At 36.0% G+C, this 114258-nt stretch overlaps 1 protein-coding gene across 1 annotated transcript; it reads right to left on the reverse strand.

The window, feature by feature from the left end:
- Positions 1–4759: 4759 nt before the first annotated feature.
- On the reverse strand, positions 4760–111537 carry LOC149798260 (uncharacterized). The gene is made up of 17 exons (XM_089960858.1): positions 111483–111537; positions 110581–110703; positions 107672–107819; positions 91971–92045; positions 88034–88165; positions 87366–87556; positions 84464–84576; positions 78618–78681; positions 68060–68347; positions 64935–65252; positions 60722–61021; positions 56793–57110; positions 52521–52838; positions 19358–19603; positions 11950–12140; positions 10624–10734; positions 4760–4942 (listed from the first exon to the last, which is right to left on the reverse strand). The coding sequence occupies exons 1-17, from the start codon at positions 111535–111537 to the stop codon at positions 4760–4762; spliced, it is 3174 nt and encodes a 1057-aa protein (XP_089816984.1).
- Positions 111538–114258: the final 2721 nt, after the last annotated feature.

Consider the following 114258-nt stretch of genomic DNA (forward strand, 5'->3'; position numbering starts at 1 on the left):
AAGCGCCTTTGTGATGTATCCCTGTATAGTTGCCAATTGAGAGAGTTAGTCCTGTTGTCATGGTTCGATCTTTGACCATGTAATAATCATTGTTATGAGAGCCCAATTAAGTGACCAAAGACTAAGACATCCACTGCCATAATGAGCAAAACTCTGCTGGCAAATGAATACTCTAGAAGATGTATTTCTTCAAAGAGGCGAAGAACTTACCATTGCATGAATTCAAATCTCTTTCCTATGGTATACATTCTTCTAACTTAAGTCCAGTCCCTGTCAGCCGAACTAGGAAAGGAGATGAGGAGGTCCAAGATGTTCTTGTTGACAAGGGATTGGGAATGAAAGGAGAATAACACATAACATCATATTTTGCTCCAAAATATAATTAGTCTGTTCCTTGTAACTTATTGTAGGTGAATCACAGAACTTCTGAAAGCCATTGGAGTGGGGTGTGAAACCATGCCTCTTGCATGGAACCACCATGGGATCCCAACGTCATCATGGTAAATCTTCTCCAATCAGCCACAAAAGATTGGAGTCATTCTTCCTACGGGGATCTGAAACAAGGGTAGGGTGTGGGTCCTGTATGTATGTCATCAAGATAGAGATAGTCTCAGAAAGAAACCGTGATGGAAACTATGGACCTCTCTCTGACTCTTCCACTTAGTTCAAGAGCTGTAGGATTGCTTCCCAGTATCATGCACGCTAAGGACATTCCTGTGACCTTGTTGGATGCCTTGTAAATCTCTGGTTGGTGGTTTGTAGTGAATTCCATCAACATGATCATTAAAGAGGAGAATATATGACAGAGGTTGCAAGCATATGTTGGGCCAAGATAGGTCTGTAAGATATGGGTAAAGAGCATTTAATCTCTTCCACCTTTTGTAAGTTCATAGTTGCTATTAGGACTATAGTATGTTGTACCTCTATGTTATGAAGTGGATACTCCAATGAATATGAACCTGCTTATTCAGTTAAGAACTGTGGTGGAAGGATATAAGCTGTGGTCCACAAATTAAGGATCATCAAATTATTGGCTAAAATGTTGATTATATGGTCATGACATTGCGAATCAACTCATGGGTATTCAAATGCAAAACAGGAGGCATCTGACATAATACCCTTGTAGATGCTTCAAACTCATAACTGACAATGTACTCTGTCGCAAAATGTCACTATCTGTGGAAGCGATTGAAAGCAGACTCTTTGATAGATAATTCTCACTGATATCAAAACTGTAGATTTGGCAGGTGATGAAGAAAAACAAGGGCAGAACTTATTTAAGCAAGATCTAATAATGATGAGGGAGTCTAAATGCCCATTTTTTTGTCTACAGACTGAGGTAGTAAAGACATATCCTGCACTACCTGCAAAGTAGCTGGAGAAGAATGTCAATGATGGTGGCCCACTACACTTGCAGCAGTTAAGAGTCAGATCCCATAACTCTGAAAGTGTCCCAGGTAAAGTCTCTTGGGTGGCAGAGGCTTGAGGGCAATTGAAGAGACATCTCTTGAAATGGAGGCTAAAAGATGGACATCACATGATGGAAGGGTTTTGAGGTACTATTGCGGATAGGAATGATTCATGTGGGTGTCCATATAAGCTATACATTTTCCACAAGAAGTGCCTAGCAGCACTATGTGATCAGACTGATCCATCAGAGTGCCTGTGTAGACTGGGTGTTACCTACAGAAGTGCCTAGCAGTACTATGTGAGTTAGACTAATCAATAATAACTGGTTTCATGAAGGTTCATTAACATAATGGCACTAAACTGGGCATAATACCTGGGAAGAGCTTCGCAGCACAGTGTTAGTCATGGAACTGGAGAATTACATTTTCTGGTGGCCGAAACTGTATGATCAATTGTGCTCATGGCCCACTGTGATCAGTTATATGGCCAGGTCAGGTCATGAAGGAACAAGGCCATAGGACACTAGATGCATTGGTATAAAAAACTTACCTGAGTGTATGTAACCAGTCGTAGCAGAAATTATATGCACATTAAGAGACATGAGACAAAGGATGGAAGTTTTGCAGTCCACCTTATCATAAACATGCCCAACTCCCTTGCCATGCAAATATTCCTGCTGCTGGTGAAAGGCTTTTACAAAGGCCATGCTCTCCAGATTTACTGATATGAAGATGTCGTTCTTGGGGACAGCATGCACCACTGGCATCCCAAAAGGATGGTAGCTGGTAGACTCGTCAGTCTTCCATAATTACATTGGTACAGACTGTAATCTTAACTGGTTGGATGTTAAGATGTATATCTGACATTAGCCAAGTCAGGTTGCTCCCAATTCCGCAGATGGTGCCTCAATGGATGTTGATGGTGAGAGGATGGTTCATTTGGCAAACTTTAAGTCTCCATTCATGCAGAGGAAACCGCTGCAATGGGTGCATAAGAAGGCTTCCTAGAACCATGAGGTCCACTGCTGCGTTGAGCAAGCCTAGTAGACAAAGAGATCCCTGTGCAGATAGAATTTCCTCAAGACTATGGTGCTACCATGGGTTGTATTTCAATGTCCAATCCTGAGGGAGACAAAATACGTTGCCTGTATAGGGGGTTTCACGGTTAGTATCTCCCTTTGAAAACACCAGAGGGTATCTCGGTGCAATTCACTTCCGGATAGTTCAATCAATTAAGATGGTAGATGTAGATCAAGAAAATGTGACAGACCGCTCACATTCTGAAAGCAGGATCGATATCTCACTATCTTAAAAAGAAATTCTATCAATATTTGATCAATTGTTTTTACATCTTTTATTTTTTCTCTCACTAACTTGCGCTGCTCCCAGCTTTCAAATAAATGTTTTCTGCCCATTTCAGAACTTCATCATCTTTCCATTACTACCTTATGCTCTAGTTTGTAATATCTGATTGTGCGAAAGTGTATCGCTGTGTAAAAAGTTCCTGCAATTTACCTAGCTTGAAGAATAATGAAAATATGTTTATTTTTTTACAGCTTCAATCAGAGCAGTTAATGGGGGTTTAAAACGAGAAATAAATTCCAACTTCTTAAGGGTTTTTTTTATTATTGATTTAGACTGTTGCTTTTCTATTAATATTCATTATATTTTTCATGAAATAACTTGAGTTTTTTCAAAATGCACAAATGTCAACCACACTTGAACAGACAGGTGCATGTATGAGTCTCCTTGATGATTATTTTAATTTTATTTCCTTGAACGGCTGGAAATTTTAGAGTATACAATTTGGAGAAATATCAATGTTAGACACACTATGCATGTATAGGACATTTGTGGCTCTCATCTATCTGCCTGTCTGTCCGTATGTATGTCTGTCTCATTTCATCTGGTGCATGGGTATGTATATCCTCGAATGAATGTGTGTTTGCATACATATATTACATAAAATATTTCTGGTTAAAAATGAGTATAAAATGATGCTAAGATAGAAAGAGTGACTGATAGATAAAGACAACAAATATGAATATTTTGTGAGTATCCACTGACTTGGAGAGCATGTTCTTACAAGCAGTCTCTTTTTTAAATCATACTGTTTGCCATTTTACATCCGGTCACGTGGATCAATATCGATTTAAAAGGCGAACCAAAGTAATAGGAAGGAATCTGTGAAACAACTGGATCATTAAAACTTACATATTTGATGCAAGAAAAGTTCAACAGAATTAAACTAATTTTAAGAAGGCTGTTCTAGATGAATTTGCTGGTGGCAACGAGAAATGTTGTCTAAAGAGCCCAGAAAATTTGAGAATTATTACGTGTCAGCATAAGCAAAGAAAAATCATGCTGAAAGTTATTGCATGTACTGTCCGATACTTGATGTTTGAAAAGTAAAAAAAAAAGAAATAAAAAAACCGTCATTGGGCATGTTATTTAATCTGAATATTGTACGATATTTACACCCAAATATATATAAATATTCCGTCAGCATTAATTACACTCCTTTATCGTTATGATAGCTCATGTAATTATTGCTTTGTTAAGTTCCTCTGAATACATTAAAATACTGTGTTCCATTTTTAAAAAAAAATCTTTTCTGGTTTAAAATATTCAGTATTACAAATCAACTGACATATTGAATTCATGTTATAATTTTCTTATCAAACTTGTGTTATCACTTTCTTAACTTGTGTTATAAATGAACTATTAGCCTTGCAAAAGTAACTGAGAAAGAAGGATATATAAATATATACAAAATTGTTTTTGTTAAAGTTATATAGCCAAAAATGTGCAATAAATGCTTAAAATCGGAGAGCAAAGTGAAATATTCCTACAAATGTATCTGAAATTATGGATAATAAATCTATATTATCAGGTATGGACAGTGTATTTAATTTAATTATTTGATATCATTTAAGTATTGAAAGAAAATATTATTTAATTATCTGATATAATGTAAGTATGGACACTAAACCTAATTATCTGATTTAATGTCTATAATTATTTTCCTAGTATGAACAAAAGATGTTTGACATATATATATAATTGATTCATTGGCTTAACCATAATGATCTGTTGTAGTACAGCTAAGATTCCTTCCTTTGTTGACTTTATGTTTCGCTATCCAAGTGTAGAACGTTGAACTATCCGGAACTGGACATTTTTGTGGGCATGCACACTGGAGCTAAGGGAGGTAATTTTAGGCGCTACGATCAGTAACTCCGTTTCAACCATGAAACCCCCTATACTGAACTCCATACCTAAGTGAACAAATCATTGAGATGGTACTAGGAGTCCAGATTGGTACCAAGGATTATCGTGTCTTGTTAGATCTAACTCAGTGCAGGATGTTGTCCAGGTAACTTGATGTTGCCACCATAGAAATGGTCTGGACATACACCATTACTTGATTTGTCAGACAAGTGAATACCCAGAGGCTGATGCTGAACCCTAAAGGGAATCCCCTGAATTGGTATACAATGTTGAAAGCAAATCTCAGGAACAACCTGGAAGCCCTGTGAATAGGGACATGAAGGTAAATACACAGTGATGGCAAAGTCTCACTCATAGATAGCATTCAAAAATGCACTGCGATGAGGTGTTTCCAGTGGGAATCAAGGGACATGGATGAATGGACTGAGAGTCTTTAGGCTGATGACCAGACATAGGGTGGCATGTGCCATTGGGAACAAGAAAAACGTGGAATGAATGATAAGACCCACTTGGTGCTATATCCACTTGGTATGCAAAAAGCTGTGACTTTTGATGGTTGGTGCTTCTAGAAAATGGCTTTCAGAGGTTCATGTCCTATGATTGGAACCTTTTGCTGATTTCCTGTACAATCCCTGTATCGACACTATAGTTTTGGGAGGGAGGGAAAGATGTCTCTTTCATGGCTTTTTGGTAGACTTCAGCAAGTCATTAAACAGAAGGTTGGAGGATAAAGGCTGTGTTCTTAGCATGGTCGTTAAGTGCAGAAGGCACTGAGTTGTGTTCCAAGAAATGTACTTGCAGCTGCAGTTATAGCATTGGCCAAAGTGTGTTGAGTGACTCTGTTCAGTACTCGGACCATTCTTGAGACTGAATCCCATGCATGCCCTGAGGTATTCGGTGTTGGAGAAGATAAGCTATGTTCCATCGGTTGGAAGATAGCTACAGATAATGAAAGTCCAACAATGAAATCATGGCAACAATATTGCTCACTAACTGATGAGTGTCATCAAAAGCCATCCAGTCTATACTTATGGAGTGTGGCTGTGTCATCCCCAAAGCAGCAATATCACTGCCACCTGCTAGGGTTTCCAAATGAAAAACTGGTGGGGAGCAAAGGTATAACTGCCAATGAACTAATAATGAAGGGGGATCAAAATATCTGTAACTATACCAGACTGTGGAAGTAACTGAAGTTGGACTCCTGCGTTCCATCATAAGATCAACAGATGCTGGAGCTCTGGTCCTGGTTGTTGGCGGAGTGGGAGGAGTAGGACAAAACTCCAGGGGTGGAAAACATCCTCAGCGGAGGCTCAGGAGGCTAAATCTTCCTGTGCCATCAGATAGTGTAGAACAGATGACAGTACTGAAGAACAAGTAATATCAGCTTGGTTGTGTGAGGTGTGGCGAAGGTCCCTTGTAATGCTTAAGACTTTGCTGGTGAAGAGTGACAATGTCTGTTACTTACTAAACTTGTAGAAGACCCTGAATTAGAAACGATGATTTCAAGACAGTTGCTGAGTAAAGATTCGCTTCTCATGGCAGAATGATGGAAAATATTGTGAAGCAACATCTGCTTTGGCATGAGGAACTACTCATGGGTTTAGTTCTTTACTTTCCAAGGAACATACTGTATCCATTTATAATAATATGTACTGAAACTTTATGCAATCCAATAAAATTATATAATATCTTAGAAACATGATCATTTTAAAGTATGTAAAAAATGTAACATCATTCAGAGTTTGTGCCTCTTTTAATGTAATTAATTATTGTGAAAGCAATTAGTCATGTCTGACTCATATTTAGTCAGTTATATGATGCCATGTTGTCTTACATCTGCAGGTTCTCCCTGCCATGTGATTTGAAAACATCAACATCCCTGCTTTTTTTTACCACAGTCTTAGTGACATTATGACAGTAACAAAAGTGTGAAACTAAATTGTGACAGAACTGTTTAGATAAAAGATTTGTTTCAAAAAGGCTAAAAAGCACTGAAAAACCAAACAACTATACATAAGTGGAATTAAACTTGATATCACAAAGGACATCTGCATTTTCTTTGGTTAAGATCTTTTCATTTAGGTCAGGTGTTGCTAATGAATAACTTGACTGATTAACTTAATTACTATGGATTAAACCCATTTGCTCATATTAAGACTTGTGCAACATCACTCAATTTTTAATCTTTTAGTTTTATCCATTTAATTTGTTAAAAATTGACAACTCCACAAAATTAAGAAAAGTACGAACTGAAAAACCTATCTAGAGAGACCATCCCTTCTGCTGGCAGAAAGCAATCTCTGAAGACAAGTGGTCTCTCATAGCAGGTCTGTGCAAGGTGACCAGTTTTCAAGGTCAAAATTCAACAGGACTGAAGAAGGAAAAATAACTACAAGTGCAGTACACGCATTTTCTTCTTTATTCATAGTTCATGTTAAAATATTTAATTTATCCCATCTCACATTAATTTTATATTACAATACAAATTTACATCCATCATAAAATATTCACTATTTTGTTTCAAGATTAGGGGTACATGTATTATCATATGATTTGCAAAATTAGCTAGGGTAATATTTAAATATCCTGTCCACAAGTTAAATTCATATGTCCATTAATTTCAGACTTATTTCAAATGTTGCATAGTCAGCTATGATAACATTCATCCTGTGAATACATTAGCAGTTTTACTCAGGCTTTGGATAAATATAAATTATATAAGTACCAATAAAGGAAATAAAATGCAGAATCAAACCATCCAGAAACAAAATAAATTTATGGAGAGTCAAATATAAAGGCTTAATTCACTGACTGCATAAAGAGATTAACCCAATAAAGGGTTTAACAAGATGCACTACTGTGAACAGATGATGGCTTGGTGAGTAGAATTTTATAATTCTAAAATCAAAAAAGAGCAAGAAACACAAACTGTTTACAATGGCAATCAAATCTGGAAAATGATAATTGTTGATTAAAGACAAAGACTTCATTCATTGGCTCCAATGACAAACAATATACTTGCCGATACAGTGAAACCATTTAAGAAGGTTTTTAATTATGACATTATTGGCACTGTGCAGATATTGCGAAAGATAAAGAAACAATACAAACCATTGATATTGACTATGTATTTGCTTACTCTGAAGAGGAAATGGTTAAACATAAAGGGGATCCACAGGACTTCTGCACTACAAATGCAGTTAGTGACATGCCTGGTTTACAGTCTACAGCATGTGATGATACCTACATGACCTGTAGGTTTTAAAAAACAGCAAGCAACCTCAAACAGTGACTTACATAGTATGGTCAATTAGTGAGAAACCCTTTTCGCTAGTAAAATGTTTCTTCAACAATACCTATGCAATCATAATACCTTGAGACCTCGGAGAGCAAATCCAGCCCTTCAGATTAAAACATTTTAAGGAAAATGCCAAAAGCTATCTGCCCACCTAGGTGGCAGTTAGATCTAATGGCCCCTTTATACTGGGATTGGCTCCAAATCCCAGGACCTGATAGTTACTTCTTGAGTGGACGGCATACTCTTTATATGGATGTAACTGTCAGGAGGCTAGGAGGGTGTATGTGCATCATGATTGGTAAAGTATTACTGAAGAAACATATTTTACCACAAAACATTGGGTTCTTCTTCAAACATTACCCAATCATAATAACTTAGAAGAACAGGTAAGAGGTAGATGGAGATACATCCCCTTACCCTGGAAATGCCATCTCCAGTCTCCCAAGTTATGACAGTTTCTCCATTTTCACTCCAGCAAATCAAGTGGAAGTTGTGAAGCACTTTCCTTATGAAGCCATTGAATGACCCAGATAGGTAACCTTTTGTACCACAAGTAGAGTTCCCACCAGATCAAGCATGGCTTTTTAGGACAAAAGATCCCCGAGATAAAAACTACACACATGCCAAACCTGATAGAGGTACAAGCATAATTTTTGCTAATACAAGTGGCAAAAAAGCATAATCTAAGCATGAAAAGTGCAATCTTTATATTACCAGTACTAATATTAGTACCACTTCTTCATTGAGGCTACAACATTGTAGCTAATATAGTACATTACATAATTATAGTACACTGTATGAAAAATATACATTTAGTTTGACTACTAACCTGGATCTGCAGGTCAAAATACTTGGCAAAAATGGCCAAAATCCATGTGAATTAGAACCAGATTGAAAATGCAAAATATGCAGACAAATTGTAATTATTCAACACTCACTTTAACTTGTCTACATGTCTAACCTTTGCCAAATAATCATGAACTCCACAGATTCTGAAATGAGCTCAATCCATGTTCTGTACTGCATCATTCTCATTCTTACCAATTTGTAAAGCAGTGCTGATTTGTCCTTTTTCTGATTGGACATGTTTTGAAGTTTTAAAAAGACTCATCTGCTCTATGCAGTTTCATCCACAAGTCAGACCATGAAAACCCATTTACTTAATATCTGGTATCATTTTCTTTAAAGGTACAGACTGATCTGCTAATTAATTTGTTTATCAATGTAATGAACCTATGAGGCTAAGTTTCAAATTAAAGAAACCTGTTTTCTTGGAAATGGGTCTTGTACAATTGCTATAAGCTGATTATTAGGAAAGTACACATAGAGCTACAATGGACAAATTAGCTCCTATGGTATTCTTATGCAGCGGTCTTTCTTTTCAGAAGACTCTAAACTTTTATAATGAGTGGAGTTAAAAAGATAATAATATAAATGACAAACAACTTTTTATGCTTTATTGTTATTTTATTTTTTAATGTACTGGAAAAGCATAATTTATCTACAGGGAAGTGTAAGATGTAGTTCAGGAAAAGAAAGCATAATAATTATGCCAGATGTGTAATGGTTGGCATGTATGACACTAGAGAAGCATACTCAGATCTCCATCCCATGACATCGATAAAAACAGAACAGTTTCACTCACATGCAATATTTTTGGCAATAGTCGTAACTTCGTGAGCTAAGATGCGATGCAAATTCATTGGTGTGTGGTTATTTCTCATATGTGGAACAGATAGCCCACTTTATCCTGGACGAAAATGTTGATATATCACCCTTTCCCTCTTTTGAAGGGCAAGAAGAGGCGTGACCTCCATCTATGCAATGGCTTGGTCTTCCTTAAGTACCACTTCAGAACTCGCACTGGGTCCTGTAGATGACTTTGTGATGAAGTGTCCAGAGTAGACATGGATTATTAGCCAAGTCTGATTACCTATGAATTGTATGAATGGTATTCTTGGTAATGAAAGCAGAGGCCATCATGAGTATTACTTACCCATCTTATCGGAAATGCATGTAGATGGGTCAACCATAGTATATGGATGGCAGATTTTGCCTGCCATTCGCTAATACAGTGAGGAGGAATGACTTATATGAGGGGTGAACCGATGAAGCTCTTGAACGCAGTTTCAAATGATGCCTTGTTCAGCCAGGTTAGTACCCATGATAAATTATTACACTTGGGTAAGGATCCAGTGTCATTTGTGTGAAATCCAAACTGAAGATTGGATAGGTCTATGGTTTGTCTGATATCCACTCTTCCATGATAATGCAGTGTGTCAATGATCATGGAATAGGTTTTAATTGTGATTGGTACTGTTTCTCATCAAAGAGCCATTGGAAGTTAGCTAGGTGATATCATGTTTTGTTCCAAAATATAACTTGCCTGCTGTTTTTTGTAGGCAAATCACAAGACTTCTGGAACCTCTGTGAGTGAGTAGGTGAAGCTATGCCTCTTGCAAACCCACTGACTGCATAGTCTCCCCCAGTGGATGAAAATTAGAACCTGAGAAACCAAGAACGTAAAACAGTTGCCAGGATGTGTGATAAGGGTGTGTGTGAAAGTGTCATTCGATGCAGGGAGGGTCTTGTAGAAATGTTGTCAAAAATGATCACCCTCCCTTTACTCTTTTCCATTATAGTTTTGGAGAAACCTGTTTTTCAATGGTTGTAAATTCAGCAGACCTGCCTCCCTGTAACCTTTTGTTGGTTGCCTTGCAAATCCCTCTGCTTTAGCTGAGACTGTGAGGGATGGAAAGGATGTATCCTTGGTGGCTTATTGCGATTTCTGTCAACCTGATCATTAAAAAGGAGATTAGATGATTAAAGCTGCGAACATAAATTGGTCAGTCTTTAAGAAAGGTGGCAGTACAGACCATTGCATCTCATTCCATCTATTCTAAGTTCATAGCTGCTGTTATGGCCATGGCCTGTATATTTACAAAGTGGGCCATTCTATAAACATGCTCCCCTGTAGGGCTGGTGGGATACTGCATGGGAGAAGGTAACCTGTGTTCTGCCTATTGAAAGATCACCACAGATATTAGATGGAAAGTTGATTCCTGAGTCACAATGTAACAAATCAAATGATGGGTATCAAAATGGAAAAATCTGCTAGAAAAAAACATCTGTAGACACTCGGGACTTCTAATTCATGTTGTAAGCAGTACAAAATGTCAGTAACTTGGCAGACTGTGTAATCAATTGAAAGTATATTCTTCATGGTCAATAATGAATTGATGACAGAACTGTAGACTAGGCAGGTGATGTGGAAGAACGAGGACAAAACTCTGCTGGGAGTGGGAGGAAAACTTCTTTAGTGCAAGCCTGCAAGGCTGAGTTTCACTTATCATAGTATGATCTAATAATGATAAGTGCACTGTTTTCGTAGTTTTGGAATAAGGTAGTGAAGATGATGTATCTGGTGCTACCTGCGATGTAGTTGGAGAAGAATGTCAAGGATGGTGGCTCACTACACTTGCAGCATGTTATGAGTTAGATCCCATTACTTCCAAGGTGTTGCTAAGTAGAGGTTACCTTTGGGAGGCAAATGCTTGAGGATGAGTGAAGAGACACCTCCTGGAAACTGGAGCACCAAGATGAACATCATACACTGGAAGTTTCCAGAAGTACTAGGCAGGTTAGCTTGATCCATGAAAGTGTCTGTATAAACTGGACATCATCCACAGTAAGTGCCTAGTGGCATTATGTAGGTTAGACTGCTGTATCACTAGGTTCATGAGCTGGTTTCCTGGGGATTGAGGCACTAACCTGGGTGTCGTAAGTAGGAAATGCCTTGAGGCACTGTGTGAGTCATGGATCTGGATACATTTTTCTGGTGGCTGATGCTGTATGTGCTACTGCTGTCGTGGCCCATTAAAGTCAAGTCTGGTCATGTTGTCCTGTTCTTGAGGTTGGGACAGGATATGTAATATTGATTCATGTAGCCAGCCTGTAATTCTGATGTGCAAGATTGTAACTGAGCTCATTCTAGTAAATATGGTTTTGAACCCTTGTGTGCAAGGTGATGATGTTTTCATCCCTCAAGGTGTGCTTCTGTGCCTTCTCCTTAATACCCAAAGAACTGCTGCCCATTGACGTCTGGCCATAATATGCAAGACTTACATGTATTCCAAGAATGACACCACATAAAACTACACATATTGAGTGGTTGTCAGACTGGGCTTGCCCAGGGTCTAAGTCTGTAAGACTAAAATAAAACTGACAATATATACATGTAATGCAGTGCATATCCTGCTTTATGGTCCATGCAGAGGTACACATTATGGTAAAAAACCTGTAAAAGGGTAAATGTGGCCCGTACAAGTAGATAATTAGAGCATCACTATTAATACTTACCAAGTGGATGCTGAATAATCAAATCTAGTAACAAGATACCTGTAGGAAGGCCAATATTTTGACTGCATATGCAGATAAAATCATTGAAGTGTTGCTTATATTAAGGACATGATTGTATGATGAGGATGCTATGGGTAAACCAAGTATAGAAAATTTACCTGTAAGCATCTGACCAAGGAGAAAGCTTTACAATAATATAAATCTGATATAAATTTTTAAAGTACACACAAAACCTGCACATAAAAACGCACTGTCTCATTAACGACACTTATGAAATATCCAATGTGTGACAATGTTACCTGTAGGAAAGGCAAAATGATGTTCTATACAGGTGTGTATGATCTGGATTTTTAACACAGCTTTGAAATTATTTCAGTCATATCACTACGATGTTTGCAGTGTGGCAGTTTATAGTGGTGTCTAGCAATGAGGTATCATGCCACAGACATGTAGTACAATGTCCCACCCAGTCACATTATCCTAACACCAGGCCGACCAGTCCCAACACTGACCTCTTAATGCTGAGCGCCTAGTGAGGCAGCTGTTGTATCATTTTCATCAGTCTTTGGTATAACTTGGCCAGGGTTTGAACCTGCAACCTCATGCATTTGAGGCAGATGCTCTAACCACTAGACCACAGGAGCTGTGTGTTCTATACAGGTAAAAATCAGTAAAGCGTCATGTACAGCAATGAAGTAGACACTAACACAAGATAATATAGAAAACTCACCTTATGTATCAGAATACAGTGGAAATTATACAGCAATATTAAACAAGTTTTCTATATAGCACACCAGTCATGCACTTAATATTACTGTTATAACAATATGAGGGGATGCCAAAAACACCTAAGTGTGCAAAGACCATAAAGTGATAACACTGAAAAGTTAGAAACTTTGTCGTTGAGAATAGAAAAAAGAAACAAGTTGGAAATTTTCAAATGGAGTAAACTTTCCTTCAAAGATGACACTCCTCCAGCTTGTTTTAAGGTAGAAAACATCCAAACTGTGAGGCCTCTCTGTCTGTAGAGAGCATTCTACCTGGCACAAGCAGAAGTAGTAACTGATGATTTGGTGCCAATCCTGTTATCAAAGTGAGATCTCTCTAACTGCCTCCTAGGTGGGCATAGAACTGTTACCTTTTTTAATAAAATGTTTATAATCTGGAAGAGCTGGCTTTACGAGGAAGTAGTAGTAGTTTTCCTATGGTATTATGATTGGGTAAAATATCTGAAGAAGAACTATGATAAAAGTGTTGCAAAATGTGCGGATAACACAAGATTTGGCACAAAGAAATTACATCATGTCTAGAATAATCTCAATGAATCTGTACTAACTTATATTTGGCTCTGTGATGTCACGATATCAAATGCCCACTTCCTAAATAGCACATTATTCAAGGTGTCAAAAATATCAGTATTTTACTTCAATTTTCTAAACATCTGCTAAATATTTCTCATTTAAAGTGTCCATCTAGACTAACCGAGAACACTTAGTAAACAGCTGAATAGATTTGATGTCTGTGACCAACTGATTTAATGCTCTTTCTACATTCTTTAAAATCAAGGACTTTTGTTGTAACAATAGCAAAAATACCTTATTTTAAAAGAACTATCATCAGCTTACACTTGTCTCAAAAGTGGTTAAAATGGTTAGTTATAATTACATGAATTTGTACATTTTAAGGTAAAACTGCTAAGGTATCACACAGAGAACTGTGGTAAATAATTGGTATATGACCCTATTTGTATGCTGCTAAGCCCACTCCACATTTGTACCAAATAGTTACTTAGGATGCCTTTATCTGATAATAAGCCCACTTCTAACATTTTTACATTTATTTGGCCGGTGCGTCTTGTCAGGCAAAAAATAATGTATCTATTTAAGTTCTAATTGATTCACACGTGACTCATACATTAACATAAAGGGGTGGATGATTAAGAGATCTTGCCAGATCAATTCAACATTGGTTGTTCAAACTGTCTTCTTGGTAGCAACAAACTGCCTGCATGCATGGAGACGCCTATCAACATCTCAGATTAAACTGTAACTATTTCACATGAAGACAAAACTTTTTTTCTGCTGTCAGAATAATTTACAAAAGGATGTGACTGCAAAATGAAATGCAGACAGAGAATGAATAAAAAGAGGATATTTGCTAGCTCCGAGTAAACACAGGGATCGTCCTGGGCTTCGCTAATGTTGCAAATTGCGATTTTTTTTCCTTATTGGCGACAAAAATATCCCATCTGGCGATTTTTTTGGCGGCATACTTTTTGGTTATTTAATTTGTACATACAATCATGGATTTGGACTGAATAAATTTAAAGCCAGAATGAAAGGAAGCCACAAACTTGACTAAGCAATGCATTGGAATCAATCTGTTACACAAACGATCCTTTGTTCTTATTGACAACCCTATCTTTACAGTGCATTGTTACATCATAATCTGCTTATGCTGACATCTGGGCTGAGTACTGTATGCTGCGATACAGTCAATCATGCTACCGCACTATACCTACAACTGACCGACTTCTGAAGACGCGAATTGAACAGATACAATTAATTGTATGGCTAATCCTTCTGTTTTTTTTTTTACATATACCAATACAGTAGTTTTGCTGAACCTTCATAGAAAACTGATAACCTTTGAAGTACCGACTACTGTGTATAAATACAAAGCAAATGGAAAAAAATCTCAATCACAATTACATCTGTCGCCAGTGCAGCATTTTACTCATTGATCTTTTCCTTTTGCCATCAGTCCCGTGTTACGGCTTCAGAGACTTCAACTCCGCAACAAGAAATAGCAAAAAAACACAACAGTTTTGCATAAGTACTAATAATTATTTATTTCTCAAAATACAGGAGTGAAAGAATCCCTAAATTGGGTGTGAATTTACGCTTATATATACGGTCCAATATTGCCAGGTGTTGACTCGTGTAAGTTTCATTCGTGGGAATGGAGATCCTATTTTTCTTGTCGAGAAAATTTATACAGCATTCAGTGATCATTCTTGGGATTTAGGAAGCAATTCGCTACAAGCTTTGTGAAGCTAGCAATAAAAGGGGGGTGGGGTGGGGCTGCTGAGAGACTACTGGTGTCACCTGTCAGCACTGAGGACTGTGAATGTGGATTCAGTAAGATGAACCTCATAAAAACTGACATCAGAAATAAGCTCTGCATCTCATCTCTCGAGAATTTAATGAGAATCAGCATGTACAGATGTGAAAAATTAGACTTTGAAACTGCATTCAACAAGTGGGCAGCCCTAAAATCGCGACGGATCTTCATGTAACACTTTGTAACATTTTGTTAATGCTTGTTGTAATTAAAGTATTAACTAACACTGGACAACAAATTTTTACAAAAGTCATGTTACTGAAATAAAATTAGTCAATTCTTATCAATTTTTATGTGCTGAACACGAATATGAGAGTCAAATTGCAAAATTGGCTCTAGTTTTTTTGTAATCTGCAAGAAATTAATGTTTACATAACGAAATGCATTCCAATAGTAAAAGGTCAACTGTAATAGCCTACCTATAAAAAATCAAGTCATTGACTACATCTTAGATTTCTTCGCCTGTCTCTTGTACAGCTGTTCGGGAGCATCTCTGAGGAGTGTCCAGCAGTAGTCAGCCAGCATTGTAGTGGACCATTTTCCCTGGTATCTTTGTTCCATTGTTGCGATATCTTGATGAAAACGTTCGCCGTGTTCATCACTAACAATACCACAGTTGCTAGGAAAGAAATCCAAATGGGAATGAAGGAAGTGAATCTTTAGAGACATATTGCAGCCAAGTTTCTTATACTTCATCAACATGTCTTCTACTAGTTCCTTATAGTTTTCTGCCCTAACATTTCCGAGGAAGTTTGTAGAAACTAGGCGAAAAGCATTCCATGCTTGTTTCGCGTCACCTTCCAGCAAGTTGTTGAACCGGTCATCTTTGAAAAGCTCTCGAATCTGAGGACCCACAAAAACTCCCTCTTTAATCTTTGCTTCGCTGAGTCGAGGGAATTTTTCATGCAGGTATCGGAATGCTGGCAAAGTCCGGTCAATGGCTTTCACGAAGTTCTTCATCAAACCTAGTTTGATGTGAAGGGGTGGTAGCAAGATTTTCTGAGCCTCAACCAGAGCTGGGTGTTGGATATTCTTCTCTCCAATGGCTACATTCTGCCTGTGAGTCCATTCCTTCCTCATGTAGTGCATTTCCCTTGCTCGGCTATCCCACTCGCATAAGAAACACATGTATTTTGTATATCCTTGCTGCAGTCCCATTAAAAGGGCAACTACCTTCAAATCACCACAGAGGTGCCAGCTGTACTTGTTATACTCAATGGAATTCAGTAGCTGCCTTAAGTTATCGTATGTCTCTTTCATGTGGACAGCATACGCTACTGGAATAGATGGAAGAATGTTTCCATTGTGCAAAAGCACAGCCTTGAGACTCAGTTTCGAAGAGTCCACAAATAGTCTCCATTCATGTGGGTCATGAGTGATTTTTAAAGCATTCATGAGGCCCTCAATATCGGAACAGAATATCAGATTACTTTCCTTTCTGAAGAAAGGCTCCAATTGCTGGTGGCGCTTTCGATATGCAGTAATTGTGACATCTTCTTCTAGAAGATTCCATTGTTGGAGTCTTGATCCTAGCAATTCTGCCTTGTTCTTTGATAAGTCCAAATCACGAATCAGGTCATTTAGTTCTTCCTGTGTTATTCTGTGTGGGGTTGATGATGCACCACAGTGAAAATCTGGATCACTGCATGCTGATGGACCAGGAGAAGAACAGGTCGACTCACCTTTGTCTTCGTCAGATGAATCAAGAGAATATTCTGCTGGAGGTTCTGGAATAGGAAGTCCCTCACCATGTGGAACTGGTCTCAATGCAGACGGAATGTTTGGGTAGACTATTCTCGACTTCTTTCGCTTCGTTATTCCGCCGGAAAGAGGAGGAACCAAGCAGAAGTAACAGTCATTTAGGTGGTTGCTTGGCTCTCTCCACACCATTGGGACTGCAAACGGCATTGATGACCTTTTGCAATTCAACCACTGTGAAAGCTGTGTTGTACATGTAGCACAGCATATATGCGGAGCCCAAGGCTTGTCTTGGTCACCAACCTTGCATCCGAAGTAAAGATGATATGCCTTCTTCACTTGAGAATTGATACTTTTCTTCTGGTTGGCAAATGTCACTTCCCCACAAATATAGCAAAAATTGTCCGCGGTATTAACACACTTTCGAGGCATTACTGTTCTTTATTGTACGTAAATGGATAAAATAATAAGTTTTATGTAACAGTAGCTTGAACTGTCTCGCACAACGTCTAAAATATTTTAAATGCTGAACCTATCTGATTGGGCTTTATATAGTACACTGCTTACGTCAGCTTCAGCAGCCGCCTGGCATTAGTATAATAGGCCTACACATGTATAGTACACTGCTGACGTCAACTTACTTCAGCAGCCGCATGGCATTAGTATTGCATTGCATCAGAAAATGATGCAATCAACTGTGGATGATGTGAGCATGATGGTATTATGCAATGTTACATCATTATTCCGGATGTTGCTGCAGTCCTACTGGAGAAATTTACACAGTGAAACATAGAAAATGAGGTATATGAATATCTTCAAAACGAGAGCCAATACAAATTTTTCACGGTTATATTCGTGTTCGGCACACCAAAATACTACAGATTAGGGCCTTTTCAAGTCAGTAATGATTTCACTGTTGACCAGTGTAATCCATCTTTTGTAATTTTCATTGCTTGTTACATAAATAGACTAAATTAACACTTGGAAAAATGTACACTACTTTTTTTTGGCGACACTTTTTGAAAATTGGCGACAAAATATTGAGGTTGGAGATTTTTTTGGCGACAGCTTTTTAAAAGCCAGGACCATCCCTGAAACAGCTGATATATTTCATCAAGTAGGTCAATTTGCTAAGTTATTCACCAGTGAGATTAAATATTCCTATTATTCACTCAGAGCTGTTCCATTTAAACATATATGGTACCCAAGAAGGGCAGTTTTTCAAAACTATATGCCAGGGTACTTTGATTTCAGCATTCCTATTAAAATGATAAGAAAATTCTAAGTTGCATCTATGGGTAAAGGTGCCTTCCCTGGGTCCAAAGTATGCTTTACTGGAACAGCCCTCAGAGTGGCAAATTTTTATTTGTTTTATGCACAAAAATATTGGCTAGCAATATGTGTAACAGACTGAACTATCAGATTTCTTACTGTAACCCCATAATGTCAGTGATTTACCATTTATGTTCATATGTTTTGTGCATATTTCCACAGAAAATATAAGCAGGAACATAATTCTCTTTCCCAATTCAAGGTGTGTGTGTGTGTGTGTGTGATTTGGATTTTTAATGTAGCTTTAAAAAAATTTCAGTCATATCGTTACCATGTCTGCAGTGTGGCAGTTTATAGTGAAGTCTAGCACTGGGGCATCATGCCTCAGACATGTAGCATGATGTCCCACTCAGTCACATTATCCTGACACCAGACCGACCAGCCCTAACACTAACCTCTTAATTCTGAGCGCCAAGCGAGGCTGTGGTTAGTACCATTTTGTAAGTCTTTGGTATGAAATGTCCGGGGATCGAACCCATGACCTTCCGCATCCGAGGCGGACGTTCTAACCACTAGGCCACCAGAGCGGTCCAATTCAAGATAAAATAGCACCCAAAAATTTGATGAAAAAGTTATATACACGTTATGATCTGAATTAGGTTTGTCTGCATGTGAGACAGCCATAATTACCACTAGACTTTCTCAGGCATCTAAAACTAGCTCAAATTTCTTGGTCATAATGTTATACATGAGGCAGTGTAAAAAATATCTGGCATTTAACTCCAGAGGATGATCAAAATTATTTTTCTTGGAAAATCCATTATTTCATGGCAGCATAAAATAAAGCATTTGTATACCCTATCAAATGAGTTTTCCTTCATTGCAAGAATTCAGGTGAACCTAATTTAAAGGTTTGAAAACAGTATAGATCATATATGCAATTTATAAAAATAATGTTTTTGCTCACCTTGCATTTCCTCAAGAGATGTATCTGTTTCAATGATTCGTTCAGTAACGAATGAGAGGCCAATGGCTTTCCTCAAAGACTGACCACTGACCTGCATCCACCTAGGTTCAAAACAATCAAAATAAGAAGGAAGAGCACATCTGTAGAGACTGTATGCTTTCATCCTTGTATCAGGCTTGTACATTTCCTCCTCTAGCCAGCCAAGCTGCTTAACTGTCCTTTGCCATTCACAACCAAATGGATAATCTAAAAAAAATGAGCAATTATAAATATTAACTAAAAATATTAACTGTCCATTACAAACTATGGTTGCCTATCTGGGCACTGAAAAATGGAGCTGACAAAAGATAGCAATGTTCACAGCACATATTAAGAGTTAACTTAAGAGTTTGATATGTGTCAATCCCCATGACGATCAATATCCTGACTGATGATAGAAGCGAGCTATGTTACAGATTGAGGGTCATGATAGCATTTGGGTAGTGATATACTCTGTAGGAAATGTTGTAACTGCACAAAATAAATGTTCAAGACAAACCTAAACAGCAAAGGCTTTCAGTGAAGTTTAAGAAGTAGTTACTTTTGCTTGGTGGTCACGTAATTGTATAAAGTTTTAACTGTATCTGAAGAAAAATCAATGCACAGGGAAAATAAAATAAGTTTTGTTGTAATGCAAATTGAATATAACAATGTCATTTCATGGCTTCCTATATTTGATTCTTCAATCCATTCTCAGCTGTGCATTTTCCATGGGCATATAAATCTGACATGGATACCCTGGAAATGCAGTTTAAAGACTGGAAACACTGGAACAAGTCATGCAATAAAGGTAAGGCCCATGGAAAATGGGCAAAAAGTATAAACATTGTTTATTTTTTATAAATGTTATGCAGAACTTGTTCCGAGGCTAGATAAAATGGAAGCAGTGATGCCATACACACATTAATCCAATTACTAATGGATGCCAAACTGCTTAACTAGCTGAACCCTTATCCTTTGCCATTCACAACCAAGTGCATTTATTTATCTAAAAGAAATTGAGAATTATCAATATTAAAATATAAAATAACCAAGATATGGTATGAGACGGTTTGGTGTTTTATGGCACAGCAACATAAGTAGATTAGTTAGTTCTTAAGAAATTGTGCTTTCTACATTACAAATTATGGTGACGACATTTTGATTTGGTCCAGCCCAAACATACATCCATACATCTGTATATCTGTCTCAAGAAGATTTTTGCCAACAGTGGTCAAGAACCATACAAATGAATTTTTGTTCTCATTTCTGTAAGCAGATGCGCTGATTAGATTTTCAGGTCATTACAGCAATCTTTTTTTTTTTTTTTTACACATTTAGTTTAAAACTGTTTGGAATTGGACATTTTTAAACAAGAAAAACCTCATAGTTACCAGTATTAAAGATAAATGATTGAGGTTAAACAAGTAAAATTAAATAGTTATATTTCCATTTATATGTAGATGATCTGATTACATTTTCTGAAAATTCCAATATTTTGTGTTTTTATTTAGTTGTTGTTGCAAAATCTTTTTTGACTGTTTTAGTGTAAACATTGTCAGAATAATTAAACAAAAATTACTTGATGTTGACAAAGAAAAGTAAATTTCTGACTTTGCATTTGTATCTCAATAAGCTTGGACAATATACAGATAAATCTATAAAATAGAAGTAACACACTCATCACTGATGTTGAGGCAAAAGAGTTCTGTTGAAAAGAAAATCAATTCAATTTTCTGTTTTCAACAACATTTAAACAGCCCAAAGCATGCAAATTTTTTCAGTTGATGCATTTTTTTTTCTTTTTTTCTTTTCTAGTAACATTACCTTTGTAAACCAGTGCACGTAAAAATAATAAAATAAACATTAAGATCAAATGCTATATTAATGCTCAATGAAATAAAAGAAAGGCAAGAGCTACTGTTTTGAGATGTATGAATGTCTTGATTGAAAATATATACAACTAATTATAAAAAGAGACATTATATAGACTTGCACTAAAACATTAAAATCTGTTTAGTAAATATGGGAAACAAACGAGTTATGTAGGAAAAGGGAAGAGCAAAATTCTTCTGCAGACAGCTACAAACTCAAAATAGAAGCCTTAAGAAAATGTAATTATGCTATCAATACATTCTGTTTTGATTTGCTGCAATTTTCTGCTGCTATATGAGTAACTGTCCCACTGTTTGATAATCAGATTACCTGAAGTCAGGGTAATAGACAAAGTAGCCATCTGGTCAAAATTACTTAAACTGAATTTTGATCTGATGCACTGTTTACATTATAAAATTTTACCTGATGTATATGGAAACAGCTTTATAATTTGCTATAATAATGGTTTGCTCAGTATTACATTAATGCAGCAATATTTCTTAATCACAATATTTGAAGCTTTTAAGAATGATTGAACAAATATGCAATTTCAATGGAAATAGGAACATAAAAAAGTAGGAATAGCTTATTAATCTCACAATGGAATCATAATAAACCAGTGGGAGTTGTATATTAGTGTCTCTATAGAATCATTGTTTCCAAATGAAATTTTATGTAATATAAAACTGGAACTAAATACTGTAAAAGAAAAAATATTCTTGAATAATACAGATGTCCCTTTTATAAAATAAATTTTAGTTTCTTGTTTTAGCTGATGTACATTCTTCTTATCAAGAGACTACAGAGTCTGCATGAAAGAATTTCTGTTATTAGTCATATATTTATTCCAGTTTCCTGAGGATATGACTATATGATTATGGAGATAATGAAGATGTTGATAATGATGATGATCGTTGTTTACAGTAAGGACTGTTTAATATTTTTTGCTTAATTTTTTAAAAGACAGTTGGGTCCAGGGTGACAGTCATCTGAATCATTTGCCTTAACTGATGATTGCCATATCACTTATGTCCACGTGAGTTCAAGTCACGGGCTCCACCAATGTGGGTATGTGAGAAAGCTTGCCAGTAGCTTCTCACTGGATGGCAGTTCTTACAAAGGTTTTCCTGGGTTCTTCCTATACCAGTTATTCTGAATGCCATGTACAGCTTATCATGCACTGAAAAATGGCATTAAACCCAAAGCATAAACAAAATCAAAAGACAGCTGCTATATCCATAAGGAGTGGAAATGTTGACATTGTCAAATGTAAACATGAAGAACAAAAATGTTATATGTAATGAACAGAAACTACGAAAAAGAACTTAGCTGGTGATTAAGATTTTCAGTATCTTGATTTATCTCTTAGCTAAAATCAATGTATTCTATATCACATTGGACTGAACACCACTCTGAATATCAGCGCTTCATGACCCCAACATATCATACATAAAAGTGTAATTTTTCTGCCATAACACTTTATGGAATTTCATTAAATGGAAGACCTAATGTCTCACTTGTTTATAATTTTGGGGCTCATGAAGAAAGTGAAAGTTATCGTACATAATTTTTACATATTTTTTACAGGAATATGTTTTAAATAGCTTTTCTAGAAAAAGATCCACTAAACCATATGTTTTGGAATATCAGGGTGCATCTCAAAATAACCCTCTCTCTGACTCTCACTCTCCAGAAACATAATTTTGAAAAAACTTAAACCTGTCTAGGTCTTGCCATAAACTTACACAAAATTTTCAGGGAATCTTAGGAAAAAAACATGTAATTCTTGTTACTGAAACACCCGTAATTACAAATGAATCTTTTATGTAAAAACTTGAGAATCTTGGGCCTACATTGTTTTGTGAAATGGTACCCAGGGGGCAGCACTGTTCTTACTGTGCTCTAGTAAAAGCTTGGAAGTCCAGTGCCACATCCCCGAAGGGGTGGAGAAGAAGCTCCACTGACAAGGCCATGGAAAAGGACAATGCATACCTAAAAGTTTTGGTAATGTAACCAACAAATGGTGGACAGCTATTGGCAACACAGACTCCCCCTTCAGCAGGTTGAATAAGGTTGCTAATGAAGGTCAACATGCAAGGCTATGGTCACTAATGATGTAGCCTTTTGTTCTGAGGATTCCCACTTGAGCTTCTTCAGCATCCAAAGTTAGAGTTTTAGTGGGCCAGTAAGAAGTATAAATATTGTAACTAAAAGCAGTATCTATGATTGAAACATAGAAGGAGAGACAGAGCAACCCACTAAAATGATGGGCAAAATCTTGGTCCTTTGCTAAACCTTTGAGAAAGCTCCTTGACTGAAACTGAATAAGGAAGGGGCAAGAGATCTGGGTCAGTCTCAAGTTTGCCACTGAAAGTTTATCTAAATGGGAAAGAATTTCAGAATCACCTGAACCAGAAGGTTTGTGACACAGATCATTAGGTAAAAGATGGTAAACATCATTCACTGCCTTATCAAATGCCCAGGATTTGCTCCTCCTCTGCCTACTTAAAAAATGGTTGAAAAAGGTAGGGGACCCAAGGGGAGAGGGTACCACATCAGCTTGTTTTGTGACAAACTTGTTGGCTACTAAAAGGACATAAAGGACACCTTCCTCCAACACTCCTTGCTGGCAACCAGAATAATGTGAGCTGGTGTCTCTCTGCTTATGGGGAAACTTGGGTGGGAGGAGAAACTTTATATGGCAACTCTTCCTGCAGAGTTAATAGACTGTTTAAAGCAGTAATTTCTGCTGGTGGCTTAAGGTGATTCCCTGTTCAAATGGAGCATTTGGGGAAAAACGTCTATCCCCATCCATCCTATTAGGCCCAACCCTGAAAGATGAGGTGGGCACAACCTCACTACCATCCATCCCAGGTCCAGAAACCCATGGCTGCCTGAAGGGAAAGGGTCAGCTGCTTTCTTACAGAAAGGCCCCATATACCCATAGGTCTCCCATTTTAGTAAAAAAAAGGAGTTCCACCAGCAAAAGTTAGTCCCCTCCCAGATGTGAACTTTGCAGATTAGAAGAACTACTGGCTACCACTGAGTTTAATTTCCACATTCTTTATAACACTGACATACAGCACTTTTTTGTCCATCAGAGTGTGACTGAATTTTGTCAGCATTGTCAATCCAAGGAAAGGTCTTATTCCAAACATTAAGACAGGCATTACACACTTCCTTACACTTGGTTATTGTCCCATCTGAACTATCAGTTCAATCAACTTAAGCTCTCTTCTGCATCTCATCACATTCTTTGTCAGTTTGCCGTTTAACCCCAAAATACTTATCCAAATTTGCAAATGGCATTTTCTCTAAGTCTCAACATGTCTTAATTTTGAGGTCACATGCACTCCTTGTTCAGCTATCTCCGAAATGAATACAATAAGGAAAGATAAAGTTGTTTATTTTATGTACTCTTATAAATAACAACATGTAGATCACTGAATCTTTCTGCCTCTAAATTCAATCACTGTAAATATCAGCACATTTTCCCACACAGCAGCCAGTCAAAGTCTTTGAACTTGCCACCCAGCTATTGCATTGTTCTTTTGATGTACAGTGTGACCCTGCTAGAGCATCCATTATAACACAAATCTGGATATAACATGGTCGTGGTGTGGCTCCTGAATTTTTATACATGTAATTTTCTCACACACAAAATAAATTTCTTTCTTAAAAGTACCAAAAAAATGTAAAAAGTTTATTATTGTTTTGAGGAAGAGATCGCACATGAATAACACAAGATGATCGTGAAGTGGTTCCTGAAATTGTATGTGTATTTTTCTCATACACAAAAAAGTACCCAAAAAGGTGTAAAAAGTTTATTCTGGGATTGCATAGGGTTTCGCCAATGTTGCAGACTGCAATTTTATTTTCCTTATTTGCAGCAAAATATACCATCTGGCAAATTTTTTTATGGGCGACAATGTTGGCTGTTTTAACTTGTATATACAACCATTGGTTTGGAGTGGAAAAATTCAGAGGCCCCATGAAAGGAAGCTGCAAACATGATATAAAATGCACTGAAATTTATCTACAATTACATAAACAATTTCTTTGTCCATACTGACAAACCGTCTTAACAGTGCATTGTTATATCATAATTTGCTTATGTTGACATCGAGCATGAGTACTGTATGTTGTGAGATATCTGCTTTTTTTCTTGTTGACATTTCTGGTAGTGGAGATCAACTGGATTAGGCATAATCTTGTAATCTATCTTTCATCGGATTTTCAGCCACTTGCTAGTAATTAATATATTTACATAGAATGACATTTGTATGTGGATGATAAGTAAAATTTCTCTTCTTTTCACTCAGAATTAAATCCTCCAGAACACACATTTTCTGTACTAATCCTTGATGCACAGTGGAAGGCAGCATCACTCTGCTACCACAAATGTATAAAAAAAATCTTACTTATTGGTCTATTCAATAGACAGGGAAAAACAGTAACTACAATCAACCAAACAAAGGCCGATTCCTTTATTAAACATTTACCCAGATAAAATAGTTTGCTGAAATTTCAAAGAAAACATTACCTTTGAAGCATTGACTGTTATGAAAATGTACTAAACAAATGGAAAAAATACCAGTCTTGATCATGCAATACAATTATTTGATGTTGCTGCCACAATAAAAAATGAGCATTTGTTTGGTTCTCCAAAGCTGACCTTTAGTGGTGACTTCAATAATGCACGCACCCTTTATCAAAGAAAGCCAACTACAATCTTCAATAAAAACAAAGAACTGTTCTTCAAAGGAAGTCAGTACCAAACTTAAATAAAAGTAATGGAATCTGAAGGAACTTTTTCATTTTTGAACATGACTGGAACATGTTTACTGTGCCATGAAAGTTTCTGTTATCCAGGGAAAAAGTTTAAGCTTCCAAACACTACCAATGAAGGCTTAAAACTCAAACTAACTTTTACCTACTTGGCATGCACTGAAAAGTAAATGTGTTTCATCATTCGTTATGTGACTGTGTGAAGTTTATCTACTGAATTCAGACCTATATGACCTGTGACAAAATTACTAAATATTTTTAATGTGTGTGCGCATTTTTTCAATGGAATTACTTGTACTGTGGATTCAATGTATGTGATGAGATTCACAGGCAAGTACACGGTGTTGATACTCTTTTCATGCTATACATTAGACATATATATATCAACAGTATACATGTATATGTACCAATCCATAGTTCTCTAAATAAAGTAAAATATAATATATGCCTTCTCTGTTTTCACTACAGGTGTATTTCCCATTTAATATGCAGAATTTAAGATGGTAACTGTGCCACTGAAGCACATATTTTACCGCCTGCATTTATTACCTCCCTCCACAAATTTGTTGGGGTACATGCATCATTTTCTTCAGCTAACTGACCTGGTTGCTTATAACATGGTTTGGTCTATAACACTGTTGGGTTTTATGGCTCCCAACCACCATGTTATAGTGGGGTCACAGTGTACTCTTATAATGGCAACACATCAGAGGGTCTGTCAACCACTGAATTCTGTCATTGTAAATATCAGAACAGCTAACTGATCAACACATTTTCCCATTCAGCAGGTGGATAAAGTCTGACATGTCTTTGAATTTTGCCACCCACCTATTACATGCGTACAGAGGACTCCTGCCTAAGTGATTTTCTGTGTCCCAGATCTAAATACCCATGATTAAGCATTTCCAAGACCTCTGATCCCATAGGGATTTAGAGGAACAACAGAGAAGGGGGATGCCTATCTGATCCAATCCTATAATCTAGTGACTAAACTGATTCCCAGTCCCTTGCTGGACTGAAATAGTAGTCTGGATAGAGTGGGGACTTGGCCTGATCTCCATACTGTATAGGCTCCAAAGACCCATGACCAGTGCCCAGGGAAGTGAGGACTCTATAGACAATTCAGATCTGTAAGGAATTCTATCCCCAAATCTAACAGACAAAGTATTCTCTTTCTCAGGGGACTAAATCCTGCCACCATCAAAGGATCCCTGCATGCTACTCCACCCTTACCAGGGGCTGGGTGGGTGGGAAGCAACTCACAATCAGCCCATAGTGAGCACTGGGTAAATAGAGGGTGATACTCTCCACTCATCAAGCTGGGGGCACAATTCACTCTCTATCCAAGTAGTAAAGAGAGGGTGGTGCTCCTCCCTCTCAGGAGGGTGAAACTCACTATTTGCCCTCACAGAATGGTGCAGCTCCTCCCACTATCTTGTGACACAATCTTGTAACAATGAAACTTGCATATTTTCAAAAAGATGAATTATTCTTATGTTCTAGAATACATTTAACCAATAAATGTTTATCCTCCAAATGTTAAAACAGAAGAAAAAGTGTAAATTTCTCATGCAAAGAAAATCTTACCTAGAACAAGTTTGAGTATACAAACAGAGATGTCTAACAAACAAATAGTTCAAATTGTACTTCCTGTAGATACAAAACAACTGCAGCAAACAAGCCACTCATATCTGTGAGTGAAAAAGGCAATTATCGACAATAACCACTATTCTTTAACAAATTAACTAGGTGGCTGTAACTTATGCAGATTGGAATCTGGTCCCCTGCCATTTCTGTACCAATTGTTTTATCCCATCAACATGTTTTGTCACTCATGACATATAAGTGTAAAAAAGGTGGCATTCAAAATTGTACCCCAAGAAAAATTTAAGTACTTCACAGATCACTTAATGGCAACTTTTAAATGAAGTTTCTCTGTTGCATTGTATCTGTTTGGATCCAATTCTGATCTACAGTTACTGTAATATTTATAGTGTGTTAGGCAGTAAATAAACAAACTGCAGTTAGTTCCGATTTGTGGTTACTGTTTTACTCTGGACTTGAACAAACAATAAGCACCAATCAAAACTGAATGCAACATATTTCAATGCAACTAGACACAATGTAAATTAATAGCAAAACATCATGAAAATGTGGGCATTACATGATCAGCAAAGTACTATGTTTATACATGTTGCACAAATTTGGAATGTCTTTTCCATGTTGATACATGTTATCAGTGGCTGTGCTTACCAACAGGACAAAGTAATTGGCATTGGGGTCAGGGGTGGGGGGAAGATTTGAAACCATGTGAGTTAGTCACCTTTTGTTTGCTAATTTGTACAAGACAAGTAGGTGTTGTCAACAATGTTTCTTTGTAACTGATATAAATAAGTGCATGTGCCTGCTATGGCTGTCTCAGATGAATTCTCACTTTAAAGAATAAAAGGCAAACAACTAATAATTATCCACAACTGTTGAAGATTAAAGTAACTTGAATAGGGTAAGTACCATTTTGCATAAATTCTTAACCAGTCTTTTATCGATATATGAGTACTGAATATGGAAAAAATACTAATAATTGATTACATCATTTCACCCCTATCCATTGTCTGGTGTCTTATCACAATACTTCTGAAACCTCTGGAAAAGTTTACACACATGAATCCTAAATATTTTATCATTATTAACTGAGCAATACATAAAACTGTATATGGCTATGTCTACATTCTACTGTCAGATGCTAGTGTTTGTTGAAAAGAGGCTGGGAAAAGCATTTCAAACTTTAATTGCTCATAAATGTTACTTATTATATATGTTCATGTGCCACTGTGATAAGAAAGATAGTTTTGACATAAAACGTGTTTGTTAATTATTAATTTCCTCTGTCATTTCAAAAAACATTACATTGCAGACAGATATAAATAGGACATTACTCATCTACATAAAAAGATTAGAACAGCTTTTTTAAATCATTGCAAGTACACAAAATGTGATAATCAACAACTTGCCCTGTCATAATACTTTCAGTGAATTAAATAGAAAGATGTTCACTGTGGAGTCATTTTAAATTGTGTTTGAATACGGAAAACTTAAATACTTTTATATATTTAACATTTGATAAATTTATGAATTTATAGACAAATCGTCCATGTCTGTTTGCATTCACTGTGACATAAAATTTTGGAATCTAATTTTACCGACACCCCAAACAGTTGCACATGACATTTAGTTTGTACTCGGCACACTTTGCTATCTTGTTGTGAAAAACCATCATGGAACCAATCAGAGGCTGTTTACAGTTGATAAGGATGCTTGTTAAGGGTGTCTGAAAGGATACTATGTGGTAGTTATTTGAACCGGTAAGTTAATTATATGTGACAAAATAAGAGAATTCTTTCAATGTGTAGCAACTATGGTTAACATAAGTATACTGCAGGGGTCGCGCTACCAGGCAAAGTGAGTGACTAAGGTTGCCTGAAAAATATAAAATTTTGCCTTCTTCTGTAATGGAAGCAATAACAACTTTGCCCTGTTATCTTTTAAACACACAATGACAGTAGTTTATAGCTTTTGAGATGCTCCCTTAATGTGGCCAGGAATTTCTGATATTGTGGTGTTGTAGCTGAAGGCAAAATGTATTATCTGTGGTGTTGATACCAATTATGTCGACAAACAAACTCTTGCAGGTTCACATGTCTGTTTAAATAGCTAAATCACCATTAACTCTTTCCCAAACAAGATATCACTGCTTGATTCCTATGTTAGGACTAGTGTACTATTTGATCATGAAAAGGTACCAACTTTTGTTTCAAAATTTAAACATTAGTATGTAAAGAGTAACTTCTTTAAGAATATAATTGGTGAAGAGCACTTTCTTATTTAATTTTTATTAAAATGAGGATTTTAACTGCTTTTTTTGCATTATTTTCTTTACAAAAACAGTTTGAAACCATAAGTGAATCTGTAATGGCTGACACACATCTATGAAATACCGCATAATTAGATTGTCTATTTTCATAATAATTAGGCAAAATGATTAAGGAAGATATATTATTCAATGTAAACAAAGTCTAAATATTATGTGACAGCAGATTTAGTCTAAATATTTAATCATGTAGATGAGACACATACAGAAAAGTGTTATGTTTTCAAATTCGAAAAACTGCTGTGATGGTCAAGGTTGTTTTCTGACATTATTCAGTTTTGTGTAAATACAAAAAAGACAGAGAAACATACTGTTTATCCAATGAATATCGTTACTACCAATATGTAGGCAAATAATCAAATCATAAATCTGCAGTCCTATCAGTCCTATCAATGGATTGTTGTAATGAAAAGTGAGTGGTAATATTAAAATCCCTCTTTCTAGAAATAGATGCACTAACATGGCAGAATATGTGTTCTTGGTTGTGACAATTTGGTTGGAAAGAAGGTTCTATTTCAGTCATATATCGATTTAAATCCTTCACTGTGTTGTCTATGAATAGTACAGTAATGTTTTATTGGCCACAGTGACATTATTATGAACAGTATGGTATGAAGTCACTTTTGCATTTGCTTCAATGTACATGTTACAAGGGTTGTTTCAAAGTAGTTTATAAATCTTTTTGACTGCAAGTGTATAAAAAAACTTTCAGAAAATAAAAAAAAAGTATTAAGAAACTTTATAACAACAACAGTATCAGATAAACATTGAAGACCAAAAAGTTTCCTTTGACATCAAGTGGTTAATTCAGAAGTCAACAGTAAGCAGGTTGGTATGCCACTGAGCATACATAAAAGCCAAGAGGTGCATATAGAATCAATATTATATATTGAAAATGAGAATAATGCAACAAAATATAAATCTAGGATTAGATCAATATTTTAAAGTACATGTACTAATACATTACAGACCCAATATACTAATAATACATTGTACATAATATTTATATTTTTAGAATACATTCAAATTACTATTGGTGGCCAAATTTGTCATGAAAGTTGGCAAATTAAGAGGCAATGAAGAAGATCAATACAAAATATTGTTAACAGATGTGGTGTAGCTACATCCAGCACCAAAACCTGTCAATCACTGGCTCCCAAACATTTCAAGAATTTTTAATAGAGAAATAAAATTTGATTTGTCTGTCCTTTTTACAAGAGTTACATTTTCTACCTTAATAAAGTTGTAATACCGATTTAATGGAATATGAAACAATGATGTATCTTTTGTTGTTTTGTGTTAATTGCAAATGGTCACAAACATCTTAAAATATAGTAAGAACATGTTTCACATGAGAATATTTGTAAATTCCTAATGTAATGTTTGAAGTTGTTTTTAGATGTATTACAAGTACATGATAAATGGACACATTTTGTATACATCTTAACCATAAAGATGCTGCTGCTGCCTTTATTCATTATGTAGTTGCAACAGATTTATGCTACTTATTATCCAAATAATAAAAGAAATCATCAGCTAAATATCTAATATGTCCAGCCTGTTACATGACAGAAGATGGGATACTAGACCATTGATTCATAACAAATTTGATGTGAAAATGAAGTATTTATTCTTAGCCATATACTGTTTCAAAAGTAAATAGATTTGAAATTTTGACAGCAAAAGAATCCAAGATGCCATATACTAAATTCTTATTAATATAGATGAATAGACATAAGCACAGTCAGTACAAAACCTAGGTGACACTCTTGCTAGTATGGTCACATTATACCAACATGTAAAAGATATCTGGAGCTGAGATGCACTGGCTCCATTCACAGTTTTCTTTCTGTTGATGCCACTAAAACGCTTGTGTTCCCAAGTTCATATTTGCAAGACTGGACTACTCAAATTCACTCCTATCTGTTTCATCTCAGTATATGCTACAGAAACTTCAGAAAATTATGGCTGCTCAGATCATCCTTACAGTACAAAAAACACAACACATATTCCCCCATTCTATAACCTTCACTGGCTACCTGTTCGATCCAGAATCATGCGCAAAATCTGTTCACTATCCTACATTTCGATGCCTGGCTTCAGTCCAATATACCTAAGTGACCTCACCCAGACGTACATTCCATGTATAAACTGACACATCTTTTCTGACATTAATAGTCCAACACATCAATTGTACTAGTCTTTATATACTTCGTTTATCCTGGGTACACAGTATTTTATCATATCATTAGCTACCATAGAAATTAAACAGAACTGATGATAAGTAAAAGTGATTCTTATAAAACATATGAATTACTTAATTGTTATTTTCATATGACATCCTCAATTAAAATGTGATAATAGAGTAATAATATCATTTTTTTTGTTTCTTTTGTCACCCCACTGCCCTCATTAACATATTCGTATTAACACGTACTTACAAACAGTAGCATGTGGCTCAAGACACTCATGGTGCAATACTTACAAAACATAATAATTTCTTGTTCTTTTCTTTTCTAAGAGTCGCATATATTCCACCAAGACAACTATTCAGAATTTCATAATACAGTAAAAAACATGATGAGTTATATAAGGTGAGAGGCAGTAATAGTACCCGATTAATACTGTATCTGTTGAACCTCCTAATTATACTGCAAAAGTGCTGGGTTATTTTAATTTTAATTTTAAAAAAATTGGGTGAAAAATATAACGTCATTGTTTGTACCAAGACAAGGAAATCCCAGTCCCAGGTATTACATTATTATAATACTGTAACCTCTTGACTGGGACTGCCTTGTCTTGGTGCAAACCCCAGCACAGATTCCATTAGCCTTTACAATGAGAGACATATTTCTTGGGTTCACTGGGTCACATACCATATATCAAATTTTGCTAAAATTCATAAACAGGAACTTTCAAAGTCTGGTCAATTACTGAGAAAGTAAAATATGTTGAATAATACTTACCCAATCATAATACCTTAGGAAAGCTACTACTACCTCACAAAGCAAATCAAACCCTCACAGATTAAAATTGTAGCTACAAAGCTAAATGTCAGCTGCACACCTACATGGTAGTTAAAGTCATCTACCCCTTTATATCAGGATTAGTACCAAATCCCATGAAAATGTTAAGTTACTACTATACGGATGTATCTGTGGAGAGGATATGAGGGTGTCTGTATATTAAGATTGGGTAAGTATTATTGAAAAAAACATATTTTACTTGAAAAAATTGGTTTCTTCTTCAAATACACTACCCAATCATAATACCTTAGGAGATTAGGTAAGAGGCAGAGGGAGATATACATTCCCTTACCCCAGAGAGACCATCTCCAGTCTCCCAAGGTATGTGAGGCAGCTTCTAGATAACCCAACTAACTACATATGTTGAAAACTGGTTTCCAAAGGGAAATATTTTCCCTCCCACAAATCTAGCAGAAATTGTGAAGCACCATCCTTATGAAGCTGTTGAATGACCTGGAAAGGTAACCTTTTATATCATGGGTAAAGGTTCCACCAAACTGAGTTAAGCCTTTTAGTTTGAAAGATCTCCGAAATAAAAACTGGAGAATTGTTATCAGATCTCCATCTAACAGCACATTGTTATCGGATCTAACAGCACAGTGTTATCAGATCTTTATCTAACAGCACAGAAAAAAAACAGAGAAGGGTTTCACTCATATGCAATGTTTGGGGCAACTGTCCTAACTTCTTGAGCTGAAATTCACTGGTGTCGGAATATACAGAACAGATAATGCACTTTTATCCAGGATGATGGTGTCTGTGTTGATATACTGTATTTCCCTCTACTGACGACAAGAGGTGTGACCTCCCTCAATGAAACAGTTGTTTTCCTTAAGTACCACTTCAGAGCTCAAACTGACTTCTGTAGATGACCATGAGATTAAGTGTTCAGAGTAGACAGAAATTATTAACAAAGTCTAATTGCTAGTAAACGATAGCCTGTTCTTGACAATTAAAGCATGGAGTGTCATGAGTTACATCCATCTTGCTGAAACTGCTTGTAGATGGGTTCACAAATAGAACAGGTATTTGATGATTTTGCCTGCCACTGGCATTGTGATGAAGAGGTACTTACATGAGTGTTGAACCAATCAAGCTCTTAAGAGCAGTTCAAATTGTGTCTTGTTAAAGCGAGTTAGCACCCATGATACATTCCACCTGAGCAGAGATCCAGTGTCATTGGACAGGTGAAATCCAAAATTAATAGGAGAGTGTATAGGTTTTTGGTTTGTTCAATATCCTCTCTTCCATAATAATGCAGTCTGCCAGTGATCGTGCAACAGTAGGTTTCAACTGTGATTGCTGCTGTTTCTCACTGAAGAGCCATAGGAAGTTAGTAATTGAGGTAAGGGTGCATGCAGTGGCATTAAGTGTTCTGGTGTGCACCACTAAGAACATATTCCATTGCCTTCATACATCACTGAGGTAGATGGACCAGTTCACTTGAGGGATTCTCCACCACTTGTTGTGAGAACTGTTTGTTCTTAAGGGTGTATTTCAATAAGATCCAGATGTGCAGGTTCAGCAACCCTGGGCTAGGATGAAACACCTGCAGATATGTTTGCTTAAAGCACTGAGGGAATATTTCAATTCCTGGCGATTATGTTGTAAGAATGATGTTGATCCAAGATTTCCCATTTGAGTGGAGTAATCAGGATGAGGAGTGAATACATTTGTCTGTTCTAATCTATAGAAAGATTATCCAGGCATTTTTTAATCTGGGACTGGCGAGAAAATGATTGGAATTCTGGCATTCCACCTTGTTATCAATAGGTCCATCAAAGGTTGATCCCATCAGGCACCCACTGAGTGAAAACTGAAGGATAAAGAGACAAGTTCAGTTTGTATTAGTTTGTTCTTGTGGGACATTGTGTCTGCCAATACATTAGTAAGCCAATGATATGTTGAACTTGGCAAAGGATTTGTTATTCAAGACACAACTTTAGAATTACCCAAGAAGAATACACAGGTCTGGGGACTTAGTTATAACTTACTTTTTAAGATAAGTCATCATAGTGGAATTGTCGGACAGAATGAGAACTCCATTCCCATGTAGGTTCTCTAGTCATGGTTTTATGATGGGTATCAAAGTGGAAAACTGTTTTGTGTTGCTTGTAGAACTGCTGACAATTCAAGGGAAGGCACCTGCAAGAAAATAATCTGTAGACACTTGGGACATGCAAATAATAATGCCCAAAATGTCAGCAACTTAGCAGAGTGTGGAAGCAATTGAAAGTAAATTCTTACCTAGTCAATAATCAACTGATGTTGGAACTGTAGACCTTGCAGGTGATGTAGATGAATGAGGAGGGCAAAACACCAATGGGAGGAAACCTTCTTCAGTGCAAGTCTGCATGGCTGAGTTTTACTCATCTTAGATCTAATAATAACAAGGAACCTGAGAACCTGTTTTCATAGTTATGGATTAAGGTAGTGAAGCCAATGTATTTTGGATTAAGATAGTGAAGCCAGTGCGTTCTGTGCTACCTGCGATGCAGTTGGAGAAGAATGTCAAGATGGTAGCTTACTACAGTTGCAGCATGTTATGAGTTAGATCCCATTACTTTCAAGGTGTTGCTAAGTAGAGGCTTCTTTTATTAGTAAAGACGAGGATGAGTGAAGAGACATCTCTTGGAAACTGAGACACCAAGTTGGACATTGTACAATGGAAGTTTCTAGAGGTACTGTGGGAGTTAAATTTGTTCATGAGAGTGCCTATATCAAATGGACATCATCCATAGGAAATGTAAATGGCACGATGCAGATTAGAATGCTGTATAACTGGGTTCTTTAGTACACAGCACTAAGCTGAGCAATATAAATAGGAAGTGCCTAGTGGCATTGTGCGAGTTATGAAACTGGAAAGTTTGCTTTTCTGGTGACTGATGCTGTATGAATGATTATGGTCATATCCATTTGCTATCTGAGTTATATGGCTGAGTCTGCTCATGTTAGGAACATGGACATTTTGGGTGGCATGATGTTTTCAGCTCATGAGGCTGGGACTGGGTATGGGATATTAACCCATGTACACCACTCCCTCGATAACTCGCGCATCGGGGTCCAGAAACATCAACCGCACTATAAGTGAGGCGCGAGTTATCGAGGGACCTATAAAATAAGCCCAAAACCAATAAAGTGATTGACGACATAACGGAGAAATAAGGGGGGTGGAGGCAGATTTTACTGTTGAATACTCGCTTTCTAATCGTTTTGAGATTAACTGTTAATAAATATCTCTTCATAACGGTGTACTTTATTATTTCCTCATAGGACAACATTAATTTCAGGATAAATTACAGTATACTGAGGCGATCATCGAAAACATTATTCCACGCGGTTTCCGTTCGCTTAACATGTGTACCACTTCACACATTGTGTACTACGTCACTAATTTTTATGTTTAATTGGATACATTCTAGTTTTATTGTTTGACCCAAATTAGACGTTTTTTATATACAAAAGATCGACTCTTTTCGAGAAACAGTGTCGACTGAACGATAGATAGATAAATAGATTTGAGTGTGATAGAAGTAAAATGGAAAACAATAAAAACAAGGGTTAATCAGTACTAACATATTTAATTGGTCTACAAATTTAAAACAACGTAAATTAGAACAAGTTAATACTTGCCGTTTGTGCCACGCTTGACAAATATCAATTATCTTCTATGAAAAAATCAGTTATTTTTGTGCGTGTGTGTTACTCTTGGTTTCTCTGCCGCCAAGCAAAATCCTTCAGATTTCTCAACTGCATGAGCTTTACGTAGTCAACATTTTGGGTCTCCAGCCACCTTACGGCAATATCAAAATATTTGATTGCTTCCTGTGCAGAGGGGTGGGGGGTGCAACATCTGCGTCTGCATCACTTTCAACACTTGCGTTACTCCAGTTAGAATCGTATTCTGCTGCAAATTTGTTCGCTATAGAAATAATTTTAGTTTCATCTGACATGTAATATTCGGCTGTGGGGCAATCATTGTCATCACAAATCCACTCCTCCATATCATCAAGAGAAACGACCATCTCAGGACCATGAGTCTGTACTAATTTCTCCCAAACAGCCTCGGCATTAATGACATCAGTTTCACTGAAACATTCGAAGTCACTATCATCGTCATTGTCTCTGTTACTGTTTTGCTTTACGTCAAAGGCAGCTCCAAGACCCTTAATCCAGCACCCGAGGTCTCTTGTAATCGATTTTTTTTTAATGCAACAAACACTTCCCAAGTTGTTGATCAAAACAAAGCCGGCATGTACATGTAATTAGGTTCTCACAGAAGTACTCACGGGTTTCGATGTGACGGTCGATTGACTCTTTTCATGTTTTCAATGAACAGAATATGTTGTGATTATAATGTTTACAATGAAACGGAATTAAAGGATTAGAATGTGACTTTCACACAGGAAGACGTTTAATTGGTGTTTATTTCATTCTCTGTTGCCACCTGTTAGCATTTACCAGAAGTTTTCATTGATCGCTATTTCACCAGACTGTTTATATACAGTATACTGACAACTATTTATCATAAAAACTTACATAATATATGATATCTTTAAACAGTGGTCTCGCTAGGATTTTAAAACTGGATCTTTCTGCCTCTGAATTCAGTCACTAAGTATCAGTACATTTTCTCACTCGGCCGCTAGTCAAAGCCTTTGAACTAGCCGCCTAGCTGTTACATCATGTTCTTTTTTTTTTTTAATGTACTCTTATAAAATGGCAACAGTACATCAAAGAGTCTTTCAGTCACTGAATTCTGTCATTGTAAATATCAGCACTGTAAACTGATCAACACATTTTCCCACAAAGCAGGTGGCTGAAACAGGACCGGCAAATCTTTGAAGTTACCCGCGCACCTATTACATGCGTGCGGAGGACTCCCGCCTCAGTGATTTTCTGCATCCCAGATCAAAAATTGGCGTCCAAATAGGCGTAATTAAGCGTTTTCGAGATCTCTGAAATTAATTCTTCTTTAGAACTTGCAAATTTCAAAATATGGATTATATTTTTACGGGCATTAATCACCATTTTCGATGATAAAACGAGTAATGTATCAAGGTTTAATTTATCAATTCTTATCGTAATTTTTTCATGTGCAGCATATTTTAAAGATATTTCAAATACATTTTCTCTGGAAAAAATCGGGAGCCAAGACGGACACCGAGTTATAAGCTGGATCGCGAGTTATCCGGGCGCGAGTTATCGAGGGAGCGGTGTAGTCAGTGTGTAATTCTGATATGAGTGATTGTAACTGAGGTAGCTGATGCTCTCAATCCCACTTCTCAGTAAATGTTATGGTTTTGAACCCTTGGTTGCAAGCTGATGATGTTTTCATTCATGAATCTTTAATACCATAAGAACTGCTGCCCACTGACTTCTGGCCATAATATGCAAAACTGACATGTATTAAAGGAATGACAACAAGAGAAAACTGCACATGGTTAGTGGGTGTCAGACTGGTCTCATTCATGGTCTAAATCTTAAGACTAAACAGAGCATATAGAGCAGCGCACATCCTGGTTTATGAACATAGCAGTCTGTGTAGTTGCACACTATGATAAGTACATATAAAAGGGCCAGCATGGCCTGTACAGGTACAAAATTTGAGCACCACGATTAATACTTACGAAGTGCATGATAAAAAATCAATTATACTAACAAGTTACCTGTAGCAGGGCTAAATTTTGACTGCATATATAGGTAAAATCACTGAAGCATCGCTTATGATGTGGTTACAATGAGCCAACCATGTACAGAATACTCACCTGTATGTATCAGACAGCAGTTGCAACTATACAGTAATATAAATGAGTTTCTAAAGTATACACAAAATCAGCACATAATATATGATACTGAAACATCATTATTGATATGTACAAAACTGATCCTACACTATCCATTGTGAGACAAAGTTACCTGTAGGAATGGCCCAATGACATTCTATAAAAATACAAATCAGTAAAGCGTCACATGTAACTATGAAGTGGACACTAAGAGAACATAGAAAACTTACATATATCTGGATGCAGTGAAAATTATATAATAATTTTAATTTAGAGTCCTGTATCATGTACTAGATCTGCATGCGCTTAAAACGGTTATAGCACTGTGATAGGATGCCATTGCAACCTATGCAGGTATGTACCAAAGGTGCCTATGTGTGCGAAGATGGCAATAACACTGGAAAGTTAGAAACTTTGTCAATGTCAACAGAAAGAACAAACAAGTTGGAACGTTTAGATGGAACATAACTTTCCTTCAAAGATGAAACTCCTCCAGCTTGTGTTAAGGTAAAAAAACATCCAAACTGCTTGCATGGATTTTAGGATGTGCTTCAGTACAGAAAGATCTCTCGGCACAAGCATGGGATTTGGCACCATCTTGGTACCAAGTGGAGTTCACTCTACTGCCACCAAAGTGGGCATATAACTTTTATCTAATTTAATTAAAAAAATTAATATGGATAATATGATGTAGTAGTAATTCTATTAAGATATTATGATTGGGTAACACATTTGAAGAAATATGATAAAATGCTGAAAAATATGATATTATGCCATTTTTCACAAAGAAAGGCTATGATGTCTAGAATAATCAGATCTATCCTATGTGTGTTAACCTTTGTTTGGCTCTATGACATGATATCAAATGGCTACATTTCCTAAATGGCACATTATTCAAGTTGTCAAATATGTAATTTTTGCATTTTACTTAATTCTGTAAATTTTGCTAAACATATCTGATTTAAAATATATATTAATAAAATTAACTGAGAAGAATAGATGACCTACAGACTTGATGCTCCTTCTACTCAAAAGTGTGTCAATTTGTTTTATTTCAAGAACTTTTACAACTGCAGCAGACATACCTTAATGTGACAGCCCTAGTATCAACTGAATATTTTTAAAAAGTGCTTAAAAGGGTCAGTTATAATTGTATAAATCTGTACATTTTATATAGTTAAAACTGCTAAGGTATCACACAGAGAACTGTGGTAAATAACAGGTATATGACCCTATTTGTTTGACAATAAGCCCGCTTCAAATTTGTACCAAATAGTTGCTTAGGATGCCTTTATCTGATAACAAGCCAATCCCTAACATTTTTTACATTTATTAGGTCAGTGGGTCTTGTCATGTGAAAAATACTGTATCTAGTTCAATTCTAATTTATTCACATATGGCTTACACATTAACATAAAGCAGTGTATCATTAAGAGATCTTGACATATCAATTCAACATTGGTTGTTCAAATTGTCCTCTTTGTAGCATCAAACTACCTGTATGCACATGCACTGAGACAGTTATCAAAATCTCAGATTAAATTGTAACTATTTAGCATAAATTAACATACAGTAATTCTGCTGTCAAAGTAGGTAATTTACCAAAGATATTACTGGAAAATGTAAAAAGGAAATGATGTGATGTGATGTGATTTTTATTTTTAACATAGCTTTAACAATTTTTCAGTCATATTGCTACGATGTCTGCAATGTGGCAGTTTATAGTGATGTCTAGCACTGGGGCATCATGTAACATGATGTCCCACCCAGTCACATTATCCTGACAAAGGATTTTTGGCTATCCAAGATGGCTACCAAAGTGGATATACTTGAAATTGAACTACACCTACCATATCTGAACTTCAGTTGATACCAACTCAAACACATTATGCAAGTTTCATTCAAAAGTTTATGGATATGTGCTAGTCATAAATAAGGATCTGATATACTTTTGCTATCACTGCTATGAACAAGCTGAAAATATCAGAATCATGGAAACATATTTAAATACCAGCCTTGTAGGTTCCTTACTCAACACACTCAGCTCAGCCTTTTCTGCATCATTTTCTGGCTTTAGTATGTCTGATATACCTGAAGATCAGAGCCACACAGATAATCCCATGCAGGAAAGTCATGTTCAGAATAAAAATGAAAACAATGGTGCAGATGATGATCTGGAATTATCCATTATGGCTGACACTCCAGAATTCTTGAGGGTCAAACATAATAAATACAGTATCACTGTGAATATAGATCCACAAAAGTTTGAGTTTGTAAAACAGATATTGGATTCAGAACCTTGCATGACTTCATGTAGTTCAAGTGTACAAAATGGTATTATCTACAGAACACAAGAAAAAAACACTGTGACAGCTACGCTGTATAAAACAACATGTGTCTTACATATACAGGGGCTGAACAGTCTCACATGGTTAGATCATATTATCTGTAAATGTAGACAGGATGAGAACACCCATGCTAAAGGCATTTATATGCTGACATCTACACCAGTAACTAGATGTAGTACCAAACATGAAACAGTTCCTAAAGTCTTTGACCTAAATGACTCAGGCAATAAAATTAACACCCCTACAGAGTGTCAGGCAATTACACGCTCCATAAATCATGACCACAGCAGTGATGGCTTAAGCCTTAATGATTTCTTCATGTGTGTACATCAAAAAACAATTAGGAAATTGGAGACCCAAATCGAAGAATTAAAACTACAGTTACATGCTATTAAATCAGCACAGGGAAAGGTTAATGAGCAAGTAACCTCATGTGAAACAGCAATTCAGACAGACTCCCAAATATCAACAGTATCAGATGCTCAGACACAGACAATCCCGGTACCAGCCAAAAGAAAATGTAAAATGACCATGCAAATAAAAACTGATGCCCAAAGTAATCCTGCATTGCAGACAACAGTATCCCCCTCTCAGTCATGTGACACACCTGCAACAGCAATAAGTGTACATCCATGGCCCGCAGTTCAAACAAGTCTGTTACCTTCACCAACAACTGCATTTCCCAGTGCTCAGACAAATGTGTCAGAATCAACACAAGTAGTTCACACAACTGAAACACCAATTTCAGCACCCCTTCCTCCAAGATATGTGTCTGAAATACAATCCAGAGTCCAACACACGACATCACAAGCCAGGAAAGATAGGACTCTAATAATTGGCTCCTCAATTTTGAAAAGTATAATACCAAGGAGACTTTTTAAAACAGATGTACAGACTTTAAGAGGTGCAAAAATCAACAACATCACTGACAGAATAATGAACAGTGACCTAACCAAATACACGCAAATTATTATTTTAGTAGGTGGAAATGATGCCTGTGAGGGAAGGTCACTAAATCAACTCAAAACAGATTTTGAAAGTTTATTGTATGCTGCTAGATATTGCAGCCCAAATACATGTAAATTAATGATATCGGGACTACCTCCTCGTGTGGACACCAAGGCCAAAGAAATAAATGATCTGATAATTGACTTATGTGAAGATTTCAACCTACAGTACAATCCACAATACAAATCTTTCTTCATTCAGAATCAGGATGTCAACCTTAGTCTCTACCACAGAGACAAAATTCATCTAAGCAGAAAAGGAACCTCTCAGCTACTGAGAAATATTAACATGTATGCCCCTATTTTCAAGCACTTTAATGAAGAGTGTTGTCTCAACTGTGGAGAAACTGGGCACATGACACAGGTATGCCATCATGGCAAACAGATCGAGTGTTTTAGGTGCCATAAATATGGACACAAACAAAGACTTTGTCCATCAATGTATACATATTAGGAAGCTGGCAAAGAGGAGAATGCCAACGCTTCATTTACAAAAAAACTAAATGTACCCAGTGGGACTCTTGACTCTAACTATTCAATGGACACTATTGTAGATGCAAATGTAAATGGATTTTCAGGGTTTGTATGTAACTTTGAAGATGCTAATATATATGAACATTTAAATATAGAAATAGGATGTCAGAATGATAAAAGTAGTATGGAGACAATCTCAGTGAGTACCCCATTGCATGATGACATACATGTAATTGATATGAAACTAAATACAAAAGGTTTTAACATAGGTCACTTAAATGTACAAGGTATAGTGGGAAAGATAGACCAGATTAAGTTAATGTTGTCTTCCATGGAAAATAATATACATGTTTTAGGACTCACTGAAACCAAATTAAATGCTAACCACAATGATGATCTATTTCACTGTCAAGGCTACAATAAACCATTTCGTAGGGACAGAGAGACAGCGGGGGGGGGGGGGGGGTCTTGTTGTATACATTAGGGAAGATGTAAATGTAAAAAGGCGACTTGACTTGGAGTCACATGAAATTGAGAGTATCTGGGTGGAAATTTTTCAAAATAATGCAAAATCTTTCCTAGCTGGTTTCATTTATAGACCACCTTCCTCCAAAGCATTTTGGAATGATAACTTTTTGAAACAAATAGAAAATGTTCTAGCACAGGAGAAAGAAACATATATACTCGGAGATATAAATAAGGACCTTCTCAATACTCAAATAAGGAACAACTGGATGGAATTTATTGAATCATTAGGCCTAGACCAGCTGGTAAATGAGCCTACAAGGGTAACAGAAAAATCAAGCACTCTTATTGATCACATTTATACTAACCTACCAGACAATGTGGCTTGTGTTAATGTACCGAATGTTGGTCTTAGTGACCACTATCCTACTTTTTTGACAAGAAAGGTTAAATGCAAGAAAAATAAGAAAAATACACATAAAACGATCACTTACAGATCGTTCAAAACTTTTAATGAAGAACAATTTCTCAATGACCTATATAAAGTTCCATGGAGTATGATCCAAAATTTGGATGACATAGATGAAGCCATGAGGGTGTGGACTGACTTATTTATGGATGTAGTATCTAAGCATGCACCACTGAAAGTACATCGAGTAAAGACTGATATTCAACCTAATTGGCTTACTACTGAAATCCTAGATGCTATGAAAACATGAGACAAATTCAAGGCTATGGAAAACCATGCACAATATAAAGTATGGAGAAATAAAATAACAAGTATGATCAAAAAAGCTAAAAAAACTTATTATCAATCATTGCTTGAAAACAAAAAGAGCAACACAAACTCCATTTGGAAAGTCTTCAATGAACTCACTGGAGGAACGCACAAAAAACAGACAAAAAAAATTCACTCACTTCTGGTAAATGACACCATAATCACTGATGAAACTGACATTGCAAATGTTATCAATGATTTTTTCATCAACATTACCACAAAGTTAAAAGAGCCAGTGATAGAAAACAACTTTAATGAACTGAAAAAGTTCTGCAGCAGTAAAATCTCAAAGGAGGTATGTTTCTCTATCCCACCAGTGTCAAAAAACTTTGTTAAAAAATGTCTCAGTGAACTTGATACCAAGAAAGCTACAGGACTTGATCAGATTGGTCCACGACTCATTAAATCTTCTGCCTTTGCTATTGTAGATAGCATAACATTCATAATTAATTTAAGTATTGCAACCTCATCTGTCCCCAAAATATGGAAAACTGCAAAAGTAACTCCTATTCACAAATCTGGTTCTAAGGATGATGCTGATAACTACCGACCAATTTCAATACTATCAAACTTGTCAAAATTGATTGAAAAACATGTCCATGACTCATTCATGTCATATTTAACCAAACACTTGCTGTTACACCCTAATCAATCAGGCTTTAGACAGAACCATTCCTGTGAGACTGCCTTGATCTCCCTAACTGATAAATGGCTTCAAGCACTTGACCAAGGTAGAATAATAGGAACTGTATTTGTAGATTTCAGGAAAGCTTTTGACATGGTGGATCATGAAATCCTTTTGAAGAAACTGAAAATCTACCAGTGTGATGAAAGAACAATTAGATGGTTTACTTCGTACTTAAATGAGAGAACACAACATGTTTACATAAATAATGTTCTGTCTGAACCTGAAACAATTAGATATGGAGTACCACAAGGCTCAATTCTAGGTCCACTACTATTCATTTTATTTATTAATGACCTACCACTTTTACTAAGAGACTCAATAACATCTACAGATCTCTATGCAGATGACACAACATTGTCAGACATCCAAAACACAAAGCATGAGCTCGAAATTTCTTTACAGAATGCACTAAACAAACTGGAAAACTGGTGCACATGTAATGGCATGGTGGTAAATACTGGTAAAACTAAAATATTACTTATCTCAACACGGCAAAGAAGGACAAATCTTGATAGTGATGAACTATGTCTGACATGGAAGGATACAAATCTGCAAATAGTCTGTCATGATAGGCTACTTGGTGTTCTGGTAGATAATAACCTATCATGGACTGAACATATCAAACATACCAGTAAAAAATTCAATTCAAGTTTATGGCTTCTCAGTAGGATAAGACATTTTCTCCCTGAAAGGCACAGGAAACTATTTTATAACAGTTACATACAACCCTATTTGGACTACTGTAGTACAGTATGGGGTAATTCAAATGATAAAAACATAGCAAAGCTGGCACATCTTCAAAAAAGAGCATTTGGGCTAATATCAATCCAGAAAGAAAGCAAGGAAAGTTTAGCTGGTAGGTTAAAAATATTACCTATTAAAGACCGAATCTGTTTGAGAAAAGCCAAATTAATGTACAGGATATCTCAGAATAGTGCTCCTGAATAGTTACAATCACTATTCCAGTATAGGCTACCTGGTAATACTCCCCACCTGCGATCCATGTCAACCAAACAGTATAAAATTCCCAAACCAAATAAGGAGTTATTTAAAAAAAGTTTCCAATACTCTGGAACACTGCTCTGGAATAGTATTCCAGCTGAGATTAGAAATGCCCACTCTATTTCCTTCTTCCAAACCCAATATATCCAGTGGCTTCAGAGATGCAGCTTAAATAAATGAATTCCTTTGTATGAGGGCCTCAAGGTAGATTAGTTTTTAGCTAATTGTGTTACCCTCTTTAAATAAGGTCATTATTATTATTATTATTATAAGTTTTGCAAATAGTTACTGAGGACATCTTTATCTGATAATAAACATACTGCCTACTTTCTGACATTAATTAGGCAGTCCCTTTGGTCTAGTCATGGGGAAAACACTGTATCAAGTTTGCACTGATTCACACATCGCTCACACATTATCACAAAGCTGTGCATCAATAAGAACTGTCAATGGGTCAGTCTAGCACTGGTTGTTCTAATTGTCCTCTCTGTAGCAATAAATTGAGTGCTTGCATTGAAACATATACCGAAAGCTCAGGTTAAACTGAAAAACTACTTAGCAAACAATAAAGACAAAGTAATTCTGCTATCAAAAAAAATACTTTAATATTGCCAAAACTGAATGAAAATTAAGGCAGGAAAGAACCAAGAAATAAAGGAGTAAATGAAAGATGTATATGCAGAATGAATAAAGCATTAATATGCACCTTATTAAATGATGTTTTCATCATTGCAAGAATTTTGGACAACCTAATTTAAAGTCCGAAAGCTGTAAATATGCCATGTCCAATTAAAAGAATTATTATTTTTTACTGTGCATTTCTTTGCTAGATATTTATGTACTATTAATTCTTTCTGCAATGAATTATAAATGACTGCTTGTCTGTAGAATATGTATAAATGCTGGCATAATTGATGGATTCCAAAGGCTCACTATCTTCGGAAGAAGGTCAGTGGAATTTCTCTAGCCTAACTATTGTCTTGTATCCACTTAAGCTCATGCAAAACAGGATGGCCATCATTGTTGAGATTGTATGCTATCTCCTTTATATCAAACCTGACCATCTCAAACCTAAACCCAATTAAACTGCTTCTATATCTGAACACTTGTTGATTGCCATTTGCAAGCATCAAGGTAGTCTAAAATAATGAATTATCAATGTTAACTAAAACATATTTTAATTGCCAAGAAATGGTTGATTATGGCACAGCATCACAAAGTTAGAGCTGAAGCTATTCTGTCAAGTGCCTTGCCCATGGTCACACAATAGTAGCCAACCAGCACACCAAGAAATGGAGTTGTTAAAATATAGCTACGCTTACTGCACATAATAAGCCAACAAAAGAGGTGTCAATGCATATCTCAATCAATACTCTCTCTGCTATGGGGACAGTGCTATCACTTAAAAGGTGCAATAGAGAAAGAGTGTAGAATATAGTAGGTGCCATGAGGCGCTATGGCATATCAATACTGGCTGTTCATATGCTACTTACAGTCCAATGCTGTTGTTCCCATGCTTTTTAAAGATAAATTTCCAGGTAATTTCAAGGGTTTTTCCAGATTGAAAATAATTTTTTCAAGGTTCACATATGACCATTAACGAATGGAATTAAAGAACATTTTAGCTTTAAAACATGCATTTTTTAAATCAAATTATGTTTTCATTTCAAGACTCCCCCAAAACATCCAAGTCAGAAAAGACGATAATGCACCAAATCATAAAATGTATAAAATGAAACAAGTCTGACTATATTACTATAAATTGGAATGTAAAGTCATTTCAAAGTATAGAATATAACTTCTAACTTTGATGACTTCCATTATGTTGCTATGAGGAAACAACATAATGAACATAAGCTGGCTTTATTTCCTTTCAAACCTTTAATTCTAAAGAAATCAGAATAATCAGTTGTAAATCAAGAGAGCAATCTATATGCATGTTATAAAGTAAACATGTCCTACCACAGTAAGAAAAAAATAAAATTAGAATCATATTTTGTAAAGAAAAAAGTTTAACCCTGAATTATTTATGTGCAAACAAAACCCAAAACAAGATTTTTCAAAAAAACTAACTCCTCAAGATGATTTGGTTAAAAATCCATCATTAAAAAACATATTTACAAAAGGGTTGGTTTAAATTTTGACCAAAAAAAACAACTTCATAATTATCTTTTCAATTTCCTGTAAAATCAACATATGTCTGCTTGTAATTTGATAAACTATTACTCAAACCTGTATTGATACTCATGGGAGCTCGTATTGTTTTTTAATATACAATATAAGGGATGACATCTCACATTTCACCTGCATTCTACACAAGATTTGAAACCAATGCTTCAACCTACATGTCACAGTGTAATAGTTTAGCACCAATGATCAGCTCAGAGATTCATCATTTTAGACTAAATATGTGAATTAAAACAAATGTAGTCCGTTTTCTAATCTGGGTTCCTTCGAATAATCCCACCCATTTTCGACATTTGGACATTTAGGTTGTGGTGTAGAATCATAAGAATTGCCTATAAAAAAATAGGAATTTGCTGCCACTGTGTGGAAGCAACATATGGTAATTACTTACAAACAGGCCTAGCAAACTTATACTATGTTACATTGAGTCATTCCTGCAAGAAATCGATAGGAAAATGATTTACTTTCCCAGAAAGTATTATAATTGTTGTCTTTAATCCACTGACAGACCAGATGAAACTACAGCATAGATGTAACCTAACCCGGTACTTGCAATTTGCATTATTAGTCACATGATTATAAAAATCTCAAACTACAACATCAAAAGTCCATTTATCACATGATATCAACAACATTGTACAAAAATAAAATTATACTAAACGAAAGTCAGATACCTTTTGTAAAAAAAAACTGAACATATAATTTTCAACATATTTCAAGAAAAGCAGCCAGAAATCTGTTGCTGTTACAGCAATCTGGACAGTCAGATTCATCAAGCTGAGAGCAATTATCAACAAGGTAGTCACGTGAATTTTGTGTTTTTATTTTTTTATTTTTTTCCCAACAAATAGTATATGACTTTCATGTAATATCTTCATAATTTTTTCAACAACATTTGCAAAGGGTTATTATTGATATTATGTGACTACATGTGGGTTGGGAGATTTGTGCACTTGTGCAACCAGCAATGAAACTCATGAATATAAAGTTAAATTTCAATAAAACCAGTTTTATCTTGTCTTTCTGCAGCTTAAACACAAAACAAATTGTAATATTCACAATTTCTGAGAAAATAAATAATTTTCATATCAATTTCATGCAGGTATGACTCAATATAACAGCACTTAAGTTTGCTAGGCCATCTTGTAAGCAGCTACACTTTACTGCCACCATGTTGGCTGCTTGTGATGCTAGACTGGTTTTCATACCTTCCATGTAAGTAAAGATATGGATATCAAGCTGTCTGTGAAACAACCAGTCTACTAGATGAATCCAATCCAATGAATGTTTGGATTGACTCAACAAATATGTTTATGGCAAGCACCCAAATGATCCATATTGCAACCTCTGAATATTCTAGTCAGAACTCTATAAATTTAACTCATGGTCAGCTCAGTTACAACTCAATTACATAATTGCTTCTGGTGTCATGTGGTGGCAGAAAATTCCTGGTTTTTCCCCTACTTTCATCAAATTTTTCAAAATTCAAGGCCTTTCCATGGTTGAGAAAAACATTATAAATTCTCCCAACTTTTTCCAGTTTCCTGGTAGCATGGGAACCCTGGTCAGTAGACACCCTTGTACCTCCAGTTTCGTGTAGGTCTTACAAAAGAAAATTATTTGGTAGATTTTGACAGAAAAAATAGTTGGTAGACTTAGCATTGTCACATATCACCACATGCATAAACATATGTACAAATACTCATATAATCACAACCATACTGACATTAAATAAAAACATACACCAAGTTTGTGTCCTTACAATCCATTGGACTGCAAAATATAGGCTTATGTAGATGCAGTCTTAGCTGCTGTCATTTGTTCAGTAGAGGGTTTGAAAATTATATAAGTGTAATTTGCATTAATCTTTGCACTCATTAGCGACTGGACATTCCTGCTGCTCAAACTTCCCACCTGGATTCTCTGAGAGAACCATAGTCAGAGCTGAGTTGTCCTTACTGACCATAATGTTAGCATTGTTGGAAAAGTTATCTGATGCAGTCTGACCATGTTTAATTGTGCCTTACTTATATACAGTAGTAATAAACACCTCTGTCCAGTATGGATGTTAACACAATCTCCTTATTAACACCAATCAACTGTGCAAACATGAGCATGTGTTTTTTGTTGTCTTTCAGTCAATCTATTTCATGGCTAAAATCATCATCCAGAAAGACATGGGTCAATTAACAGTTGCCACAGTAATAAATGATAATAAGGAGATCAAATCTTAATGTTCAATTCAGCATATTCAATATGTTCTGGTTTGCTATTTGGAAAGATGTGGTACACTCCAGAATGACTCATGTGAATATTTGCCGTATATGCAATGAATCAAATGCTCCTCCCTTGCAGCTGTGTTTCACAATATCAAACTGTCAACCAGTTTTAAATTTTGCTTGACTGTACATGCTTTGCTGATAGCTCCTAGTTTTGTAAATCACAGGAAACGTACTTTAACAGCCTGTCTTCAAAAAGTGAATCACACTTGAACACTATTCGGACTACTGAAATAATCACACTTTGAGTTTTATATATAGAGTAAAATAAAAGTTAAAAAAAAGAACTGCTGCTGTTCACAAACTTGCATATAACCTTTAATACAGAAGGCTTAAACATTCTCATTCAAGGCAAGGAATGATATGTAATAACTGTAGTTTTATCTACGACCTGAAGCAAATTGGGTTGTTCCACTTTGCAAACTTTACCCACCCAAATGATCCAAATGGGCTGAGTCTTTGCTATCGTCAGCCAATTAAGTAATATTTGAAGTGAAGGGTTGTTTATACATGAACATGTTGCCTTTTAATTGCCCCTATCAAAATTAGTTGATTAAATGCACCAAGAAGTTTTACAAGAGTGGTAAACAGATATGTTTACTGTTTATACATAGATGTTATGGGCATATTCTGAGGTGGTCTTTGAAGTTTGTTTTACATTTTTTCAGAAGATTAATGAAAATCATGTTTTTCTAAACATGGTTGTGTTACGGGTTTGAGAGTAAAAAATTATGTTATAGTATATATAGCATAGGTCAGAAATGTCAGGATTAACAAAATCAAATCTATGCCTAGAAAGCCCAGCATTTCTTCCATTGTTCCGGGTTGCCAGAGTAAATCAGGCTTCTTCTCCATACATTTTGCTGTACAGCCATTAGTTCGTGCCATGATTCCATCAATCAATGCCAGGGGGATAATATTTAAAGAAAAAAAATCAATCTCTTTCTTCCCCTCATCCAAAACAAAAGTTGCACCAAAGCTATCAGTAAACTGTGTGACTTTTGGACCATACAGCTCTCTTGTCCACATTTCACCGTCTTCATCACCAGATTCTGTAACAATACGGTGTCCCTGTATATAGTAAGAACAATCATTTAACACTATTTTGATTGGTTAAGTATAATTTTACCTCCTGTTACAGACCAATAAGAATGAATGCAATAGGAACATACAAAGCAGATCTACACATCACTAAGCTTTAGGATGCATAACCAGCAAACAGATATGCAGTCCTCATCAATGTTCATCTAAACACACAGGAGATGATGTACTGTTACTGGATAATGATTTCCTATGGAGTCAACCATAAAGAAAAATATCCCTTTTATTGTCTGTATTGGAATGTGGCAATGTCAGCACAACTCTGATTCCACCAAGAATTTTAAATTATTTCCAGCCTGAGGCTAGATTCAGATTACTGACTGCCTGACAGAACTGCTTAAGGTTGGTACTGTCTGGGTCTAATTCTAATATTGTTTTAATGCCAATAAGATTCTTGATACGAAGTACAAACACATATATATTACAATTACACTCTTGTGACTTAAGTCTAACTTGCACACACTCTTGTTTTTATCATGATCCTCAATATCACCACTCTTTAATAATGACAATCAAATAATTTACAAGTATTATAAACTGACACAAAGACCACCATATTCATTCCCAGGAATTACTAATTACAATGGCAGTTAGTGACACGTACTTTTGAGTTTGGTTGATCTTCCTATTTGGAAAGGATTCAATCAAGTTCAGTGGTGTTTATGAACACATTTTGCCTAAAATCCTAGACTGTTGGTTGCCTTCTCCAGATGGTTGCTCATGACAGATTATGTTTGACTATAAAGTTACCAAACAGTGTCTCAATAATTGAACAAATATTTGTCTCCAGGGTGGCAACAAGCCCTGCCCTTTAGATTCTTGATCAACTTGCAATATACCCAAATTAATATAAAGACCAAAAAAACATTAGTCTATATTCTACGTTTCATAAAATTCTTTTCAGAAGTAAGGCCTCTATGATGATAGCAAGCACAATCAACCAGAAATCCAGTCATTATTCGCAAAGTGTGAGTGATGAATGCAAGTTCAAACTCAAGGACAAAATTATTTCTGATAGTTGGAATACCTCTATATCAATGATATCTGTCATAATATTGTATAAATGAAAACTTAAAAGATACAGAAAGACTGATTCTAACTTTCTTCTAAATAAATACAAAAATATGTCCACATTTCAGGACTTGAAGTTTAAGCTCAAGGTTCTTGCTTCCGATGGTTTAAGAATATAGTGCCAGATCAATAATTACTATGCGTAAATATCACACATGTATATTCAAGTTTCTCCAAGATCTCAAAATAAATAAAGTATGTGATCAAAATCTGTCCAGCTATAGCATTCATGACAGCATCAAGCAAAAGTTGACAGAAACATGACATAAAGCCATCAGGCCCCAAGAAAGCTAACAAATGGTCTAAGAGTTAGGTGAGCTAAACACTAAGGATGTTTCTAACTCTCCATTTCTTCTCTTGATACTTCTGTCCTGTTGATTCTTTCTGCTATGTTTAACAAGTGACTTTCAGACTCCAGGATCTTCATGAATGCTGACACAGCTGATGGCTTTACAAGTACTACACTGAGAAGCATGTCAGCAGTGTTTCTCTCAAGTTGTGATCTCTCCTGTATCTGCTCCACTTCAAGGCAACTGAGGTGTCTGTCAACCTGAAGACTCTTGGAGATGGAATATATGTCACTTTGTGTAAGTTTCTCTTGAAGCAGGTCATACTGCTTTAATACCTGTATTCTTTGCATCCTTGAAATGTATGGATGACCTGAAAAATATTGAGTCATTTATGATTTCTTTTGTACCGATCATAATGATAAACAATACATTTACAAAATAATTCTATGAAAGTCTATGAGCGTATCAAGATTTGTACGACAATACCAATTTAACATATGAAGAAACACTTACACCTCTGCATGATGCTTGCAATATAGCTCAGTGGGTTTGGGACTATATGAAACTCTTAAGTCTTCCAGTTAAGTTGACCAAAATGCTTAAATGTGCCAAAGACTATGCTTGGCTTACACAAACTGACTCATTCTTTTAACTTGGCAAAAACTTACTGAACTGCTGCCATAAGAAAACTTGTTTTAGTTTAAATTTCAGTACCTCTACTTCAATACACATCATTAAAATGGAACCATTTGTAAAATAGGAAATAAAGAGTCTTGAAAGGCTACCACACTTGTCTGAACTGATAAAGCACTCTTTGCATAAATTTAAGCAAGGAAAAATAGTGATTTATTGACTTTCAGGTACATTCCCAAATACAGTATCTGGAATCTGGCTTCGCCTCCACTGATCTTGCTTCACAGATATTAGTTTGTTCCACAATTCCTTCAATTGATGCCTGGGGGACATAATTTTAAGAAAACAATTAATCTCTTTCTTCCCCTCATCCAAACTGAAAGTTGGGCCAAAAGTTTCAGTAAACTCTGACTTTTGGACTTTGTTCCTCTCTTATCCATACCTCACTGTCTTCATCATTGGCTTCTGTCTCATTTTCTAACCAACTGGACAAAGAAGATTATTCAGTGTCATTGCCAACAGGTGTTAAATCAATCTCCAATTTCGTCCTCAGAAAAACCTAAAATTCTTATTCTGAATCACTAGTGTAAGCAAAAGCCATTATTTCCATTCTCAACTACAAATGCACATATTATATGCTGCAAAATTCCACAAAATCTCTAAATTTAGTAAGAACAATCATTTGTTAACACAAATTTGACTGGTTATTTGTCATTTTACCTAAAGTTATTGACCAATAAGAAAGAATGTAACTTGAACACAGAGAGCAGATCTATCCATCACTAACATTTAGTATGCATAATTATCAAGCAGATGACTGCTATGGCATGTAGTTGTGCTTGCTTACAAGTGGATTTGTCAGTCACTGATGCATACATGTAATGCAAAAGACAGGTCAGGTCAGGACAGATCAGACTTATTTTAAACACTTGGTCAGGACGTTTGACCTCCAAATGGAGTATTTTCAACAACCAGATTTTTAGCACGTAAATGAACAAAAATTACAGCTACTAAACAAATTTACATTTTAAACATTAAAATATGCACATATTCTAATTAAGTCAGTCCTTTCACAATAACTTATTCCCAATCATACTGTTCTCATATTTACCACAAGTGGCTTTAGCATTTCTTAGATCATTGCTGGATTATATTCATTTTGGTGGCAGTCCTCATCACTGTTCATGAGATATGTACTGTTACTGAAACCTGTTTCCTCTGGAGTCAGCCGAATTTTCCTCAGAAACATAAATGTCCCTTTTATTGTCTGTATTGGAATGTGGCAATGTCAGCACAACTCTGATTCCACCAAGAAATTTAAATCATTTCCAGCCTGAGGCTAGATTCAGATTACTGACTGCCTGCCAGAACTGCTCAAGGTTGGTACTGTCTGGGTCTAATTCTAATATTGTATTAATGCCAATAAGATTCTTGATATGAATCACAAACACATATATTATACAATTACACCCATGTGACTTAGCATAATTAGCAGACACCTTTGTTATCATTATCATCACTATCACCACTTTTCAATAATGACAATCAAATCTGAAAAATGACTGACTAGTATTATAAACACTAACACAAGGACAATGACCCCAGTCACCCAAGGCATAATGAATTACAATGGCAGTTAGTGACATGTACTTTAGACTAGTTAACATTCATGCTTAGAAAGGATTAAATCCAGTTCAGATGTATTTATATTAGATTTTGCGATGTGGTTGCTTATAGTATTGTCAAACACATATATTGTGCCTAAAAAACATCATCTCTGGCTGCATTCCCCAGATGGTCACTCAAGAGATATTATGTTCAAATATGAAGTTGGCAAATAGTGTCTTGACACATCCAACTTTACGAATGTTTTATGCAGATTCTGCAAACATTTTTTTCAGCAATAGCAAACTTTTGTTGTCCCAGTTAATATGCTTTATAAGATTGGAATTCTGCATTCTTGCCAGCATAACAAGACCTTAAAATCATCTTTACAGGAAGAACAGAATGCTTATTTATGTTCCTTTGAACATGATTGCAACCAATAAAATTCCTGTTTCCAAGCATCATTGGATCTGAGATATTCTAGTTGCTAGGAATTTAGTGTTTTGACGTTGATACGCTTAGACATCTAGACACACCTTAAACATGGGATTCAAACTGACCCACTGTCGGGCCACTTTAAGCAAAAATAACATTTCTAATCCTGTCCATATTGCTTTTCATTAAACATAGCATAGACTCTCATTCATCTGGACAAACCTTAAGCACTGAAGTGGAACAGACCTTATGGAGAGATTCAAAGTAATGTTTATTATTTTATGCTCAATGGGCTCTTTAGCAACAGAACCATAATGAATTACCGTCTTTAATTCTTTCTGAACAACTTCAGCTGAGATATACTATCATCCACCTCAAGAAATTTCAAACAATGAAGCCAGCCAACCATGCCAACAGGATAAAAGGTGACATTAGCAACTGCATTATCTTGCCCCATTTAAGAATGTTCAGTCATATGATCACAAGCAGTATTGTCGTACATATACCATACTGTAATCAGAATATGAATATATAGAAAAAATAACTTTTCACTAATAATTCTGCATATGTTGGAGATTTCAGGGAATGATGGGAGACATCTCTAAACTTGTGAGAAAAACCCTCCCATGCAGGAGGTTCACATGTATGCTGAGGCATGGCAAGTGTATCCAGTGGATATACACATCAGTGGTAAGCAAAGAGTTAAGTACATTCTCATACATAGGAAATTATCTCTGTGCTTTAAATGACATAAATTCACCTGTAATGATTACACTTGTATAAAGGGTAAATATGATATGGGTATGTGAATACAGATAACACAGGAGTTATGTGATAAAATATTTTGAAAACTTTGTTTGGAAATACATCCACTTGGGGGTGGGAATGACCTATTAAGGCAACCAGATGCATGAAAATATCATTCATATGCATAGTGGCAATTATAACCATCCAAGATGTTCATAACATCAGAGAATATCTTAAGTATCATCAAAATCAGTTTCAAAAATAGTCTCTAGGGTCGTAACAAGCCCTGCCAATTTGTTGCTACATCAACCAGTATTATAACCAGATGTTGCTATGCAATCAAATTATTAAAACACTTACCAAATGTACAGATCCAAAGTTTCATCAAAATCTCTTCACAAATACAGCAAATATTATGACAGCAATCTTAATAAATCATAGCTCTAGTACCCATTCTATAAGGCAATGGTACACTGAATGTGAGTTTAAACTCATGCAAGGCCCATAATTATTTCTGCTTCAATGCATCGAATCACTGAGATCTGTCATGTTATTAAATAATTGAAAGTTTCAAAGATACAGAAAGACTGATGATTCTAACTTTATTCTAATACAAAAGGTCCACATTTCAGGACTCAAAGTTTGAGCTCAAGTTTCTAACTTCAGATGTTTTAAGAATATAGCCAGGTCATGTAATTACTATGTGTAAATATCACACATGTATATTCAAGTTTCTCCAAGATCTCAAATAAATAAAGTATGTGATCAAAATCTGTCCACCTATAGCATTCATGACAGCATCAAGCAAAAGTTGACAGAAACATGACATAAAGCCATCAGGCCCCAAAATAGCTAACAAATGGTCTAAGAGTTAGGTGAACTAAACACAAAGGATGTTTCTTACTCTCCATTTGTTCTCTTGATATTTCTGTCCTGTTGATTCTTTCTGCTATGTTTAACAAGTGACTTTTAGACTCCAGGATCTTCATGAATGCTGACACAGCTGATGGCTTTACAAGTACTACACTGAGAAGCATGTCAGCAGCTTTTTTCTCTGGTTGTGATCTGTCCTGTATCTGCTCCACTTCAAGGCAGCTGAGGTGTCTGTCAACCTTAAGATTGTCTGAAATTGAATCTATGTCCCTCCATATAAGTTTCTCTTGAAGCAGGCCAGACTGCTTTAATACCTGTATTCTTTGCATCCTTGTAATGTATGGATGACCTGAAAAATATTGAGTCATTTATAGTTTCTTTTGTACCAAACATAATGATAGACAATACAGTTACAAAATAATTCTATGAAAGTCTTCAGAGCATATCAAGATTTGTATGACAATACCAATATGACATATGATGAAACACTTATACTTCTGCATGATGCTTGCAATAGAGCTCAGTGGGTGTGGGACTATATGTAACTTTTAAGTCTTCCAATTATGTTGATCAAAATGCTTAAATGTGCCAAAGACTTTCCTTGGCTTACACCAAGTGACTCACCCTTTTAACTTGGCAAAAACTTACTGAACATCTGTCATAAGAAAACTCCTTTTTTAGTTTAAATTTCAGTACCTCGACAAACAATACACATTATTAAAATGGAAATATTTGTCAAATAGTAAAGAAAGTCTTGAAAGGCTACCACGCTTGTCTGAGCTGAGAAACCACTTTCTGTGTAAATTTAAGCAAGAAAAAATAGTGATTTATTGACTTTCAGGTACATTCCCAAATACAGTATCTGGAATCTGGCTTCGCCTAAATTGATCTTGCTGCATAGATATCAGTTTGTTCCACAATTCCTTCAATTGATGCCTGGGGGACATAATTTTAAGAAAAAAATAATCTCTTTCTTCCCCTCATCCAAACTGAAAGTTGGGCCAAAACGTTCAGTAAACTCTGACTTTTGGACTTTGTTCCTCTCTTATCCACATCTCACTGTCTTCATCATTGGCTTCTGTCTCATTTTCTAACCAACTGGACAAAGATAATTCAGTGTCATTGCCAACATGTGTTAAGTCAATATCCAATTTCTTCCTCCAGAACACCTAAAATTCTTATTCTGAACCACTACTGTAAGCAAAAGCCATAATTTCCATTCTCAACTACAAATGCACATATTATCATATGCTGCAAAATTCCACACAAAATCTCTAAATTTGGTAAGAACAATTATTTGTTAACACAACAATGATTGTTTATTTGTCCTTTTACTGAAAGTTATTGACCAATAAGAACGATTGTAACTTGAAGACGGAAAGCAGATCTATTGATCACTAAGAATTAGTATGCATAACTGTCAAGTAGATGCCTGCTATGGCATGTAGTTGTGCTTGCTTACAAGCGGATTTATCAGTCACTGATGCAGACATGTGATTCAAAAGACAGGTCAGGTCAGGACAGATCATACCTATTTTAAAAACTTGGTCAGGACTTTAGACCTCCAAATGGAGTATTTTTAAGGAACCAGATTTTATCACATAAACGAATGAAAATTACAACTACAAAACAAATTTACATTTTAAACATTAAAATATGCACATCCCCTAATCAAGTCAGTCCTTTCACAGTAAATTATTGTCATTCATACTGTTCTTATATTTATCACAAGTGTGTTTAGCATTTCTTAGATCATTGCTGGATTATATTCATTTTGGTGGCAGTCCTCATCATTGTTCATGAGATATGTACTGTTAATGGAACCTGTTTCCTCTGGAGTCAGCCGAATTTTCCTCAGAAACATAAATGTCCCTTTCATTGTATTGGAATGTGGCAACGCCAGCACAACTCTGAAAAATGACTGACTAGTATTATAAACACTAAAACAAGGACAATGACAACAGTCACCTCAGGCATAATGGATTAAAATGGCAGTTAGTGACATGTACTTTAGACTGGTTAATATTCATGTTTAGAAAGGATTAAATCCAGTTCAGAGGCTTTTATATCAGATTTTTTGATGTGGCTGTTCATGGTACTGTCAAACACATATTTTGCCTAAACATCATGATCACTGGCTGCATTCCCCAGATGGCAAATAGTGTCTTGACACATCTAACTGTATGCATTTTTTTATGCAGATTCTGCAAACTTGTTTTCCAGCAATAGCAAACTTTTGTTGTCCCAGTTAATATCCTTTATAAGATTGGAATTCTGCATTCTTGCCAGCATAACAAGACCTTAAAATAATGTTTACAGGAAGAACAGAAGGCTTATTTATATTCCTTTGAACATGATTGCAACCAATAAAATTCCTGTTTCCAAGCATCATTGGGTCTGAGATATTCTAGTTCCTAGGAATTTAGTGTTTTGACGTTGATACGCTTAGACATCTAGACACACCTTAAACATGGGATTCAAACTGACCCACTGTCGGGCCACTTCAAGGAACAATAACATTTCTAATCCTGTCCATATTGCTTTTCATTAAACATAGCATAGACTCTCAATCATCTGGACAAACCTTAAGCACTGAAGTGGAACAGACCTTATGGAGAGATTCAAAGTAATGTTTATTATTTTATGCTCAATGGGCTCTTTAGCAACAGAACCATAATGAATTACCGTCTTTAATTCTTTTTGAACAACTTCAGCTGAGATATACTATCATCCACCTCAAGAAATTTCAAACAATGAAGCCAGCCAACCATGCCAACAGGATAAAAGGCGACATTGGCAACTGCATTATCTTGCCCCATTTAAGAATGTTCAGTCATATGATCACAAGCAGTATTGTCGTACATGTACTATACTGTAATCAGAATATGAATATATAGAAAAAATAACTTTTCACTAATAATTCTGCATATGTTGGAGATTTCAGAGAATGATGGGAGACATCTCTAAACTTGTGAGAAAAACCCTCCCATGCAGGAGGTTCACATGTATGCTGAGGCATGGCAAGTGTATCCAGTGGATATACACATCAGTGGTAAGCAAAGAGTTAAGTGCATTCTCATACATAGGAAATTATCTCTGTGCTTTAAATGACATAACTTCACCTGTAATGATTACACTTGTATAAAGGATAAATATGATATGTTTATGTGAATACAGATAAGACAGTAGTTATGTAATAAAATATTTTGAAAACTTTGTTTGGAAATACATCCACTTGGGGGTGGGAATGACCTATTAAGGCAACCAGATGCACGAAAATCTCATTCATATGCATAGTGGCAATTATAACCATCCAAGATGTTCATAACATCAGAGAATATCTTAAGTATCATCAAAATCAGTTTCAAAAATAGTCTCTAGGGTCGTAACAAGCCCTGCCAATTCGATGCTTCATCACCCAGTATTATAACCAGATGTTGCTATGCAATCAAATTATTAAAACACTTACCAAATGTACAGATCCAAAGTTTCATCAAAATCTCTTCACAAATAAGGCAATGGTACACTGAATGTGAGTTTAAACTCATGCAAGGCCCATAATTATTTCTGCTTCAGTGCATGTAATCATTCAGATCTGTCATGTTATTAAATAATTGAAAGTTTCAAAGATACAGAAAGACTGATGATTCTAACTTTATTCTAACACAAAAAGTCCACATTTCAGGGCTCAAAGTTTGAGCTCAAGTTTCTAGCTTAAGATGTTTCAAGAATATAGTGCCAGGTCATGTAATTACTATGTGTAAATATCACACATGTATATTCAAGTTCCTCCAAGATCTCAAAATAAATAAAGAATGCAATCAAAATCTGTCCAGCTATAGCATTCATGACAGCATCAAGCAAAAGTTGACAGAAACATGACATAAAGCCATCAGGCCCCAAAATAGCTACCAAATGGTCTAAGAGTTAGGTGAGCTAAACACTAAGGATGTTTCTTACTCTCCATATCTTCTCTTGATATTTCTGTCCTGTGGATTCTTTCTGCTATGTTGAACAAGTGACTTTTAGACTCCAGGATCTTCATGAATGCTGACAGAGCTGATGGCTTTACAAGTACTACACTGAGAAGCATGTCAGCAGCTTTTTTCACAGGTTGTGATCTGTCCTGTATCTGCTCCACTTCAAGCCAACTGAGGTGTCTGTCAACCTTAAGATTATCTGAGATGGAATCGATGTCACTCCATGTAAGTTTCTCTTGAAGCAGGCCAGACTGCTTTAATACCTGTATTCTTTGCATTCCTGAAAAATATTGAGTCATTTATAGTTTCTTTTATACCAAACATAATGATAGACAATACAGTTACAAAATAATTCTATGAAAGTCTTCAGAGCATATCAAGATTTGTATGACAATACCGATTTGACATGAAGAAACACTTATACTTTTGCATGATGCTTGCAATATAGCTCAGTGGGTGTGGGACTGTATGAAACTTTTAAGTCTTCCAGTTATGTTGTCCAAAAGGCTTAAATGTGCCAAAGAGTATGCTTGGCTTACATCAACTAACTCACCCTTTTAACTTAGCAAAAACTTACTGAACAGCTGCCATAAGAAAACTCTCTTTTAGTTTAAATTTTAAGTACCTCAACAAACAATACACATCATTAAAATAAAAACATTTGTAAAATAGTAAAGAAAAAGTCTTGAAAGGCTACCACGCTTGTCTGAACTGATAAAGAACTCTTTGTGTAAATTTAAGCAACAAAAAATGGTGATTTATTGACTTTCAGGTACATTCCCAAATACAGTATCTGGAATCTGGCTAGGTCTCCACTGATCTTGCTGCATAGATATCAGTTTGTTCCACAATTCCTTCAATTGATGCCTAGGGGACATAATTTTAAGAAAAAAATAATCTCTTTCTTCCCCTCATCCAAACTGAAAGTTGGGCCAAAATGTTCAGTAAACTCTGACTTTTGGACTTTGTTCCTCTCTTATCCATACCTCACTGTCTTCATCATTGGCTTCTGTCTCATTTTCTGACCAAATGGACAAAAAAGATAATTCAGTGCCATTGCCTACATGTGTTAAATCAATCTCCAATTTTATCCTCAGAAACTCCTAAAATTCTTATTCTGAATCACTAGTGTAAGCAAAAGCCATTATTTCCATTCTCAACTACAAATGCACATATTATTATATGCTGCAAAATTTCACAAAATCTCTAAATTTAGTAAGAACAATTATTTGTTAACACAACTCTGGTTATTTGTCATTTTACCTAAGGTTATTGACCAATAAGAACGAATGTAACTTGTATGCATAACCATCCAGCAGATGTCTGCTATGGCATGTAGTTGTGCTTGCTTATAAGTGGATTTATCAGTCAATGAAGCATACACATGATGGAAAAGACAGGTCAGGTCAGGACAGATCAGTCTAATTTTTAATATGCAGTCAGGAGTTTTGATCTCCAAATGGAGTATTTTCAACAACCATATTTTTAGCATGTAAATGAACAAAAATTACAACTACTAAACAAATTTACATTTTAAACATTAAAATATGCACATCCCCTAAATCAAGTCAGTCCTTTCACAGTAACTTATTGCCATTCATACTGTTCTTATATTTAACACAAGTGTGTTTAGCATTTCTTAGATCATTGCTGGATTATATTCATTTTGGTGGCAGTCCTCATCATTGTTCATGAGATATGCACTGTTAATGGAATCTGTTTCCTCTGGAGTCAGCTAATTTTCCTCAGAAACATAAATGTCCCTTTTATTGTCTGTATTGGAATGTGGCAACGCCAGCACAACTCTGATTCCACCAAGAATTTTAAACCATTTCCAGCCTGAGGCTAAATTCAGATTACTGACTGCCTGCCAGAACTGCTCAAGGTTGGTACTGTCTGGGTCTAATTCTAATATCGTTTTAATGCCAATAAGATTCTTGATATGAAGCACAAACACATATATTATACAATTACACCCATGTGACTTAAGCATAATTAGCATACACCTTTGTTATCATTATCATCACTATCACCACTCTTCAATAATAACAATCAAATCCAAAAATGACTGACTAGTATTATAAACACTAAAACAAGTACAATGACAACAGTCACCTCAGGCATAATGGATTAAAATGGCAATTAGTGACATGTACTTTAGACTGGTTAACATTCATGTTTACAAAGGATTAAATCCAGCTCAGAGGCTTTTATATCAGATTATGTCATGTGGTTGTTGATAGTATTGTCAAACACATATTTTGCCTAAACATCATGATCACTGGCTGCATTCCCCAGATGGTCACTCATGAGAGATTATGTTCGAATACGAAGTTGGCAAATAGTGTCTTGACACATCTAACTGTATGCATTTTTTTATGCAGATTCTGCAAACTTGTTTTTCAGCAATAGCAAAATTTGTTGTCCCAGTTATTATGCTTTATAAGACTGGAATTCTGCATTCTTGCCAGCATAACAAGACCTTACAATCATCTTTACAGGAAGAACAGAATGCTTATTTATGTTCCTTTGAACATGATTGCAACCAATAAAATTCCTGTTTCCAAGCATCATTGGATTTGAGATATTTTGGTTGCTAGGAATTTAGTGTTTTGACATTGATACGCTTAGACATCTAGACACATCTTAAACACGGAATTCAAACTGACCCACTGTTGGGCCACTTCAAGGAACAATAACATTTCTAATCCTGTCCAAATTCCTTTTGATTAAACATAGCATAGGCTCTCATTCATCTGGACACATTGTAAGCACTGAAGTGGAACAGACCTTATGGAGAGATTCAAAGTAATGTTTAATATTTGATGCTGACTGGGCTCTTTAGTAACACACCATAATGAATTACCGTCTTTAATTCTTTCTAAACAACTTCAGCTGAGATATACTATCATCCACCTCCAGAAATTTCAAACAATGAATGTAGCCAACCATGCCAACAGGATAAAAGGCGACATTGGCAACTGCATTATCTTGCCCCATTTAAGACTGTTCAGTCATATGGTCACAAGCAGTATTGTCGTACATATACCATACTGTAATCAGAATATGAATATAAAGAAAAAATAACTTTTCGCTAATAATTCTGCAGATGTGGGAGATTTCAGGGAATGATAGGAGACACCTCTAAACTTGTAAGAAAAACCCTCCCATGCAGGAGGTTCAGATGTATGCAGAGGCAAGGCAAGTGTATCCAGTGGATATACACATCAGTTGTAAGCAAAGAGTTAAGTACATTCTCATACATAGGAAATTATCTCTGTGCTTTAAATGACATAAATTCACCTGTAATGATTACACTTGTATAAAGGATAAATATGATATGGGTATGTGAATATAGATAACACAGGAGTTATGTGATAAAATATTTTTAAAACTTTGTTTGGAAATACATCCACTTGGGGGTGGGACTGACCTATTAAGGCAACCAGATGCATGAAAATCTCATTCATATGCATAGTGGCAATTATAACCATCCAAGATGTTCATAACATCAGAGAATATCTTCAGTATCATCAAAATCAGTTTCAAAAACGGTCTCTAGGGTCGTAACAAGCCCTGCCAATTCGATGCTACTCACCCTGTATTATACCCAGATGCTGCTGGTAATCAAATTATTAAAACACATACGAAATGTATATATCCAAAGTTTCATCAAAATCTCTTCAGAAATACAGCAAATATCATGACAGCAATCTTAATAAACCATATCTCTAGTACCCATTCTATAAGGCAATGGTACACTGAATGTGAGTTTAAACTTATGCAAGGCCCCAAATTATTTCTGCTTAAATGCATCTAATCACTGAGATCTGTCATATTATTAAATAATTGAAAGCTTCAAAGATACAGAAAGACTGATAATTCTAACTTTATTCTAATATAAATGGTCCACATTTCAGGGCTCAAAGTTTGAGCTCAAGTTTCTAGCTTCAGATGTTTTAAGAATATAGTGCCAGATCAATAATTACTATGTGTAAATATCACACATGTATATTCAAGTTTCTCCAAGATCTCAAAATAAATAAAGTATGTGATCAAAATCTGTCCAGCTATAGCATTCATGACAGCATCAAGCAAAAGTTGACAGAAACATGACATAAAGCCATCAGGCCCAAAATAGCTACCAAATGGTCTAAGAGTTAGGTGAGCTAAACACTAAGGATGTTTCTTACTCTCCATTTCTTCTTTTGATATTTCTGTCCTGTTGATTCTTTCTGCTATGTTTAACAAGTGACTTTCAGACTCCAGGATCTTCATGAATGCTGACACAGCTGATGGCTTTACAAGTACTACATTGAGAAGCATGTCAACAGGATTTTTCTGAGGTAGAAATATGCCCCATATCTGCATCACTTCAAGGCAACTGAGGTGTCTGTCAACCTGAAGACTGTTGGAGATGGAATCTATGTCCCTCCATGTAAATGTCTCTTGAAGCAGGCCATACTGCTTTAATACCTGTATTCTTTGCATCCTTGTAATGTATGGATGACCTGAAAATATTGAGTCATTTATAGTTTCTTTTGTATCAAACATAATGATACACAATACATTTACAAAATAATTCTATGAAAGTCTTAAGAGCATATCAAGATTTGTATGACAATACCAATTTAACATGAAGAAACACTTACACCTTTGCATGATCCTTGCAATATAGCTCAGTGGGTTTGGGACTATATGAATCTTTTAAGTATTCCAGTTATGTTGACCAAAAGGCTTAAATGTGAAAAAGACTATGCATGGCTTACACCAACTGACTCACCCTTTTAACTTGGCAAAAACTTACTAAATAGCTGCCATAAGAAAACTTTTTTAGTTTAAATTTCAGTACCTCTACTAGCAATACACATCATTAAAATGGAAACATTTGTAAAATAGTAAAGAGAGTCTTGAAAGGCTACCACGCTTGTCTGAACTGATAAAGAACTCTTTGTGTAAAGTTAAGCAAGGAAAAATAGTGCTTTATTGACTATCAGGTACATTCCCAAATACAGTATCTGGAATCTGGCTTTGCCTCCACAGAGCTTGCTGCATATATATTAGTTTGTGCTACAATTCCTTCAACTGATGCCTGGGGGGCATAATTTTAAGAAAAAAAGAATCTTTTTCTTCCCCTCATCCAAAATGAAAGTTGGGCCAAAACATTCAGTAAACTCTGACTTTTGGACTTTGTTCCTCTCTTATCCACACCTTACTGTCTTCATCATTGGCTTCTGTCTCATTTTCTGACCAAATGGACAAAAAAGATAATTCAGTGCCATTGCCAACATGTGTTAAATCAATCTCCAATTTCATCCTCCAAAACACCTAACATTCTTATTCTGAATCACTAGTGTAAGCAAAAGCCATTATTTCCATTCTCAACTACAAATACACATATTATTATATGCTGCAAAATTCCGCAAAATCTCTAAATTTAGTAAGAACAATCATTTGTTAACACAAATTTGACTGGTTATTTGTCATTTTACCTAAAGTTATTCACTAATAAGAAAGAATGTAACTTGAACACAGACAGATCTATCCATCACCAAGATTTAGTATGCATAAACGTCAAGCAGATGTCTGCTATGGCATGTAGTTGTGCTTGCTTACAAGTGGATTTATCAGTCACTGATGCATACATGTGATGCAAAAGACAGGTCAGGACAGATCAGACTTATTTTAAAAATTTGGTCAGGAATTGTGACCTCCAAATGGAGTATTTTCAAGAACCAGATTCTTAGCATGCAAATGAACAAAAATTACAGCTACTAAACAAATTTACATTTTAAACATTAAAATATGCACATCCCCTAAATCAAGTCAGTCCTTTCACAGTAACTTATTGCCATTCATACTGTTCTTATATTTATCACAAGTGGGTTTAGCATTTCTTAGAACATTGCTGGATTATATTCATTTTGGTGGCAGTCCTCATCATTGTTCATGAGATATGTACTGTTAATGGAACCTGTTTCCTCTGGAGTTAGCCTAATTTTCCTCAGAAACATAAATGTCCCTTTTATTGTCTGTACTGGAATGTGGCAACGCCAGCACAACTCTGATTCCACCAAGAATTTTAAATCATTTCCAGCCTGAGGCTAGATTCAGATTACTGACTGCCTGACAGAACTACTCAAGGTTGATACTGTCTGGATCTAATTCTAATATTGTTTTAATGCCAATAAGATTCTTGATATGAATCACAAACACATATATTATAAAATTACACCCTTGTGACTTAAGCATAATTTGCAGACACCTTTGTTATCATTATCATCACTATCACCACTCTTCAATAATGACAATCAAATCTGAAAAATGACTGACTAGTATTATAAACACTAACAAGGGGACAATGACCCCAGTCACCCAATGCATTATGGATTACAATGGCAGTTAGTGACATGTACTTTAGACTGGTGAACATTCATGTTTAGAAAGGATTAAATTCAGTCCACAGCTTTTTATATCAGATTTTGTGATTCAATGTAATGTTTACTTGGTCACTTTAGTAACCCAACCATAATGAGTTACCATCGTTAATCCTTTCCAGACAACTTGTGATCACACACAGAATAATCCACCTTGGGACTACATGAACTTTTCTTGCAATTATTGGCACTTAATATTATAATCAACCAAGATGTTCACAGCAAGTGAATATCCCAAGTTTTCATCAACATAATTTTAAAAATAATTGTCTCTAGTGTGGCAACAAGCCTTGCCTGTTATATGCTACAACACCTTGCAATATACCCAGATGTTGCTGGGAATCAAATTATTAAAACACATACCAAAATGTCTATATCCAATGTTTCATTATAGTCTCTTCATCATAGTCTCTATCACTATAGCAAGTTCAATAAACCAAAATTGCTGTCCCTATTCTCCAATACGTTGGTACACTGAATGTGAGTTTAAATTCATGAAAGGCTAAAATTATTTACGACAGTTGAGATGCATCTAATCAATGAGATCTGTCATGCTATTATTTATTATAAATGAAGCTTAAAAGATACAGAAAGAGTGATGATTCAAACTTTATTCTAATACAGAGAATGTCAACAAATTTTGGACATGAAGTTTAAACTGAAATTTCTAGCATCAGATGTGTTGACAAAATGGTGCCACATGTATATTCAAGTTTCGAGAAGATCTTGAAACATTGATAGTATGTGATCAAAATCTGTCTAACTATAGAATCTGGGATAATATCAAGCAACTGTTAACAGATACATGACATACGGACACTGGGTCGCACAACTAGCTAGCACAGGGTTAGGTCTGGTAAAAATATAGATTGGTATTTTACTCTCAGTTTCTTCTGCAGATATCTCTGTCCTGTTGATCCTTTCTGCTATATATGATAAGTGACATGTTGACTCTAGAATCTTGATGAATGCTGACACAGCTGATGGGTTCCTAGCAATATGGAGAAGCAATTTCGAAACAGGTTTCCACTTTAAATGATATTCAAAGTAGCCATCATTGATGAGACTGTCTTTGATGGAAATTATGTCTCTGGACTTAAGTTCCTTTTGAAGGAAGGAATGCTGCTTCAGTATCTGTATTGTCTGCCTTCTTGCAATGTTAGGGTCACCTGAAAAATAAGTCATTGATAATTACTACCATACTTAACATGAATCGAGAGAATAAGTTTCCAAAATATTTCATTTAAAGTTTTAAGAGCCAATAAACATTTCCACGGCAATACCAATTTGACATATGAAAAAATTATTCCTATTATTATATCACTTTTGTCTAAGGTGACAAAGTACTTTCAGAATGAAAAGTGAATGCTTTTGTATTTCAGGTATATAGCATCACATTTAGTCTCATTATAAAAATCCAGCTATCCAAAACTCTCTGCAGAATCAGTCAAGCCATGTGTGTGTGTGTGTGTGTGTACAGGGTTTAACAATACATCAGCACAATACAGGTTATGCAATATGGAGTAAGTTTAGCTATAAAAGAGTAAGTTTAGCTATAAAAGAGGCACACAAAACAAAAGCAAATACAAAGTGGGAAAATGTTTAAAATACAAGGTCAAAGTTTTGATAAAAACCATGTACTCAGAAGGTCCAAGACCTTTCTATCAGGATCATCATCAAAAGAAACACATCCCTGGGCAAAAAGGTTGCATTTGTCACTTCATATGAAATGCAAACGGCCTCTTCTATGTCCTCCAGCCTGCTGTGGGAAGTCACAAACACATGTTCTCATATCAATCATGTAAACAAACTTTATAGGTACTCTGGATGATGGGACTGAATGGGGAGTAAATTATACCAATGTAATTTAAAGTACTAAACAATTTATAAGCTGAATAAACAACATAATGTTTGGTTTGTAATTCTGATCTTTTAAAGCAAGTAGAAAAGAAAATATAAATATCACTGTGTTATTGTAAACTTGCAAATTGGAAATTTCTTTTCATATACTTCATTAATGAGATGACTAAATATTGATCAATATAGATTGATGCTGATAGATTACTGCTGTTGTTCCAACCCCCATCTATGATATGATAATGCAGCTTGACTGTTGATAATAATAAACCAGATGAAAATTTTCTTCTTGTTTTGAATGGCAGCCACATTTAATGAAGAACAGCGTGCTTTTACTGAATGTAAGTTGAAAGACATTGATGCCAGAACATTGTTAAATTTTATATCAAGATGTGTAGTCTTCTTTTATATAAAAAAAAAAGTTGATTGATGACCCAATATTTTTTCTCAGGTGGCCATTTTTAATGGCAGATTGGTAACATTAACAAATTAAAAGACCTGATGCCACCTCAAAGTTTACCTTCAGTGCTCCCTGTAAAACTGAATTTAAACTTGACTGGGATATTTCTGATGTGTTTAATATAGCCAGTGTTATTTTCTTTTCTGTGTTCATTTTGGTCCATCCTTTTTGCTGAATTTAAAGAACGAACACATTTTTAAAATGGTTTTACTACTTTTTGGTAATTGCTACCATAATTTGTTGGCTTAATGTGAATCATGTTCAGTTGAAGACAAAAGCTTTGAAGACAGAACTACTTATCATGTCAAAATATGGTGTGATGACCTTTTATCAAATATGGTGTGATGACCTTTTATCAGATTTGCTGTGATAACCTTTTATCAGCTGTCCAATGTCTTCTCCTTAGCATAGGTTTAATATTACATCTCCAAAACCAATGAAACTTTTTACATATATTCACCTAGGATCTAGTCATTCCTTCACAGCTTAAAGTAAGTTGTCAAGTGAATATACCACTGTTGTCAGCAGGATGTTCTACTGCAGACTGGAGGATGGCTTGATAACTTGTTAGGTTGACAAAATAATAGGACCCAAAGGATAAATAACCTCTGATAAATAAACTACTTTAATGTAATTTTGCTTACTACTATTATTTTCTCTGTCAAAGATCTGTGTTTAATGCAAATATTTGTTTAAATAAAAATCACAAGCATGCTAATTTTCCTTCACAATATACTGTTACATTTGGGTTCAAAGGACACATAAACACCAAGTAAGGGCCCTACAACTTTATGTAAAATAAAGCTGAAATCTTCACAAAAACTAAAAACCAGTGTTGCTTACAGTACGAAGCCCATAACTGCCTGCCTGCTCTATATTGTTAAGACTGGATAATGTGCTCTCTGTTTCAGCATTAGAAAAAGAATCACTCTCATCCTGCCAAAAAGTTTGTTTTCCTGTGACTGGGTCTTTAGGACTGTAGACTGCTTTCCAATACCCGTTCAAACTAAGTTCACATAAAGAAGAAGTTCATATGTTGAATTTCAGATGTATTCACTAGTTTTATATTTCATAACTAGTGGTATTTAGAACTGGGAGAATGCACATTTTGGCATTTTGATATGAGTTAAACAAACAAGAGACCTTTGAAAGGATTATTGTTTTATGAGGCAAGAAGAATTTCAAGGAATACTATTTCTTCTTTTCAAATGTTGAATGCTGAACCTATCTCTGATATTCTTCAATGATGCCAAGATTTTCAGATTAGTGTGGTACATGTATTGGTTGTTAGTTTGGCAACATTTTCATTTATGACAAAGTAGATTTCTTTTGGTAAAAATCCAATTTCATAATGATCAGTCAATGAAGGGGAGTAGTGACACAAATATTTTTAAGATGGTTATCATAGCAGCCACACTAGATGTATAACTGGCACCATTTTCATTTAGAACTTGGTCAAAACCCATATCATAATGACCATTCATAGTAAAGACAGAAATATTTTTAAGACAATTGTGGCAGCCACAGTGGATAAATGACTGGTACCATTTTCATTTAGGACTAACTAGATATCATAGGAAGTCAACTGATGAAAACCCATGTTGTTATAGTCATCCATCTGGAAAGGAGGAGAGATAACAATATTTTCAACTTCCATTCAGGTGAAGTAGCAACAAGATTTTCAAGATGGCTGCTGTGGTGGCCATGTTGGATGTCAGATTGGAACCATTTAAATTTAAGACCAACTGGACATCATTAAGAAGTCTTCCAGTGAAACCCAACATCAAGATGACTTCCTGTTTAAGTAGAAATGTGATAACAAGATTAAGATGGTTGCCATGATGGCCATACTGGATATCAGATCAGCAACATTTTATTTAGGACCAGCTGGACGTCATAAAAAATATTTTGGTGAAAACTCGATGTTGACCAACTATTCTGGAAACATAGCAATATCAAGATTTATATGATGGCTGCTTTCGTGGCCATATTGACAGGATTTCCATTTATGACTAACAAGTCCACAGAAGTTTTCTAGCGAAAAGCATTGATATGACCACCCATGTAGGAGAAGTAATGATAACAAGGTTTTCAAGATTGCATCCATGATGGCATATTAGATACCAGATTGGTATCATTTTTATTTAGGATCAACTGGTCATTACAATAAATCTTTTAGTGAAAAACCCATGTTGATATTACCATCCGTCAACAAGAAGTAGTGATAACAAGATTTTCAAGATGGCTGCTATATTGGACCTCACATTATTACCATTTTCATTTAGGATGATCTAGGTATCATACAAATTCTCTTAGTGAAAACCCCATGTTGATATGACCATCCATTCAAGAGATGAAGTGACAACAAGATTTTCAAAATGGCCTCTTTGACAGCCAAATTGGATTTCAGAGCAGCTCCATTTAAATTTAGGACCAACTAGACCATGGGATGGATGTGTGTGTAAAGTTTCAAGGCAAGCCTCCAAGGAGATCAGGTGGCATAACAATGACAAATTTGTACTAATGGATGGACTGATGATGGCTGACAGATGATGGAGATGGACACCATCCCATCCCATAAAGTCCTTTGATCTTTGTGAGTTAAAAATATATTAGATGCCATTAAATATTCCTCTAAACAGAGCAATAACAATTAAACAATATATAAACTCAAAATAGTAACTCAGGCGTTTCTGCTGTTATTCTGTTTTGGTTGATCTTTCAATTTTATCTCACCTCCATGATCGGTCAATTAAGTTTTATTCAAAAACTGAAAAGCCATCGTGGACCAACCTGATCCCTTTCCACATTTCCACATTTGGCCTTAAACTATCCAGATTACAAAAAAAAGGTAATCAATTAACAGTTTGCTGTATAGAGATGTTAGCCTTCTTAAGTTGATTACTGTACCATGCATGACTGCACTGGTATAATAAATTCTGCTTCCCAAGTATGCTTATTCCCACTGGTTTCTGTAATGTGTGAATAGAACACAATTTTCTTTTTTCAAAATGAACATGTAAAAAGTCTTTACTTTTCAAAAGTGGCTGATTTCAAGTATGAAATGGTATGTGCAGTAGACAGCTTTTAGAATGATATTTTTGGCCTAACATGAGTAGAATCACATGCATGAAACACCAAATATAATCAAAACACCAAAATACACATAAATTATATTTGATTATAATAATAATAACAATAATAATAAAGACTTTATTTAGAGAAGGTATCTCAATTAGTTACAGAACTAATCTACCTTGAGCCCTTCTGTTATGTACGCTATATATACAGTATATACAACATGATGTGAAGAATCTGGCTTGACACTAAATAATTAAGTAATTTTAAAATTCAAATTATCAAGCCTGGAACACACGCACAGGCATCAGTGAAAACATAAATAGATATAAAACAAAAAATATCATCCTGCACTGAAAAATTCAACTACAAAAATGATGCAAAATTGCAGAAAAGCCAGTGGTCTTCTTTTTACAAAAACTGTTCAATTTTCTAAAGATTTCATACATTTAAGACATTGATTATGAAAGGAAGAAATGCTAGGAGCCTGCCTTATGTCACTGGGAATGTTGTTACATACCAGTGGACCAGTACATTGAATTTTTTTTTTAAACAATTACTTTTCTGGCCTTGTTATAATGTAATTTTTACTTCTTATGGACCTTAAATTTGAAGTACCATCAGCATCTCTTTGGTGAAAGATATTGCTTAGATAGACAGGAATGGCTTTTCTGAATACTTTATACATCAATAGAACCTGGAGTTTGTCGCTATCTAGCCTTGCTCATTTTTGTTGTGTTGTAAGTAGTAGGGCTTTCATTTTTTCTGTATTTATGATCATACTGTTTTCCTTGCACCACAACTGAAGTCTGTTGAGAGTATCTTGTAAGTTATTTTCAAGTTCCGTTTTGGTTTTACCCATCTCAGACAGTGTAGTATCATCTGCATAGAGGTCAGTGGAAGAAACTGAAGTTCCAATCTTAAAAGGTAAATCGTTGATAAATAGAATGAATAACAGAGGTCCAACGACAGAGCCCTGTGGTACTCCACAATTAATATTTTTACTTTCAGAAAGTTGACCATTTAAAGATACTTTTTGCACTCTATCGGTTAAGTAAGAAGTAAACCAGTTTAGGGAGTTTTCACTGCAATGATAGATTTTTAGTTTTTCAAGCAAAATTTCATGATCTGAAAGATCAAAAGCTTTACGAAAATCAACCATAATGGTGCCTACCATTTCTCCTTGATCTAATGATTTCAGCCATTTATCAATCAAGGATACAAGTGCAGTTTCACAGAAATGATTCCGGCAAAAGCCAGACTGATTATCATGAACAAGATCATAAGTGTTCAAACAGTTGAGAAAAGAATCATGTACATGTTCTTCTAGTAATCTGGAGAGACAAGGAAGGATAGAGATGGGTCTGTTTTTATTTACATCATCTTTTGTTCCTGCTTTATGCAATGGCATAACCTTGGCAGTTTTCCATGTTTGTGGAAATTTATTAGACCTAATACTTTCATTGCAAATGAAAGCTATACTCTCTATAATTGCAGGTGCAGCTACCTTTAGTAGCCTTGGTCCAATCATATCAAGTCCTGTAGCTTTACAATCATCCATTTTTTAAATATATTTTAACACAAATTCTGGACTCATTGCATGAATTTCAAACTTTATATTGTTTGGTAGTTTTTATTGCACAAACGTTTTTGAGTTCCAGATGATCAGATGAAGTTCTGGGTTCTTTAAGTTTTTCAGCAATTTGAACGAAAAGGTCATTAAAAATATTTGAAATGTAAGTTGGATTATCAGTATAAATGCCCTCATGACTGAGGGATAAAATTTCAATTTTACTCTCACATTTGACTGCACCAAACCATGTAAACACTTTCCAGATAGCTTTCTGGTTATTATGGTTTTCATTTAGCACTTTTTTGTAGTGCGCTTGTTTGGCTTGACGTATCATTTTATTAACTTTACTCCTCCAAACTCTATATACAGTTTGATTTCCTACTAGTTTTAGTTGGTCTCTTTGCTTTATTGCTTCTAAAATTTCTGGGGAGATCCAGCCTGGCTGGTGGTCTTTCTTTATCCTGTGTGCTTTTAAAGGGGCATGTTTGTTCACTATAATGATGAACAGATCTGTCCAAGTATCTAAAACATCATCAATATCTTCAAAGATTTGGACTGTATTCCATGGAATCTGTTTCAGATCTAGGAAGTTAATAGTATCAAAGTTTTTAAAAGATCTATAAGTAATGGATTTATGGATATTATTTTCTGTTGATTTGCCACTGACTTTACGTGTTAGAAAACTTGCAAAGTGGTCACTTGTACCAATCTTTGGAACCATTACTTCCAAAACATTTTCCTTTTTTATTGGTATCAATATGATCTATAAGTGTTTTTGAGGTACAAATTACTCTGGTGGGCTCATTTATACCATATTGTATCATTTCTACATGTATGTATGATTGATAACTTTGATAATTTATGAAGTCACATGTACATTTGTTGCTAATGAAAAGTAATGCAAAAGCAAATTTACTGGCAGGAATCGCTGTTTCATTTTGAAGTTTTTAAGGTGAATATTAAGAATTATTGAAATGTTTGAAACATGACTGTTAGGTTATCTATATTTACTGGAACTAAGCAAAATAAATTTAATTAATGGACCAAAAACAAAATTACTGGTTTAAATGGATAAATCCAAACTCAAAGAGAGCATCTCTTCTTGATTCGCACCAGATTCAACTGGTTTAAGAACATGGGAGACATTACTAAAGGAGGAAAATCTTGAACTCAGTCACTGACCATTTGCCAGAACAAGCCTCTGAAAATAGGTTCAGCCTGGTACCTATGGGAATCAATGGAAGAGGAATACTCTTCTGGAGAAGAAGCAAGTCCCTTGGGTTGTTAACCCTCGTCCTTAGGAAAGGAGGAAGGGCAAACAAACTTTCTCCCTGGATCTCTGCAGCATGCCCTTCCAGGGCATGACAACCAAGAGGGAGCTTGGAAATGGGATCATTGCTATGACTGGAGCTGCATGTTTTTAAAGAACTTCACTGTGGTCAGTCAGGATGATGTCATTTCTTGCCTGGTTTTAAAGGGCTAGGAGTGAATGTGAAGTATCAGTGTTGCCTGGTTTTAATGGGCTAGGAGTGAATGTGAAGTATCAGTGTTGCCTGGTTTTAATGGGCTAGGAGTGAATGTTAAGTATCAGTGTTGTCTGTCTTTGAGATCCTCACAAGCCATGGATGAGCCCTCTGAATAAATTATCTGCGTACACAGAGATGATGCCAGGATTTTATCTAAAGGGAGGAACTCCTCCTTCCCTCTTGTCACAAAAATAGGGGGGAGGTTGAAGAAAACTGGATTTAGTAGGAAATAACCATAGTACAATATTTACCTAACACCTCAATATCCATTCCCCTTCCTACTCCACTCTGTAAGCCCCCTATTCAGAATAAAATCTTTCAAATATGTTGAATCTAGTTGTATAAGCTTTAATCTGTTGACTGTGTCTGAGCTTAATGTGTTCCTTATCTGTGTATAAATATTGTTCTGTACTGAAAATCCCCCTTTCACAGTCTGCTGTCTGAAGATAGCTAGCTTAGTCATCTGGAACAAGTTTAAAAATGTTCTTTAATGAATGTTATGTACAATTTTCCACAGCTCACAGTATTGTCTTCTGGATACTTCTCCAAAATAAGATTTTTCAAAAACAAAAGTTCTACCAAAGTTTAAATTTCTTGAATTAGTACTTTACTGCCTACCATGCTAGATTTAATGTTCAATAATGCTGTATAAAGGAGTTTATGTCAATTAATGCCATAGTCAACTTTTTCAAACAAAGGCATTTTGATCAAATAAATATCTTTACTTCCTATTTTCATTTTTAGATTTTTTATTTATTATATTTAGCTTAACCATTATGGGCTGTATCGTTTTGTTGCATATGATTACACAGTTCTAAAATGTGATGAGAAAAGAAACAAAAAATGCATTCTACTTTTAAATTGTCTGTATTTTAATTTGGCTTGTTTTTCTGTCTTTATCACATTATATTGTCCATCCAGCATGTACATTTGACTCATATTTAACATTGTCCCAACTCAATAATGCGATAAACTTCCTAACCTAAAAACGTATTTACTTCATCACCCAGTATTTGCCAGATGAAATCGTCATCTAGAGATGAATTCCATGCTGGGAATCAGCTGTTTTTGACTTTTTAAGTAGCCTGTATAACAAACATGCATTTGTAAAACTTCCTTGATGCATGGTTCAAACTATGACATAATACTTGTTCCAGGGCCCAATGCACCAGTCAAAGTTAGCTCAAAAACTGTTCATGTCAAGCTGAAGAAACCAGATGTGCAAACAGTTTCAAAAAAGACATGTCACGACAATACTTCTACCAGTTTATGTCATGAGAAGCTGACAAAATAAACTGTATACTGCACAGAGTACATTTTCATATGTGAGACTTAAATTGTGGGAGTTCTTGTGCATCACTGTATTCAAAGTGACTGAATTAGTGCAAATTTTGCAAGATTCAACTGAGCACCCTAGCAGGATATCTGCCTTCAGGGAAACTGCCCTCAGAAGGTTCTTACAGTGTTCTTGTAAGACCTTGGATGTGTCCTTGTGGAAGTGGAGAATCTCCTATTACCAAACCTTGTCCAACTCACATAATTTCACACAGTATATGGGCATCCATGTTTTGCAACAAAATTAGTATTTCTAAACATGATTTAGTTTTTCAAAAGGCTGCCTTATTCTGTAATGTAAAAGACTTCTCACCTTCAGAAGAGCCAGGGGATGCCTTCTCAGCTTTATTTCTTAAGCTCTTCCTTCTTGTGGTTCTCTGATGGGTTCTGATTGTATCAATTTTCAAGTTTTTGCAGCTAACTACAAATGTTCCCAGCACAAACTGTACATGTCATCTCATCCTTCTCCTTGTTGTGGGTTAGCCACGGAAACTCCTGCTTCCAGGTATCTTGGAATTTGTATTCCTTTTTAGTTATATCATACACACATTGTATTTTGAGTTTCTTGTCTTTTGTTTTTAGGGGATGTTTTTGGCAGTGGAGAGACACTATCAAGAAATCTTCCCATTTTTGAAACACGCGAAACCACATAACACTAAATCAATCACTTAAATGCTTGATGCTTTCTATGACTAACAAAGGAAGTGCCTAATGACAATTTACAGTCAGCACCCTTACCAACAATGATAATTCAGTTTAAATGGCAAAGGCATGATTTTTGTTTTAACTTCGTTTCATTTTCGATTTTTGCCATGTTTATAGTGAACAGAAAGATTTATAAAATGCTATAATATGGGATAGATATATTTTTAATCTGCACAATTTGAAATAGCAGGCCCAACTGACCACCCAGCTTTAGGAAAGTTGTGGTCTTTCTAAAAAATCAGGTGGTCTCGGGCCAGCAGACCTGCATTAGTGTCGAACCCTGAAATGGTGCAAAATTATCACTAAGCTATGCCAGTTAGATATCACATGAAGAGAAAGGTAGTTAATTCTGTTCATCCGAGAGTCCTCTGGACCTCTAATATTTAATATTAGCTTGTATTTTGATTAGCAAACCCTCTAAAAACTGGAAGAATAACATGGAATTAAACAAGGATATTAATATAATAATTAAAGATCTGAGGGCCAAATTTTCCATTTAGAATACAACAGAGTATTTCAAATGGCTTTTAATCTATCTCGATTACAAGCAAACCACCATGTAAAAATAAGTTGATTCACATGGGTCATAACTCTGTCAGAAATGATGTTGACAAGATTTTTGGGTTTAATGCTACTTTGCATCATATGAGAGAATGTACATGGTGGTCAGTATATTTGGTGGAGGAAGAACCATAAAGGACCCATGAACACTGACTCATGGGTAGCTACTGCCAAGCTTTCACCATGGACAGCGGTGAAATGTAAGTGGTTTACAAAAGGCAAGCCCATTAGACTACTCAGCCACTTGGGACCCTATGACAGACTGAGGACCATACCATAAAGACACTTGACTTTACAGCCAGATGAGCTAATAATTAACCTGTCCACAAAAATGTCAAGTTTACCTGCATATAATTTCAGCTGGTCTTTTAACAGCACCATCATCTTGTGATATGTTGATTCTTCATCCTACAGAATCAAACAAATGATAACTGTTAAATGCTTTTCAATGAGTAATTTTCCAAAGGAATATTTTTCAAAAGTTAAAATAATTAAATCTAGGTGCAGGTTTCACCAACAGATAGTTCCCATATTTTCCTGGAATGAAATTTATTTACATTAAATCAAAAGCTGTTTCTGTTTTGAGACTCTAACAGTACATCTGAATTAGCTGTTGTTGTTGTAGGGTTTAATGCCATTTTTCAGTACATGATAGGCGATACATGTGGCCAGTATTAATGGTGGAGGAAGAACCCGGGAAAACCCCCGGAAAGAACCACTGACCCACGAGAAGCTACTGGCAGGCTTTCTCACATACCTACATCTGCCAAATTAGAGATATGAACCCATACAGACAGAGGTGAGATGGCAGTAATCTGTAATGGAGAGCGCTTTAGACCACTCGGGGACCCCATCTGAATTAGACATATGATCATGCACTAAATCACAGGAATTATCAACAGAAACAAGTAGAACAATTTAAAATCATATAAATGTTCATGTAACTCATTTTAATTTACATTATAAGAGAAATGTTAACTATACTATGTTTGAAGTGACAAGCTCATAAAAATTGTGCTACAAAAGAATAGCAAAACAGACTAATGCACAGACCCAGACTGAATGAGAGCTACATTAAAACAAATCTTAAAATGGCCTTATCTCTGTCAAAATGAAAGAAAATGCACCCATACAAAAGACTGCACCTATATATAAAAAACTACTAGAATGGCTGGATTGCAAGGCAAAATTGTCAATACTCATTTATATTCCTGCCGTACCAACAGTGTAGACTGCTGAGTTAAAGACAGAGTTTTTCTAGGCTACCATTTTCTTTATTTTGGCCTCACCCCAACATTCCAAAGGTAAAAGTAAAACATACTGATGCTTTTTCAGTAGTCTTAACTGGAGTTGAATTTTACGATAATGTATAATAGATGTTTATTACAATATATCTCAATATATAGACTTAACATTTCAAAAATACACGCACACTCAAGGTGTATTTCCATATCAAGCAAAAACTAATGATAGCAAATATCAACAATTTTAATTCCTGGGAATTCAAAATACAGCTTTCAAATAAGAGGCCAAAGTTTGTCTGTTTTCTTTCACCTTTTTAATATCTATGTAATGACCAAAACATGATCTATTGGACAAGAATTTCAGGTCAGCAAGATACTGTTTCTTTTAATTCAGTTAACTGCATAATTTATGATAAAATAATACCAACAGTTTCAAGGATTCTAAATTTTTTCTATCATTATCTAGATTTGATGGCACCTACCCTGACATACACTTTATGCAATATAATATGTTAATATGCTTCTTCAAGAATAATTATCCAATCATAATAAACATACACTCTCCCTGCAATTACAGCCACAGAAAGCATGCCTTCCGCTCCAGTACTAACTGAGGTGTTTTTAGGCTTTGCCACCAATTCTTATACTTAAGGGGAGATAACTCTGCCTTACTGCCACAATGGTTAGCAGACAACTTTAAGCTCCCTTTAGCTAAAAGTAGTATCTGGGAGGGCTGGATTTGTGAGGTAGTAAGGCATTATGATTGGATAACATATTTGAAGAAGAAAAGAATAAACAAAAGAACAAAAAATACCGTATATGCTCACACATAAGCCGAACAATTTAGGAAAAAATAAAGGCTTAGAAAAAGTGGGGTCGGCTTATCCACAGGTAAGTGTCTAAACTTGACAGCTTTTAAGTTGAATATTGTAATGGCTGTAAATCTTGGGACATGAAAAAATAATCTGTTCCATGTCCTAAGACTTATATGCATGTAAAAATAATCATTTTCATTGTCCTGACACTTATTAAACTGTTTTAAAGTACTTTGCTTGATTTTGTTATTATTTTGCATGTGCATATCTTTTATTTCTCTAACAAAATTAAATAAAGGTAAATACAGACTTCATAATTCGCGGGCCGGTTGAGTTTTTTTTTGAGATCAGACTGAATTATAATGTACAGTACTTACACAGTGCAAACTGTTCAAAAGGTCACTTAAATCCTTATTTATTCCCAAACATATTAGATGCAGATTTTGCTTTGTTTTTATCTTCCAGATAATATTTCAGCTAGTCTTTAATACCCATTTCATTTATGCTGAATCACGTGCGGATGAGTTACTTTTTTTCAATGATATAAGCAATCCTACAAATTGAGGTAATATTTATGAAAAGGTACACACGTTTAATTGTACAAGGCACATAACCAGCATAACTGTTACATGTTCACGAAGAGTGGAAATAATAAAGGCTAAAATTCTCATTATACATCAACTAATATCATCATCAATCTGTTTCAGTTTTGTTTTTTGGCTGAACAATATCATAACCTTCTGCACAAAAGAAAAGCTTGATGTTTTGGCATATCCTTTGTTTATAATTGTCGGTTTCGTCTTTTGTTTCTGACAGCAATACAGGCCAGTTAAGCATTAAAACCCTGAAACTGCCTTGTGTTAAGAGGGAATTTCGACCGGCAACTATGCAAGTACATTGATGTGAAATATCCTTTCATTCCTTAATATTAACATGATCACTGCAGTTTTGTAAAACAGGGTGTAAGGCATACCTGTCAACTTTTCAAAGCCAAGTAGGGAGATGGAATAGAAAAGGGAGATTGGAACCTAAAATCAGAAGGTTTTTCGTGGCATTTTTTAAGCCTTGTTTTCACTAAATATTGACCAATCTCCCAGGTCCAATAAGCATGAAATTTGCAAAGGACACATTGTTTCTCCCTGTAACGTGCCTTATTTTCATATTCAGATCAGCTGTGGTCAAACTGTATAATATCTAAAAGATAGTCTTAAATAAACTAGCAAGAAAGCATGACAAATTAAAAGTTAATCCTATTTGATGCAACTGTTTTGCAAAAATGACTGGCCCTCCATCATAATTCAAAGAAACCAGGTTCTACACTACTGCATGTTATGCAAGCACCAGCAATTGATTGGCAAATAAAGGATGTCCAATTTTGTTGAACTAAATGTGCCTAAATGGGGCAACTGTTTTCCTCTCATTGTATATCTGACCATATTTCCTTATTATCAACTCGTAAAGCATTTAGTATTGTTTACTATAAAACATATTCTGAATTAGTTTTTTAAGGATACATGTGCTGCGTGGTATGCATTTTCATTCCTTCTTTTAAAATAATGATGGTAATTAACATTTATATATATGGTATAAAAATACCAGGTGTTCACTCATGTAAGTTTCTTTAGTGGGAACAAATGGGCTTGTATCGTTGCTTACAATTTACCTGTCACTGGCCAACTAAAAATACGTTATAAGCAAATGCAGGATGTCATTTTCTTTGAACCAAAGAGAGGACAGTATTCCAATCAGTGTGTTGCACTTGCATATTAAGCAGGTGTAATCATGGCCATATCAAGTGTTGGTGTGGTAGTAAGCCAAACTTTGGATATGCATATAAAGTCAAATGCCTCAGCTAAACATCTATACCAAATTTATTATGCTACGCACAATACAGCTTAAAATAACAGCATTTATTCTTAAATTGGTCGCGTGAGAAAGGAAATAAGTGTTCTCCCTTGTAGTTATTATATAGTATATGTATGACAGATAAATTGTTAGCAACAATACAAGCCCCTGTGGGTGAGAATGGAGCTACAGCATCGATGGTGATCATTCTTGAGATTGAAATTAATTGTCAAAAATTTTATGGCTGTTTTTTTTTGTTGTTCTCATTTATTTTCTGATTTTTATTGCAGTAGAGGTTTTAAAAAAATCATAAATTTACATGAATAATGTTTAAACTTAACATTCTCTTTAGTGAAGAAGCGAAATCTTATGAAATCAGGAGGTAGGCATGGAACGACCCAAAAAATCTGGATTTTTTTTTTTTACCTCCAGGCATTAGAGTTGACAAGTATGGTGTAAAGTCGCTTACATCAAAAAGCAAACTCAGTTTTTATGGTATTAGCATAATTTTCAAAGCATTATTTCTGAAACTTCATTATTGTATTTTGGAGATATCATTAAAGTTTAGTGCAGTGGTGCCCATGATTTGACTCCAAGGAATGTACTTCATACAGCACATGTTCAAACTTACAATGTACATGTGGTGGCACCATTATGTAAATACACTCAGTATCCAAACTGCGAGAGTTGAATCAAACCATATTTTTATTCATTGTGTTTCATACTGAGATCACATTTTTATGAGTTAGGTATTTAAAATTTCAAGGCAAAATAAAAACATAATTGCTGGTACACTGATATAAAATGTCCAATGTAATAACAAATAAACAAACAATAAATGAGTCAAAAGAGAGGCAGTGTTACAGAAACCCACTAATGTTCAATTCTTGTCATCATTCGATCAAGTTATACACAAATATGAAGTAGGCAGAAACAATAAGAACACTGAAAATTAAATAAGTTACTTTTCAAACAAGTTTAAATGATTTCTTTTTAATAATCATATATGCAAACCCCAAGAGAATTATAAGTGTAATTCTTGTTTAATATAATTTTGCTTAAATAAATGCATTTAGAACTTACTGCATGCATCTTTTGAGGTCTCGGAGTTGTAGGTCGGCTTATATGAGGGTCGTGCACTTTTTGGTGTTGATACCTATTCAGTTTGGGAAGGGTTGGCTTTTATGAGAATGGGTTTATATGTGAGTATATACGTATAAAACAGTCCTGCAAAAGCAGTGTCATAGAAATATTACCATGTAAATGGAACAGGGTAATCCCTGCAGAAATGGCACCCAAATGTTCATTTACACATTTATACAGGCAGTGAAACTTAACAATGCTGTCATGTAAACAGTACCGCCTTTATGATGAGAAGTTACATTAAGAATTCTCATATTCATATTACATATCCATGTTTTGTGTATGACTTTAGATTATATATTAAGATTATTATTGTTGTAGGCAAACATGTTTACTTGGATTTTACTTTAGGACAGTAGTTTTCCCCTCAGGAATTCCTCGTGCACCTGCTGTTTGCCACATTAAAGTTTTAATAATAAACCTGATATTGTTGACAACTTAAAATGTTCTAAGAATGAATTTTGACCCTCATCCTAGTCCTCATACTGTGCCTAAGGTTTTGTCTAATGGACAGGGTTCATACAGTATTTTCAACATTAAATTTAAAGACTTTTAACAAACATTTTCAAACCTTTTGCATGTTTTATTTCTTATACTTAATGAGCATGGTAGGGAAATTATGGTATATTCAAACTGAGAAGAAACTCACAACTAAAACATGGACACATGCAACAATACAAAAGTAATATTCCTAATATTATTAAATTAAGATAAACTGCATTAGGCAAACACAAAAGATGGCCTTTAGAAACAGCATGATCCATGAGTAAATTTTTGGGCAAGAGAAGTTGCAATATGAACCTCTCACCACATGATTTTATGAAGAACCTTAAGCTAAAGTGTCAATCAGAAGTCAACAACTGATGGTTGCTTTAAAAAAAACCTAACTGTTGAGCCAGTAACGAAAGGTGCTTAATTGTGGTGTGGTGTGGTCACTGACATCTGTTGTCTTCAGTGAGCTGGTCAAGCTGCTTCATAGCGGCCACTTTGTCCTTGATACCTTTCCTCCATACATTATTTGACTCTGCTAATAGTTCAAGGAAAACATATTCTCTGCACCAAGTTCCTTTAGGTCTACTGATTTTTTTCATTGCTTCAATGTCAATTTCAAGGTCTGTGGCATTTTGCTTTCAGCTCACCTACCGGTAATTCTTTGTTGTTTGCATTCCTCTTGATAGCTAGTTCCTCTGCTTCTTTTTCTTTCCTTAGTTCTTCCCAATACTGTTCACATTTATTTCTGGCAAAGTTAGGTCCTCCTGCATTTCTAAAAGTCTGAATAATTGTGCACCTGGCTGCAAACCCTTCTTTTTTGCAAGTTTTCAATTGTAGTCTGCCTGTTTAAACTGAACCCTGGCCCTGCTGTATTAAGTTCCACTAATAAACTTACTCTTACTTGCTATGTGTTCTCTCATGGCAGAGTTGGTAAACGCAGTTTGTTGCTGTCTAAAAATTATTCCACTCTTTATCATTAACTGACTCAACAAGTTCTCCAAACAGCTTCTTATGGCTCTCTCCAGTTTCAAGACATTTGTCTTGCACAGGTCCTATATTCTGAAGTTTACTCAGCTGACAGGACATAACCAGCAGGAATAATGTGTTAAATTTAATTTAAAAAATAACAGGATGCTTTGCCATGCCTCACAGTACTGTTTTCATTGAATGACAGTTTGCTCCTTTTGGTCTCCTCCTCTTCCTTCCTGAATTATAAACTCATTTTTACATGCCTTGTTAGCTAAATTGGTTGTTTAAATTGTTTCTCACCCTTGAATAACTCACTGATTCATTTTAAATCACATTCCGTTCAGATTAAACACTAAGTGGCACAGTTAATGCTTTGAGCTTAACCTGGGTGATACCACAAGCAGTCCACCTTCAAAATATCTATCTCTTCAAAGTTCACTGTCCCAAAAGATGATTTTACTTGCAAGTATCCAACCATGAATATTCTTGCTATACATATTAAAAACAATCTAATGCAACAATAAAACACTGATAACTTCTTTGCAACATTTACATCTATGGAACAAATATGCAGATTGAAAAACAACTTTCCATGCTTGAAAAATTAGAGCAAAAAGCTGCAAATCAAGACTATTTAATAGTAACAGTTCTTCCTGGAAAGCATTTTACTTTATGTTCATTTAATTTCATTATGAGGTCAGTGTAAACACCATTTTATCACATATATACCTGATATGTGGCTCTCATATGCCTTGTTTTGAAATGGAATGTATAATAAATGAGGCTGTACCTGAACTTGGTATGATATGAAATACTGCATTAATAAACATACAGATAAGTTACAGAGAAATGGGAAATGACACATTATGAACGAAAGGCATGTCACTTACTCCATAGCATATTTTTTGTTTATTGTACAGGTAATGCTTCTGAGCAAAGAATGCTGAATGCAAATGCCTATTATGACATGGCAAAACTTTCCAAAGTTTGTCATCAAGAACAATGGCACTACACCCACCCTATCTTTTGTTCTTTTTACTTTCAATTACTCATAGTGGTCTTTCATTTTTGAAATATAGCAAATTTCTTTTATAGAAAATTATGTTTCTACTATAATACTAACCTGATCACACTAAAATAGGATAAATTTCTTTGCACATCGAAATCCAGCCCTCCTGGAAATATGTTTTAAAAAAAGTGGCCTTCTGTCTATATATTACATAGACAAATGGAATCAGTCTATATATTACACAGACAAAGGGAATCAACTATAGGTTAACACTTTTCTACTTGTTAGGTGGCCACCATTATACCTGATTTAGTTGTTTTACTTGTGAACACTTTAAAGGATTTTTGCAATTATGGGAATGTGAGAGGCATTATTTCTAGAGTGATCAGGTACATATTATAGGATGAATCTAATTTACTACAAAACAAATTGCCATACATTACCTGATCACATGACATTTGAAGATGTAAGAGAAAGAGGAAATGCTTAACATTGTAACTCTACTTGTATCACCCATGAGGAGCATTATAGATCTGCTGATAAATAAAATTAAGTACAACAGGAGACTTTAGTTTATGCACATGCAAACCGATCCATACTAGATTCTGCAATTTATTATGTTCTCATCCCTAAAGTTTTTCCAGGCAAATCTAGCAAAAATTGTGCAAAAGTGGTCAGTACTGCCTTGTTCCAAGGCTAATCTGTCACAAACCAGGAGTCTGTGCAGCTATCACTGGCACAATGAGGTTCAGTTGTCATCTGTAAGGCCAGGTAACTGAGATAGAAGCTGGAAAAGTTTTATGGGCATTCCATTCAACTGACTCCACTATGTCTGAAAGGGAGACGTTACATTATAATGCCAGGCTCATAGAAAGTGCACATATTTCATGAACCAAGGCTTACACAAGGTGTACTTGTTTCTGAGGGGCCAGTGTACAAAAGATTTAATCATTCCTATGAACTAATCGACTAGAGCTTTTGGTGTTATGTCTTGCTTTCTGAATCTGAGAGGCAGGAAAAACCTGGTCAGACTGCTTTTGATTTTAACCTTATGCTTCATATATTACTTGGCAGTGCATATGGGACTTTGGAGCGTCACCTCTTTTGACATGTTGATTGCCTGTTAACAGCAACCTGTTTTCCATAATAAACCAGACTGTGTTATTAGGACTGCTGATCCATTAGGATGGAACTGCATGTAGTCTGGTTCAATGAAGGGGGCACATAGCTCAGACTCTGCATGCTGAGGCAAGTGCTATCAGAAAGCAAGTCTTGTTGGATAGCTGACTGATTAATGTGAATGACACAGCTCAAATCTGAAAGAGTTAATTCCCAGGAGAGATTCCATTTTGTGAGTGATGTGAGCATGGTCTGAAAAAATAAAAATTGGACAGGTCCTTGTTGTGTCCAAAACTGTCTTATTCATCAGATTCCAAATGTGTCTGAGATCATGGAGTAGTATCTCTTTATGGTGATGGGCACTTACTTCTTGCCTTCAAAGAAAAAAAAATTGGCCAGCTGAGGAATGGAGGTAGAGAGTGATATGACATCAGTCATTAAAAATCTGCCATTTACTTTTGTATGCCTTCAGAGTGGAGGACCCTGAAGCAGTTGTGATCCTCTCCAAACTCCTTTTAATGCAAGGCATCAATGACAACTGCCAGGTGTATTGGAGAAGTTTCTCTAAACATGGATTTATATCCATAGTGGCAATCTGGGCTGCTTGAGCAGTGTGGGCATCACTAAAACTGTGCTGGGTAAGTCTGCTGCAGGGCAATCAAATCACTGATCCAGGATCTGTCCCAGCTTAAGAGATGGAATTGGAACTATCTGGTAGTTCATGTCCCATATATTCTAAGCTACTTTTGGTATCAGGACTGATGGAGCAAAGACACATACAGGCTCATATTTCCTTCCAGTTGACTATTATAATACAGATGGTCAATACATCTGGATCCGGAAAAGGGGAGACGAAGGTAGGCAATTTATTGTTCCTAAGAGATCTATCATTGTGTGGTCCCACTGAGGGCATTGCAATGGGAACATGTTAAGGAGATCTAGAGGTAAGAAGTCTGCTGCTGAAATTAATACACTTAGGTGTTTAAAAAACTCTCTTACCAAGATGTTTGAAATATTCTGATACATGAATGGTTTTTATGTGTTTAGGAGAATGACATACAAGATTGCAGTGTGAAAAACTCCACAAAGAGATGGATAAAGTATTCAGAGTGATAAGGTCTTACTTCTTGATGTTTATTACCCACTCTAGGTTGTAAACCTTTCTTATGTTGCTCATCTCTTGGACCAAAACCAAACTTAAGAATTTTTGTTCAATGTCATCTAAGTATGTGGCCATTATTGTAATGGATGTTGTCCTGAATCAAGAAATAATAAAGTCTAAAGTTTTCATGAAAGGTTAGGTTGAGGCCAAAAGGAAATGCATGGAATTTATATACTTTGTCCCAATATGTGACAAAGGGGCAACTATTGCACTGCGTGCTTTCTTATCCATGAACAGAAATGGAGAGATGTAAAGGAAGGTACACAACGCCACTGCATGGTGTGATTTTAGAGCAGAGTGCAGGAGTGCATCTCTTCAAAGTCAATGTTGCTGAAGTCAGTTAGGGCATTAGTCATGGTGTGGTGAGAAGCCCTATTCATAGCCTTGGCAATATGGCTCACTGAATCCCTTGTATGATCAGTTCTGGCCTTCTCAATGAGGCAAAAAATTATCAAGGTTGTTAAGAAGTGAGGAAGTTGATAATGAAATCCTCACCAGCTTAGAGGTGGCATGAAAAACTTGCTGAATCACCTCATAACAAAGTCAGGCAGGGGAAAATACAGCTTGCATTACTGGGGTTGCCTGGTGATTTCAGTAACTTTTGAGGACTCAGAAGGAATGTTCTAAACGATAGATTACTGTCATCATCATTTACAAATGAAGAGGCTTTGACTTTGGAAGTAGGGATAGAAGTTGATGGAAGAGGACATTTGGACAGTGCAGGATAATATAGAGTTCTTCTATTACTGTCTTAAAGTTTAATTCTGTCTATTCCATTGCTGGATTGGATGATTCAGGCATTTTTATTTCCTCATCGTGTATACTTTGGGTCCATGGATAGGGCATTCAATATGGCAATGATGATGCCATATCATTGACTTGCATTATTTGGCTACAGGATATACTGTTACAAGTGGTGGTATACTAGAATGCCAGCTTCTAGTGTAGCCTGTCTGGCTTGGCAGGATGGATAAAGTTGGTTTCCTATGAAAAGGCATAGCAGCATTCAGTCCAGCTGGTCGGTTTTGCTCTGAGGTATATGTTCAGCATAAGATACCACAGCTGTTAGAATAAGTGGATGGATTGATAGCTCGCTAGTCTGAGATAAGTGACTTGTAACCATTACAACCATATATTGCACATTCATATGGCTGGACCATTTGGTTGACAGTCCAAACAGCATATGTGGTGGATGATAAATGTGTTGATGGTCAGACGAGTCAATAATACACCCTCATGTCAGGCAAGAATGGATAAAGTATGGGGTATTGCAAATTCATGCCAACAGTGATATCTGACAGGATTGTCACACCTACTGGGCAGAGATAAAGCCTTTTTTCAAATGAAAATGAAAAATTTCTTCCTGTTTTGTTGTGGACAATCACAATGACAAAGCCTTACTAATTAGAGCATGCATGAATCCTGGTTGGTTTTTTAAATCTTCATTCACTCCAAATACATGAACTGTCTTCTGTATCTTCAAAACTGGGTGGAGGGGTCACCTCGACATCCCACCTGAGACTTCTGAGTGATTCTGATGTGTGGAGTAAACTCAGCACTTTATGATGAGAAGAAATACATAGTGCTTTCTTTTAGCAGCCACTGAGTTGTTTCTTAAGGACTCCAGATCATGAATACTGTCCATGCAACACATACTTTACAGACGTATGATGAAGCACGTTTGGTACATGCATATTTCATGAATCTGCACTGTATTGTCATCTCGGTAATGAGGAAAAAAAACAAAAGTGCATAAAACAAATAAATCCCAACCAAACAATTAAATGAGTTATAACAAAATAAATGGTAACAGGAAATTCCACTGGTGAAAATGTATGTCCCTGTTTGAAGTCAATTGTCAAAAAAACAAAAACACAAACAGTATGATAATTTAAAAAATATCAATAAATTCATCACATTTTTACCACAATGTTGTGTGCACCATACTAAACAATGTTTTGAATTGATGAATCAACAAAAAAGAACACATGATACATGTAACAAATGTAATCAGTGCATGGTTGGAACTGTATTTACAGTACCGTATTTCATATACTTTTTAGTACCCTTTCATTTTTTGTACATAATCCAGTTATCAAAATAATAATTATTTAAACGTATCATAATTTTTTGTACATATCACTTTCTATTCTTTGAAAAATTCCATTAAATTAACGGACATAAAATTTCTACTAAAAAGATTTATGTTCGCAAAAAAGATCGAAAATAGCATATTGCCATTTTGTTTTTACAAAAATTAATAATTATTTGTTGGTGAGAAAATACAATGATTGATGCATAAGCATGGGTGCCCACAGCATAAGTCAAGGGGGTCATGTGACCCCCTGAAATCATACTGCAAACATATTTAATCATGCAAATGAAACTGAAAATATGTCACAAGATTCTGTTCAAAATGCTTAGTAAATATTAGCTCTAGTTTCAGACTGCTTACTACCCCGGTATACTAACTCTCCTGGCCATGACTGACTGCCCCCCTCCCCATGCAAAAAACCCTGCAGGCGCCCATGTGCATAAGCTCTCTTACTGTCATTACAATATCTACTGGTGTTTATTAACAAATGGACAAAGGACTTCACAGACCATACCTTTAAATATTATTGTTACTTAGTTCTCCTGATTAAGTCCATCACCGTAACAAAATACCACATGCATTTTAAAATGAGTTTGGAAGACCTTTGATGTTTTCTTATCCAACATAATTTACATCTCAGTACATGCTCAAGTGAAGACCACAGACCATTGGTCAACTAGTCTTATATTTTCATTATAGTTATACAAACATAAAATATAAAAACCCACTCATTTTCTATTGTAAATACGAATGTCACAGACTCCGTTAAATCAATTCGTACATATACATATAATATCTTTTAAGTACTTGCTCTGTTTTGACATGGATATAATTAACATTTTATTGCAAATCTATTCTACGATATACCCCACTATTATCTTTACTGGCGAGCTCGAATAATAAGTGATGCATATGATCACTTGTCCTTATAACATCTGCTGTATGGACAACCGCTTCAATAGCATAGTGACAGATTTTCATTTCCCTAAAGAGAGCCTAATTTCCCTACTGGCAGCCTTGCTGATTTGACCTCTACTGTCGATTCTTGCACTCAGTCTGGTTTCAACTGGAATAACCCAAAGCACTAAGCATGTTTAATTACCATGTAAATAACACTGCATAGCCACATGGTTGTTGTAACAATGTACATCGTAATTAAAACAAGAATGAATTGTTGATTTAGCGTTTATTGATAATGGAATATAATAAGGTCATAATACATGAGAACTATAACAATCGTCAGGTAACAGTCTTTTTTCTCTCTTTGCAAACGCTACAAATAAAAATCCTCTCTCTCTCTCTCATTCACTAATAACAAGAAAAAATTTTGAGGACTTTTATTTTTATTGTAATTAGATTCTGGAGTTGAGAGCAGAATGAGACAGAAAATATGTTTATTTTGTACGTTTGTACCGTTAGGTTGTCCAGTAGCATGTGTTCCGTAGAAATTGTTCAGGTATGATCCCTTTATTTTTCGTACACGGTCAGTACCACCAAATGATAATTATTTATTTTACATATAATTTTTTGTACACTGAAATTAATAATAATTTTTTCATGTACAAAAAATAACATGAAATACGGTACACACAGAACTGTCAGTGGGTTGACATTCTTCATTTTTGGGCATGGTTTGCTACTTGAAAAATAAAACTAAATAAAATGGTTATTCACAAAAATATTTCAATGGAAAGAAGATCTGATTCCTCCATATGCAGGTTAACCCACTCTCCTAACTTGCTAAATGCACAACTGGAGGCAACGTGGTCATGGCTGGGAAGAAGAAATAACAAGGTTTTCTTACCCAATACAATCCACAAAGATAGCTAACCAACGGTCTTCTGCTGATGACAGGACATCGTAGTAGCGATCTGTGTGGCTGAAATGAAATGATAATTTTTACACTAAAAGCCACTTAGATCATGACCTGCATTATTTTGGAGTAAAATAACTATACAAGGCACAAACATCCAGTCATAAACTTTGCCAATGGCAATTTTATTTTCTAATTGTTGTGACAAAGAAGTGCAAGATGGCAACATGTCTGTACATGATTAGCAAGATTACTATTTACAATATCCAGTTACACTGTAGAGTGTGGAAATTAAGGCTGCAATGGTTTCAATTGTCTGGAAAGTGATGGAAGCTGGAAATGCCAAAATAGGATTAAATTGAAGTACATGTATACTTATTTAATGAAATGAATAAAAAATCTATTTATATTGTAGAAAGTGTTTCGACAGCATTTTCGTTCAAGATTTTTATCAACCTTTCAACTGATTTCAGTATTCAAAGCCTCCATCACATTCCAGCCAACTAAAATGTTGGCCAATGAAACTTAAAAACATGTCCATTTGCTTGTGTGGAAATTTGAATTTAGTGGGAAAAAGACATCAGAGTAAGTAAAATATGACTAAAACATTATAACTTGAATTTGTTGTTGCTGGGTTTAACGCCATTTTTCAGCACACAATAGGCAATACATGGTGGCCGGTATTAATGGTGGAGGAAGAACCAGGGAAAACCCTGGAAAGAACCACCAACCCACGAGAAGCTACTGGCAAGCTTTCTCACTTACCCACATTGGCCAAATCTGAGACTCGAACCCATGCAGACAGAGGTGAGATGGAAGTGATCCATAACAGAAAGCACTTTAGACCACTTGGCCACCACTTTAATTTGTAGAAAAGTGCCAATATGGGCTGCCAGGTGTATTAGATATTCTTGAAGATTTGACTATACTTCCATGGTAATTGACATCGGAACATGCTACACAGAGCCATTATTTGGGCGGTAATACCTCAATGCCCAAAATATAAATATCAGCAGGGCCTCCACTAGGCTTTGCATTTGTCACATGCGAAAAAAATTGAAAGTGGCTTTATATTTTACTGACTGGCAAGAAATTCTTACATGGTAAGTTTTTAATTTTTTATTGATATAAGCGACTCAGGCCACTTAATACCTGTTTTCGCTATCTGCAGCAGTCAGTGGATCATATTGGCAGGTGATGAATAAGATGTTATTTGAACATGATTGCAGATAAAAGCAAGCTGTCACTCAGTTTTGATAAGCAATTAAATTTAATTAGTAGGAAATAAGGAATGGCCGGTGGATACACTATATTGCTGAACAGGTCAGTACAAAGATTCTGTGTCATTTGCACGTGTTGTTAATTTGTTTATTGAAAACTGTGAGTGTGAGGTGCACTCTGGACTGTTTAGTGTTTATGGGATTATTTACTTGGGTAATACGTTTTTGTGGTATGAACTTAACTGAGTAACACAGGATGCCACTACAAGGATGCCAGTCTTTGACTGTAAAGGGCCTGAGTCGCTTATATCAATGACAAATTAAAAATTTACTTTATACCAGTCTGTATCAAGCACAAAGAAGATGGCTATCTAGCTCTGAAAATTAAAGATTTATATCCAGCTACAGCTGAGGCAGCTATCAGGTTACTTGTTGCCCCTATTTCTACTGCAGACTGTGAGAGGGGGTTCAGTTGCCAGAATCTGATCAAAACAAACTCATGAAATTCTATGGGTAGGTCTACTCTGAAAAATGTAATGATACTTTCTATTGACAGGCCCAATGTTGAGAATTTCGATTTCAGGCATTTAAAAAATGGTTCAGGAAAAAATGAAGCAGATATTGATGAAATGTCAGTGACACTAGTCATAAAGACTAAGCAGTACTTTGTATTATCAATTATAAAGAAACAATCTTATCCACGCTTGCTTTCCATATGCTACACATTGAACTTCACGTGTATATAATGGTATTGTTATATTTATTATGTGATGGTGGATGGAATTTTAGTGTGTAATTTACTTGAAGTAGTTCTTTAATATACGATTTGGCTAATTTCGGACTAGTTAACCCCCCCCTTTCTTTTCTACATGAAGTGTTTACTTGAGCTCTGTTTATGTCGGACCATTTTTCTTACTGGTCAGCGCACGCATCTACTCTCTGCGCATGTCGTATAGTCTGGTGGCTGTGCGTGTATACATTTCATTTTATATATGGTTTTCAACCGGCCCAGCGTCAGGTCGGGCGGAATCGCTGTTTGCGGTTGTGGAAGGTAGTACAGTCGCCATTGTTTGGCGTTAGACCAGTCCTGTGTGGTTACAGAGTTACTAAATTGAGATGATATGATCATCTGGTTTGTTTTGGCATACAAGATGGTAAGAAAATCAGCTTGGCCCCATTAATTGCATGATTTATCAGATTATTTCATACTTTCCTAATTTCCTCCTTAAACTTAGTCTCCATCAACCTAAAACACATCCTTAATTTGTAACTGCTTATTTAACTAATTATTTACTTTAAATAAACCTTATTATTTTCATTCGAATTTCATCTTTGCTTCTTGATTTCAGTAAGTAATAATTTCACTTTAATAAAATGACCTATCTTTCTTTCTCTTCTTCTGTCTTACTTTCCCCCTCTCTCTCTCTCCAATAACTAAATTATATCACCAAATACCATTTTATTAGAAACGAACCTGGGTTTGAATAAATGAAATAAGTGGGGACTATTTCAAGGCTTCACTCCGTCCATTCGTCCGCTAACTTCGCTGGTGTGCATCAGCCCCCCACCCTTCCCATCATGCAGAGAAAGCCCTATTTAGATTTTGTAAAGAACTGCCCCTGTTACAATTAATTATTCTTGTGCTTTGAAATGTCATGTAAAAAGTGTTTTATTGTCATGTTTATATAGATTAAAAATAGGACAAATATAATATTATGCACATAATAAAGTCCCTGCGTCATGGCATAAAATGGCTCCTTTGGTTGAAAAGTGGCTCCAAATTTTTTAATTTGGTGAATTTCATGGTGCAAAGAAAAATATTTAGAGGGGAAGCCCTGTATTAGGGCCAAGCTCTTACAATGTAGGACTATGAATGTAGCCTGTTCTGCTGCTTAAATGTGAATGGAATATGGACATTTGTTTCTATTTCCAGTGTCCTGGAAAATCTATTAATCTGAAGTGGAACTATGGTAATTAAATAAAATTAACATCAAAGAAAGTGAAATATCTTTCCTGATTCATTTTAGCTGTACAGAAAATTAAAGAATTGCAAGGTCAAGACACTGATAATTGTTAGTTATGACAAACAATCACAGTTATAAGCTGCCTTAATCTTTTGTCTATTTATTATAAGGTGTGTTGTTCTTTTTACACTGCGTTTAAAAAAAATTAGAGTAGGCAGGACATACTACTACTACTACTACTAATAATAATAATAATATTAATGTCAAACTGTACCATTTCATCTTATTTAATTTTTCTATTCAGCATGTTGCTATCATACAATTTTAGCATTTGAGAACATAAAGATTTCATGTGATTTGTCCCTAAATGATAACCACTCATCAAGATTTAGTTTAAATCCACAATAAAATGGAAATAACCACTTGTAAATAAAATTGATCTTGAAACAATTTACTCTGTGAGAAGTTTCCGCCTTTGAGATTAATTTATTACTTTTCAATGCTATATGCCTAGCGGCATATTCCTGAATGATCAAAATTTTCGCATGATAATTTCAGTAATATTAGTAATATTATTACTGCCAAATGCAATTACTTTCGATTTAACCATAGTCAGGTTCGATGGACTGGGGAAAAAAAGCCAAACATGTGACCTGACAGATGATATAGGTAATAAATTAAGGTATACCTCTTCGTATGTCTCCATATTTTGAATTTGCTTTCGATGAGAAACCAAGCAAAACAAATAAATTATGCTGGAAAATTGAGAATCTACTATCGCAGTTAGCGGGGGAATAGAACTCTGGGAAGAGAACGGTAAAACTAAAACTGGTACGAGACTATTATTATTAACATTTTCAATTAGACTGGTCCCCTGACGTACCTATACATATCGGCATTAGGTAAATTGGGGCTGGGGACGCAAGGTGGCGCTCTAGAGTTTCGTATTTTCCATGGGTTAGATTTTTAACGAAAAATAATTTCGTACGTTTTCCTCATTTTTTTTATGATGGAAATTTAATGAAGACTTTCAACATCTTAGGCATTGTTGAAAGAATTTTAATTCACTTTATTTTGGTGCCTGACTGATGGGTGTAATTTGGATTATAAAGCATACAGATTGACCTTACTTCAGATCTGCATCTATCAAAAACTGTTAGCTCTGAATGGTCATTTTCACTTCCTTGACTTCAGGGGTATATGGTTAAAACGGAAGTAGAGCCAATAGCTCTTTTTCACATTTTGTAGATTTTGTAATTCATTCATTGGTATTGTCTAGTCTGGCAAAATTCGTTTTCACTATTTTAATAACTGCTAAATATAGTATACTTTAGACTAATTCAAGTTGATCTTTTGAGCACATAGGAGCAGTCCTTTTAGTTAGATGTTTGAGTAGATCATTTATAATTTTACCAAAGTACATTATCAAAATAAATTTCAGCTACAGTACATTTCAGCTACAGTACATTGCAGTACATTATATTACAGTATTCAAACATTCTCTCCTCTGTGGATCTTGCAAATGGAAGCAACTTCACCTTACACTTGGCAAAAAGTTTCAATCTAACTCTACAATTGTTTTCTACTGCGTTTTTATAATTTTCCCAATCGGTTCCAGATTGCATAAACGACAACAAATGTGATTCTGTAGAGGGGGTTAGTACAGGCATCTACAAAGTCAATGTTGACAATTCAACTTTACCATCGACACCTCCTGCACGCCAAATTGCAACGTTGGCATTGTTCTTACGAACTAATGAAACTGTGTGTTTGCCCCAAACCCCCAATAACTTTGCAAGCATCTCTGCAAAGTCCAGGGTAATAGTACTCGAAAACCTCAATGAGTCTCCAGTGAGTTGTTATAGACGCTGTAAAAATCCAAGGTTTAAATTTGGGGTGGTGAAAAGGACTCAGATGGTGTATGCAGCAGTGTGATTCGAAAGAATCATGATAAACAACATCTTCGCTAGCCAAGGTTACGATATGTTAACCATATCTACATCTTGACGAATCGATCAGATAGTTCAGTGCTTTGTCCTGGCGACATCTATTGGATTTCATTGTTGCAACCCTGAATATGTAATGCCAGCTAATCGAAAACGTGTAACATCGGTGTTTGTACATCGGCCGAGAATGATAGAAGCAATTAACTTCAAAAGGATATTTTGTAAGTTTAACATCAAAAGTATGACTACGCACCAGAGAGAAGCAATTACATATGTATTTGAGGGAAAGGATGTTTACGTACAAACAAGCACCAGCAGTGGAAAATTCCTTATTGATGAGTCGATTCCAGCTGTGTGTTCTCCTTCTCTCGATCTTGAAAGAACAGTGATCAAATTTGAATAAGTTGATTTTTTTTATTGGATGTGGTGGTTTGCTCACAGGATCCGAAGCACTGAAATATCTGATCGATCCGCTAAGGTCGATATGTTAATATACCGGAACCTTGGCTAGCGAAGAGGGATAAACATCAGCTGATGTGTACAATCTATGATCTGCATTATTAAATTATTTTTGACACGAATCATTGTTGGACAAGCTAATATCGCATAATCATCACTGAATCTAGCGTGTTCAAGAATCATAGTGGCCATGTTAACGTTGTCCTGAATTGATCTGATTCCTTTCTAACGATGCAGTAACGTACACTTTTGACCAACGCCACGATACCATTGTTGACAAATCCAACTTGGGAATTGGCGCGATAACTTTCAATGTCGCGCTGTAGATGTTTTTCCTCAATTTCCAATAGTGACTGTTGGAAAAAAAAAAACATAGACGTGTCTAGCACTTGTACTTCTATTTTTGTTGCTGATTAATGTCCCTTGCAGGGTATGGGTAATAGTGAAAATCTATCTTACTTCGATCTATTAATACTGGCCCACCCATATCAAATGCGGGAACTGATTTATCTTTAAATTACGCCATTGTTTATACATTATTACTTTTATTAAATGCCTTTTTAATGCGTCACTTCCCTTTACCAATTTGCATTAACAGATTCTGATGTTCGTTCTTGAGTGGGCTCATGAATATTTGTACATACACTTCAGGTATTCCTCCCATCAACAGTAACGCAATTGTTTTTGGTGGTTATTGAGTCACTAATCGTTGTGATCGATCTCAATCGATTGAATTGCTCGCATTTCCAGATTTTTCAACCCATCCACAGTAACATTTTTGATATTATCAGCTCACTTTGCAACTTCTTTAGCGATTGATGCAGCGCGTGATGATAATGCAGTGAAACCATTTAGTTCCCCTTCAAACAATCCACGAACAACATCACCAATTGCCAGTTCTGCAATATATCGCGTAAATTGGGTTTCTCACGTTAACAACACGCACTGGTATTACAGATACACGTGCGACTGTTATTATCTTAATTACTAGGTCGATCTTTAAGGTACAAATGTATTATTAATGTTTCACCTTGAATATATACAATGTGCCCGTCTAAAGCAGCAATATGTCAACCGATTAGTATGACATGAAAGATACACAGGCGACGTGGGAGTAATCATCAAATCACATAGTGCCACAGTTGGTGAAAATCCAAACAGTATGTAACCCTAAACAGCTGCGCATCCCGTACTTACGCTTGTTGTTTCAGAACTGCTTTAATAACTTCCACTGATGGCACCATAGGTTAAATTCATCTGCATCGTTGAGATAATTCTGACAATATCAGGCGCGATATGATATCCCATGCGTAAACATAGCTTGTTATCTTAAATGTTATCAGGCCGACGTTAAACTGATCCTTATTGACGACCGTTCGATGTCAACCGCATACGTTGGAATTTTGATTAAAATGACAGAACTGAGTGTGTATTCTTATGCACGAATAGAAATATTAGGGTCTATGTTGGTCAACAATGTGATTCTTCATCGAATTTCTACATTCATCGATTAAAGGTCGTATTGCCCTAACTGTTTTTGTGATTCTGCTAATTACATTTGTGTACTCCTAACTGGACCAGGTTGTTGTTGTGTTCCCATCATCGCTTCTGTGGTTTCTGCAACTTTCTTGGTTTGTTCCGCAGTTGTCTGGTTTAATGTCCAGATACCAAACGAGGTTCATCAAAATGATCTATTATCTCTTCCACGTGATCATGCACCTGGTCACGGCGCACGTTAACCATTGTCGATGTTGCTAGCAGATAGAAAGACGCTGAGCCATTATTGTCAAAAGATTCAGCAAATGTCGCTGATGTACTTAAAAGTATTTATGCACGCTCACTACTAAAAAAGGCCTTGCGTATTACAAGTCAATACAGGTAAAGAATTTCTCAGATCTGTTACTGCATGCTGAAAAAACATCAAGTATGAATTCTTGTTGGACATGGCACTGTACATTGTAACCAAGTCGTTGTGGAACGATTTAATTGCATGCTTGCCGAACGATTATTCGGATATCAATACACACAATAATTCTTCATAAAGTCACGGAGTTCTCGCATTCGGATGTGGGAGACTGGCAATTTAGAACGATCTCATCAATGGGTAGCACGACCTACATTAGTACCACAAGCACTAAATAAATAAACCGCACTCATGATTGGGGTAAAATCAGCTGCACCGATTCGGTAAAACAACACTCGCGGTTACTCAAAAACCGATTTCGCAACCATCACGATTAGAACTACTTGGGAATAATTTTGTATGGTATTTATATGTACCACGAGAATCTGTAGGGGCAACGTCGTTGTCACGTTTGCCCAGTCCCAGTTTGTAAGTCGCGAATAAACGAAGGTATTATTACAAACCATGGTTTGATGTCTAAACATTGCCGCAAGCTAGCGGTAATCTCTTATGTAAGGTTCACGCGACCCGGATGAACGGAATAAAGTAGAGTTGGTGTAGGCAACCGCTCGCGTCATTTGACAGGTTTGTAGTCGTCACACTGGGTGCTAAAGACGAGTCCTAAGATCAGAGGAACCTGCGAGGGGCAAACGGGGCTGTTCTTAATCCGTCCGCACGTGGACAGACAATGAGACGACATTGTCCGCTAAGTTTGAATGGATCGGGTCACAGCGACGCCCATTCGGAATTGAGATAGAAGGTGTGATAACAATTTCGATCCGAATTATAAGTTCTAACTAGCAAGCGAAATGTAGTCTGGCCTAGGAAGATTTCTGAGCAAAATAGGGTTACTCCAAGGAAGCCACTCGTAATTTGGCGGTAAAACTTAGAGAGGAGATTCTAAGGAAAGACAAAGCTTCGTAACGGTCAGTAAGTTATTTGCTCGATTTTTGCAGAATATTACGGCATTGTAATAGTAATTATGTGTAGTATGTACACTTAATTACTAGGATCGTTTAGTACGTAGAATTACCTTTGTAGTGTTAATTTACAGGCGTATTTGTGTATTATGTAGAGAATTATGTAGATTGTTAGCTTGTGGTCAGAATTAATTTTGTAATTCGCTGTTAGGTTACTTAGTAGTAAACTAGTGCATTTATTCATGTGATACGTTAGAATTTAAACATGCTTGAATTGTGAATTTGGAAAATGGTTGAAGTGTGTAAGAATAGTTAATATAGATATATGGATATATCAGAGCATGGATATTTGAATATTTGTGTATTTTGAATGAGTTGTAATGTAAAGAAATGCGTCTGACTGCTGTGATATTGTTTAGTATAATGGGATTAGGAATATGTACTGATGTGACGCAATTTAATGATGTATGTATGAGAAGTAATTGATACCGTGCTTTTATTAAGACGTTTTTTTTACCACACAAGAACGTGTGAGTATTTCGATGTGAACGAATGCGTGACCGAAGAAATTTAATAGCCGTTATCTGATGATATGCTTGGTGTAGTGTGAGATGAGAGGGCTAAGGAAAATATTGTACCGTCTTTGTGTTTTCACATGAAGCTTTTTTGGGGACAAAACTTCCGGTTCAGTTGAGTCCCGAGTCTCTAAGAGGGGAGATGGAAGTGGGACTAGCAGAGGAGTCGGAGTAGACACCTCTAGTCGGTGGAGAGAGTTGATAATGAGGAGGAAAAGGAGTCGAGGAGGAGTAAGTGGAGAAGGAGGAATAATATCGAGAAGTCGAGGAGGAAAAGGAATTTGGAGAAAGTCGGGAGGAAGAGGAGAAGAAATTGGAGGAATAGGAAAGAAGAATGCACAGACGAGTAGAATACAAGGACAGATGGAAAGCTATCTTACATTGCTAATCAAATGATGTAATAGGCTATCACAGGGTCGAGCGGAAGGAGAGTGCTTGGGAAATTTGAAGCACTTGAATATTGAATTGTTATTAAATTGTTATTCGTTGAATTTCACTTTTTTTGTATATTCAATCATTTAACCGTCGGCGTTGCTGACTGGGGGCTTGGAGCTTTACATCTGTCTTTCATTAATTTAACTTCCAACCAAAATCGAGCCTGGGTGGGTCTTCTATAATAATTTAAATAGTATATTGGGAGCACTTCACCCCAACCATAACACACCTACCACAGTGGCGGCATAACAACCCGGCACGTCATAGTCGTGCTACTGACCCCGTATGATCCGTCGATGTATTTAATATCTCGGAACGGATTGATACCCCAACAAAACCAATACGTTACCGTTGGGCAGGAGACAGCAGACAGGCTCAATCCACCAAACTGAGCATTTTGTGCGAGAGGAAGTGCAAGAACGTGTAGTTGCATCAAAAATGGAATTACCACCAAGACCCATTTTATTACGTTAGTGTATCAACGCACTAGTGTATCAATCACAAGGTGATTCACAGTGGAATAATACCTAAACTTGTAAGTGGTAATTTTATCTGGAAATATCCATCGTTTAGTATCAAGTGGTGACAAACTCACTTTGATACATCGGTATGCACCGATGCGATGTTTCTTCGACCAGATCATATTTGCTGTGTGTGCTAATCGAATATATTCCACGTAGACATAATGCCTGAGATCCTTTTACAATAACCAATGAATCACCTTTCGTCTTTTCAATGTTTTTAGATCCAACAACGGTCGAATACATTTTAGGTCGAAGCATCTTTGAATTTGTCAACAACCTTCCCATTGGTGTTACTTAACGACAGGTATTCTTTCGGATAATCGCTGTTATCAAATTCCTTCGCGAGTGTGCTTGATGCAGTATCCGAAAAAAACATCGTAGTTGGTTATATGCATCAGCAGTGGGTTAGTGTCGGTATAAAAGTTTTGACACGATTCTGGTAAAATTGTTTTATTTGATTACAATTTCGACAAAGTCCGTGCTGATTAACCAATAGCTACGAGTTCGTAGCCTCAGCTTGATTTGTTGTGGTTGAGGCTACGAACTGATCCCATATCATGTAATGGAGCGAAAAAACATCATCACTAAAGTCAGAAAAACAAACAGTGTAGAAATCTACTACATAAGTATAATCATGTTGTGAAAGAAGTTTGGCTTATTTTGAATTTATTAAGCCCTTACACGATAAAATAAATTGGCATGGTTACTCAAACCTTATCCTGTCCACCATGACAGATAACGCGAGACTCTCGCCGTGACCCCTTTTCTACGTAAGGCTTGCCAGACCGTATTTTGGACATTCTACGCTATATTATTATCAATCAAGTGCGAATAATCGCTTCTTGGTGGAATTTCAAAGTTGCCGATAAACCGTATTTACTTTTAATGCTCAGAATATCTGACGCAATCGGCGCCAAATTTTTACTACGATTTGTTTACATTTCCAAATAAGGCGTCAATGTCCTTATATGGCACACAAAAAAACAAGGCTGAGAACGGAAGTAATCATTATTTGAAATAATATGGCGGACAAACTAAACGAAAATATCGGCTAAAAAAGGTAAACGAGATTTTACAACTATTTCTACAATGATTTTAGATATTTCCGGTATTAAATAAGAGGACTACTCAATTTATGGGATTCTATGCAAGGAATGTGTTTAAAGTGTTATTTTTAGGCTAAAAGAGCGCCGGGTGTGATTCACACCCGGCTTGCTCCATTAACACTTATATGCTCATGTTAGTACCCTGTCCACGATGTACGAGTAAGGGTACTAATATTAGTACTAATTAACCAACAGAGATAGGTTTTGTAACTCTTGAGTTTTGCTAGTATAATATGAACATCATTATATTCACCATCAAAGATCTGTCTTGATTCAAATACTTGATCATGAATAAGCCTTCGAAATTTATCTTGTTCACTGTCAGGGACAAGGTCAATTCGAATTCGCTTTAACAAATTCTCCATCGTCTTACCACATACAGAATTGTTCATGGGTTTAAAGAAATCGTTTTCAAAGTCGTTGGTGGACTTTGTGCGCAAATACATGTTCATTTAAATGTATGGGGCCATCCATGCGCTTTGGCGAAAGACAAATCAAGCGATGGACTTTACTTACACGAATTCACAACTGCAAGTACAACTGCTAATTTCATACATGCAATAGTGTAATATATAATTGATTTTGGTCCTGAGACTTGGAAAAAGCTTGGTACATTTAGTAAATTTAAGCCCTGATTCGTTCACGATTGCAGAATGATTAGGTGGCAATTACCCACTGGGGACTGGCTTCTGGTGCTAACGAATAATTGCTAAGAGCATTTCGTAGTTCTTCAGGGTATTCTAGAGCAACTTCAAAGAAGTATCCGTAGTCGCTGCTGCTGTTCTACTCGGTGGCTGGAGCTCTTGTTCTATAAGATACTCGACCCATTCCGCAGTCGACCCAAAACAATGTCGGCCAATTACAGATTCAGTCCTTAATAATTTAATTGAGAGGTCATGACTTTCACGGTTTGCCCATTACAGATTCGGTCCATACAAATTAATTTTAAGTAATTCTCACGGTCGGTCCATCAAACAACACTGCATCTGTGATTTTTATTTGGTGGTAAGTATAGTGAATAATTGAAGTATGAACTGAATAAATTCTGTACAAACTGTATGATCCGCGAAAAATAAACTAGTTAATCCTTATAATGAAATTTTACATAAAATAATACAGACTAATTAAAACTCTTTTACATGAGTTATTGAGTCCCTCCCGAACAATTCGTTTTCAAATATTTTACACAGATGCGAATGTAGGAAAAATTATTGCCAGTGGGTAGTGCTAATGTATTATTTTCCGCTCATAAAGGCATGAACCCAAAACTTCCAAAAGGCCTGGTCAATCACGTTGCTGGAAATTGTAACGAACAAAGAAAAAGTTATTTAATTGCCATTTATAAGTATGTGGAATCAAATTCTAGAACAATACACCCATTATTGAAAAATCGGTACTGAATATCTGTTTATATGATCTGTATGATTTATACTTTAACTGGATATACTAAAATTCACACAAAGAGGTACTGAAAGATGCTCACAAATTAAAAATTATGCAATGGATAAAAAGGACATTGCAACAACATTGCTATTATCTAAATCGTGGACCGATAGGCCAAGTACGTATTACGTAATGGGCCGAGTACGTAAATGGGCCCCTTTGGGTAGTCCGAGTTCGCTATCGGCCGAGCAGTTCTGTACTCTTGTACTCGTGTAAGTGTTTATGTGCGAAATCAATCCATGAAATTCCTCCAAAGGTTAAAGGTTGCATCATTGTCCATTTATACAGATTATTGGGTTCAAGATACATGATGTAGCTGTTTGGAATAATGTCTATGTTTGGTCTGAGTGTGCATATCGATTACTTGCCATTGCTTATCGATATTAGTCAAGAATTCAGCTCGAGTTTGGTTTTTGATAGAAGTGCATCAAGAGCCATTTCCGATGACGAGAATCAGTGTGCAGGTTCCAATTTATACACTCATATAACAGTGTCAGGAAATGCATCAAAACATATCAGTGAGCAACAAGACATTGGTGTGAAAAGACAAATAATTATAGTCACCCATAGTTTTACAATCAAATGCCCTCCAAACGTTGCGTACGTGTTCATAATCTTCTTCTTAAATACCTTCACGTGAAAGCAGCAAATAAAATGCTTCGATCGGTGGCAACTTAGTTTCGGCAAATTTGTCTCAATCACTCATGTATTCGTACGGATACACACCTTCTTTAGTTAACAAATCATTGTTAATAGCACAATAAAGACTAGTGATTTTGAAGTTTTTTGCCACTAGATTGGTCATCACTTTGTCCAGGGACCAATTCAGAAACTGTAACGAATCGATGAACAGTAATTCTCCGAGTTTAAACATCATTCATTTTTCCATATTGCTTGAAATACCTTCTAATCATGCCTTTGACGCTGACGCGACTGATTGTATTTTTGGAAGGCCATCATAACCATGCAGGTTATGAAGCACCATATAAATTTTTGCCTCATTTGGCTTAATTCGTAATTATGAATTACATGTATTGTGTGCAGCTTCTTTATACGCACCAGTGATGCGACAGTGATTACGAATTCAAGAAGCTTCAGTTCCAATTTCAGTTCCATCAAAAAGACCAACACGGATCTATCAGTAAGAGACCATATAAAACGCATTAACATCATCACTCGTCATAATCATGTCGGCAGGCGAATAAAATTGTTATCATATCCATTTTGCTGAATCTTCAAGCGATTTAATAAACACATCAACTGAATCCTTACCACGATACAATAAGGGGGTCATTTTCCCGGTCAGTTATGACAACAGTGTAACAAAACCCATTTTGGACTTGTTCAGCAACTTGTGTTGTTCTTGTTTAATCTGTTACATGGTCGTTGGAACCATCGGTTGGGAAAGCAGGATCGTTAAGACCTTTAACGTCTGCGTAGATGATATGGAATACTTTAATTTTTAGTTGCACCGCTGTAAACTTCAAAATGTTTTACCAGGTAAAAGACCTTGTGCCAGTGAAGAGATGGAATTGGGAAAATGGACAATTTGATCCAATATGTTGACCTTGATGTAATGTAAAATTTCATTGTAACTTATAACAGAGAATATAACAGAAAGAACACGTAAGTGTCTCTTGGTCTTTATATTTTATAGTAAGGATCGTGTGTTTTGTTTTTCTTGACATTGTATGAATATATGCACTTTCACCTCTCTCTATTCCTCTGGGTTATATTTTAGTTAGAATTGAAATGGATGGAATGTTTCCCTTCACGTAAGCACTTTATCCATGCATGTGGGAAACTTTGTCAGTCTGTTCATCCAACATTGTTGTGTCTTTAGATAAATGTGCACACACGCAGACACTGACACTATAGAATGATGGATAAAGGCGTTTTGAATAGTGTGTTTAACGGGTGTTGGGTGGCAGTGGAATGTTAGCTGGTATAATGGTGTAATGGATAGTATTTTTTTGTTTGCTTTCATCTCCTTCTCTTACACCCTAAACTAACACATTTTTTTAAAATAATGTGTGGGATGATGGATGATATAGTTAGTGTGTTCGATAGTATATTTTTTTGGGGGGAGTAAAAGGGATAGTATATATTGTAAGACTTCATCTGCTTCTCTTACACTATAAGCTAACACATGACGTTTCTGGGATAGCGTGGTTAAGGGGCATGGATTGGTATAGTTGATGTGATGAAAAGTTTTTTTTGTGGTGTAAGGGATAGTATATTTTGTGACATTTTATCTCCTCTTACTTTCTAAGCGAACAACAGGGTAATTTGGATAGTGAGTATGATATACTGAATGGTATAGTTGGTGTGATGGATAGTATTTTTTAGTATTTTGTGGTGTAAGGAATAGATATTTTGTTCGATTTCATCTGATTCTCTTATATCGGACGCTATATATATATATATATATATATATATATATATATATATATGTGTGTGTGTGTGTGTGTGTGTGTGTGTGTGTGTGTGTGTGTAAGTGTGGAGTTTTGGATGGAATTGGGATGTTTTATGGTGTAAGTATTGTGAAGAATAGTATCTTTTGGTGTAAGGGATAGGCCATTTTCTGAGATTTCATCTTCTTCGTTTACATTCTAAGCAAACACAATGTTTGGTGTGTGTGTGTATCCCTATAAAACTCATTTTGTCCCTATAAAATTCATTTCACTTACCTACAGTAGCGCGTATTGAGGTCAGCCACTTGCAACACTGTTGCTTAGTAGTCACCCGACTGAGGTCATTCGCTTGCAACACTGGTTCGTTTTGTGGCTCTATAAATAGATTTTGGTTTTTCCATAGGAATTTCCACAAATTGTGACTATAAATAGATACTAGGTTTTTCTATAAGATTTTTCTACAAGTTGAGGCTACAAATATATACATGGGATTTTCTTTCCGTAGGAATTTTCCACAAGTTTGCGCTATAAATATGTACCATGGTTTCTCCATAGTATTTTGCCAGAAGAGAAGAAACCCCAACGGACTTTATCAGGGTCCCTCATATGTCTCGAAAAGATCTTTACTCCTTTGCTATATTTTGTTTTGTATTTGTTTCTTTGTGTGGTGTATATGTATGTGTATATTGTGTTTGTCCCAACAAACCCTTGTCCGTATCAAATTCATTTCACCTACCTACCTACAGTTGCGCGTATTCAAGTCAGCCACTTGCACACATTTACTCAGTAGCTGCCCGACTGAGGACAGCCACTTGTAACACTGTAGCCATTTTGCCCCTTGTTTCCAGTACAGTGACATCGTTGAAGCTAGAAATTTTGAGGCTATGAATATAGGCTTGGGTTTTTCCATTGGAGCTTCCACAAGTTGTAGCTGTAAATAGATACTAGGTTTTACAATAGAATTTTCCTACAAGACGAGACTATAAATAGAAAGGTTTTTCCCCAATGCTTTACTACAAGTTGAACTATAAATAGAGTGGGGTTTTCCAAAAAGGAAATTCAACAAGTTGTAGCTATAAATAGAAAGTGGATTCTCTATAGGACTTTCCCACAAATTATGGCTAAAAATAAATGCTAAGTTTTTCGACAGGACGTTTATAAAAGTTGTGGCTACAAATAGATAATAGGTTTATCCATTTTATTCTAAACCAATGTAATCAAATGTTAGGGATATGTTCAATTTCCGTTAAATTCTGTGACAATTTCGTAATTTTAACGTTACTTTCAGTTATATCCATTTTGGCTTTGCTCGTTTCCATGATTATAGCTATTTATAGCATCATTACAATTATGCAAATTTATGAATACCGCCAACATAACTTCAGGTCTAGGTAATGCTTTATATATAAATCTCGGATACAAGAATATAATCATTATGAAAAGTTACCTATTACACACGTGCGCAGTCTGGAGATAGCCACTTCAAATAATGTTACTATCTAACCCAAACTGAGGTCAGCTACTTGTAATACTGTTCTCATAGCCGTGATGTCTTGGATTGCAATGATCCCATCCGTGTTCATTTCATCTTGAGGCTATACGCACCCACCATGTTCATGTCCCTTTGAGGCTTTACGGGCCCATACTGTTAATTTCCCATTGAGGCTATACGGTTCCACCATGTTCATTTCACCTTAAGGCTATAAGGTCCCACCATGTTAATTTCCCATAATGCATTATACAGGCCCAAAATGCCCATGTTAATTTCGCATATTGCCCTATATCGTCCCCTCTTTCTACTTATGATTCTTCGTCATTAGTAAATACCACGATGTTATCGCTGGTTGCGCCTAAAAATAACTTAATATTGCTCGTCTTTCAGTTACTATATTGATCCTGAAAAAACGACAACTTCATTTCTGTCATTCATAAGACCATCAAGCTCATTTCGTGCTGAAAAATCAATTTCACCGGGACCATGTTTACCTCTGACCCTAGCGGCATGATATCTTCCGTAAATATCTACCATTATAAATGATTAACCTGTATAAAACGACCGGTAGTGTATATGTGAACAGCTTTATGCGGATGTTCTGATGACTTTGATATAGCGCTAAGTACTGCAATCGCTTCCGGACCACATATAGGTGGATCTGTTAATGTCTGCGTTGGTAATGTTGAATACTAGATCGGGGGCGCTAGGTGCAGGGCAGCGACATACCCTAAAAAATCACTTGGTTTCGCAAATCCGTACGAATCAAAATAAACAACACTACGTGGATCAATAGCATATGCAACCCCGTGACCCGAACTTCCATCGAGATTAAATATTCCATTTTTAAGGCGGTTTGGTTCTTTTGTTAATTGATCGCGGACAAAACTCCTCTAAAGAATTCGATGTTTAATTGATCAGCACCATCAAGCAAATCAAAATTAGACAGGGGAAGCTTGCTTAGCAAAACATTCCTGGTAAGCACAGAGCATGACTTTACCGCGTTCCTGGTGTCTTAGACCCGGTCGCCTTTTTCTTTTCTTTGAGGTCTTTAGTCCCTGTCGCATCTTTTTCGTCAATGCCTTCCTGGTGGCGGCATCGAGTATGGCTACTTTTCAACAGCTGAAACCGCACCGCAAACAATGCTAAGACGGTCCTCGGGCCGGTCCGAAGACCCTGTCCTGGCAGCGGTTTCAGAGGCACCGAGTGCGGATGCTTTTTCAACAGCTGTAGCCGCAACGGAAATCAATGCTGGCATATCTTCAATAAGTGGGGATATACCACAAGTCTTTATTGTATCGTTGATCGCACTCGAGGACAGATCACGTTGAATATCAGTATATGACTTCTTAGCGCCATTAAAGTGTTTCATTTGACGTTCGGTCGACGGATAATGGGCCATGTAACACTGTTGATTAAAGTAATGTTGTTGTTCCACAATTCTTTGTCGACGCTGGTTGTATCTTTTTCATCTGACTAGGTGTCAGGGTAACATTTACGTGCTGCTATGACATTTTATACAACATCATGAACGGTTCATGTTTTCCACAGGTGCATCAACGACCCTTCTTCGTCCACCAACACCTTCGAGCTATGTTGTTTTGTCTGATAATATCAAAGCGATTACTCTAGAATCAGCAGCTGCTGCTGATTGCGCGCTCCTGTACGAGCTAGAAAATGTATGTTAACGACAGATTGTTTAAATGAGTCTTAATGTTCCAGTGAGAAATAATAGATCGGATATAATGTTGCGAAATCCCGACGAGATATCGGTAAACCGGAGTAAGCATTCTGATCACGCCCCATAAATGTCATCAAACGGTGATGCGCACGTGTGAAATGATTTTTCCCAAACTCCAATAACACTTCTTCAAATGGTTCTTGATGTCCTTTTATCCTCAGATAAACTTCACTAATCCCGAGAGTATCAAACACCATTAGGTCTCGTGTCTGTGAATCTACCTGTGTGTTATCCTGAAGTGCTATGAATATATGTCGTGTTGCTGAACTCTATGCTGTGATGCTATCTGCCATGTGAATAAACCAGTAATATTACTTGTAATTCTGTCTGTAGTCATCGTCAACCATGACAACGTTTATTTTCCGCCCCTCTCTATAAAAGAGAGCAACCGTTGTTCTTCCGTCAGCGGCGATATTATTGTTGGTATCCACAACGAACGTTTTGTCAGTCTTAGTTTACCTTTCAGAGCCACAGCTGCAGCTGTAATAACGCCTTCAGCGTACCAGATTGCATTGTTGCTTGTGGCTTTTCGAACAAGAACAACTTTGTGTTTAGCACGGGAAATAACTTTTTTTAACATTTCTGCAAAATCCAAAGATGTGATAGTAGAATTACACATGAATAGTCTTCATCGCCGTTTAACATCGATCGACTTGCTGAGAATCCCTGGCTGAAATTATCATTTATCGATCGGACGACTTCAGTTCCAGCTGCGTTTATTATTACGTTACGGTTCTCGAGGTGATCAATGATATGTTTGGCGAGCATCACTGACGGTCCAGCGGGCAGGGAATAATCATGAGAATATCTTGCATGTCCCACTTTCGTCGTAGCAATGTCAACCTTTTCGAGACACGATTCAATATTCTTTCCACCAATTATTTCTGTGGCACTGTTAAATAGCGCCATAACACCATTGTTATCAAAACCAACTCTATCTTCAATTCCATACGCCGTGTTATCTGCCTTCTGAAGTTAACATTCGATCTCAATGAATGCCTCGACGGGCAAGAAATATCTGCTTGTATCTTGAACTTGTAGTTCGATTCGTCCACGTGCGTCAGGTACAAGTGCACCATTAGAATAATAATGTTAATCTTGCACTGATTCATCTCATGTCAGATGCTGGGTCAGATACACGACTGAACATTTTTTTTTCTCTCTCAGCAGCTTGTTGTTTTGTCAGTCGAAGGTTACTGGACGACGGTAAGCCAGCTAATTCTTTTAGTCGTTCATTTGCAGCTTGATTTATTATTTTTTGACACTTGCTTGCATTACTTCGGTGCTGGGCAGTTTTACTGGCTGAGGCTTTCGTCGTATTGATCGTTCGAGTCTGTCTCGGACCGCTGAGAATGCTTTACCTGCAACATCACCAAAGCCAATAACCTTGTCAAGAACAACTTCGATGGCTTTCATTCCTAATTCATTTGCAATCGGGATAGCTTTTGGAGCCACCGTTTTGATTAGACCCTGAACAACATCACCACTAGTAGTAAGGTGGGGTACATTAGCGTCAATGGGAATTAACATTACAGAGACCCCTGGGTCAGATTAGCGTCAAGGGAAATTTAACATGGAGAAAAATCGTGGGTCAGATTAGCGTCAAGGGAAATTAACATGGAGAAAAATCGTGGGACGGTTTAGCGTCAAAGGAATTTAAACAGGGTGGGACTTTATAGCGTCAAGGGAAATTGAACATGGGATTTTTATTTTTTTTAAATTTTTTTAAAAAAGGGGTAGGCAATGGAAAGGCTATCTCTTTTCGAGAAATATGGCTGGCCCTGAAAAGGGCCTTTGGGTTTTCTTCTTCTTCTTCTTCTGCTTCTAGTTTCTTCTTTTTCTCCACCAAGTTCTTATTTTATCTCCAACACTCTTTCTCTTCTTTTCTTTCTTTTTTTTGTCCTGCTCTTCTTTCTTCTTCTCTTCCTCCTCTTCTTTCTTCCTCTTTTCATTTTCTTCTTCTTTTTCAATTTTTTCATTCCATGCTCTCATCCTTATCCTTTCCTCTTCATCCTCCTTCTCCTCCTTTATTTCTTTCAACAGATCACTGATGATTACCTTCATTTTTCGTAAATTGTTTATCTCCATCTTCACTCGATGGGGACTATAAGAATAGTGATCCTCGTTTAGGTTAACCAACATTTGCTCTATCATTCCTAAATTGTCGAGGACGTTTTGCAATTTTTCCATTTTGTCCATTTGGTTAGAAGCCATCTTCTTTTTTTATTCTTTGTAGAATGGTTTGAACGACGAATACTGTGGGTTCTTATACGAAAAGCGCGGACGTGAAGGAAAACATCCCCCTACTTTTTCATTTCATATAACAAAACCCAAACTATACTCTCCACATACGCTAAGAACAATAAACAAATCCATAATCTACTATTCACACAATCGTACGTGAGCGGGTACAAACACAAACACACAAACACAAACACACAAACACATACGCTAAGAAACAATAAACAAATCCATAATCTACTATCCACACAATCGTACGTGAGCGGTTACAAAACCCAAACTATACTCTCCACATACGCTAAGAACAATAAACAAATCCATAATCTACTATCCACACAATCGTACGTGAACGCTTACAGAACCCTAACTATACTCTTCACCTACGCTAAGAAACAATAAAGAAACCCATAATCTACTATTCCCACAAACATACCTTAGCTCTTACAAGCACCAACACACAAACACATACCCTCACACTATCTTAAAAAAGAGTTAGTGTTTATAATCACACTACTCTACCTACACACATTGGCAAATCGATCGTTATTTCTTTTCTAGAGTATTGGGTAGCCCTGAAAAGGGCTGTTTTTTTTGGAACTTCATGGACACCTGGTTAATGGTGGCACCTTCCAGGCCTGGCGCCACATACACATCTTGTCCCCCAGTTACTTTTTACCTTTTTGGGGGAGAGAGCAGAGGCAGGATATGTCGCTTCAGAATCCCAATTTTCGCTCTCTGGGATTCTGAAATTTCTTCTTCTTCTCTCCTTTTCCTCCTCCTCCTCTTCTTTGTATCTTCTCTCCTCCTCTTTGTATTTTTTTCCTCTTCTTCTTTATATCTTCTCTCCTCCTCTTCTTTGTTTCTTCTTTCCTCCTCCTCTCTTATCCTTCCCTCCTCCACAATGGCTTCCGCGGCCAGTTCATTTAATATGCGTCTGGCATATTCCAGATGCACATGAAGTTCTAACAGTTTCTCCAGTCTCGTGTTCATTTTTGGTGTTGATCAATCAACAAGGGTAGCTGGACTGCCGAACGAGTTTCAATTTATACTGAAAGCGCGGACGTGAAGGAAAACATCCCCCTAAAAACATAAAATTCATTTTACCTAGATCATGACCAAAAAACAACAACGCGCGGACCTAAAAGAAACACTCACTCACTTTTTTATGCTACCCATCACTATTGTAAAATTTTTTATAAATCACTTCAATAGAATATTTACATACGCAAAGCAATCCAATCTAACCTCAAATCTACACCTCAAACACCAAAAAAGACATGATTTTAATCTACTATCCACACCAACCTACTTGATCACTTACAAACACACAAACACACAATCCTATACACAAACACATACCCTACATTTTTTTGAAAAAGAGTTAGTGTTTATATTCACACTACTCTACCTACACACATTGGCAAATCGATCGTTATTTCTTTTCTAGAGTATTGGGTAGCCCTGAAAAGGGCTGTTTTTTTGTTTGCTATGGCAATCGTTTTTTTAGTTTCTAAGAATGCGATGTCCTCTGAGGATAGACTTTCTGGCGATAGGTCTGCTTCTTCGAAAAGAGAAGAAGAACTCTTTGGTGTCGATACGACAAGCGACAAAGCCTCTGTCAGCTTCAGGTTGCTGCTTCTGTTGTTGTTGTTGCTGCTGTTGCTGCTGTCTCTGAAGTCTGTACTTCTCTGTCCATTCTTCTTTTTCCCTGTTCATTTCTTCTCTGAAGATCTCTTCTATCAGGTCTTCAGTGATTTTTAACATTCTCACATTCTCTATTTCTTCTGGCTTCGGTATCAGACTGTGTCTGACCCTATGCAAATTCACGTAGGCTTCGTTGAGCTTAGCTAGTTTGGAGCACATCTTCGTAGGAGGATGAGTCGACAATGGATGGTT

This window comes from Sinohyriopsis cumingii, chromosome 6, assembly GCF_028554795.1.
Source record: "Sinohyriopsis cumingii isolate HCF-2022 chromosome 6, ASM2855479v2, whole genome shotgun sequence".
In the NCBI taxonomy this organism is placed as follows: Eukaryota; Metazoa; Mollusca; class Bivalvia; order Unionida; family Unionidae; genus Sinohyriopsis; species Sinohyriopsis cumingii.

Excerpts from the sequence above, each read along its gene's own strand:
- LOC149798260 (XM_089960858.1), bottom strand. The coding sequence starts at position 111,537 with ATGAAAGCCATCGAAGTTGTTCTTGACAAGGTTATTGGCTTTGGTGAT. Across the intron at positions 110,704-111,482 it reads TGGCTTTGGTGATGTTGCAG|AAATGTTAAAAAAAGTTATT; the intron begins GTAAAGCATTCT and ends TGGATTTTGCAG. Across the intron at positions 57,111-60,721 it reads ATCAAGAGAAGATATGGAGA|GTCATCCATACATTACAAGG; the intron begins GTAAGAAACATC and ends AATATTTTTCAG.